This window comes from Numenius arquata, chromosome 10 (genome assembly GCF_964106895.1).
Source record: "Numenius arquata chromosome 10, bNumArq3.hap1.1, whole genome shotgun sequence".
Taxonomy (NCBI): domain Eukaryota; kingdom Metazoa; phylum Chordata; class Aves; order Charadriiformes; family Scolopacidae; genus Numenius; species Numenius arquata.
The window spans coordinates 56,318,758-56,462,936 of NC_133585.1; positions in this window are offsets into that span (position 1 = coordinate 56,318,758).

Here is a 144,179-nt window from a genome sequence, read left to right on the forward strand (position 1 = left end):
CTCACTCTGGTCTTTCTCCATGTGCCTGGTTTCCATTCTTTTCTTCCTCCTCCTACTTTTATCCCTTTCTGACACTTTTTTGACCCAACTTTTATCCCTTTCTCCTGATCTGAGTAGATCCCACATGAGTTACAAGGCACTTCCTCGCAGAAACCATTTCCCTGCCAGGTTTGAAATTCTCACTACAAAAACACAGGCACTAGGTTTATACTGCACAGAACAACAGGAAGTAAAAAAAAAATGTATATTGCATGTAAAATATGAAATAACAAACAGAGTGTCAGAATTTTTGTCCTTACTATTGCTACACATAATATCTGCAATCCGGCCTTGCTTTCATTCCTGGAGGAGCCATGTGGGGTTAAATGTTTATAGATGAGTTGAACTGTAGGGCAGGTACCTGAAATGGAAGACATCAACCCAAATGTTTCGCATTTGGCAAAGTTACAAGAGACAAAATACCCCCAGTCTTATTACAGGAAATTAATGCTAACGGTGAATTGCAGAGCCCACCCTTCCAGTAACACAGAGGTGGCTTCTATTCCCTGTAATCATTCATAATTTACTTTAAAGGTTTGGGAAATATTTATGCGTGAGTTTCTGTCATGTTGGCTGCTACTCATCAGTAAGTGTCAGAAGATCACACACAGGTTATATCTGTAACTATGATTTCACCCGTCATAATGTGAAGCTACTAGCCAGATGAGGGCCCTCATCCTCAGGAGCTGTGCATACATAACTAACCTTAAACCAATTATAATAATTAATGAATAAATGGATATAAAATTATTCTGTTATAATTTTATTAAACTATATTATCTGACTGATATTTGAAGCATAAGATGGCAAGCGGTCTACTAAACAATGAGAAATTGGATGTGATAAAAACACAGCCCACCCACAAAGTGTCATTACTACTTGACTGCAAACTGATTTCATGTATGACACGAGCAAAAACATTTTAAAAGCGTTAATTTTTTCTGTAGGTAAAAGTAACGTATCTGATATGGCAGATAATTATGTCACTATGTCACTAATTATTTGTAACCATCATGTAGGAAACCAATCTAAGCTGTGATTTAACAAAGGGGAGAGATCATTTCAAGAGTGCGATCCCTTCCCCACCTTCCACCATATCCCTGTGGACACGGAAAAAGGTGAAGAGATGATGAAGGAACAGCAAGAAAACAGTTGTAAAACAGAGATTGGAAGTATAAAGGAACACAATGCAGAACGGGAGATCATAGAATCATACAATCATTTAGGTTTAAGATCATTAAATTCAACCATCAACCCAACACTGCCAAGCCCACCAATAACCCATGTCCCTCAGCACCACGTCTGCCCGGCTTTTAAATACCTCCAGGGATGGCGACTCCACCACTGCCCTGGGCAGCCTCTTCCAAGGCTTGGCAGCCCTTTCCATGAAGAAATTTTTCCTAATATCCATCCTACACCTCCCTTGGATGGAAAGCCAAAGAAATTATATATGAGGAGATTAATAAATTCATTACTTTGAAGTTGAGAATTAATGTTACAAAGTTGGTATGACAGAGAAAGTGAACCGGCAAAGGGACACAGGGGTGATGAAACAGAACTCCCACAGGCAGTGTGTACTCTGGAGAACTGCTGAGTGATGGGAGGCAGAGAGGTAAAACAGATATCAAAAAGCAAGCACATAATCCGCCTCGCACTGTATGTTCATACTAAATGGAAACTGTATTTCAAAGCATGCTGGCAATTGCCTTGGAAATGTATGCATTACATATCCTCAGAACATCTCTGTATGCGCCTATAAATGTACAAGATTGATACCTGTACTGCAAATACAGGGTTATACATCCTCTCTATAGGTAATTATCATAGTAACCCTCCATGCACATATCTGAAATCTCAAACTACACTTATTCTTAGCATTCTTATGAACTTGGCATTCTTATTAAACATAGCCAGTAAGAGGTGAGGGCATTTCACAGAATGAGTTGTCCATACTGTGTTTTATACTGTATGTAAAACTAGTGGTCTGAATTCTGAGTAGGAGGAGTAACCTTATGAAGGCTAAATAGATAGGCTTTTCCTTTAAAAATGGAAATTTTCCAAAGGGGAAATACCTATAATAAACCAAGGAGCAGAAGAAATAAAAAGGTTCTAAAAATTAACAACGGTCATTAATCAATTCAGAGTCTCCTTTTTATGACAGATAGTTCAAATTGAAAACTGTATGTCGCATGTCACTGCACTCTGCAAAAGAATCAACGCAAACCAAGGGCTGTGGTGACACGTGGCCCAGGAAACCAAACTGAACCAGCTTTGGTGAGACCCACCAACTCAGCAGTGGAATAATGACTGCTTTAAACAAAATGGTATAGCAGTACACCAAAGGGTGCAATTCAAATCTCCACCTTCAAGGGGAAAGATACTTGTTTCTGGTTGAAAAACATCTCACTGTTTGAACGCTTTTTAAAAGACAGTTAAAACCTTGATCAATCCCTTGTTGCTATCAGTTAATTCCACACAGAAGAATTACATAAATGGATTGCAGTATGTTGACTTGCATGGATTAACACTACTTCACGAGAAGTCGGTTTATTCTGAATCATAAAGGTTCACAAAGTAATTATTTGTTTCCTGCAATTACAGATTTCTAAGTAATTGATTTTGCCTGTTAATATTTCAGTACCATTCTTCTTTTTGATACCGTCTTGCATGCCAACACGATTTTTGCTCGCTCTCAGGGCCCAAAGCTTGCTCCTGGAGTTGAGCCGCCTGTGGCCCAGAACGGCGCTCCGAGGTGGGTCCCATCCTCATCCCCACCGCCCTGGAGGAAGAGCTGCTCCAGAAAGAGCCAAAACAGCCTTGCAGAGTGGGGGATGACCTGGCCCCACTTCATTGGGGAGCTGCTGTAGGTCACCTGCTCTGTCCTTCTGTCCGTGCCCACCCTGTGCCTGGCCATGTACCTTCCTGCTCCAGAGCTTGGTTCTGGACCTGCCCTGGCGCTAAAGCCACCATGGGCGGCCACCAGGCTGTGTCTGACCCTGGTCACCATCACCAGACCTGCAATGCAGGTGCACCCAAGGGATCAGCCAAATGCATAAACCCCATACAGACCAAATACACAGTTACCGCACATTTCCAAGTGTCATCTCCAGCACCTCACCTGTAAAACGAATGGCAGCTTCTCTGAAGCCTTTCCCACCTGGTGCCCTGTGCCTCGCACCACCTTTGCCTGCTTCCTCCAAAGAGCAGCTGCTGCTGGGAACTGCCCATGGCCCCTTGCTCCTCTCCTGACAAAGGGGCAGTGACGGTCTCCCACCACCGCACCTCAGGACTCTGCCGGGATGTCCTTCTGGGCCACGGGAGAGAACACACCCTGGTGCAGAGAGAGGGAGAGAGACACAGAGACCATGAGAATGAGCGAGGGAGAGAGAGAGTCTCTGCAATTATCTCAGCAACTAACCAAACCCAAAATTCATACCCACAAGAGACTAAGGAGTAAGAGCCTTGTTGTACCTGTTTTCTAAAAAGCTTCTACTACTGTTATCTGTACAGTTCAAAATTTTGCCCTTATTCTTTTTTCCTTCCGTAAAAGGTCTTGTTTACATGAAGAATCAAATTTTATCTGTTGGCTCACACCTGATTTGACCATTTCATCCTTATCCAGAAAATGTGTGTCGTCTCATTATGGATCTATTTGCCATACATTGCAATACACACATGCAATACATTCTCTCATTTTCCTCCCCTTGCAGATGTTTCTGGAGCAAGTCATACCCACTAATATTCTAATCGTGTGAATTATCCCACTGAGCATCTCATATGCCAATTGAGTAACTATTGTGATCATTAATTAAGCTTTCAGCTTTTCCTGTTTATTCCCCTTACTTCTCAAATTAGTGCAGAAACAATTAAAATGTTTGGTGGATTGACATACTACTATTCTACTTGTCCTTCTTATGACCTTCTTAAAATTTACCCTAAGCTCAATAATTTTTAGGCCCTTTTCCCAGTTATTATTATTTATACATATCTATGAATATTTGCAATCTCTTTTGATCCTAAGCTTAAAGATTTTTTTCATTACTGAGGGACCAAGACTGTGTGTCAAAATATTGTTTACAGCAGCAATACCATATTTTAAAGATTGATGTTTATGAAGAAATCACCACATATCAAAGAACCGTTCCACTGCTCAGACTAAATTGAAGCCCAAGTTACTGTATTGTTTCCCCACCCTCCCACCCAGGCAGATGCAGAACATCCAGTCCAAAACAGAAAAAAGATTTCCTCTCAAACTCCCTCTCCCGTGTTACCGCTCATAGCCATGAAGAGTTCAGTACAAAACTGTAAGTAAACTATTGGCTCTGGAAGCTTTCCTGTATAAGCATCACTTGATTCTTAGGAATCAGGAATTAAGTCTGAGGAGCTTCCTCCGCTCGCTCACAGCCTGAGCCGTTATCCTGCCACGGAACGTGTCAGCTCAGACTGAACTCAACGACATCACCATGCACGTAACGTAACCCTGTGGGGTGACCGATAGCCATAAGTGATGCTGCAAGAATCACCGTACACCAAGACTTGCTCTTAGATTAACATACTGCTTCCCAAGCACTTTCCCAACAATGCCAATGATAGACTGCAATTTCAGACAGACTTTCAGTAAAAAGCTACTTCTTAGAAAAAAGCTCTGTCCTTCAGACATCACACTTTAGGTGGCAGTTAGCCATTTCATTCAATTTGTTCCAAAAAGCAAAGCTTTCAGTGATTGTCTCCACCTAACACCAAGTACATCAATTACTTGTTCACAGTCTTTGTTAATACTTCTGTAATTCCAAGGATTTTTAGCCAGAAAGATGAAAAACAACTGTATGGAATTTGCCCTTTAGGTAACCAGCGCTGTCACCTGGGTCATTTCTGAGGTGAGCTCAGCTGACTCTAACTCACCCCATTGTTTGTGAATTTTGCCCTCTCTCCCACCTCTCTTTCAGTGTTCCCTCCACACACTCCTGAAATCCCTAACAAGCCGCGCCAGTTTTCAGGCTTGTCAGTAAACACGGGGTAGAACCAAAGCACTCCGATCTTCAGCAGGTTCCAGGGCCACCCGGTGTCCCCGGTGGTCTCTGCCCGCACCCGAGGTGAAGGGGAGTGGTGTAAGGATGAACTGACGCAGCATCTGCTGCTAGCGCCACAACTGCCCACCACAGACACAGTCAGCTTCTGCGGCGGGAAGAAAATACTCGAAAGGGCATCCATCTCCAATGTTATAGCAAATTATTCAGTAAAACAATATGCTGCGTTTAGCACTGCTAATTGGAGTCGCAAGAATTAAACCAAAATGACTCAGTTCGCCATTATCATAGTTTTAAAAAATTGAATATCGACTGAAGAAGAGAAAACGTTACCTGACATTAATCAGCACTGAAATCAAAACAGTGTTGGCACTTTTGCAATTTCACTAGAGCCTGTGTAATAAAACTGTGCAGAGGGCAGGGTAGGAGTAGAAATTATTCTGCATAGAATACTCTGGGACAAAATATGCTGTTTAAATATATCCAATGCTTCTTATTGGCTACTTACTACAATTAAATTATTAAAAATAAACATTATATATACTTGAATATAATTTAATTCAGTGTAAAGCACAATAACCTATAAATAAAATAATTAAATCATTATTTAATATTAAATTATAAAATTATTGTTAATAATTTAATTATTATTATAATTTATTAACTCTCACCTCCGAAAGCAAAATCAACATACAAGAATTTCCAGATTTCCTTTCCTTTTCCTTTTTCTTTTTTTTTTTTAAATTGGTGCCACAGCTGCTGCTGTTCTAATTGCACTGTTCGGGGCAGCCCGCATTTAAAGGATGACACCGGGGCTGAGCATTCCAGCCTATGTTTTTGATCTGTAAACTGTTATTTACGGCCACGGCTCACGCTCGCGCTGAGAGCCCGCGCAGGGCTCTGCCCGGCCGCCCTCAGCACGGTACCGTGCCGCACTCGGCAGAGCGTACAGCAAACAGAGCGGCCGCCCATCTCCCTTCCAACTCTGCTCTGCAGAGGACGAACACGCTGTCTGCTTTATCTCCCAAACCCTGTGTAAACCTGTGCTTTAGGAGGTGATGGCATTTTCCTCTGTTCCCAGAATTAAAAATAAAAATACAACATAAGGCAACGGCAATTGCTTTCTGTCACTATCTGCAGAATTTTCCAAAAGAAGAGCAGAGGTTCGGTTTTTTTTCTCCTCCCCTTAGTATAGGCCGTTTTCCAGTTTCTAAAGTTTCTAAACCAAGCTTATTTCTTGATCTTAGCACTAACAACTCTGAAATTTATGGCTGAAGGATATATTAAACAAGACCCAAATAGCAAATAGATACCACACATCTCTTTCAAGAATTCCGCAGAATCAGTACAAATTGTTTAAAGTGAATGTTTTGAGGAGTATTTCTCAAGGAGTATTTTCACAAGAATATACTAATGCAAAACATAGCATAAGATATGGAATGGGTAAATGTTTCTTGCAACACCCTGTCTAGGTTCTCCACCTTCCTCCGCTTCCATCTTCCTCTGAACATGTGGTGGCCCTGGCAGGGTCTTTAATCAAACAAGTATCTGATCTTCTGACAGTTTTACCAGAGGATAGAAAGCCCAAAGTTTGTGTAGAAAGTCCTTGGAACAGCCAGCCCGAAACGAGTGAAGGAGCCCGAAAGGACTGCATGAAATGCAGAGCTTTTGGGCAGCAGACCAAGGAGATGAGGAATGTGGAAAAATGTTCTCAGCTGTGAAACAAAAGGCTCCCAAGCAGAATGGAAAATGAAGGAGCAAATGGAGATGACAGATCCTGGGGTCCAGGCTACTGAGGACTGCATGTGGGGTGAAACAAAGCCTGGAAAGGGCTGAAACAACAGGGAGTTTAGAGCTGAGGAACTGAAAACTGCACAATTACTTCTGGCGTTTGTGGGGAGTGCCAGAGTCAGCTCCTGGAGAACAGCCTGAGAGAAAGGTGGATCTCCGTCGGTCCGAAGGCCAGCAGGCAGAGGTCCCCAGCCGAGGAAGACCTATTAATTGCAGAGTGCCATTGTGCCAGTGAAGGGATTGACAGTTCTTCCGCAGGACCTAGACTGGAACCAAACACGATGGGTTTAAGGCTGTCTTCGTCTTCATCACAGACAAGGAAACCACATTAACCGCAGGCAGGTTTATTTCTGGGAATAGCAGGACCTTCTAGTGCCCTTCATTCTTCTGAATAATAAGTCAAATTTAGTCATTTATATGGAGGTGTTCATCACAACCTTCTATTTTCAGTCCTCAGTAAGGTATAGCATAGTAAGTTCAGAGAAAGGAGTCAGGAAAGGAATAACATTTAAATAATTTGAAAAATACCACAGTCAATAAATTATACTTTTGTTCTTCCCTAGTGAATTTCTCACACCTTGGCATGCTTGACAAATATGCATTAGTTTAAAATTCCAATTTGTAAAACTGGCAGGTTGAAAAAAATTCTAAAACATGCTTGTTTACTTGGGCTGAAAGCTTGAACTGAACGTCCCACATTCCCAGCCGAAGTGACTTTTGGGTGAAGGCTGGACTCTGACCTTGTCATACAATCTCTGCTGGAATCAGTGAAATGTGCATTTACTACCATGCAAAGAAATCAGTTCAGACATACCATTCTTATCAGATATTGGAATTAAAATAGCTGCATCAAATTTTAAATATCTACTCTAATTTTACCTGTCTTACATTGTCCTTGATACTGAAGCTCAATTCAGCTGAGATCACCGGATCTAAAACTGTGCGTTTTTCTTCAAAAGCTGTGTGTCCCCTTACGGATCCTCTCCGAGTCATACGAGGTAGAGAAAATACATTCCCACTGCTGCTGAAGCAGTAGAAAATGCAACAGAAGAAGGACGAACATAGACTATATCTAATTTAGAAAGTAGCATGGCAGAAGGGGAGTGAGATGTGTGGAGGTTTAGGATGGATATTAGGGAAAATTTTTACACCCAAAGGGTTGTCAAGCCTTGGAAGAGGCTGCCCAGGGCAGTGGTGGAGTTGCCATCCCTGGAGGTATTTAAAAGCCAGGCAGACATGCAATTCTGCATTCATAAAAATAGAGACCAGAAAGAAGATTTTGTTCCTGGGAGAGAAAAGTGAATGTGACCCAGTTGTTTTGGCTGGCTCGCTTCCTAAAGTGTGCACTTATCTATTGAGTGACCGGGAAAATAACTCTCAATCATGTATGCGTATTTTAGGTCCATATACCCAAAATCCAAGCGAAGTGGGTAAGAGCACGAGGTGGTTAACAGTGCTGGCGTTTGAACAACCTGAATAGGAACTCAAATCAAATTCACTGGCTCAGCAAAACAAGTGTGGGAGGATGATGCCCGTGGCAGCTTGCCTGGCAGCTCACCCGCGACTCGGTCACACTCTGTGTGCTACACCCAATTTCTGCACAGAGAAAAGCCTCTAATTACATGACAACAAAAATGGTGGAAAATCTTTGCAAAGTTGGTAAGAAACTTGGGTTTCGCTGTGCTTGTAGGGCTCCACTCTCCTTGCTGGTAAGTGAAGAGACTTCCAAGCAAATACCATGTAACTCACATATCTCTAATTGCCATTTCCTCTGATAACATGTTTAGCTTGTCTTATCTGCCAGCTACATCTCATTATTATTTCAGAGAAATGCTGATTTTTGCAAAAAAAAATCTGACAAGGTTTCAGAGGATGGCATTTAGTCACTGAACATCATTCCATAACATGTCATGTCTCAGCAAGCGGGGATTTATTTTTTTTTTAAAGACATTTTTCATTTTGCATTCTTACAGAAATGAAGATTCCTTTCCCCTATAGACACAGGGGAGTGTTTCTAATCAGAATATTTTTTCTTTAATTTGGACAAGAAAGGTACATGCTGCCATTAGTAATTTGATTTTATTTTTCTTTGGCAGGTACAATTCTGAGATGCCTAAAAAGTTGTCATGTCTGAAAAAATAATCACTGAAAGATGCTTATTCTTCATAATTTGGAGAGCTTACTAAAGTGTCCTATGAATCATCTCTTGTAAGAGTTCAAACTATTTATTGTAATGTGTCATTTTGCATCTGTGTTTTATTGCTTCCTGTACAGTATACAGCATTGGTCAGATTTTTGAAAGATTTTATGACTCTCTATTACTGTAGGTATGATTTTAAAAGAACTTATTAGATTTCATTGTTCAGATTATGTCCTCAGATATCTACCGTATATTGATAGAAAAATGGATTCGTTTTTACATTATCACAAATTTTCAGTAGTAGCAATTAAATTTTTTAAAACCCTCTTATGATACCACAGAGTCAATCACCAAAACTTAGGAGAAGGTGGAATCCAGGTGGCCTGCTGCACGCGTAGAATTTGCAGCAGAAGCCTCAGTGATGTTGTCTGACCCTGCCTGTGAGAGATGGAGCATAAAAAGTCTGGAAAAACCTGCTATTAGGAGATTTCTCCCAGCTCCTCCCCTCCCCAGTCTTCACTTTAAACGGAAAACTCTTTTTCACACTTAGGAAGTGCACAATCCCATCAGTTAATTAACATTGTAAAACCAAGCGTAAGCAAACCTCTTTTTAATGTTATTGGCATATAATGCATATGCATTCTCCTGTCACCTACTGTCCCTGGAGAACAGCTGCTCATTTGTTCTCTCTGGAAAAGTCTTTTTTCACTGTCCTGTACCTTGGAAAGCATTTGCAGCTCTGAATGGTGCACGTGCACCTCTGATCTCCACCTCCGGGATGGCAAGCCTCCAGAACCACGATGCAGTCTGTTACTAAACACAGTAAATTAACTCCTCCTACTCTGATCAACTGCAAAAATTTGGCAGGATGAGAGTCAGACCTAATGGTTAAATTGGGAGACTGAAAAAAAAAAAAAGCCTACACCTTAATTCTCTTAAATTGCTACAGTTCATTCTGGTACTCCTGGTACAGTATTAGAAAAACCTCAGAAAAATTAATTCCATTGAGATGCTCTTCCAAGTGGATTTCAGACAATTCTCCAACGTACTGATTTAAGTATAGATAAAACCTAATTTAAGCACCATTAAAGATTGGAAATATTTACATGCAAGAAAGAACACTTGTTTTGGGAGAGGGGAGGAGGGAATAATAATCTTATATCAAGAAAAATACTCAGTCTGTTCCAAACCCAGCTGAACACTTATTATTCATCATGCTATAGTTAAGTTTTCCTACACAAGTAATTTAATTAGTTTTTCATTAGTGATTCTGGAAACCACGGTAGACTCTCCCTATGTTTTTCCTCATAGTGTATACACGGAAGTGTAGTCTTTACCCCAGCCTATTTATAGAGCACTAAGCAACACCCAGCACTATGAGTAAACCCTACATCCCCAACATGCAGCTTCGGGATTGTGTTTCGTTACTTTACACGGGAGGAGGGCAGAGCTGTTTGATGGGAATACGTAAGTCATCCCTCTAACCCCCCTCCCGCCAGGTCGCTGCGAGGTGGTTTGTGCATCTCCTTACAGCAGTATTTGAATATTACCCCGCTGGCACTGCACAGCGTGCGAGCCCGGGGCACCACAGCAAAGAGACTGCTCAAGCTGCCTCCCCTCCCTCTGCCCTGGGTTCTCCTTCAGGAGCGGTTCTGTTCCCTACTCCTGCCTTCTTTGAGGCCCCCCTCTAGTCCTGGCTTCGTTTAGTTTTTGCTGTTTCGGACCCAGCCAATATCCAGCCATCTTAACGCAGATTACTGTGAATTGCCCTTTGTTTGTTTTGATGACATTTTACTTATTCATCGGCTGCAGAGGAAGAATTCTAGCATAGTGAATTCAGCTGGTCACCTGCCGTGACACTGACAAATTACTCCAGATGTCCAAATACAGGTGTATTTCTTTCCTGTGCAAAACTGCAAGGACAGGGAGAGCAGCCCCAGAAAAGCCGGTGAGAGGACACCTCCACTGGAGATGACGCAGCACGGCCAGGCAGGAAGGATAACACCGAAACCTTTACAACCGCGCTAATCATAAACCTGCACCTTGGCACTGGGAGGTCCACAAAGCCGAGACAGAAGGAGAATGAGAAAAAAAAAAAAAAAAAAAAAAGATTGAGATCCAACAGAAGCAAACCTCTCCCACGAAAACATGCTTGAAGGCGGAGCAAAGAAAAATGATCTCCGAGTAATGCAGGAGTAGAACTGCTCAGAACTTGGATTTTCACCCCATAGTTTTTATTGGGATCAGACATTAGTGTCTAATCTGGAGTGGAACTTTCTTTAGCCTACGCTGAACACTAAGAAAATGCGTATTACACTACCATTAGCCACTCAGCTGCCCAAGTCATTCAGGTAACTGTGACCAAGAGAGCTGTGCTCCTTTCTTTTTGATTAAAGAGACAGGAGCCACCACTTCTTATAACTACACTCCCCATCACAAACCAGCCGTATCTTTGTCTTTTTGAGACATGCTGACCAAAGCTGGCCACTGAAGCCACTTGGAAGTGGAAGCCAGAGGAAAAAAAACACCATAGCTCTATACACAGACCATAGTTTCTACAAAGTACGTCAACTAACCCTGCTCCTTACAGCCACAGGAGCATCATGAAGAAGTTAAAGTAGAAGCTGGCCCAGGCTGGGTCTATTCTCACCATGACGTCTGAGTGTACGAGAGAAAGAATTACAAACCTCAAGTCTAGAAATACATTTAACTTTAGTGACTGTACATTGGTTCTTGTAGCTTTTTAAAGGATATTCAATGGCTTTTTGGCACATATGATTGGAAAAGAAAACACAAAAATACTATTAAGCAGGCAGATAAAGACTTTATGTACATTTTCCAGGCCAACATCTAGTTCTCTCAGTTTTGTTTCTTTGAATGCAGAGGAAACACAGCAGTCTTCAAATTCGTTGTTAAAAAAAAGAGCCAAGCAGAGTACATAAAATATTCTATCACACAGTACTTAAAACTTTTCTTTCTTCTAATTTACTGTAACAGAAAATACTATACATACTCTTGGTTATTGACACAGGTATAGATTCTGTTGGAGCCAAGGAGAGCCACAAAGGCAAGAACTGATTTATCAGAATAAAAATAATCCTTCATGTAGAAAACAATCAATAGATACTTTTTAGAGTTCTACACAGACGAGTATAGGGGGTTTTGTTGTTTTTTTAATCAATAAAGTTCAGCAGCAGATTAGCATTCTCATGAGACAGTTTTTCTGCATCATAAGACAGTGCTCATTTAATATAGTGCTTAAATAATATTTTGCTTGTTCCATTTGGAAAAAGCTTTGTGAAAAAATTAAGAACTAAACTATTTCTCAGAACACTTCTCTGAAAAGTCATGCCAACCCGAATTTCCATTTCCTGACTACGAACCCTCCTTTTAATTCTAAGCACTAATACAAATAAAAACATCCTGTACGTACGTTGGCACTACACTTGGCTAATTTCCACTTCTTTTTCATGGTTATAATAGATCAAAAAGAAGCAGTTGAGAATGCAGCGATTCTCCTTGGGCTGGGTAGCATCCTTAAGTACAGAATACCGTAACTCTTATTTGAAATAACCTGTCAATTACTTCTTAGAAAAGAGAATTTTAAAATAATGAGGCAAAGCACACACACAAAAAAAAAAGCCTAAGGGAAGGGAACGACTCTCTGTTCTAGCAGCCGGAGCATCCAGGTCTATTTCTCTCCCAAACGGCCTCTGTCTTTCCTATTTCCCAGGCAACTAGTCTACACTAGAGTTTGTTTCACGAAACTCGTCACCACAGACCTTCCCCTGGAACAGAACAGCTCCAGCTGTACTTCAGAGGAGCGAGACCCTGTCGGTGTTGAAGAAGTGCAATAATTGGGCCTGCAGAAAATTTCTGGGGATGTCTTCTGGTTGCTAGATTCTGCCAGGGCTTAAGCAACACTGCAACTACTTTCTGTACAGCCAAAGAGAGATATTTAAACTAATCAAGAAGGCGTCTAAATACTTTAAAATTGCCCTGAGCCATGCCATCAATAAGTTTAGGATTTTCGAATAACAATTTTGGATGTGAACACCTAAACCAGACTTTAAAGGACCTAAATCCTTTACCAGCTCTAGCTTTCAATCTCACTCATTGCCAATGAAATTTAGATTAAGTCAGTCAAACTCTGAAGAGCTGAATAAATACCTTTAAGAATATGGGGCCATGCAACTTTTTAATAAGCAATAAATATGCAGTAGAGTACATATACAGTGCTCCTTTTCTAATATTAAGTATATTCCTATCCTCTTCACCTTTTCACTGACTTTACTGGTCTGGCTGGGTCTGACCATTTTGAAGCAGAAAGCTTTATTTCATTCATTCATCCTTTTGTCAGCACAGGTTTGATTTAAAAACAATCAAACCCAGACAAATAGTGCATGTGGAAGGGTAGTTTGCATATGGCAAATGGCATTTCTATTAATTTCTTTGCAACGCTGCAAACTAACTTGTTTGAGCTCATTATGACACACAGCAGTTCAATTCAGTCCATGCACCAGTCAGACCACACGTTCCCTGTGCACGATGGCGGATGGGGAAGTATTTACCTGTGCAGTAAATACCTGGGCACACCCCAGGGAGCACAGCCAGGCCCTTCACGCAGCGCACGGAACTAGAAAAGCACTGGAAACTTCCCCAAAAGGAAACTCTACCCTTTGGAAGTGATACCTGTCACAGTTAATGTGTGTCATCATTATCCTTCCCAAGGAGTCTCTGCAGATTCACTGAGGACAATGATGTGTATCCTCTGCTGTTGCTCCTTCCCCATTTACAGAGCAGTTTTGACAGAATTTACAAGAAAGGTCGAATTATGTCCCCAAATGGAGTCCAAGGAGTTTTCATTATCTCTGTTCATACATACAGTGGAGAAGATTTAGGACTCCACTATTTTTCTCCTTGATGACAGTGTAAGTTGCAAGAGCAATGGAAAGGAGATGAGCAGCAGTACTTGAGGAAAGATAATTATTCCAGGACCTGTCTCAGACTCACAGGCTGGGTAATTTTCACTTTGATTCTCATAAAATTTTATTTCATCTTTTTTTCTCCTGATGAGTTTAGCAGCGGATAAAATAAAGCCAGCTCAACAAACTGACACACTAAAGTCTGATTCCTTTATATCCAAAGGCAGTACTGGGAGAAGTCAATGTTCAGTCTCAGAAAACGTACTCACATCTCTGATGTTCATCTGCTGAAGGTCTCGTTTACGTCTTCATAGTTCAGTTTCAAAATGCCATACTGAAAATACTCTTGATTTAATCATCTTGTAGAATGCTGCTGCTGAAAAAGAAAAACTGAATTTAAGTTAATACAGTAAAAGCTAAAGTTACCTCAATTCACTAAACAAAATAAATGACATGAAAGAGAAGGCTGCAGATCAAGCTCTCAAACTCTACAGATCAAATTCTCCAGGGGAGCAAGCAGACCTTGGAGTGACATGATATTGATGGGTAACATGGGCCAGATCCTGAAAAAAGTCTCGTGAGACTGCAAAAGAACAAACTGGTAAAACGTGAGGTTACACTTCTCATGCCTTCTAAGGACTATCCAAAGGTCCTTGGCAAAGAAGTATTCTGCTATTAATAAACTGCTTTCAGAATGAGATATCCAGAAATTTTACCTGTGCCTCTTGGAGGGAAATTTAAGTCTCAGTTCATTTTCTAAGCACACACAAACCATACCCAAAGAAGAAAATTTAGGATGATTGTGAGAAAGAAAATGCCCCCCTGATCCGATCTGGTCTTGATCCCAAGGAAATTGGCAGAAACTCTATCTTTTTTGCTGTTTGGCCTAATAAAGCAACAGTAAATGCTCTCGAGGAAACAAACCCACAGGTGACCTGATGCAACTTTCTCATCAAATGAAAAAGGGAGGTGTTTGCAACTGCAATTACTGTCTGGATTAACAATTGCAACACTTCCTTGCGTAGCACAACAGACAGACAAAAACATCAAAAAAATGATTAAAGAAGACACTGTCATCAATCATTATGCAAAGCAATTGAGAGCAATTTACTTATCTTTCATAAAAGGAATAGAAAAAAGTGTAGTGAAAATGAAGGCAGACAACAAGGGTGGTAAACACTGTGAAAGAACTGAATAAAGAAGGAAGTTTCTTAAAATAAGGCACTACAACAAACTGAGACCCAAGCCTGACAGTCACGCTTAACATTATTTTAATATTATCTTCAAGAGATTCCCTGAGGAAAAAAATATCTTTCTGAAATTTTTAAGCTTCTCATTCCATGTACTGTTTCAACTTCTACTCCTTTTTACTGTGGCTGTTCTTTCTTTTGAGTTCTGTTCTTAGATATTTCACCTCAGGGTAGCCCAGCGACAATCTCTGGGTCGACTGTGGCTGCAGCTTAGATCACAGAATGGTTACAAGTGACCAAAAACCATCGTCAAAGGGATACAGATTAGGAAGAAAAAAACAAGGTATTTTCTGCGGCTCCCTCTCCACCCCTACCATTCACAGGCTGCCAAGTAGGAGACGCAGGTTCAACAGAAGATCTCATTCAGTAATTTTACCATAAAATATGTTCTTCAGCAGAAGCTGCCCAAAGCTCTACTGTCCCAAATGAAAATAACAGGAGACACCAAAGGAATCACCAATTTGCTGCCGGTGCAGAAGCTGGGAATTTGTTCAGTGCTTTGGTGACCTCAGGAAGAGTATTTGAGCCCAAATCATGGAAACAGACACACTCAAATGTTGAATATTTTAGTCGTCCTTAATACAGACTACTCACATTTTTCTCATTGTATTAACAAGTGAAAATTCTTTTGCTCCCTTTTTCACAATTCTGCCAAAAAAACCTCATCTGTTCTCTCCTCTCTTTCATACCTTCAGGTGTTTTGCACGGTGGCACAGCAGCTCTCAGATCTGGCAAGCTAGGACGAAAGATGCCAAAAATGGAGCCAGGAGAGCCACCTCCCCATGAGACAGGCATCACGCTTCACCGCAGGGAGGACGTGGCTCCGGGGGATCCATCTGCCCCCGAGTCCCACCAGCTCCCAAGGGGGTAGCGCCCCACAAGGCTGGGTCACCCTGACTCCGCGTGCCCTCCTTTAACAGCCTCCGTCACTCATACAGGACATGAAATATCAGATTTAGAGGAGAGAAATCCTAGAATCATAGGATGGTTTGGATTGGAAAGGACCTTAAAGATCATTGAGTTCCAACCCACCTGCCATGGGCAGGGACACCTCCCACCAGACCAGGTTGCTCAAATCCTAATTACAATCCCATTTTGTGAAATTAGATCTTTTTAATCAAAGTACAGTTCATGACAGATCTTTATCAAATGTTAGCATGTTTCATTTTTATAGTTTTTATGAAATACATATTCATTTTAATGGCGGAACCTTTCAGTTACTTTCATCTGCTGTGGTAGGTAATGTAAATTTGTATTAATCTCATTGACAGTTCTTTCATGTGTCTCCCTGGAGACTATACAGATCCCCCTCTGAAGGAAGAATCGTCCTGGCTGCTGGAAAGTTTTATTCCTTTTACAGGAATACTCTAAGTAAGGAAAACACTTTGTACTTGTGTCGTCCTCTTAATTAAGATTATATTTTCGTTTGCTTGCATTTCACTTCAACAACTACTCAGTGCTAAAAAACATTATAAATAAATATTTTAAACACATACAATTGCTTTCCTCTTGAAATTTAAAATGCCAGTGAAGATGAATGTCAGCAGTCAATGTTTCAGTCCTGAGCAACAGATGAGGCGCATTTCAATGCTTATTTATTCTTTAGACAAAACAAAGACAATAAATTTAATTTATGAAGCATTACCTGCAGTGTAGTCAAATATTTATGTCCAATGTTTTGCTTACCTGAGTTTTACAGAAGGGTATTATATGACTGATGTAATGGTTTAAATAACCTTTGGGTTTTTAATTCCATAAAAACTCATTCTGTCTCTACATATATAAATTACACAAATTTATGACGAATCCATGGGACAACAAGCTTTTCAGGTCACTCCACTCATAATTACAACTAATTAAAATGTGCCAAAGAAAGGATAGAAATTTATCACTGCTCATTAAACCTGTAAAGACTGTGTTAATTAGATGTCAGACTCAGTAATTCACATAAATGTTTGCTGCCAGTCTAAATCTAGTGAAAAAATAAACGCATTTATAGTCACTGCTGCAAGAAAGGAAACAGGTACTGTTGAATTAAAAGGGTTAAAAGCTTTCTATACAACAAATCTCATTCTTTACCTATATGCTTTTTATCTTGAAAAGAGGGTGTATGAATTGCCTATTGCTATTCTTTTCCCCAAAGTTAAATACCCATTCGATGAAAGGGAAAGGTAATGTCACGCCATAAGTTTTGTAATGTCAGATTTTCAAATATTGCTTACATGCATTACCATACATTAATTTGCAAGAGTTAATTAAAAATCAATATTTACTAGCAGTTATCACACTATCGTATCATCTAAGTTCTTACCCAAGAACACTGTATTTATATTGCTCTATCACCCGCAGCAATCAGGAAATGGTTCCACTGTGTTCCCCAACATTTATAACCAAAGCCTCCAATGCTTCAGCCGAGTCTTCTCCCGGGACTTTTCATAGAGGTCAAACGATTTTAACATAAGGCACTGTGTACATTGATTAATTTCAAAGTGAGTCATCAATTCAGGACATAATTGATAAGTCAGAATGTAGTAACATAAAGTGTGTTCTCTACAGATCAGCCGCATGTACAGGTTATAATTACAACTTCTCTAGGCTCTTCCCGGGGCCTATCGTCACAGAAAAGGAATGTAGGAACGTACGGCGATACCAGCTGAGGATTTTCACCTGTGTGTTTCTAAAGGAGAAAAAAACAAGTGCTGAGGTGCCTGGAGTACCAGTATCATAAAGCTCTTACATTTCAAATGGGGAGTAATATATAAATTGTGGCCCATTTTAATCATTGAAGCTCCAAATTGTACTGATGTTTTCTGGTATTTATTCACTGAAATCCCTACGAATAGGTATTATTAAAAACCAAGAGATGACTGAAGTCTGTGGCAGGAGTGAAGACTTTGCCCACCTGTGCTCCATGTTGTGAGCACTGATGCCGGGGGCCATCAGCCAGCCTCAGGTGCCCCCAAGGACCATCACACAGCTCCATCGGCCAGCCCCGGTTGCCTCCGAGGGCCGTCACACAGCTCCATCAGCCAGCCCCAGTTGCCTCCGAGGGCCATCACACAGCTCCATCGGCCAGCCCCGGTTGCCTCCGAGGGCCGTCACACAGCTCCATTGGCCAGCCCCGGTTGCCTCCGAGGGCCATCACACAGCTCCATTGGCTGCTGCCATCGCTGTAGGCCCCAGAAGAGTCCCTGTGCCTGGCCTGCACGACACCCGTGAGCTGGGTACTCTCACCTAACGCCTACCAGCTGACTGGCTCACCTAACGCCTTCCAGCTACTTAGCTTCAATGTAAGTATTTGTCTTAAAGGCAGTTTAGTCTCTACATATGGTATTTTTCTCCTCCTGTGAGGAATTTGAAGTTAGGCACATAATACAGAAGAAACGAGGCCCCATCATTCAGTCCTTTCTCACCTGAGCAGTTCAGCTGCCCCAGCAGGGCTCTTCAGATGAGCAGATCAGGACCTAGTTATCTTGGTTAACCCCAAGCCGTCAAAAAGCAAGGGAGCTCTATGAAAAATCCCCTTAGCTACAGGCATTCTTTTATCCTCTACTCAATTAATATCTTTCATGAGACATGTCGCTGGAGGAAGCAGATGAGCGAAATGTTCCATGGCAGTAACAGGTGACAGGACAAGAGGAAAGGGCCTCAAGTTGTGCCAGGGGAGGTTTAGGATGGATATTAGGAAAAATTTCTTCATGGAAAGGGCTGTCAAGCCTTGGAAGAGGCTGCCCAGGGCAGTGGTGGAGTCACCATCCCTGGAGGTGTTTAGAAGCCAGGCAGACGTGGCGCTGAGGGACATGGGTCAGTGGTGCCTTGGGCAGTGCTGGGTTGATGGTTGGACTTGATGATTTAAAAGGTCCCTTCCAACCCAGATGACTCTATGATTCTATAGCAATATTTGATTAGTTAACAGCACTTCAACTGAAATGATTTTATGCTCTGGGTTCAGATGCACAGGAAAGTGTCGGGTCCAGGCTTGTTTCCACAAAAATGATGAGAAAACAAATTCCTACGAGGTCCATCTCTCCAACAGATATTTCAGAAGAAATTCTAAATATCTTGCTAAATATTTTTTCAGAAGAAGTTACTATCTAAATGACAATTTTACAACCAAATGCCAAGAACAAAGGAGAAAAAAAAAAAAAAAAAGGAGCTCCCTACTGTCCCAGCTCTCATAACTCAAATCCTTACTAAATTATGTTAGGATATCCAAAAAAAAAGCAAAACCTTATTTGCTGTAAGAGTCAAGACCTTTCCCCAGGACAAAAAAGTGACAATGTGGCCAGCAGTTACCAAAATAAACAAACACCCCTGTTGCCCTCTGCGAAGCTTTACAAAGAGGGAATTGAACAATGAGAATTTGACATCTAAGGATAACAACAAATAGTGTTTGCTCTTTACATAGATCCAGGCTACACTTACTCCCAGTCCCACACACTGGATATTCACAAAGGAGACACCAGATACCTTCTTACCCAGTCCAAAGGCTGTGATTGCCACAATTCAGTATATTGATGGGGAAGAGCCCAAAGAACTGCTGTACTGCCCTGACTTCATTTAAACCTGTATGAAAGCTTTATATGAAATCCAAAGAGACAGCCAAACCCCAGGACACACATAATCAAGTCACTGTCTTCTCGCTAATCTGATAAAACAGACACTGGGTTCTCTTGCTTATGGATATATTTCTTTATTTACCATCTTTGGTTCCCTTGACTTGGGCCCGAAGAACTAGCTAGCGGAACAGGGAGTATTCAAGATCAAAACTGTAAATGTTACCAATTAGTAGATTTAGAAAGTAAAAAAGTTTGGTGGTTTGGGGTATTTTTGGAGGGTAGTTTTTTTGTTGCTTGCTTGTTAGGTGCATTCATTGGCATGCCTTGAATATTTTCTTCTGGCTAAGGGTCCAGTTAATACCTCCAAAACATTGTTCTGATCCGGAAAGCAGCTGATTTCCTGACATCCTGTGCAATCTGCTCTGGATGGACCTGCTTTGGCAGGTGGTTGGACTAGATGATCTCCAGAGGTCCCTTCCAAGCCCATGTGATTCTGTGATTTAGCCACCTCCTTCCCCCCTGAACTTCCCATCCAAGCAAAAAATCCAAAAGATTATGGGTTACTTGGAATGACAAACAATTGCCAGTTTTAAACACAAATTAGAGATAAAACTGTGAAGTAATGGTGTTATCAGGTTTAAATAACATACCTATTCTGCCCACCCCCCAAAATCCTGGTATTCTGTCTTTCCCATCCTTTCCACGCTCATGTAAACACACCCGTGACCTACAGCTCCTCCACAAAATCTGTGCTGTGACAGTGACAGATGCTTTTTTGGAGTTGATTTTAGCAGACTGGCTGTGAGAGGCAAAGCACCCGCAGATGTCAGCTGCTGTTCTACCAGATTCACCGAGACAGTCGGGTGCATCTGGAACAGGCAGTGAAAGCTACTCCAGGAATACATTTAGAACAAGGCTAGAAATGGTGCAAAACTGTTATTTTAGATGTGAATGCACAAGGTTCCCTAACAACAGCAACAAAACCATGACACCAGTCGGACAGACAGACAGCTCTCCGTTTTTGTTGAATGACTGTTTATACCACTAATGGAACCTCATTAACACTGCTACAGTGCAGAAGTCAGTGAGAGCAGCCCCTGGTTACCGATCACCCCTCACAAGCGCTGGCAGTGATGGAGACACCGAGCGTTTCCCATGGAGTTCACTCTCAAATGCCACTTGCATTAAGGAAGCAAAAAGCAGCAGCTGACACTTTCCTCTACACCTCAACTACATAGAATTTTCCCCTCCATCTCTAGTTGTTATGTAGTGTAAAGGTATCACTTTTTTTTACTGTACAACTAATCCTCTACCAACTGATGCTACAGTATTGCAAGCATCAAAACCACATAAACTAGGCGGACCTTCTGAACATTTATCACAGTAACATTAATAGTACCTGCCAACCTGGCCAACAGGAGCACTGGAAAACAAAACAAAAATAAAATTACGTGCCGTAAGAGCAGAATAAAATTCCAGTGTTCACACATGGACTTCACCCTGAAAAGGCAGACTAAAAAAATAATAAACAATAAAAAAAGACATATGAACTGTACTATGACTGTTTTAAAATTTGTGAGATGTTCGGATATTCTAAAATATTTTATAAAACTATAAAACTTTATGAAACTATATTTTATAAAGCTAAATACAGGATGACACAGTTCCACGCATGCTTCAACCACTATGGAATTATATGATCATAGAATCATAGAATGGTTCGGGGTTGGAAGGGACCTTAAAGATCATCGCGTTTCAACCCCGATACATAATGTAAATCCTTATCTGCTCTAGCCCGATACCGGCAGGGTAAATGGAGAGCCCAGACAGAGATAATTCTGTACAGGAGGGCAAAAGAGGAGGGCAGGGTGATCCGATGCGAAAGGAGAACAGACAAAAGATGGAGATGCCAAGGGCAGAGGATACTGAGATTTTTCCTGACTGTGGGCCAGGAAAGATGCGAGGAAGGGACTGCAAGCGAGCTCCTGTGTCCGAGGGGAGCCATCCCCGGCACAAGAGTTTAATCTGGAAAGGCGATCTATCCCAGTCCCAAACGGGGCTCCCTGAGGGCACAGCTTTGTCCAGACACACATACCCAAAACCTCTTACCCAAATTGGGGCTTTGAGCAACCTGCTCTAGTGGAGGTGTCAACTGCCCAGGGCAGGGGGGTTGGAACTCGATGATCTTTAAGGCCCCTTCCAACTCTAACCATTCTATGATTCTATGAAATTGGGGGGCACGAGATTCCCATCTTCAGCAAGCTCCGACTGTCACACGTATCCGACGCTGCGTGTCAGCACGCGCACCTGGAGACCTGAGGGAAGGCTGAGGCACAAGCAGCCTGAAAACACCGGGGAACACACGCAACACGGACTCATCGTGCTGAGCTCAGAACCACCCGACTGCGGAACACCATGGAAATCAAATCTATGCCCAAGGAGTGGAGGATAAAAAGTGGTAGGCAATTAAAAAACCCAGGATGTCTAAAAGTGCAGGAAATTTTTCCTCAAATGTTTTGCCTTATACAACTTTTTTTTGCCAGTCTCTATCCTTTTTGTCAAAAGCCTTCAAATTCTCTCTCCAAGTTGGCGGAATTTAGAAAAATACTTCATTGTCACATTTTTTTGGTCTTTTTTGGTCAACAGTCTCAAAGTAGTGAAAAATATTTTGAAAATCTTTATCAAAAGTATCTTTTTCAGAAGAAGCCTGCTGTTACTTCTTGCTTGCGTCTGTTTGCAGTCTCTCAGCTTTTTAATTTAGCCCTTTGCCACACAGGCAAGCAAGGAGAACTAGAATCACCTGGCCCAGCCTTCTTGTAAAAGAACGTGTCATTATCTTTAATGTGACACTTCTTGTAACACCGCTTCTATATGCAAAAACATGCCCTGTACTTTGTGGAGAAAAAGGGTTTTTTCTTTCATCGCCTGAAGTAAGACATTCCAGCCCACCCTCTGCACAGCACGTACTCCCACCAATAAGAATGGGAGGGAAACACTAATAAACTGTGAGATTAAAACAATAAACAAATAAATATAATTAAAAAAAGCTCTGGTCCTGGGAAACAAGAGATTTGCAGATGTTGCTTCAACCTTAAAACTTTTTATAAAATTACATTATATTTCTTTCGGTTTTGTAAAACCGAGCCAATAAATCAGCTTGCTTTTCCAGTACTATGTGTATAATCCTTTGTTTTGCTCAGTAAGAACAATAAATTTTCATTATCTCATGAGAATACTTGAAGTTTATAAAGTGATTTTTCATTACTGTGTTCCCAAGTTGAAAGATTTAAGTACAAAGCCATTTTCAGTTAATACTTGCTTTTACTCATGCGCTTCGACTAATGCAAGATAGTGGACTACACTAAAAAAGCAAACCCAAAACAGGCGCTACGGGCGTCATTGTGGCTGTACATAGAAAACACAGATTGGGTACCCAGACATAGAAGTGATGCTCCGTGCATCCTTCCGTGGCTGTACCAGGTGTCCGTACACCAGGGCTCGCTCCAGCTGCCCACGCGTGAACCCAGCGTCACTGAGGTGTCAGAGGGTACAGAATCATAGAGTGGTTTGGGTTGGAAGGGACCTCAAAGATCATCTCGTCCAACCCCCTGCCCTGGGCAGGGACACCTCCCACCAGACCAGGCTGCTCAAAGCCCTGTCCAAAGTGCTTTCTCACCACCTTTTCCACCAAGTCCCAGGTCACCCATAACTGGGGCATCATGCACTCCAGCCCCATGCAGATGTTCCTGGGACCATGCAGACGGGCTCCCACCAAGTTCTGCCCGCAAGCAATGGCCACGGGGTGTGCAGAGCCTGGGCAGGGCTGCCAGGAGCACCTTCTGCTTGGCCAAGGGGTGGCTCTGCCCGTGCAGTGTGCCCAGCACTGCTGGGATACAGCACATTTGATGGGATCAAGCTCTGCCTCCGTAATCTAACTGCAGGCACAGGCAGTTCATCCGACGCCTTTCCAAGTAATCCACCTTCACTGGGCACAGCCGTAACACACAGCATTGTCAGATAAACCCTATACTGGCTGGTGCCAAACAGTCTATTTAGAGTACCAGACATGCCGAAATCCCAGATAAGTGTAAATCTTTCAAGTCCCCTCATGACAACATTTCTAGGTAGAAAAAAAGAGAGCGTCCACAGAAATTGTACAACACAGCCCAGATACCCAGCGTCAGACAAACGGGGTGGGAACCCACTTTATTTGGGTGTTTTTCCAGGTCCCTAGTAGAACTAGAAAATGCAGCTGTTTTTAACCTTCTTCCTAAACCACATCTCTTCTAAAACAGATTTCTTCAGATGAAGAGATTAAGCTTTACCGCACTGAAATAGCGACACTTGTGCTGGAGGCTACAATCAAATACCAAACGCTACTCGGCACCGAAGATCAGCAACCCCCTGCAAGAACGACGAGGGCTGCAGTTACTCACTAGAGGACAAGAAGCAGAAAGAGATTTTCATTATTTTTTTAAAGCACAGGATATCTTGCCTCTGAGATCTGTTGATTCTGTCTGACGCAGCCCTACCCCTTCACAAAACGTTCTGCCTCTATTACGCTGTGCTGCTTGTGAGGTAGATATAAACAGGAAGCCTGGAAATCACATAAAAACCAGCTGGATGCGGCACTGTTACCCACACCTGCTCCACACGGCATAAAACCACCGCTGGTCTCCCCGTCTCTCACTTAAAAGAGAAAAATAGGCCAAGCCCTATGAAATTCTACAGCTACGCTCTTTGTCATTTATCATAAAATAAGGCAAATAAATATTTATACACTCTTGAAAGCTATTTGGTTTTTTGGGCCTCCTGCAGTCCAATCTCACTTTGCAACCGAATCATGGAGTGTAAATATTTAACAAATATTCCAAATGAATAAAGCAGCCTGGGAAAATATTGCTTGTATTTCCTGAGAAAAAGAGGTCAAATTTAAATGGTTGGATTTTTCTTTTCCTTCTGTGTACAACTTTAAAAATAACAATGCTTCTTATTTTTCAAGTTATATGGTTTCTTTCCCTTTTTGTTGTTTTTGGATACAAAAAGTGCTTTTAGCAAAACAGTAATTAGTAGTAAATGGTATATAGTTAAAGCCAAATCATAAAACACACAGCTGTAGAATTTCATAAAATATGCATTTCATAAAACTCTGGCCTCTGTTAAGCTTTTTGGTTAAACCGTAAGTGTATATAACATGCTTTCACAATCAAGTGGACTCAAAACATTTCATTATTATATAACAAAATACTGTTTGACTTTTTTTTCTGTAAACCGCTTCAAAAACTATATTGAGAGTACTCTATAAGAGTTAGGAATCTTCACTGACAATTGTTCAATTACTTCAAGCCTATGGTAAAAATAATATCCATTGAAAATTCCTACCTCACCGAGCTTATATGTATGATAAAATGTAAAACCAAACAGCTTGCTGTCCTTTCAATATGCATTAATAAAAGCTGAGAGAAATATGCCATTTCTAGATCAAACCTGAAGGAAAAATACAACTGTATTGTTTCTTTACTCCCAATAACTTGTTTGCATGACTACTTGTATCAGGAAAACATTAACAGTAAAATTTAATACTATGACTATCATAACAAGCCTTTAGATTTGCAAAAACTGCGTATGTGTTTCACCGAATGATTCAAATTATGCCAGCACAGTGGAAAAGTCACTGTATAGTCAATAGTAACAAGAAATATGCCTTTCTGAAGGAGGGTTTTATTGTCCACATTTGATAGCCTGCTTTGGTTTTATGACTAAGGAAAGCCACGCACACAGTTAAGACATGTCATCACCTACTTCTAAACAAAGGTGCTACACTAAATCAGGCCCCAGCTTAGGATGGATCTGTGTTTTACCGGGTATTTATCACTTTCACTGATCTGTTAAAAAGTAACTTTGAAGAGTATGAGATCCTGAAGAGTCTGTATACAATTTTTTAATACACGTCAAGCGGTTTTCCTAATCATACTTTGGAATGTAAGATAATAGCTCAGAAGAGGAGAAACAAACCTCCTTTGTAAGGATGACATTGTAAGTCACTGGTAGGAGAAAAGATATTCATTGATCTGCCTGTATTCCAATATAAATCCTCCTATCTATATGGATAAGAACAAATCCATGGTATCACATAAACCAAACACCATTCCCATAAAAGCGTAAAAAAGCTATGCAACTGGCGTCTTCGTATTATTTTCTCTACTAGGGAGTTGCATTTTATTTTCCAGGACTCATCTGGAGCCAAGTCGGAGGCACTGAGCAGGCGGAAACCCAGGGGGGACCCAGGTGAACATCCCAAAGAACCAGAAACGGGACCGGACTCTGGATGAAAACGTAACGCGTGCGTAACTCTGCTGGGGCAGGTCTGGGTCACACAGATCACTGCTTTCTTTAGTTCTTTAAGCGGGACCTAAGAATGCTTTGGTTTAAAACTCAGTAAGAGCATGCTATTTTAAATCACTGCCAGAAGGATAACAGACTACTCAGTTTAAAACTTAGGTTAAGGAGCTGGCTATTTTCCAGTGTTTCCCATTGCCCAGGATCCAAACCTGCCTATGGATGTACAGACAGAATGCTATCTTTATGGACTGTTATTCAAGCTGATGTGCTCGATATTGCTAACAAAGATTAAATGTCAAACCTAAATAATGTATACATTCTGTGGTTTTCTCCACTGAGCAATTTATCTTGATTTCTGAATGGATCATCTCCTCAAAAAAAAAAAATCAAAAGCACACACACACCCCCCCCGACTGTTCTATGAATTAAGAAATGAAAACTATTTGCATCGGCAGCAGTTAAGCCAAACCTTGATTAAATAATATTATTCCCGGAACAGCTACTGCTGACTTGCGTCCTTATAGGATAACTGGGAAGATAATACAACTTCATTACAGAGAAAAATCTGTCTCATGCAATCACTTACTCTTGCTTTCTAACAGGTGTGCACTTAGCAGGACAGGTGTACGACAACCCTGCAAAAACCTCATTTGTGCTTGCACTCGGAAAATGAAACATTTTCATTGCTCCTCGCATTAGTCTGAAGCTACAAGTCTCGCCGTGCCAAACAGATGACTAAGCAGCCACCATTTATCTTAATTAAAGTTCATCTTCATCAAGGTACTGTCTGTGAGATATAATGCTACTTACAACTAAGATTCGTGGCATAGTTGCATGGTTCCCAGAGGGAACGTCGATCAAAAGTGAATGTGTAACTACAACTGAGTCCTGCTATAAAGGTAAAGAAAGAAAACAAAGCCAAGCGACAGCTAATGAAGGGAAACATATCTAGTCTCTGAGCGGGTGCCTAAACCATTCAGAGACCAACTTCAATACCTTGCAAAGTCAGTTTTGCCCACAGTAATACACATACTGTGTATTTCTTTCAAAAGCAGGTGCCTTTCCCAAATACGCAATACTAATTTAAACGGAATTATTGCTGAATTCTTCAAAACAAATATGAGAATTCGATCCATTCTAAAGATTTTGCTAAAACTGGCAATTTTTAGCTATTTTTAAACGTTTCTTCTACATTCATGTAGACCCACTCTCCAGAGAAAAGCCCGCCCTACATTCCCATAAGCAGGAAGTGAGGTCAGCCTGGAAGAGACCACATTCCACTCTTTAGAAAGCTCTGTCTTTCATCTGCTCCATTTTGAATCTATAAATTACCTGTCTCTAACTTCAGGGCTTATAAACCCTGTACTGAGAAAAAGGTTTTTAGACGATCGGTTGATCCTTTTTCAGAAGGAAAATCAGCTTTATTTTTTCAATAAAAGTTTCAGAACATCAGCTGCATATTAAGGCAGTAACAGGCAAGAGAAAATTCTTATTTTCTATTCTAACTTTTAAATTATATTCATTCCAGAAACCAATTAAAACTGTCATACAGCTGTAAATGCACCCTTTTTAAATGATCTGGGTCGCTCAGCCCGAAAGCAGTGCCCTCCTGGGCTGGAGGAGCGATCGCTGAAGGCCGTTCAGGGAGGCAATGGCCGCAGCGTGTATGCAACGTACACTCCTGGGCACTGCTCCTATAAGCCCCTTATTTTTTCAAACTCAGGAAAAACAAAGACGATGTGTCAGAGGAGCATTTTTCCTGGGGACTGCAGCAGCTGGTAATTCACTGGTGAGAGCTCACCGAACACCCTGACTGATTCCCACAGCTAAAAATAAAATAAGCTGAGGAGGAGACTAGGGCACAAAGGTTGAAACTCTAAAAGAAAAAGAAAATAAGATAATCAGCTTAACACCGCGTGTCTGTAAGCAGCGGGCGTCAGCAGAAAGATGACAATCAAGAAGTACCTGCATCTCCAGCAGAACGTTTGGGGCTCTCAGTGGGTTTTAAATTTTCCATTAATTAGGAATTGGAAATCGATCGTGAAACTGTTACAGAAATGTAAGCAGCATCACGCTCTGCAAAGGTGAAGGCACAGAAATGAAAGGAAACTGGATGTTACTTTCCGTAAATAAACAAATAAAAGGAGAGCAACAGTCTTTCGTTTGGGGAAGACTAACATAAAAGACTAAAAGAACTCATACGGTGATTATGGTCTAAACTTAAAAAAAAACAAACTAAAAAACCAACAAAACAAACCCAAACCCAGCCAAACAAAACCTCAAAAACACCCCAGAAACCAGTCAGAGATCACTGCTGTGTGTACAATTATCCCGGAGAAGACAATTAGAATTTAACCAGAAAAGGAACTTTCTTCCAGAAAAGAAGCTCTGGGCCTAGGGAAAGCTTATAAAAGCAGTGCTCTGGTACCACAAACGTTACAGAAAATGCCAAATGCCCAAATGGGGGGAAACCTAGAGCTGAAAGACATGCAGAGCCCAAAGCCAGGGTAGGATCAAGCCGTGCATCCTCCTGGGTGGAACAAGGATCCCCCGCTCGCTCCCAGCGTCATCTGCAAGCAAATTCCTGAATCAGGGAACTCAGCCCAAAGCCAGCCTGCGCTCTCTCCTCCCCGAACAACGCACGCATCAGGATCTACATTTGAAGCTCCCGGTATTGATCGGAATTGGTCCCTGATTTCTGGAGAGCAGCAACAGGGATACAGTCACGGTCCCTTCAGCAATTACCCGAAGTAGCAGTCATTATTACTTCCCATCGCTTCCAGCACAGACACACCGCTGGGGAGGTAACACCAGCTCAGCATTAACTGGAGAGCAGTGAAGGATTATTTCTAAACCAGTCACATTCTTCTGCTACTTTTTTTTTTTTTCCTTTTATTTCTTTTTCTTTCATTTAGACTTCACAGACCCAGCAGTGAAACCAGTGCCTCCCAGCGAATCGGCTGCTGTTCCGAAGCTTTGGAAAGAGGAGAAAGAAAGGAGAGCAGCCACCGCCAATTAAGGACCAGAAGAGAGACATCGATGCTCATTTTATAGCACCAGAAAAATTAATACAGAGATGACTATTTCCTGGGCTTTTATTTCCAGAAGAACAGAGACAGACTCAGAGGACTGCGCGTGTCAGGACAGATGTCTGTGCTGCGCTGACCTGCCATCACAGCCTTTCTCTGAGGGGTACAGAGCCAGCCAGAGAGGTATTTTTTTCAGTATCTACAAGAATCCTCAAAATCGACAAATGACATTGCTACTAACTATAACTAAATTAGTCAAATGAAAGGGGTGAAAAGAGGTCGTATTTTATTACTGATTCATGCAGCAAACCCACAATTCACAGAATTATGAGTTGTAACACATCAAAGTCATGTCAGCAAATTAGCAATATTGTATTGGGGCAAAATTCTCAGCAGCCCTTCTGAATCAGCTGTGCTGAGGATGAGACTACAGAGACACTTTTCTACCCGTCATTACATATTTAAATAAATCACGTTTTTAGGCAGGCTTAGTTGATTCACATATTGAAAGACACATCACCACTTCTCCCTCATGAATTCTTAAACGTTCTTGTGTCCAATGAAAATACTCATTCAGAATTTAACTAAAAGTAGTGGCAATAGTACTTTAAAATTAACTATGTTCTTTAAACTTAAAATAAAAATAAAATTACTTGAAGCTGGCCAAGTACCTTAGCTTTATCTCACGACACGGGAGTGAGGAAGTGAGTCTGTGGCTGTAAACTCAATAATCCCCAGGCTTCAGGAGGTTGGCAGAACCTGGATTTCCCATTGGAAAGGCACGCTTGGTGTCCAGCTCTCAAGTTACATGGCTTGTAATTCTTCTGAGGTCCCCACAAATATCGAAAGAGAGCCAGATTTCATCTGTTTTAGTGCTGGAGATGTCACAGACTAACCCGCGCTGCAGTAGGTTCAGCAGCTCTCCCCGAGAGGAGATCGCCCTCTCTGCTGTTCACCCCGACTCTCTGCCCCATCCCTACCACTGAACTTCTCCGTCTCCTCTGCCGCTGGGGCAGGGGCTCGGATAGAGTTAAAGAGGGAGAAGCTAAGCATTTTTTTTCATGTTTAACAAAGGGATCAGTATGCAGCAACAGCCAATATCAACACTAATCCACACACCTCAAAATAAGAGTTTACCAAGCACATTCAGCGAGCCCTCACCTCCTCTGATTAACTCTTCCCTGAGGTGCAATTAGCGTCAGTTGAACGACTGGCTGGTCCTTCACCCTTGGTTTGGTGGCACCGATGCAGAGGGGAAGGGGGTTCCTCCCCGGTTTCTGGGCGCTCTGCCGGCTGTGCCAGCCTAAAGCAGCGCCGAGCTCCCCCTCGCACGGCGCGGCAGAACATGGCCCTCTCTCTGGCGACCGACTTCCTGGATTCAGGAGCAGTGGAAAGAGGCTGGAGTCAGCAATTCCCACAAACTGGCATCTGCCATCGGTCTCTCTGCTGAGCGGAGAACAACGGTGGCCTCTTATTCTTTACTGCCCTCCCTTTTGTTCCCGCACCACAAACACACACAAATCCCAAAGTGCTCAGGAGCCAGAATTACATATTCCACTTTCTCTGTAGTAAAATTCAAATTTCGCCATCAAAATGTGTGAAAGCTACTAATTTTATCATCCCTTGTTAAAACAGAGCAGTCAGGCTTGCATGGCAGGTTCTCTTCTGGGTAAAACTGTAGCTTATGCTTTCATTTCCTTCTCAAATTTATTTCAATGGGCAAGGAGTCTCTAACTCCACCTCAGTATCTTTCCCCACTTTTCCAGCAGCAGAAGCGAGCCGTATGGAGCAGTAAATCCTAACCTTGTCTGTAAGCTCTGCCTTTCATTCACCAGCCTTCAACAAACCCATTAATCCTTGCCCCCGCTTCCCTTGTATCAAAAGCAGTGTTGGAATTGCTCACAACGCCTACCACAGAAAGGCTTTAATTACCCATCCTCTCTAAGTGCTGGAATCAATTTTTTTTTATTGTATAGAAAAGGTAACATACCAACCAGCAATCAAAACTTAAAATACCTGTGCTGAGGGCTTTTACCCCCATTTGTTGTAGATACTGACCCATCCCACAGGTATCAGCCCTGCTCCGTGCCACTGCTTTGCCAATCGAAGGCCCAGACAGGCAGAGGATGTGGAAAACAAGCGGAAGTGCCACATCAATCCAGGTCAGGGGTAGCAGCTACGACAAAGTGAGCAAACGCGGTTTAAAACAGGGGAAACCGGAGGCTCGGGGAACCCAAATCACTCTCTCCTCAAACCCACGTCCCTGCTGAGTCTGTCGTAAACTGGATGAACAGTAAAATACAGCCCACCGTGCTCAATTCACAATTTTGAAGTCTTACTGAAAGCTTATCTGGGTCTGGGGTTTTTTTAGGAACGTATGTATTTGAGATTAAAATGTAGATAGCTGTTGCAAATTTGGTAAGAACCCACCTGAAAGTTAAAGCTGATTTTACAGGGAGGAAAAAGGAGAGGAGAGGAAACGACTCCTAAGTTTAAAAACCATTAGTAACTGCACGCCTGTGGGTCAAAACCCAGGCAAAGCTGCTCCAACGGTTTATCAACACGACAATCAAGTTCCAGCGCCTGGAACATTTCCCTGTTTAATTTCCTCCTGCTTATGTAGCCTAAATTTTAAACAGCCTGGCTTAGGTCCACATTTCCCAAGACGTTATGAGCAACAGTTAAACAAATACCTTAAGAAATACCTTAAATAAATAAACTTGATGATGGCAGAAATGTCACAAATCCATTTTAAGTAAAAATCAATATACAAAGAGGAAATCTTTCATGTTGTCCTTTCAGACCCTTGGATTGCCTTGGACTGATGCTCTGTAACTTCATGGGAAGGAGTTTCTTTAACGGGGGCTCTCCGCCGCAGGCCTGGTCCTACCGAGGGCATTATTGTTCCGTTTCATGCTCTTCTGGCAGCAGCGCAGGACGCTCCCCACGGCGCGGGAGGCCAGCGCGGGCCGTTGTGCTTCACCCGGCTCTTCCACGGGGAAGACCTGCCGCCCGGCACCTCCACACTGCCCGCCGCAAGGCTGGAGCCTTCAGGAGTGTTTTACACAGTAACAGCACGCAAGGACAACGAGCTTCTAGCATATAGGAAAATGCACAGCACCATTTGTAGCAAAAGTGGTGGTCTTTGCAGAGATCAATTTTTAAAGTAGCTACACATAAATGAGGTTGTCTTCATTATAGAAGCTTACTGATGAATAGCTGCTCTTGAATACACTGTTGTACTGAAGCTACAAAATAATTTCAAGACCAGATACTGTATTGACAAGTGCACATTTAACTTTCTAATTCAGGAGAGAAAGTTTAGGAAACAAATAGTATCTTTATTACATCTAATTTTCCTATAGGTGGTTAGCCTGCTAGCTTTAGAAAGCTGGAGCATCAAAGGGGGAGCAAGGGTTAAAAATTGTGCAGGACTTCAACTAGACCTCTTGATAATTAAGACACTGATTTCCCATTCAACAGAAAAAAAACAAAGACTGATAGTTTATGTGTTTTCCCCCACTGTGATCAGGAAAGCAAAACAAACTAGAAATACTAATGACTCGCTATTCCATATAAAAGAGTGTTTTGAGGGTTTCTGAAAGCTTACATTTCAAATCATTTCAATATAAAAATAAACACAAAGTCATTTTATCCTCAAAAAAAAAAAAAAAAAGGTTCATTTTCAAAAGAGGAAAACATTGAAGCATTGAAGACATTAGAGAGAAAATTCATTTTGGTAATTTTATATTTTTCAGTAAAAAAAAGTAATTTATCAAAAATTGTCAGAATATAGTTCTAAGTTATCAATACTGTTTGCATCCATGAGTGCAAAACTGCATAAGAATAAAATACGCAATAAAAGTGTGCAGTGCTTATAAATATACAACTTCCATCTCCCATAAACACTAACACTCTAATGACAAAGTGATACCACACACACAGTACTCCTCAGAGTTTCTAGACAATGATGTAGGAAAGTATTTTAATTAGGAAACAGTATATTCCACCGGGAAACTTCTAACACTAGTTAGTCTCATCACACTCCCCAAACGTGCAACCTTTTCTATCTTTATTGCTAGTGCTATTGGCTTTGCTCTATACAAATTCATTATACACACACTTTTTTCCCTAGGAAATCGATACTCGCCTCATTAAGCGCAAACTCTATTCATCCCCACTCAAGGTGTGGAACAATTCTTAACTGAAATCAATCGAATTCATTCAGTGTACAAAGTGGGAAAATCTGCTTTTTCATGATTTTGGCAAAGTCTAAATCAATATTTTTGGCTCAACCAATCTTGTCGCTGATTTAAGATAGGATTCTCTGGTAACATACGTTAAGATTTTTCTTGTATCTGCATCTTTTTATGTTTCCTAAACATTAGAATAATAAAACATATTTTCCTTTTTGTGGCACACAGTGCACAGCATCCACCAGACATGAGGTTTGCTTGGCTCCTACCAACTACTTACAAGTTGAAGTTGACATTTGTGAATTTGTTTTCCCAAAACATAGATCTCAGCCACGCAACATTCTATTCTTTTAAGAGCAAACCACATAATATCACACAGTTCTTTGATACACGTCATATTAGCCACCAGGCTATACACAAGGGATGCATATCAAATCTGCGTGCTTCTGCTTTCTTTGGTATAGAAGAATACACCACACAAGGGTAAAACATTTACGTTACCAAAAAAACCCTCCAACCCCAAAATCAAGTTAAGTTTAAAAATCTGGAGACGATCCTATGCCTTCATGTCTGCAAATGATCACAGCTTAACATAACTCAACTCATACATTCCTGCCCGGTGACCTTTGCTCACATTGCATTTATTGTCGACTTTATACTATCTAATAAAAGGGAAAAAGGAAAAAAAAACCAATCATCAAACCCAAAAGCGAGAGAAGTATTAAAGAATATAATACCTTCATTTCATTTACATAGTTATAGAAGCAAGAGAGACTAAATTATTTCAAAATGCATTCAAATCTGCTAAAACATGATTTTAACATGGCTATGAAGAATATATTACAGAACCAGTATTCTGGCCTTAAAAAAAAAATAAACCCCCCACACTATTGGGGTCATCGAGTTCCGAGCTTTTAAAGTATTAAAGCAAATATTCTGCATGGAGGCAGTTTTTGTACTCTGCTTTCACTTGACTCCAAGACAAAAAACTAAACTCTGTTTTGAAAAGCATGTGGCCTGTATCAAAAACTTCATGTTCGCGCTTGTTCGCTATTGATGTGCCCAGAGAGTTGACAATGGATTTCAGAAACATTCCTGTAGAAAACCACCAAAATTCTATGTCTGCAGAACATTTCCACTTACCAAAAATTACACCTTTTGGTTAAACTTTTAATCAAATATGTTTGAGACGGTTTCTAGCAATTTTCAAATAGGACGCCCTTCTACGAACATTTTATATGCGACACCTGTAATCCATGAGGTTTGGGGAGGTCCCCACTTTCCTCCTGACAATGAACTGGCTGTAGCTGCAGCTGGCGATGCAGGGACTCCGTTCCACCTATCACACCACACAGTCATCAACCCCCTTCCGACTGTGGGATCCTTCGTCACCAGCAACGACGACAGATACAGCTGTGAGGCAGCACCAGCCTCAGACCCTTGCTCAATTTGGTAAGTGAGAAAAAAACCCTGCAGATCTGAAATCTGAGAAAAAAACCACCGTGAGAACTTTATTCAGTTTTCCACACATACCACTGAAATAGAAACGCTTCACAGACAGGACTTGTAAAGTGATGCTACTGCAAGGCAGCACAGAATTGAAGACAATTCCAAAGCTGACATGAAAAAATGAAGAGAATTTAGAATTCCTACTTACTAAGTTGGACATTCCATGTGCGATTTCTGCTAGAAATTTAGTCTGCAGGTTTTACATCCTAGCAAAGTGGAACAAGGTGCACAGAAGTGTAACTGAATGCAAATCCCTAAGAAATTATTATTGTTTCAGCGATCTTCCTTGCTGCGAAGCCTGTTACCGGCTCAGATTTCCTTCTCACACCACGAAGTACAGACACCGAACCCCGAGTTCACTGGGCACAGTTTGACCCGGTGCCATTGATTTTGGAATGCCCGTATCAACGCCACCTTCTCCAGTTTTACAGGGATTTGTAGAAGCCAGAGCTCTGCAGCAGTTCTGCCGCGGAACCAGCTGAGGGACAGCAGAAGTCCGTATCAAGAGGGTTGTGTCAGCCGGGAATGTCTCTGGCGCCTGACCGAGCGTCTGTGAGGAGGAGCCAGACCTGGGTCTCTGCCTCACGCCCGAGGTCTCCTTCCCTAAGGGCTGCCCTTGGGCTGATGTTCCCAAATACTCAACCTGCTGTGCAGAACAAACACAGGTGTGCCTGAAATTGTTCCCTCCACCCTTTTGAACCATGATTTCAGGACTGCCTCAGAATCAGACGTCGCACAATTAAGTAGCACTTGATCTACTTGTTCTAGTTTACAACTGTAGCTGCCCGCTACAGGAAAGACTATTAACCGCTTTTGAGACGCGTCCCAGAAGCCTAGCTTTAATGCTTGTTTATGTCTTTTGGGGATCAGCCCGTAGACTCCTTGCTCTGTCCCTGAGCCATGACTGCAGCCTCCCCATGGCATTGGGAATCAGTGTTCTCCTTCATTCCTCACGGGTTTTTGGCTGTTCCTAATAAAAATATGGTCCTTCTCTGCAGTAATAAATTGATCATAAGCACTCTCTATCTCCCCAACATAACCTGAAATTCACCTTTTACCCCAGCTTTCAGGTCCGGGTTAATCCTTTGCTCCCTTCCTATCCTGCAGCCATCCTATTTCCCAAAGGCAAGAACTACTGTTTCTGTTACTGGATGGCTCCTTTACCACAGATAGAAAGGCTCAGAGAAAAGATTCCTCTGTCCCCATGAAGACATTATTACTGAAAGAACCCCAGAACACACTGAGAAATCCTTGGAGATACGTAAAACAGTGTATCAGGAAAATCAGTGGTGTATGAGAGTGTATATTAACCAAAGGAGGATGAAAATTCTTCATGTGCTGCAAGTCTTTTAGTCTTGTAAGTATCATCTATTTTGGGATCGAAAGGGAAGACTGAAGAATTGTGTAAGGTCTTTTCTCATCTGCACTTGCTCTGCAAAGCACAGAGGGGAGCATGATTCTGACAATGAATAAGCATTCCAAAATACGCCTCGTTAGAAGCGTGTAGTGAAGGAGGCAGAACCACACAAAGGCACTGCAACCACGTGGTTCAATACAAAGTCAGTCCCGCAGCAGCTATGAGAAACTCATAATTTACTTTTCTCTCACAGCAGAACGGGACTATACTGATTTGTCCACTTTTACATAATAAAAAATAAAATAATAATTTTAAACCCAACCTGTTTCCCAGTAATCCCCCTCCCCTTTCTCTCTTCAGAGTTCATTGAACACCTCAAAAGCCTTCTTGGTGAAAACCTGTGTCAAAGCCAATATGATAATACTTCAGCTCAAATACTTTTTTTTCTCCTCTAAAAGCTGTTACCAAAAATGTTCGTGGTGTTGTGCTCAAAAACGGTCACGCCAGTTAATGCAAGGAAGAGCATAATCGTCGTGTATGTTTACGGTAAATCAGAACAAACTTATGTATAACTGTCGAGTTTCCCTGACGGATGGAGACGCTCCCATGCAAGAAATCAGGAGTTTCAGGAAGTTTGGTTTGTGGTAGGATTCCACATTTGCCCGAGCCTAAGCTTAGGCAAACCTAACGCTCACTGCTTGTATTTCAGCCTCCACCAAAGAGCATTACTGAGGCCAGAAACGCCTGCAGTGGTTGAAAAAACAAACCAACCAACCCCACTTGGACGGACAGATGAAGTACAGTCTCTTAAGCAGCAAGAAACCACCTCTGGTTCAATACCAGTTGAGCTACAGGTGACGTGCGGGGCAGCAGCGTGATGTGCTGGCTCTGACCCCGCGCCTTTCCCCAGGCACCTGCCGGTAGCCGAAGGACACGGGCTGCATAACGATCTGGCTGACTCGGAACTGCTGATATCCTGTTCTTATTTGCTGAGGTTTGCTTCCTGAAAGCTCAGCCATAAGCCAAGTCCTCAGAGAGCACGTATGATACCCTTTGAATAGAAACTGCTCCAGAAAGCATCGTCTGGAAGCCAGAAAATCCACATAACTTCCCTGGTTTTCAGAGTTTAAAGCACTGACAGCACATGTTCAATGTGGAACTCTTCTGATGCCATAGGCATTAATATCAAGCCTTAGGGAGTGTTTTATGGTAAGACTGGAAATGCTATATACTGCCCAGGCCGTAGACAGGGCTGTGTCAGGAAGATGGGCAAATTATTCAGTGAGCGAGCTGCTTTTTGATGCCATTTTAGCTTTTACTGCTTTTGTTTCTAAATATGGGAAAGTATTCCTTACTCTGTTCTACATAAATGTTTTTGAGAGGAGGAAAGCAGGAATCCACACGGCAGCACCTCACGATAGCAAAGCCGCGTGATCGACCGGCCCTGGTGAGATGCTCGATGCTGCGGGGGACGATACAATCGCCTTCAAGGAGCAGCTGGGAGAATGTACTGAGGGAATCACCGGGGTTCCTTCAGACGTGGCACAAAACCACTGGCACAGGTGTGTTCTGGGTACTGGAACCAGAACTAGACAGGAACAGGAAAAAAAAAAAAATCAAATACCAACCCAAATACAAAAGACTACAAATCTGATGGCAGAAACACGCAGTAAAACGCTACACTAAGTAGTCAATGTAGTCAATGAAGACAAACTCCTGGAGATTGTGGAATATTGGTGCTGCAGTAAAGCCAGGCAGGAAAAGGTATTAAACAACAAATAGAGAAAAAGAGCCATTTTCCACATATGCAGAAGTCATTTGTGAGATTTGACAGAACCAAGAACTCACCTCCGGAAGGCTGAAGAAAAGCAAACAAAACCCCAAACGCGTTCACCTCCCATTCTGACACTGACGTGGTATTTCCCAATTTTCCATCAAGTCCTTTCGCTACCTGTTTTTTGAGGACAGAAATCTTTTTTCCTTCTTTGCTCCACATGCAAAGCCACTTAAGCACATCTCACGGAAACGGACAGAAATCCTGCAGGGAAGAAAAGGGCATTCTGTGCCCGTTCCTGAAGGCTGCAAAAGGTGAATAGCACTAGTGAGAGTGCAGAGGAAACGCCGCACACGCTGGAAGTATCTTTCAGGAAAATAAAGCTGAATATCATATTTTTTAATAAAATTATGTCTCTTAAAGGAGACGAGAGATGCACTAAGTTCCTGGAAGTTTTCAAGAAGCCTTCACTTACACCCAGTTTTGCTAAAGCATCGAACCAGAACCCCACGAGCTCAGCTCCTTCTCAGACCCCCCGACACACGGCATAAGCTCGGTGTCCCCTGCCCTATTGCCTCCACTGCAGAGTTTTGACCGTTTCAGCTGACATTCTGAATAAACCTTCTTCTAAAGCGCTGCTTTTCCAAAAGGAGGAAAGGCAAACTTGTTGACGCGATGCGAGATGACAGAGATGTAAGACCTGGCTGCAAGCGGGCGCTGGTGACCCATCACAGGGCGCGAGAACCTGCTGGTGGGGCCACAGCCCGCTGGAACCCCACCGCTCTGAGACACACACCGACGTGCTTGAGGAGGGACGATCGGTTAGGAGCAGCAGGTTGACACTAAGCACTTACAGGCCACAGAAGTGGTGTGCGCCGAAACCGGTGTCAGCAACACAAGAGGAATGAGTTCCAAGCAGGAGACAAGGGGAGGGAACTTGGAGGACACGCTGCTCCGCCAGCATCGGGCCACATTCTGGTCTCGGCTAAACAAAGTTAAATACAGAACAGCAGCTGCTTTCACCAATTTTCTCTAGATTCCCACAAAACTGCCATGTCTCGGTCACTCCGCACCGGCCTCACACAGCCCATCCCTGTGTCAGGCTCACCGGTGGCCCGTCTGGAGCCCCTCTCTGCTTCACCATCCCGCGCTCCCGGGGCACGCATCCTGCTCCGCTCCCCACACCGCGTGCTTCTGAGGTGCAGGGTTTCCACAGGAATAAGGGGATAAATACTATTTAAAAAAAATAATCTTGAAATGGCACGATGCAGCCTGTATACTTAACATATTCCCATAGCAATAGAAATAACATAACAATTTATGAATTTTTTTAATGGAATCAGAGAAACAATTTGACATACCACATCCTCATTAATTCGCTTGCTCCTTGCATTCGCTTGCTACGAGGGTAATAGAAAGGTATATTCTTGGTTTTGACACCATGCCTTCATGCTCTTCATTTTGACTCTGTCCCTGACTTTTCTGCTCATTCTTCCCTGAGGCTTTTTTTTTTTTTTTGAAAACAGAGGGTTTGGTCAATCAGCTCCCCAGCCCCTCTCTCCTTGGCCATGACAGTCACTAGGAAAACGCGTGACACAGCCCTCGCTCACCTCCAGGCGCTGGGGAGGGACCGTGAGGGACTGATCCCTACAGCTTGGTCTCCTGCAGGCAAGAGCATCCAGCACCAGCGTAAGAGAGAAGATACACGGCTCACTTGGTTCAGCTCATTTAGCATTAAACTGCAGCAATAATGTTCCTGAGTCACTAGGACAGAATAGAGACTGGGGAGCGGGGCACTTACATTGGATAAAATTATCCCAAGAGAATTCACCTTGCCCACAAACGCTGTTATTCCTCTTTCAAGGGACACTATAGACTATTCTGTGCCTCTGAATTATCAGGGTCTAAGCGCAGCAGTGCATTCCTTGCTCACGAGGGAGCATACTATGCTGAAGTAACAGTACCGCCACTTCAGACATCCCTCTTCCTTGGGTGTTGCTGATCCGAGAGCCGGCTGTGGCCAGCGCGTCCCAGCGCGATGCCGCTGCTGAAGGCACTTAGAACCTTCTCTTTTTATCTATATTTTATTTTGATACAGGAAGCAAAACCAAAGGGATTATACATTTAAAGAAACAGAAAGACAACCTTCAGATATACTGAGTCAGAAGGTCTCTGACAAAACCTAGTGGAATTCATTTGCGCTTTCAATTTCACCGGAACGCAATGTAAACAGCCATAGGAACCACACAGCCAACTCTTAAATTAAATCCTACAATGAATAATTTATATTTTCAAACAAGGATTAGAAGTCCCATTCAATTCCAGAGTTTCAGGGGTGGCTTTAATAATTTACATGCTTTCCAAAGGTCAATAAAATGCCCTCCTGAACAAATATCAAAACAATCCAAATATTTTCTTTGTTAAAACGGCACCGTGATTGACAAAGGAAAGGGCCACTGTTGTAAAGCTGAATGCGTGTGCTGTGGGAGATAGACAGGGGAACTCAGTCATTTTCAAAGAAGAAGTATTTGTGTGCAATTTCTACCCCATACCAAAGAGAACAAGCAAAAATAAAACCCATCATCAACAGCAAAATCTGCATAGGATATCTTTCCCCCTTTACCGAAAGTCTCAGGATTCTAGGGTGTTTTTCTTGTGTGGGCGACCGCAGCGTTCTCTCCCAGCAGCTGGCACAGAGTTCCAGGCCAGATGTTCTCGGCGTTTCCAGGGCTACCCCTGACCTTGCAAGAATCAGTCAAATATACAAGACAAACACCCTGCGCAGCACCGTCACCCGGCACAGGGGACACGTGCTGGCTTTAGGCGACACTTTAAACTACCTTTTTCCTAGATAAACCACCTCCCTTTGCTGTAATTCACAGCCTCTGTTCTTTGCAGTCCTAATAAACATTCTTCCAGTATCTTTATCCTGAACATGCGCATCCTCTGAAATAGGGCAAGGAATATTGCGCCTGATGAAACAGAGCCTGCTGTTCTGGAAAACTCGGTGCAATCACAGCACAAGTGATCTATATCTTAAATGCTCAGGCAGCATTAAGGTAAAATTTAATGCAAGACAAATGTCCTGTGCTGCAGACACAGTTCATAAATTAATTACACACTCTGCATTGATTTTCACTTCCTTATGAAGAAATAGTACAGAAGATGGCTGCTTCCTTCGAACACAGCCGTTAGACCATCTGCAAAGAAATATTCTGGACCAGGCAACGGTTTGCGATTTCGGTGACCAGGATGACAGGTTTAAGAACAGCCAACGTTCTCAATCGGTCTCTGCTCACCGTGGTACCGATACTAGTGGGACCACGCGGATGTCATCTGAACCAATATACCAAATAAAGAAAAATATTTTTCAACCAAACAACACAGTTCGTCATATATCCATTGTTAACCCGAAAAAATAACTGCAGGAGGGAACTAAACAAATAAATAAAATCAGGAGACGCTAAAGGTCAAAATGACCCCAAGCCCACATCCCAGTCAAAGGAAGGCTGCTGGCAGAACCTGTGAGGCCAAACAATGGTCATCTCCAACTTGACTTGACGCCGCCTTCCAGAGGAGCAACGAGCACGAAGCCCCTGCGGCTGTTCACTGCCGGGGAAACGACCTCCGCTTTCCGAACCCAACACCCCAGTGACAAGTCAGTCGTGGGGGTGTCACTTCAACAGTGTGACAGAACACCACCTCCAGCAGAAGGGACACACGCCTGTCACTTAAAGACCACGCCTGGTCTGCCTGGAGCGGGAATCCATCAGTATGCCTACTGATAACTGACTTGGGAGAGTTCGGCGTTTTAGGCTGGGACAGGGAGGGGAAGGAGAGAGGAAGATTTGGAAACGTGTTTTAGTGCCTCTCAAGAGATAAACAACATTAGTTTCACCAAAGAATGAAGGCCACAAACTTCCTGTTATTTCACCGTCTTTCAATTTTGCTTGACTTTTTCAAACAGTTCTTCAGGAGAGTCCTTGCTAAATTAGCTGCCAAATTCCTACTGAACGGAGTGATTCCGAAAGGCTGCAGGCACCCGCAGTTCTGCTTAGGCATCTAAAGAGTCTCAGAGCTCAGTCCCGCTGCGCACCGAGGCACTCGCTCTACTGCTTGAGAAAAATGAGTGGCAGTAAAAAAAATTACAACAAACAGAGAGGCAAAACTTAATCCTCATATCCCCGCACAAAGCCGTGTCTCAGCCCTGAACCGCAGCACCAGCACCACCAGCACCGAAAACAGAAGTCCTGCAGGGCGAATTTGCACCCAGAGACTCGGGCACGTGAGGATCCCCACATCCAGAAGGTCTTTAATAACGATGGACAAGTGGAGGGTTTTTACCACTCCCCTTTCCTTGATTTCACTTTATTCAGTCCCACTGATGCTTCCATTACAACTTACTCCTGAGGAGCAACCATTTTTTAGACTAGAAGGTGTCTGTACCAACGCCAAGAACTAAATTACAGCAGGATCAACACTTTCAGCTATAGACAGGAAAGAAGATAAAAATCCTCCACAGAAGAACTATTAGACGTTCCATTTTGCACGAGTGTGTGCAGCTTGCAGTCTTCCTCAAAGGAAGACGCGTTCTTAGCCACCATCCTTTCAAAGACGGTGGTTCTGTTTCAGCCCACGCCGTGTGGATGAGCCCCCGCTGCTCTGCCCACCACACCAGCGTCCTCTCTCCCGACGGGCGAGCCGCAGATAGCTGCGGTTTTGTACGCGCTTTTTTTCAAGTCCCTGTTGTATGAGTTACTGCAACTTTTTATGAAGACAGCGTAAGTAATGCTTTAGCATTTTTATTCAGAGCAACATATTCATTTGGTTTATTAAGTGGTCTGTAAAATGTCATGATCAACTGCAGTTTCTAAGATGCAATGAAGGGTACCCTCTGCTATTCCTGAAATCTTCAGGAAGTTTCCCAGCTCTTGTGAATTAGCAGAACACCATCCAAGCCAGGGGGAACAACAGTAGTTTACATCTACTGAAGTTATACTAATTATTCGTTACGGGGGAAAAAAAAAACCCCAAAGCTGTTTTTTGTTTTTATTTCGGTTTGGGTAACAGTCCATTGCATCTTAAACATATCAAGAAATCTTATTCTGTGCTCCAGCCATGGCATTCTTCTGGCTGACAAGAGTTCTTAAACCACAGCAATATTCTGTGAGCACAGCGATATTACAGTGGTTTTCAAGGGAATGAGAAGGAACCCGCTGCTTTCAGAAGCGGCATAATCCATCGGTGTAAACAGGGCAGATGAGGCGGTGGGGCTGCGGGCAGAGACATCGCTCGGGACTCTTTGGGGATCCTCTGCTGCGGGCACAGCACCAGCTCTCCCAAACCCAGTGGTTTCATCACGGAAGAGTCTGACTGCTGCCTTGAAAATGGCAAAACAGGAGGGAGATAAAGCTCAAACGCTTCTAACCAGTCCAAAATTTTGTTGAAAAACTTAATTAAACATATCCTATTGGACTAGAGTTATTTTGAGCAGTCAATCTCCTGTCTGGACTGTTTCCAGCTCAATATGTATGGATTTGGCTTAAGTAAAAACCTCTCATTTGTCAAAGGAAAGTATTCCTGTTTCAAGTGATAAGACTTTATTATTATTTTCAATAGAATATCATCATCAGCTTTTTTAAAAACTGTATTAACGTACGTAGGCTGCTAGAAGAAAATGGAAGGGAAAACCCGTCCCTGCAAAGATCATTCGCCCCAGGGAAAGCTACAGAAAATTGCAGAAGACAAAATACCCTTCCAAGAATATTCCCACCTGGGGTTTCTCCAGCTTTTCCCTCAGCTTTGAGCTGTGGCCGGTGAGGCTCTACGGGGACAAGCCATAGGTTGTCTCAGGTTAAAAGACCAGCTGAGCTCTAGCAGAAACCCTGCCAAGCAAATTCACCATCTTTACCAAAGGGTGATACTAAAAAGAGAACTTCAAGTGTTTGTATATGTAACGTCATTTCCATTTCTAAAATATCACACTGAGCCAATCCGAAAAAAAGATACACAACAGGATCTGTTTGTGAGAGTTTATCTAATGGATACGTGTGAAAAAAAAAGCTCACAGACAAATTACAACCAATAAATCAAACAAAACTGTGAATTAATCATTTTGAGCTACAAGCAACTGCCTCATCGTTCAAGCCGGTGAAGGTTATCACGTATAAATCCCTGGGCACACCAGGGCAGGGAAGGCATTTATTCTGGGACTGAGCAAGGACCAGGCAGGCACCCCTGAGAATTGCAGCAGAGAAGGAACAGCGGCACCGAACATTCCTCCGCTTGTGAAAACCTGTCAAAAACAAGGAAGCGAGCGGGAACCAAGGGAGATGTGCTTGTTAGTCTCAAATTTACCACGGAAGCGCAGGCTGTAGTGACCTACCATTGCTCAAACCGTCCTCTCTTGTGGAATTTCTCCTGCCTTAAAAAGCCGGGCAGATGTGGTGCTGAGGGATGTGGTTAGTGGTGGGCTTGGCAGTGCTGGGTTAATGGTTGGGCTCGATGATCCTAAGGGTCTTTCCCAACCTAAGCAATTCTGTGATTCCATGATATTCATCACTCTCTATCAAAGTGCACAAACGAACGCCAGTTTATTCACGTTCTGTTGAATGCTTTCAGCCTGCAGGTGTCTGCTTCTGCAACTCACCTCATCTTGTCTTGATTATTTCTGGTGTAAACAATTTTGCCTGTATCTTAATCAATGCTTGCTTTTTTTTTTTTTTTTTTTTTTCCAGAAAGAGAAGAAAAAGAATACTTAGGAGTTTTTCCATCTTCAGCTTCTGCCAAAGCCATATGAAAGGAGAACTGGAGTAAGAATGAAACTCAAGCACTCCAAGAGGAATTTTCATCTACCTTGCTTGTAACAAGCATTAAAATCAACTCTAAGAGACAGAGCAACCAACACACCTGCTTATGCCAGAGTTTGCTTCACTTTCATTCACCATTAGTTTTCAAATGGAAACGCTTACTGTAAAGTGCCTATCACTAGAAGGAAACGTCTGGAAATATAAAGCGACTTTGTGTGCCTTAGAGGAGCTAAGAACTTCCAAATTTGATCACACTTTACAATTTAATGGGAAAAATATAGAAGGCAATTCGAAAACCAGAAAATGTATAAAAGAGAGATCTGAATCAGGGAGGGTTTCCTTCCCCTTAGGTGCTATTTTGAGGACTATGGTGGCATTCAGATTTTTCCATAAAATATTTATGAAAACCATTTGTTTCCATACTTTGTTAAAGACCAAATTCCCCACAGCGCGTACTGCTACTGATCTCAATTATTCATCACCGTAATAACCATGCAGGACAATTTAGTAAAAAAGATAGTATCTGGCCCTTGTGGTTTAGTGATAAGAGCAATTTTTATCTCAAGCTAATTTACATGAGAACAATTTGCAAACAAATATATTACACACATCATCCAGTGTTCAACAGTCAAATGCAGGCGATGATCCCACTTCAGGGCTGCCATCAGCACAAAAACAGTTTGCCGGTGTCGTAAGAACACAGCAAACACCTGGTTGCTTATTAATACAATGAGACTTCCCAGGCTCTCCTGAAAAGAAAAAAGCAGAACTAATTCTCCTTTGAGAGGCCCATTAGAGGACAGAAACAGGATGAGAAGAGCGCTGAGGAACTACGACCGTTTGACTCACGTTAACGAGGTGGCCAGCAGAAACGGTCACTTTTTACTACGCTGACAGGAGCCACCAGACCCTGGTTTCCACTGCTAATTCACACATCCTGGAGATACAGCCATCGTTTTAGCTCTTTATACTCCTTATAAAGTAAATTCAATAATGTAAATGAAGAAGAACTTTCAAAGTGGTCAACAGCTGGTACGTTTTAAAGGGTATTATGTATAGGCATGGGTTGCTCACACAGGAGATCACAAAGAAAAATTCCTTTGGAACACTGCTTTACCCTTACTGCTTCACTGGGGGGAAACGAAAGAGAAACCTGCTCCCTAAATTTCAATTTATCACAAGCTGTCTGTAGTCTTTAATCTTGTGGTAACCCAGATCTCTCCTAGGCCCTCATCTTACATTAACCTCATCAGCCTTTCCCAGTGTTTCAAATATCTTAACTTTCAGAAACCCCGAGACAAGATTTATGATAAGAATCTTCCAATGAAGTGTTTCAACTCTCAGAAAACGTGTTATCAAATATTCCTGCTGAGGAATAAATGTGAAGACCACTGCGCCCGCTCACAGCACTGCCCCACGACCCCAGAAGTTCCAACAGCGCTTGAAGCAAAAAAGCACTCTATTTCCCACTCACTAAATCTTATGATCCCGTTTCATCTCCCAGGGAGGGCAAGTCACCAATTTCAGGCCATTTATCTGAAAGTAAAATTGTATGTTGCTGACTTGCTTATCATCTGTACATTTTGTCCCCCGAGTCAATCACTCTGAAAGTATTTATTTCTCTCGACAGTCACTTTTGGAAAGGCCTTGACATCAACATGCATCTGAAATCCTCTAGGCAAAGGCTAATGTAATAAGTAAAATTCGTGGATCAAGGAAGGAAACACATGCGCCGACTCTGTTGTACGCTGGTTGCTCCAGAGATCAAATCTTTGTGATATTAAACTGGCATAATGGAAATGTAACTCAATGAAGCTACACATGATTTAAACCAGAGCACGAGAGAGTCCCAAGGGCTAAGAAAAATAAGAAATAGTTCCAGTTAGTTAAAAATACATTCTCTCCATAGAAACTTGTGTGGATATTTGTTGTTGTTTTTTAAATTGTATTTCTAATCATCAACATCCAGCCCAGAACTCTGCTTCCTTACAGCGAAGGTTGCTATTAATGTTAGCAACTGGCTAGAACTGGTGTTTCTGGTTGTGGACTGATTCTTTATTACTCTGCAAAATTCTGTGATCCAAAGCCCATATTATTTAGGCAACACATATTCACTTTTTTATCCGATGTTTTGAAACTCACTTGAGTTTACCTGAATAAAGCTTAGGAACAGACTTCAGGATTGTACTTATTGAATGTGTTCTACTTTTTTAAAAAAGAAAAGCACAGAAAAGGTTAAGTATAAACACAGCTATGAAAACCTTCTCAAAAAATTCTTTTCCAGCCCTAAGAATTTACATTTTTAAAAAGCTAGTGTAAGTTAAGCAGGCAATCACAATGACAGACGCAAGGCAAATCCTAGATTTAACGTAGCTTTATTTGTACAATTGCTTATGGCTTCTGTAACATCGCTGCGTTGTTCTGCCAGTCTTTATCGTATCCCATAATTACCAAACTCTGCCTCTTTACCATAACACCGTACCACTGACGTTTAATCCCTGGACACAGCCGAAGGAGAGCACCAGGGTCTCTTGGCCAGAAGCTGCACTTAACACTGATGAACAAACCTGATACGGCTCAAAACCCGGCTTAAAACTATTGCTTGCCCTGGAGCCAGAAGTGCTGCCGGGCTCCCAACAGCGTGTTCTCGGCCACTTACGGGATTTGGTCCTCACTGTTCCAGTTAATCACTGTATGAGTCAAACCAGATTTTCTGAGACTGACAGCTGTATAACAGCAATAAACCACAAGGAACAGTAGAAACAAGTAAGTGAACTCCACAGATGGCCTCTCCAGGTGGACTCCAGGCATACGCTGTTCCTGCAGTCCTGCCATAATGCGCATTTATATACTTAGAGCAGAAAGGACCGTGGTGGGAGCCGTATCTGCCTGCCAGAAATACCACCCCGGGCATCCCGGCCCCAGCTCAGCTTGCAACGGGGTGTCGTGGGACCCGATAACGCAATATTATTGTTAGCTGGGAATAGTTTCATCAGCATTATGGCATGGGAGCAAGATACGGAACCCTTGAAAAGCACCGTTTTCCTGTAAATTACCTCCAAAGATTTGGGAGTTACTTTTCTAAGCAAGAGTGAACGTCACAAACCCTGCTCCAGCGGTATCTCTATAGTAACACGCCTGCAGTCAGGGGCAAAAACAGTTCTGTGGCACAGTATATCTTTTCTCTCAAATTTCCAAACTCTCATTGTAAGGGTTGACATGAGCCAAGTTACGTTGTGAATAACTGATTATGTTTTTATCAATGTACTTTCAAGAAAAGCTGACCCTTTTCTGAGAGCACAGTCGAATTTACCTGAGCTCTCCCCTCAAGTTGTGAAAAATAAAATGTTTCTCAAAAAGTGTACTCTGCAAAAGACAACAGAGTAGTACTACACAGTTTATTTTTTCAGTAAAAAAATACTGCCATATTACTTAAATACTTACATACTACTGCCATATTATACTCAAAGGATTTTTTTCTAGCGCCAAGGCTGGTACACATCCACACCGCCGATACACCCAGGACTCACTGCACAATACGCTCACCACCTGGAATTCAAAAGCTACAAGTCTGGGGAGGTGAAAGATTCTTAGCACAGACAGACTGCATGGGTGGATTTCAAGAGAAGTGCAGCCTGTGAATATTTCACCAGCCTGGGTTTAGTGCCGTCTCTCTCTCTGTTCCTCCCTGTGGTGGTCGGTCCCTGGAACAGGCTCCCAGGGAAGCGGTCACGGCACCAACCCCATCAGAGATCAGGGAGCATCTGGACGATGCCCCTAGTCCTATGGTTTAGTGCTGGGCGGTCCTGAGCTGGGCTCGGTGACTCTTATGAGTCCCTTCCAACTTGCAATAGTCACAATTCTAAGAAATTAGGCAGATATTTTCTACAAGGATGATTAGATTCTGGAAGGAAATGCTGTTGGCAGTGGTATAATCAGTCCTCTCTGTGTCCCCTGACTTACATCAGACATGTCTGCAGAGAAGTCCTGAATCACATAAAAATTAGTCAACAGAAAAATGTCAGCATGAAGACAGAGGTTCTGCCAGCTTTAAAAGTTCTGTATTATTAAAAAAAATGTTTGACTCACAGTAATGTAATTTTTATATACTCACAGCTCAGATACTGAAATTTTTTTAAAGTTTCTCAGGTTTACAGATGATGTGACTCTTCTCTGGTTTTATTACTTTCTCTATCTCAGCACAAAATTCATCACTTGTGTTCTGGACTGTCTTGATTTTGAAATGGTTCAAAATTGCAAGAAAGAGAATATTTTATGATACTGTTTTAAAGGAAATGAGCTCTTTCAACCCACATTCTCCGCTACAAAGTTAGCGTGTATCAGTTTTACGTGATTGCTGTCGGTTGTAGAGAGGAAGAACACACAAATGAAGCCAGGTAACCTAACAGAAATTTGTGTTGCTATGGATTTACGTAAGATCAACTTCCCAGCAGCTCTAAGCGTACGGAAGAGCAGTAACCATCCACGCCTTCAAGGGAACAGCCTATGCTAAAGATCACCAAAACCAGAGATTGATCTATCTTGTCTAAGTTAATCCATTTCTCAAAAATGTCCATTTCTTCCAAAACATGGGGGAAAAGTTGCCAGCCCTTTCTCATCCTGGCTCAGGGGTTGGAAAACGCAGAGAGTGGTTCCATCCCCTCTCCCTCCTGACTGCGTGGATGGGAGGTCCCAGGCACTTGTGTCAGAGACAATTTACTTGCTAAGTCCTGCTCGGGAATTAATTCCTCAAGAGTCCTCTTCTCCAAGACAGTGTGCTGTTACCTTTGGAGACAGCAGCTGTCCTCCAGCGGTTTTCCCCATGTTCCACCTGAGGTGACCAAGGCTGCTGCTGGTACCGGCCTCTACCTGACGAGGAGGCAGATCACCTCCTTGGCTCAGCAGAGGTGCGGCGTTACCTCAACTCCTAACTGTTTTGCACTGTTGGGCTCACCAAGACTAAAAGACAGAACTAAATGTTAAACCAGGATCCTCAAGCTAACAAACCATCCCCAGGGCAGCATCAGGGCCCACGTAAGCAAACCTGAACGCAAGGTGGGAACGGTGCTGTAGGTCTGAGACCACCATCCTACGCTAAGGATGCAATTCTCCCATGGGCTGCTACGAGACCGTGAGACAAATCCCGTCTGATGGAAGAAGAAAGCCTAAAAGAGAAACATTTACTGTTAAGGGATACAGAAGGACAGTAATTTCTCTTCTGTGTACATCCTCCCCACTCTTTTCCATCCTAATTATAACGGCAGGTAGAGGAACAATTTGCTGAAGGTTTTCGGTTTGGGCACAACACGTTATTACAGTCTGTTCCCACGGGCAGAATCACCCTCCTTCACCCGCAACACTCGTGTGCCTAAGACCGTAATAAAAAGAATAATGTATGCTATTATTGTTTTTAGAGCTAGTTATTCTAGAAGGATTAGCTCAAATTCTGACTTTTTACAATACCCTGTATTTGGGCTTGTATATAACACAATCAGAATTCTGCCTGGTGTTCAACATGTGACAACGATTTCAACTTGAAAGACCTGTTTTTCTCTCATTAAAAAAAAAAAAGAGAGAGAGTTCTAACAATGTGTTACTGAAGGTATAGGGTTCCCCCCCCCATTTGAATAGCAATCTATACTGGTTAGCATTTATGCTGGGGGGGAATCTTTAGAGATACTTTTCAGCGCTACCGCTCTCCTTTTGAAGCACTCTATTTTTCCCTACTTGTTTTTCTTAAGGAAATATCAATCCTTTTCAATATGTTTCTCAGAATTCCAATGAAGAGTATTAAGACTATAGGGAAAACAGAATTATTTACTTTTTAAAACAGGTCTCTTGGTGCGGGTGTTCTTGCAGCCAGTTCTAACTTAGACTGGTTAAACCTCATGTTGTACTTTCCACTGAAGTTCTTTCTTTTTTTTTTAGATTTTGTTTCGTTTTTTCAAACTTAAGTACTGTAGAAGCATTATGCCAAATCTGGAAACCACCCTGAAGATGATAGAGAAATGAGCTGCCATACTCAGGGGAGAGCGCCTCCAAACAAAAACTACAATGGGGTGATGGTGTAATAGTACATGTCTTTCATACAGTCGTTATACATATGCGTTTGTTCCCAGTATTATATACCAACGTTGGTTTGTGTTTTACAAAGTCTGTGAGCCTGTACACCAACAAATACACTCCATACCAGACCAACCTCACTTCCACTCATACGGTAGGCAAAGACAGTACTTCAAAGTCAGCAGAGTTGTATCGGAGCCGAATGTGAGCTCTGTTTTGAGCAGCTACTCGTTTTAACCTGACTGCTGAGGAAGAAGATGCAGTTACTGATCTGGAAATAAATTAAAAACTAAGGAAGGGAGAAGTCGCTCAAAAATCATTTTAACGGCTGATCAGTTTTCCCATGGGCGAAATATTTAAGACGACTTCATTGGAAATTAGCCAAAATGTAAGACATTGAGCTTTTCCCTTTCACAAGTGTAACTTTTACCCTACCCGCCTTCATTTGAAGCCTATCACACAGCTGTTTTCAGAAGCCATCTATGTGTATGTTCACAGAAAAGTTAGTATCTAGACGAACCAGGGATTGGGCTAATGGAACAAAAAACCTAAACCAACAAATTACTTCCATGGTCTATAAAACTCAGAAATTAAATATCTGCACAGAATACTCAGAGCAGACCCCAGCCAGCTCTTAACTCTCACTCACTCATTCCCAGGCTTCATATAATTTTTCCGAGGGAGCACTGATACACATTCCCAAGCGATATTTGATCATTAAGCGAATGACACCCCCAGTGGGTTTCGTATGCGGCACCCGCCAGCACACAACGCAGCCACATCCCACCTACCGCATCCATCACCTCTGCTTAGTTCATCCCGGTCTTCCCAGGGAGCCTCCAAGCACCACGCGTTTGTACAGAACTACTTTCACACCTGCCACACCGTTTTTACGGCAAACTCTGTGGAAGAAGATCAGTGTCTAATACTTAATTACCAACGCGCTCTCCAGTGTTCAGGGCTCATTATTGACTCTTCCGTCCAGGCAACCCCCAGCTTAGAACTGGCCCAAGGCTGGTCACAACCAGGTCACAACTGATGATCTCACTAGGAAAGGACACACCATTCTACATAAACCATATATTTTAAACCGCCTGGCCCTGATGTCCCGTAACATTACTTAGTTTCTTTTCTAAGCTTCAAAGATTTCTCTTAACTTTTAAAATTCTCTTACCCATTTTCCAAAAGCTTTTACCATTTTTACCTTGATTCCTTAAATAGAAACAAGTATATCTATCAGACCTGTGTGATAATCACACCCTTCCTCACTGAGAACATGAATTTATTGAACATCAAGACTACATATATAGGGGTTTTTTAACCTTGCAGCATTTAAATATTCTTACTCAGACCTGATGCTCTATCCTGCTGTTGCTTCACTAATCATCTGTTGTGAATATTTCCTGTTAACTTTTTAATAAGAGGAAATTATGATAACGTGGAAAAGTTCATATAAACAAAGGACAAAATGCAAAAAGTAGTATTAGTGTTGTAGTCATTTTTTGTATATTTTTCCTTGCATATATTTAATTTGTGTTCTTCAAGAAGGGACAGACACACACTGACGAGAATCTTTTTTACCATTTCAGTAGACTACTAACACAGCTGCTGACAGCATTTACAACCTGTAATTTCTACTGACTCAAGAGCTTTAAAGGCAGCGTGCTCCTGTCTCAGGAAGGGAGGGTTACATCTTAAATAAAACTTCAAAACCCTTTTTAACTCCATGACTTCAAATGATGGACGTGAGGACTGGTCGGTTCCCGCGTTGCCTGAGCGACACCTGAGCGCTCTGTAACTCAGAGCAACCCCTCCAGCAGAAAACTTCCACACTTCAACAACAAGAGGAGCAGACGTGGTTTTGCCGTGTACATACTGCGAAGGAAAAAAACCCGCACCCTCTTAGACTTTTTCTAAACTTAACAATATAAACCAGCAGGATTTCTATTACCTCCTGTCCTACACAAGTATATTTGGGGATGGCTGGAGCTGGTGTTTTTGTAGTACCAGAAAGCTCAGCCCAGAGCCTGCTGAGCAGCACGTCAGCCAGGGGACCGCCGTGACTCCTCCTGTCCCTCACCTCTTCACCAGCTGCTCTCCAGCCAAGAAGCATCTCCACAGCCCTCTCTGGAGCAGTGCCTGCCCTAAGAGCATCACAGCAGCACTGGAAAACGTGCAGGTGCTACCGAAGAAAATATAAGCACAAAAGGCAGTCTGCACCAGAGAAAAGGGACTAGGGTGAAGCAAAGGAATAAAAATAATAGAAGGGACTGAGTAATGCACAAGAATTAGAGCAGGCACGATGTAAAATCGCCAGGATCTGCAGGTATTGGCGGTGAGTGACGAAAGGGAAGGGGAGAGGAGCAGACCAACGGAGGGCAGAGGATATATTTTATATTTTCTATTTTTCACATATATTATCTCATTAGGTCATTTCATTATTTTTAAATGGTTTTCAGTTGTCTTATTTTACAAGTGTGTTTGTAGTGCTTTGTGTACCTTTGTTTCTATTAATAAAAAAAGTATTTTTGATAAGCAACAGAAGAAATGTACTGGGAGCAAGACACTCGACAGTAAAGCAAAATGTTTAAAAAGACTTCTGAAAACTGACTTAGGTACAAGGAAATCGAAGTTTTATCAGCCAGATCACCTTCAGCTGCCACTTCTAAACGACCCCCATAGCAAGAAACGCAATCACAAAGGTACCGGGAGGCTGAAGCTGCACTGCGCACAGCCTGCACCTTTACACACCCGTGTCATTTTAGCACGCGTTGAACACAGTGGGTTTAGAGTAACCTGAGAAAAGGGAGACAGAATGAGATCCCAAAATCTGCAGAAGCGCAATTCCCGAAGCCAGTCTCACCCAGGGAAGATGTTAAGAAAGGGCAGGTTTATACACACGGACAGCTTTCAAAGGGGGCTGAAACAACTCAGACAATGCAGCTGTAACTGTGGAGAGCTCGTGAGACCTCAGCGCACAGCCCTCAGAAAGCAAATGAAGTCCCAGGTCGTGTAAGAGATGAGGATGACACTGAACGCATTAAAACGCCATTTTATAAATTAACAAAACTGAAACTCTCAGAAAATTCTGTTCAACTTGATTACCTGATCTGTAAATGGTGAGAGCAGGAAGAGGATAACTCCAAAGAAGATCAGGGAGCCTGACGAGAGCTCGGAGGAGGTGCTGGTGTGTGCTGCATCCTGCCTGGACCTGGCTCCTGGCAGAGGGAGAAGGGGTCCCACTCCCCCGGCAGAGCTGCAGCCCCAGGTGTATCCCTTAGGATCCATCAGGAGCTGCTGAGCCCGACCCTTGTCTCCACCCAGCAGGGAGATGGGAGCGATGCAGGTGATGGATGAACTGACGAGCAGAGATACTCTGCTGGATCTACTACTCAGAAAAAAGAGCTGCTGGCTGATGTAAAGGTCAAGGGCAGCCGTGGCTTCAGTGACCACAAGACTGTGAAGTTTAAGATCCTAAAAAGAGTGAGCAAGATTAACAATAGAATTATAAACCTGGACTTGAAAAGTGATGTAGATTTGCAGAAAGCTGAGCAAGCACTGAAGAAGACTAGCTTTGATGAACACTGAGCTCCTGACTTGACCTTAAACACAAAAAGAGAGTATGCAGAAGGTGAAAACAGGGACAGGCTACTTGGGAGAAACAAAAAGATGCTGCCCACACGTAGGAAAAAGCCAAAGCTGAGACGGGTTTGAAACTGCCAAGATGTAAAGGGTAGCAAGAATGGTTTCTCTAAGTTCCCCAGTGACAAAAGGAAGGCTGAGATGAGCGTGGGCCCATCGCTCGGTGGCACGGGAGGACCAATCACAAGTGACAAGGCTGAGACATTCGCTGCTGCCTTTGCCTCAGTTTTCACGGGTAAAGCCTGTCCTCAGGCATCCGGGGTCCGCAGGAGTGAAGCGGTACCTGCAGCAGAGGCGGCTGCACTCCAGGCTCAGAAGAGCTGTTACCAGCGGCCCAACGCTCAGCTCCCATCCAGTAACTCCTGGGGTTCCTCGGGGATCAGTACTGGGACCAGAGCTGCCTTCATCACCCACGACAGGGGGACGTCAGGTTTACAGATGACATCAAACCAAGGGAGCAATCAGCATGATGGGGGCCAGGAGCTGACTGTGTGGGAAAAGGAGAAGGGGGCAGGGGGCTTCTGGTGGACAGCAAGTGGAGTGTTGGGCTGTATCAGTAAGAGCTAGCTCGAAGAGACTCAGGGAGGTGACCCTTCCCTGTTGTTTGTCACTTGTGAGACAGCACATGGAGCGGTGTGTCCAGTTTGGTGTTTCCTGGGACATAAAGGGTATTGACATACCGGAGTGAGTCCAGCAGAGGACCTCAATCGGGGAAACGTGATGTGCAAGGAGAGGCTGAGGGAACCGGGTCTCTTCAGCCTGGAAAAGAGAGAGCTCAGAAGGAACCTCACTGCTGCCCACAAATACCTGACAGGAAGACACAGAGAAGATGGAGTGAAGCTTTTCTCAGAGCCGCACGCCGGTAAGAGAAGAGACAACAAATGCAAGTGAAAACAAGTTACAGGGAGAGTTGGTTAGCTGTTGGAACAGGCACCAAGAGGGGCTGTGGAAACTCTGTCCTTGGAGGTGTTCCAGACTAGACTCAACATGCCCTTAAGCAAATCCATCTAATTAGACTTGCTTTGAGCAGGTGGTTGGACTAGGTGGTCTCTGGAGGTTTCTTCTGACCTAAATTATGTTTCTATACTTTCCAGAAAGGGTTGCAATCACTGACTTACTACTAATGAGACCAAATCCCGAAGGGTAATGAGCTCTGCCTCCGCTTTCTCAGTCTTTAAATATAACAGATGATAGATATGATCAGAGGGCTGGAGCCCCTCTGCTGCGAGGACGGGCTGAGAGAGTTGGGGGGGGTTCAGCCTGGAGAAAAGAAGGCTCCAGGGAGACCTTGTTGCAGCCTTTCAGTACCTAAAGGGGCTCCAAGAAAAGATGGGGACAGACTTTTTAGCAGGGCCTGTTGCGACAGGACAAGGGGTAATAACGGTTTTAAACTTTTAGACTAACTGTAAGGAGGAAATCCTTTGCTGTGAGGGTGGTGAGAGCCTGGCCCAGGTTGCCCAGAGAAGCTGTGGCTGCCCCATCCCTGGAGGGGTTCAAGGCCAGGTTGGAGGGGGCTTGGAGCAACCTGGTCTGGTGGGAGGTGTCCCTGCCCAGGGCAGGGGGTGGCACTGGGGGGGCTTTAAGGTCCCTTCCCACCCAAACCGTTGGCAACTTCTCACTGCATCCCCTTTGCCAAAGGGGAAATCCCATTCTCACTCGTTCTCCTGCCAGGACATTCCTCCCTCTCAAATTTTAATCCTGAGTTCTAGGAGGAGAGATTCTCTGGCACCCACAGTCCATCGCTGCTTGAGCTCCGTAAGAAATTGCTAACTTCAGAGACTTTTCTATATGCAACTCCAGGAACATCACACAATGGAAAGCACAGTTGTCCTAGAAACACTTTAGTTCAGCAAAATAACTTTTAAAAGTCTCTCCAGTAATCTGTGATGCAACCTAAATAACTCAGACTGGATTTTCTACTGTAAAACGGTTCAATCTGTAGGAAAAAGGATCACAGGCATTTCCCACGTTATTACCTGTACTGGTCTACACGTGCCCATCCTCCGCACTGAGATTATCATCTGATTTTCTGCTCTGATATTTTTAATCTCCTAACATTTTATGGTGTTAATACACAAAAAATATATCTGAAAGCAATCACAACATTCCCAGGGACAGTCATGGGCTACATGGTGACCTTGTATTACAGTTAGATGACATACATACATCATTTATAGTTATAAGCAATTCATCCGGAGCCATTTATGCTGTCCTTTAGACAGTATTCAATACCCAGAACAATACCCCATTACTGAGCTTTGCAGTTGTACCTTTACGCTCCTGCTGGGTCAAACAGCAAAGCGTGAAAGCCCCTTTCCATACCTAGGATGATAATCCGGAAAGGGACGGTACAGACTCAGAGAGGGAGAAGCTGAGAAATACACAGTAATAGAATGAGCACGCGCACACACACACACAAATTTCCGATAATTATTTGTGGCAAATGTAGCAATAAACAAATACAAAAATCAAGGGAATAGTAAATTAGTTTGTGCTTTATTGCTGATGACCATGAATATTTTCTCTATTAAGAAATTCCCTTAGTCCCTTTTTAAATTAAGTTTGCACATGTATGAAAATATAATCTGATCTGTTTTATAGTACTAACTATGGCAAATCCACCATGGAATAAAGTATTATTATTGTCCTAAAACAATATTTCAAATACAATTTATTTCTTTACTGAGTAGCAAGTTTACAGAAATTTTCTAATTGAACAAATTGTAGCAGAAACAAAAAAATGCCCATTTCACAGTGTGTTTTCTTAGATCATTGCTTCTACATAATTACCAAGAGCTTGACAGGAGGAATGATCTATGAATAATTAGAAAGTTCTTTCAGATTATCAACATTTCTATCATGTTATTCATTTAAGACCATTTTGATTCCTGAAAAGAGGGGATAGAAAAATAAGAACAAGTGAATATTAGGGTTTAGTTTGATATATGAGCGTACCACCCTGGTTTAATCCTTCATCTTAACAGCGTACCAATTCCACTTCTGTGCTTCTATTTCTTTACTTTCCTGATATTAATTTCATGCCTAAGTTCCTAAATGTCCTTAAATTCATCAGTCTTTTAAAATCAGTAGCTAGAAAAAGACATTCAGCAGTAGGAGGGAAAAAAAAAAAAAGAAAAAGTAAGATTCACAGAACCAAATACATGTTTGAAAATTAGATATTCCTTAAGATGGCGGTGTCTGACAGTTAAGAGTAGGTCTAAACATTGGTCTGTGTTAGGCTGCTTTTAGAGAGGTCACAATTTCAAAGTTATTTTTCTACATTTTCTATGATGGTCCCATTGCAGCTGAACAAAATCTGTTTTCATTAAGAACATCGCACTTGATTTGGTGCTTTTAAATTCGTTACAATTTATCACCAACATTTCCCTCCAACTTAAATGGACTTTCTCAGCAGGACATCCTATCTGAATCATAGCGTGCTAGAGAGCTGTGTCTGAGCAATCACTGTCTCCCCTAAATCACTCAATAAAATTAAACCGGGAATAATCTGACCTGCTCCATATATTTAGAGGAAAGAGCACTGCAGGACTAAAAGTCCCCAAAGTAACCAAAACCATGATCTATTTTATTCTTGCCTCCACTATTTTCTAAAGTAGACACATCTGAGTGCTTTAAAAAAAATACATGATATTTTTCGGTTTGGAAATGAAGTCGTTCCTACTCCTCCTTGTACTTTTCCTTCAAGATGACCTCTATCAACTCCCCTCTGGACGGGATCTCTATCACACCAAAAACTGACCAAATACAGTAAAAGACAATTCCCACTTCTGAGGATCCTCTAGTTTTGCAGCCACTTAGGCAGAAGTTTTTTTTCTGAAGATGAACAATTTGAAAAATTACTTAGAATGAAAATTCTGCTTCTTGTCAAGATAGCAATACATAAAATTAATTTCCCTGCAGGTGCTGGTTGTGAAGAAAACAACAAAAAAACCTGCTCTTACAACCTGACTCCCCCCCTCCACCAAGTCCAACGGGGGGGAGACGTGGGGAGTCCGATATACACTTTTCTGATTGCAGACTTCTCAGATTCCTCCAAGCACAGACAGCAATAGTGTGCAGGTAAAGACTTGTATGGAAGCCTTTAATTATATGGAATACAAGGCTTTTATATACAGAGCAGTGTTAATTGTCTCTCTTGCATAACTTCAGATTTTCTGTTTTGCTATTGACAGACCCCCAAAAAATGACATGGCTTGGTTCGGGAAGAAGCTTGGAGCCAATCAACAGGAAAATCCTTCCAGAACGAACGTAAAGTCTAATCGTTCCAGGAAATTGTTTCTATATAAAATCAAGATGTGGCTGCATGTTATAGTAGAAGTTGGTAACATGGTGGTAAATAAGGAAGCTAGGATCTCACCTTTTTAATGTATGGGAAAAGCGGGTAGATGGAGTTTTGCTTTTTCAAACCCTGATACAGCCAAGCAGTTTTCTATAAACCTATTTAATATTCCCTCCCAAACATAAACAGACTGGGTTTTAGTCACAGAGGGGCTAGGAGAAGCCAAGACTTCAAATAAAATATATTGGCAGCTTCCTAATATAAAAATCAAACGCTGCCAGAGCAAGCATCCCACCGCCCCCCAGGCAGTCACAGAGAATGAAGAACTTGCTCGTGGTTGTGGCACTCGTTCTCACAACAGCCAAGGGGTGCAGTCAAAGGCAGGCCAGCGTATTTCTTAATTTAGTGAAGAGGTAACAGCGTATTAGAGACATCCAGTAGGACGTCTAACTGAGGTTTGCTTAGAAGGAATCTCTAAATGACAGGCAGTAGGAATCAAGGTGGGAAGGTGAAAGCTGAAAAGATAGGAGTACACAGTAGTCTATGCACGACAAACAAATTTAATTTGAAGTGCTATTCTAAATAGAATCCAAATAATGTTTTCTGCAAAGCAATAAACTTTTTATTGTTATTAATTCCTTGTGCTAGTAGAGAAACAGAATCACAGAACACTCAAACCAGTTAAAATAAATTGTAATTCCTTTTGTAATTTTTCTGATGTTTGAAGAAAATAGCAGTGATTTCTTCCTCTGGAAATTCTAATGATCCCAAATGCTCCATTTCTGTTGAGCCTGGTGATGGTCAAACTCTACACTAATAAATCTTAATTTTGCTCTAGTCAAAGAGTGTTTCTTCAGAAAAGAAGAAAAACACACGCAAGGACAAGCACAGCTGATATAAACATAATTAGTAATAACGTTACTGAGCATGAGAACAAAGGAACACGTTGGATAAAGTCCATTATAAAGCACAGATTATACAAGAGAGCGATGGTTTGTAAGGGCATGGCACGCCTGAGCCGTGCCACGTTCATGCGATACACAAGAAAGTCATCTTCTCTCTCTTCTCCACCTCTGACTAATGCATAGAAGCAAAAGTTTGTTTCCATTTCAAATACCTTCAGCTGCTCCCTGGAAATTTTAATTCCCATTTGGCCACCTCTCAGTCAGATATTCCTATAAGACACAAGAATTTGGACGATGACGGAGAAGGAAGAAGCTGGAGATACTGGCAGCAAGGCCACCAGCCATCCTTCTGTTCTCACTGTAATCGCTCAGCCCCAGCTGGCTTATTTCTCTGTTCCCGTTCATATTATTTCTCTGTGTCACATTTGGTATCTTTTGTGTGATTTTTACATCACTACTCTCCTCTTGTGTTTTATCTTCCAGTCTCCTGAACATACTTTTAGACTGTTCCAAAGAGTCCTCAACTTCACCCTCCCTCACTTCTAGGTCTGTTGGAATTGTTAATGCCTTTGTAATGAAATATTTTTTTGTGGCTTTGGTGTCTGTGTTTTTCCTACTGTACTGAATTTTTTAGTTCTGGAGAGTATTTGAGATGAAGTTTATAGAACAAGTAAAGCAACCAAATCTGCTTTGCACTGTAATTTTAATCTAGTTAAGTGTAAAATTACATCTAGAGTAAAGCCAAAGGGGGGGAAATGAAGATACTGGGTTTCAGAATAACAGAGTTTAGGGGAAAAAATTCAGCAGGTTGAGTGCAATCGAGTGTAATAAAATAGCAGAGAGGAAACAGCAGAGAGAAACTGAAACGTGTATAATGAGATTAAAGTGTGCCCAAAGGATATGGAATGCGTAACATACAGCAATAAAGCGAGGAGTTTAAAAAGCCAATATGGCCAAAGGAGGGAAGATAGGGGAAAATCCCACACAGTAAGGAAAAGCACTGCAGCTGGAGCCTCACTGAAATTAGATATCAAAAGATTTGTGCGGTCATCTAGACCCCAGGTTTCGATAATATTTAGAACATCAAGTACAGAGAAAGACTTGAAGGAATATGACAAGAAGCTGTGACTATTAAAACTAATTAAAAAACTATCCTGCAGTGTAAGACAGCTGCACAGAAAATAGAATAAGCAAAACTTATTTCAAGGGACTGATGCAAGAAATTGGGAGGACCTTTATTTTTCCTGCCTACACATACTCTTATTGCCCTTTGAACAACAGGAGCTGAGAAATTACAGAGACATTCAGGCCAAAAGCACATAATGCAGGAGGCCTTCGTTTTGAATTAGAATTGGGAAAAAAATAAAGATTCTGTGAACAATGGTAGTTTATGACATTTCAAAAAATACCTTTTTTTAAAATTTTGATTTGAAGTGGGGTAGGCAAGCACAAATTGTGAGAGGAAGGTAATAAAGAAAAACTCACAATGAAACCAGAGCACAAGAAACAAATGGGTAAACAGTTATAGTTCATGCGTCATTTAGATGTACCGTTTCCGCAGATAATTTATCGCTGTTGCAACCAGCAAGGAACTTTACAAGTAGATCTACACCTCTCCAAAGTCATAAAGTGACACTTTTGTACAGTAAAGCAGCGCAAAGAATTGCATAGTTCCTGCCACTATCATCCAGAATACCTTAAAGAGCGGTGGTTCAACAAAATAAATCATGACAATTTCCCCATGGGGAAAAATAGGGAGTTCTTACAATTATTAAAAAAAATGAGAAATGTGATTTTAGCAATACCGATCTGGGAAGGGAGGCAGTTGACAAAGAGAAAACAAGCTAAGCTAAATTGTTAAACCCTAGATTCAAATTTGTTTTATTTCAAGCATACTCCTAATTCTCAAGTTTATGCCTGTTACTTATCACTGCTCAAATGATCTATTTCCCAAGCGATGCTGACAGGAGACTGGATTTCAAAGTCAGCTCATCACGTGGAGGTTAAGGGATGGTGGAAGCGAGAAGGGCAAGAGCAGGAGGGGGACTCTGGGCTTCGGAAGAGCAACAAAGCCCAGAACACAGCTCCTGTTTAGCGACACCTCAGTCTGAAGGACTCCAAGCGACCGCTGGAGGCTGCAGCCTTCCCCTCTGGCAAATAGTTCTGTGAAAATCAGTATTCTTAAAGCACATTCAAAAATGACAGTAGGTTTTGAAGGTTTCCCCAAAAGTTCTTTGGAAAGAGGAATAAAACAAACAAACAAAATCCCTGGGGAAGCTTTCTGGGAATGTTTGAGATTTATTTTGTTATTAGCACAGGGTGAGATTATTCAAGGTCAAACACATCTCCACCCTGCGACTCGCTCCGGGTCTGGGAGCTGTCAGAGCTGCCTGACTCTGTACTCTGGTGGAGATCCCAGACGCGCCGAAGGCAATGAGAGAAATACGCCCAAAGCACAGACTTTACTGCTCCATCGCATCGTCCCCTCACTACGGAGTCTTTCATTAACTCAGTGAGACTCTGGCACAGAACCAAATCTACTCAGAAGTCACTCTCACTAGTATGCTGTAAGTTTAAGAGTCACGGCTGTCGCTGTGACTCTTTACACCCAAAAAGCGTGTTCTGCTCTCACAGTCTAAACACTTGTTGGAAACAAGAACTATTAAAAAAAAAAAATCCCCAAAATTTCTTCTTAAGGAAAGATGACAACACAAGTTGATAACATGGTGAGTGAGTAACCTTTAGGATTTTTAGTACTGTCAAGTCACATATGCTCTTTTCCGTTTCACTCAGTTCTGCTTCTATCTGAGTTGACAGAGCTCCACGTCCACATCTGCCAGAGGTATTGCTACCACAAGCTGATGCAGAAGGTACCGTTCTCGTTGCCCTATTCCAGTTGCCTGTCTTACACACTGAACTCACGTTGCCTTAAGCAGAACATAAAGCTGATCGCTGAATGGCAAAGAATAAAAAAAACCAAACCCCGAACCAGACCTTCTTACTTTGATCCTCAGTTTTTAGTATCACAACCTCAACTTTTGGTTCTGTGATCTCCAACTTAGAGACCAAACTACACTGACGCCCATATTCTTGTGTGAGTTGTGCAGAAGGCTCTGGAAGCATTGAGAGAAAGCCATTCAGGAACAGAATTACATCGTTTCCATTTTGTCCGCAAAGAAGGGATTCCTCACCCAAGGTTTATGCCGTTTGACCAAGATCTGATAGCAGGTGTGAGGCAAACGTGAAAATAGGCACCAGAAGTCCAAAATTATTCTTTTCCAGTAATTGTTTTGTTGCAGCTTAATTTATTGCCTGAAAATGTTCATGCTAGCAAGGAGCACAAATCAAAACCGAAGCTCAAACCGTCATCAAGAACTCACTGAAGAACTCAAGACTTTGTCCTCATTACCTAACTAATCAACCCCAATGGGGAGTGGCAGGTTTAGCTACGGTTTATTTCATTTTTATAAGCAATTTTTTTCAGAAAAGAAAACAGGCTTCAGGGATTGGCAGGTATTTAGTTATTATTTATTCCTCACTACTTCCCATCACTGTCAATTCTTTGTCGGAGTTCCTCCTGCCCCTTCCCTCTGGCTCCAGAGGTGGCTCCATTGGGTTTGGTGATGGTGAACGACTCATTACCCATCACACGCACCTGGCCATTAAAAAGAAAGCAACAACCTTTGATGGCAAGACATCAACCAAAGCATATTTCTGCTGTCTGTTAAACAAACGACAAAGGAACAGAACTTCCGAGTCTTTTGGAAAAACTTTAACTAAAATATTTATTTATTAATTACAAAGAAAAAGGCAAATGCAACAGTGGCTGAAAGGGCTTTTCTCCTTATTCTATAATTAAGAAATTAATTAAACAGAGATGAATTAGAGTGTACGAAGGGGGAGTAAGGAGAAATTTGGGCAAAGACGAGAAACAGAAAGGGGAGATTCAGGGGCAAACGCCCCATGAAGAGGTGGACAACAGGCTTACTGGAGAAATCAGTCAATAAAAATAAAGGGCTTCACCAGCTGAGTCCAGAACAACCATTTGTAAGTTCAAGAGTGAAGTGGCAGATTTACAAACTGCGAGACCAAGCTGTATTTCCAGGAGAAGGCTTCTGGCCTGGGGAGTATCCCAGCAGCAGCTGGAAGGCGACCGCTGCTGCCGCCCACGGCAGACGGAAGAGATGGACGGCAACATGCAGGACCACTACCAAAAACCAAACTGAAAAGGCAAGACACACATACACACAGCATCCGGAAAACGTTCAATATCCCAACAAACAGCTCAGCAAGAGAAGGATGGAAAGATGTGGAAAGGTTTCTTCAGGAAGAAGCATGGGATGTATTGAATGAGTCCAGACAGGCTTTCTTGTTTCTGGGGAAAAAGGAGGCATGCTGTGCCTTCCAGACCAGCCGTTGCGGCGTCGGCGGGAGGTCGGCTCTGTGCAATCCGCCGGCAGAATGGCCGGTGAGGGGTTTGCTTTAAGCACGTACAAGGGAATGTGCTTGGGAAGGAACAATTTCGCCTAGTTGTACACAGGCAGGCTGATAACTAATCCAGAGACGCAAAGTCACCGGGGAGACGCAAAGTGTTCCCGCGGACGCTGCGCAGTGACGGCTCAGCACGGAGGGACGAGGTAAGTGCTGAGGGTGACACGCAGTGATCAGCAGCGCCTGTCCCGACAGCAGCCACCCCACAAAGTCACCCCCGTCCCAGCTCACCCGGCAGAGAGAGCCCCCTGCTCCCACACCGCCGCTCTCCATCGGTTTGCTGGAGAAGAGCATCTGCCACTTGTTTTCTGCCCACCTGACAGGAAGGAAAGGATTATGCCCGCCCAAATCATAATTCTCTGTCCTGTCCCTATTTTCCTTTGTTTCCTTCTCACTCGTTTGTGTGAAATTGCGGCACAGAAGTAGACGTCAGTGTACACTAGAGTTTGTGGCAGAGTGGTTTTTCTACTGGCCTTTAATGTGAGCAACATCGTCCAGAAACAAAGTTTTGAAAGAATCACTGGAATCATTTCTCTTTTGTCCTGCGGTTTATGGGGAAGATTGAATTGTCGTCTTACTGGGAACCGAACAACTAGGGATTTGCTGGGCTACAGCCCTTTAGCTTAGTTTAAAATGGCTATCTTGTGCTAAACCAGGAGAGGTTTACCATTCCAAAAGGCGTACCACAGCACACAAAGATGACTCCTGGAGTGGCAGGAGGACAAGGGGGAAGGAGAGATGTGATATTTTCATTTGCCTGGAGCCCTGCAATCATGTTCAGTTATAAATCTGTTGTCAGTTCTGCTGATCAATAACTATTAGCAATAAGCACCACTAGTCACCAGCTTGACACTGATGAATGGTATAACCAAGAAAAGGAGAGATCTCCCGATAATGGCATCTAGACTAAAAAAAAAAAAAAAAAAATAATCATCCATCCTCCTCCTCCTCTCTCCCGCCCTTTATCCCTGGCAGCTGCTGCTCTAAGTGAGCCCCACGTGATGCTTAGTACTCGCTCTGCCTCAGTGCTGTGCTGCAGAAATGCACCTTCCTGCGCAACTCACTAAGTCATCCATCCTTCCACAACATTTTCTGAAACATAAGCAACAGCTTTCATTAGGTAAGTACTTCCGTTTCCCTATAAAGAATTTCAGAAGCCAGAAATAAGAGGAGAAACCTTCATCATACAGCAAAGTTAGCCTTCCATGGACACGCAGCCAAGCACTTGTCACGCCAGAAGTTGAACAATTTATTTCTGTTAATTCCTGGGAGAAGAGTCTTAGATTTCTACACACACACATATATATTTGCCTGTACATTTATTTTATCTATGTAAGTTCAAATAGCTTTTAACACTATGTTCCCAAGTCCACACAACACCATTGCTCGCTGCTGGTGGCATGAACCTGTGCCAGCGTGGCTGAGACAGCAGAGGCAGGCTTGCACATTTAAACATACAGTAACGGCGGTGTCTACCCGCCTACCACATTGTAAAATGAAGACTTTTGTTGAATTTCTCACCACTTTCAAAGCTAATATGCGCTTATTCTTAGCACTCATCCCTCTGGATTTGACAAAGTTGCTTCACAGAGAGTTGAGGCACCCTGATAGTGGAAAATATTAATTCTGTACAATTTCATCTAGAACAAAACTTAAATTCTCTTTCATTTATTCAAATGGTTACAAGGCACCAATTAATTAATACACTATTTTCATGGGATTAGCAGAATTTGATGATAATCTCTGGCTTTGTTTGAATACCGGCATTTTGCTATTCAAACGCAATTTTGTGCAAACAAACACCTTCCGTAGCTTAAAGATTCTGATCAGGTCCCTATAAAACTGGAACTGGAGGCCCTGTCCCTAGCTGGAAAAAAACATGAATATAGAATACGCTATTTTGGTCTGACTGTATTTTGTTGGGGTTTTGGGAGTGGAGTGCTTTTTGTCGATGTTTGGTTTTTGGCATGTGGTTGGTTGGTTTGGGTTTTTTATTTGATCTGAATAGCATTCTTTTTAAAGAGCTTAGAATGATTTTTAGATTTTTTTTTTTTTAAGTTAGCTAAAAAGAAAAAGTGGCAAAAGAGACATTGATGGACAACCACAGACTTTTCTTCACCTGAACTGGGACGCTCTCTTCTCCAGACCACCCCTTACAAGGAAGGCAAAATGCAAGCCCGTTGCATTACTGTGGGACAGAGCGATACTACGAGCGTTCCAAGGGAACAGTAGCTGTACCCTTCCACCGCCCTCTTCCAAGAACCCCAGTTGTGTGGGTACAGACCCATTTCATGCCGTCCCACCCGAGTTTGCAATGCTCCCCTGCGCTTTGTCTCCCATCTGGTGGACACGCAGGAGACTGCCACAGCCTCCAAGATTTCCTCTGATTATTGTTGTGCTCGAGTGTTCATCTAAAGAAGAGTTACTGCAGTTCAAATGGGCTTTATCAGCAAGGGTTAAATGCATTATACGGCACGTCACAATATTCTGATTTTATGGCTGACACCCACATAAGTCGTGCTTAGAGAAAGGGCACGACCTATTGAAACCCTCCATCAGACGCACAATCATGCCCCAGATGAACTTACCTCATTTCACCAGAGGAGCACATATCTTAGTGTCCTTAAGACATATACCAAGCAACCCTAAAACTCTGCAGCTATGTACCATTCATACACGGGGTATTTTTTGTCCAATCTGCATTTTATATTAGATCCCCTGGCTTTACGTTCCAGTGCTCTTACCCCTGCGGTCTGTATCGCACCTGGGCGGGCACGTGCTCTCCACTCCACCCGAGGTCCTAGCCCTGACTGCCCCATTAGGATCTGCACTGCCGATTGCCAAAAAAAGCTCTAAATTTGCACTGTACGTCTGCGGCAGGTACCTGCTCCTCTCTTCTGTTGTGTTGAGGACAACAGCAGCTTCACCGGCAGCTTGCAGCGTCCCCAAGAGGAAAGCGAGCCTCCCAGTAGCAAAGATCTTCTGTTGAAAACACTACAAAACCCACACAAATACTTGGAAAGTGTTTTTTCTCAGCTTTTACCCTAATTAAAAATAAAACCACAACACCTATCTAGTAACAATATAACCTGGTCGCTTTCTCACTCTGCTTCTCACGTGATAAATATCTCTGTCAGTCCAAAGACAAGCTCAGAGTTCGAAGACAACAGTTTCCCGATGGTATATGGCATGGTCTTGCAGCAGAAGCCAAACTGGTTTCCACTTTTATTGTTCGTCTCTCCTTCTGGAAAGAAGGGCAATTAAATAATCAATAGGCCTGATTCATTGTTACACTGCACAGACATATAAACGTGGCAGAACTTGACATAAATTATTTCCTCTATTGCTTTCAGCAGAATAAAGAGGTGTTTTCTTTGCATAAGTGTCACACTCAGAACACCTCTTTTAATCACTTTTCAAACATCATTTTTTTGATTTACCTAATCTAGAACAGAATTGCTTGGGAATATTGTCCATTTGCTAGGAACATGCCTTCCCCCCGGCTTTCTCATGTTAAGGGTGCTTCCCATCGCAGTAAACAAAGTCAACAGATTATGGGGAAACTGCAGATTTCTCCTACTTTTCCTTTGTGTTTTAGTTTAAAATCAGAACAATTCTTTTTCAATTTTACTTATCTTTTTCAGAAAATGCTTACAGAGGAATGGGAGGAAGAACTGTAAATACCACATGGAAGATATTTTCCACGTAATAAGATATGGAAAAAGCAGCAGTGCCGAAGGTTGGAGGTGCCACACTCATCACCACTGCGGCAGGGGCAGGGGACAGACCGCGACACCGCTTTGCCAACATTCTGAGGTGAAAAAGCAGATCTTTAGCGATATTTGAGTCACAGCAAAACCAAACACTTGCTATCAGGCTTCTATTTTTCTGAGCATTAATTAGCAGTAGGTTCTCCCCCCTCCCTATCTCAAGCATGTCTTATCTCGTATCTGCTCGCATTACTGCTTTCTCTTCTGATTTATTCCATCTAAGGACAGTTTGCGGCAAGCATGCAAATGACTAGCTAATGGCACACTTGTTAGTGGCTTCTATCATGCATGTTCAATGTAATAATCTTTTATGAATCACTCAGCTGCAGCACACGCAGGGACCGCAGGTCTAGTGCAGCCGAGGCAACAAGCTGGACGAACTAATGAGAAAATCCTTGGGAGAAAAAACGAGCTGGATATTCCTACAGCGTGACAGAAATTCCAGATTGGAAATGTTTTAAAGTTGTCACCATCTGATACTCTGCGTGAAACGAGTAAAACCTCTGCCAGGTGACCCAGGCACCGGTGCTCTCCCTTCTTCCACTGCACGGAACAGCTTCACGTCACCCAGCACAGGGCACGGTACGCCACGGTACTTCGTACTACGTACGATCAGCAACCAAAACGGACAAAACTTGGAGGGAGTATCTGAGAACAAGTCCTTCCTGGGAGGGATCAGCCGGGAGTTTGCCCTTCGTGTCACACTAAACCATCTCTCGTCAACTCCACCCCATTCAACCCTGCGAGCGCCAAGAGCTGCCTCCTTACGACCCCCTCCGTCCACCCCGCTCAACTCGCCTCTCGGGAGCCGTCGCTCCGGTCAGCAGCAGAGAGCTACCACGGGATGCTACCAGGGGGCAGGCAGCATGGCTAGCTTGTATTTCTGAAGACTTGGATCTCGCTCTTTCTGAGCGTCTGAAAGGAGACCCAGCCCTACCATCCACTTGATCTTATTTCTTCATGTTGCTTTTCTCACTACATTTTTCATTTATCTTAGCTGTTTACAGTTCAGACCCTACCTACCGTTTCACTCCTTTCTAACTTTCAAGATGAAGTGGAAAGAGCGTGGTGCTGTCTGCTGAGGATTTATATTCCCACTAAGGAGCGATCTCCCCGCAGCCCTGGGTCAGAGCCGCTGCCTCTCCTCCACCCCACCAGTCCCCCACCACGATGAGACCCCTCGGGGCAGCCACCTGCACATCCACCTCCTCCACAAAAACACACGGAAGTTGCCCTGTCCTCTTCAAGCACAGCGTGTTTATCTACCAGGTATTTAGGAAAAACAGGCAACTGATCGAAGGGCACGGCAGTGTGAAGTGCTCTGCTGGCAGAAATGTCCATACTCTACAATAACACGCTAACAGCATTTCAGGTAAGCGTAGACACTCCTCTGATATTCCATTGCCAGTGCTTGTTTTATACTATAAGAAGAGTGAAAAAGAATATAGGATGAATAAAACAAGAAAAGAGTTGAGATGAATAAGATAAAAATTATCCTGAACCTGAACAGAAACACTGTACAGTTCCCTTTTATTTTTTTTTGCAGCGACATAGTTCCCTCCTTCACCTTCTCTCTTTTCAGCCAGGACTGAAACCAGAAGCCCCAGAGCACCCCGAGGAGAGACTTGGTGCTCAGAAAGGAATGTCTGCTCCATGGACCATCTCTAGTCTGGGTTTGCAGTTCTGCTGCCATTTAGGGCAGATTTAGGAAGATTCCCTTTTCATTTGAGCGCCTTTGCTATCAACTGGGCTCTCTCTCAGCCGCCCTTCAACGTCCGAAACGCAGTTTACTGACCAGTTCTTCACATTCACTTAAAGAGAAACCTGAAGAGGAACCACAGTAACACTCACACGCACCAAGGGTTGCCTCTTGCTTCAGCACAGGTAGATGCAGTGGCCGCAAGGGCTGCTTGAGGTACACACGCTTTATCTGAAGACAACTAATAATACAGACTACCTATGTTTTTATAAAGGGAAAAATTCTGTCCAAGCCAGTGTTCCCTTGTCCCTGCGGGTTCCTTTTGAGTTTTGAAATGGACTATTCCATTAGGGGAAAAAAAATAAAATAGTAATTTGAAAAAAAAAAATCTATACTACTTCCTGAACAGGTAAAACACTGCTAATAATGGAGCAATAACGTTACCACACAACTAAGCTTTTCCACCGATCCTTCAGCCATCCCTACGGCACTAGTTCTCAGGAGAATAAAAGGGATCACAGAGCTGTCAGAGTTGGAAGGCACCTCTAGAGATCATCCAGTCCAACTCCCCTGCCCAAGCAGGGTTGCCCAGAGCACATCACTCAGGACGGCAACCAGGCGGGTCTTGAAGATCTCCAGAGAAGGGGACTCCACCACCTCCCTGGGCAGCCTGTTCCAGGGCTCTGCCACCCTCACCGGAAAGAAGTTTTTCCTCATATTTGAATGGAACTTCCCATGTTCCAGCTTGTGCCCGTTACCCCTCGTCCTGTTACTGGGAACCACTGAAAAGAATCCAGCTCCATCATCCTTCAACCCACCCTTTAGGTACTTGTAAACAAGACGATAGAAAGACTTTTCCTTCTGAGGAAGAATAAAAAACTATCAACCAAAAGATCTACCATTAGAGTAATAAATAATAATTAAAAAAAAAGTAATAGAGTGATTCAGAAAGCAACACACAAACCAGGTCCATGTGTCTTTTACAGCACTGACTACTCAGTAGAGACAAAAATCGGACAAAAGCCAGCCCTAATAACAAGATACGAAAGTCACGTATTTCTGCATCTGGCACGAGCAAAGATCTGCGCTGTTACCCTCTGACAGCTCTCTGAAGCCCTCTGAAGATCTCTCTCCTCCCTGTTTCCCAAGCCACGGCAGCGCACCAGCCTGGCCTCTGAACAGCGAGCACGGGTTCTGGCACTCGCTCACCAGCAGAGACCTCAACCACGAAGCCCAAACCCCGGGCAGCTCGTCCGCCACCCCCTGCCCACCGTCCGGCAGCGAGGACTTCAGCGTGACTGACGGCTGAAACCAGGCGAGCCAGGAGAAACAACACCCTTTGGGTTCAGGAATTTTTAAATATTAGAAGTAACTCATTTCATTTTATTAATTATATAACATCATGTAGAATAATGATAATTCTATACTAATTATCGTACACCAAACCAAACAAATATTTAGTTACGCATAAAAAATTAAAATTCATAAAAAGCATTAGAACACATGAAAATAATTTTTGCAATATTCTTTCTTCTGGCTTAAGAGTCCCCTCTTCAGAGGAATCCTTATGCTTGGTAGTTTACATATATTAAAAGTGCATTCAAAATAAATCATAGAAAAACAGCTGGTTTTGAAAAGCTACAGTGCAAATCACAAGAGCAGCAGAAGAATAAAATTCATGTTTACCATGCAAAGAGTAAATTAAATGCACAGCCCACGCTAAGTTCATGACGCTTGGCTGTCTTGAGTCATCAGGAACTTTCACCAAGATCAAACTGCGGAATTATTTTAAAACGTTCTCCTGGACACAGGCTGACAAGAATAAATTCATAGTGGATGAAAAAGTAAAAATCTTTCATTCCCAAGTTTCCAAAAGCACAGCACCGAGGCATCCATCAGCTAATTATCTATGCAAGCAATCACACACACTCGTGGTCCGTAACGTCCATCAGTCAATGGCAGAGCAGGCTGGATATGTAACTGGAGAAAAACGAAGTAAAAATGCGATTATTGGGACAGAGGGCATAGCTCTGAGCCCTGGTCTTGTACAAAACGTAACCAACAGTCACGACGGCAAAGAAGTGCAAAGACGACAGTGAATCAGTGCCAAAATATATGCATGTTTGCCTTTTTGTTGTATTTTTGGCCTCCTCCTTACCTTATCTTTTTATATGAGAATTTCAAAGTACTAAATATCAAATCTATAACCCTCCTTCAATCCAACCTGGGAAAGTGAATTAATTTGTTAGCAGCAAACTTGTCAGTAATCATGGTGCTGGCATGAAATCATGCTTTCCAAATCTGTTTTTAAAACCATGTCACACTTTCCCACCTTCCTCTAATCTCATATGCAATCTTCTGGTGCATTAGCATTTATTTCTCTATCTTTCTCTCCTTTATTCCCAGTGTCTCAGGGGGGTAGTATGCATTTTCCCTGGACAGTCAGACAGGGAGTAACACTGGGAAAAGCAACATTTCTGTGTGCACTTTTTCTTAGGGTAACACTCAAATGACACGAGCACCTTGATGTAAGGTCAGCTCTACCTGTTGGTCAATGTGAGCGTCAGAAGTCAGACAATCAGTAACATGAGGAAGAAGGCATGTTATTTATCACGCAAATGGATGCATCACTATTATCTCCATTACTATACAAAGATGAAGAAAAATGCTGTGATGCTCTAGTGTCATTTAAAGAACATCCTTATTCCATACTCTTTGTCGTGTGAGACTGCCTTCATTAGTCCTTTGTCAAGTCAATTTACAGACAGACCGTATTTAAAAGGTTAATTTTTAATAGATTTCATTGAAACAAAGTGTCTTGGCACCTCACTATGTCTGCAGCCCGAATATCGCATCTTTTCCACCTCTCGGACACAGTTCTATGGTAACTGCATTCCCGTACAAGGCACCTCAGCCACAAGGATGAAGCTGGCCCACACTCGGCACTCCACAGGTCACGCTACACCGTGTTTTAGCAGCACAGCAAACGTAAATGTTAATTCCAAATCTAAGCACAGTCTCTCTCTTTCTCAAGTGCCCTGCCCAAAGCAGCAACCTCCGCGTCCCGCATTCCACAGCTCGGTTCCCTAAACCTCTCACTTTCTACAGATAAAAATTAAAAGTCTCGCAAGGGTTCAGTATTAAGCTTGAAAAGCAAACACACACACCTACAAGCACGGAGTTTCTAAAAACAACATTAAAAGTTTGAGACCCTATGAACTCGTTCAGGTTGGAAGAGACCCTTGGGATCATCGAGTCCAACCACCTACCCTACTCTACAAAGTTCTCCCCTACACCATATCCCCCAACACCACATCTCAACGGTTCTTAAACACATCCAGGGATGGTGACTCGACCACCTCCCTGGGTAGCCTGTTCCAATGCCCGACCACTCCCTCTGTGAAACATTCTTTCCTAATGTCCAGTCTAAACCTACCCTGTTGGAGCTTGAAGCCGTTCCCTCTCGTTCTGTCATTAATTACCTGTGCCAAGAGACCAGCACCGACCTCTCTACAGTGTCCTTTCAGGTAGCTGTAGAGAGTGACGAGGTCTCCCCTCGGCCTCCTCTTCCTCATACTAAACAGCCCCAGCTCCTTCAGCCGCTCTTCATAAGATTTATTCTCCAGGCCCTAACTTAATTTAAAAAACAAACAAGACCCCCAGCATACCACCCTGCCCCCTCCCAAAACAAAATACATTTGTCTGCAGAACTGCTCACAACAGCATTTGCACACGTGGCTGAAATTTAAGCAGAAACTACTGAGAGCTTGGCTCACTACTCCTCGTGGTCCCACTCTGCACCCCTGTTTTCCCGAAGCCGCAGGCCTCGGCACAGGCACCCGCCTTCTCCAGCGGCTCGGCCGGGCACCCGGCAAACACCCCGATGCTCCCCTGCCTGCATCCCACCCCCTCTTGCCCCTCCACTGTCATCTACAACAGACGCTAAAGTCTTCAAATTCGTGCTATTTTTTCCCTTAATCTCTCATTTCTTCTTTGATTTTTCACGAAATGCTAAGGAAGTATTTCAATGGCGTTCAAGAGCTCAGCTAACGAGCAGTTACGAGTTGCGCATACCTGCTCTTCCCGGAGACAAACCATAAAAGAAGGTTTTCATCAGATTTTCAGTTCTGCAAGTGCCTGAGGATACCAAAGGACGGCGAAGACAGCTATAAAGGGAATTAAACGCATTCGCTAGTATTTTAATGCTTCTGTCTGCTAATTCATTTCATCCAAGGGGGAAAGATCTCCCCGAAGGGTTGCGCGCTGAGCTGTCTCCCACACATTCCCTAAGCAAGAGGTACCACGGAAGCGTGTCCCAGCACGGCCTTGTGCGTGTACTCTCTGTGGCTCTTACGGTCTCCTCGGAAAACAGCTCGTCCCGACGAGCCTTTAGGAAGAGATTACAGCAGGAAGCCAGGACGCAGCTCCTTACACAGCCCGCGTGCAATACGAACCCGTGACCCCTTGAAGCTTCTGACACACCACAGAGTTGGCTTCTACGCTAAATCCACTTTTAAAAGTAAAAATCTTTTTTTTTTTTTTTTTTAAATCATTTAAAAACCTGACATTCTACATTCTCTGGATTGTTTTGCTTCTTCTGTTCTCAAGATTTCTGACAACTTTTAAAACCTAATAGCTTCCTCTCTATTAAGGAGGCGATAAAGGCCAGTTTTCTGAGCATAGGATGCCAGCTAAGTCACAGGGCACAGAACCCAACAGGAGCAAGGTATTCCTAAGAAAATTTATAAAAATGCTGAAGTGTTTACCAGTTGAGCTGTGTCAGCTCGTGGTCCGAGCGGGTGCGATTCCTGCCGTCTGTTGCCAGCAGAAGGAATCACAGCCTTGGATCTTAGATTAATCCAAATAAATATCATCAGGGAAGAATTCCTGTTAACTGAGTAGAGTTTAGCCTTGAATAAAAGGGTCGTACTGTCTTCTTAATTAGCCATTTCTTGAGAGCAGTAAATATAGATAACATTCAATAAGCCTGATGTCTCCAAAAAATGATTAAAACTGCAATTATGGGACAGAACAAAAGCATTTTATTAAATACAAATCAGTTGAATTTTATCAATAATGAAGCTTCCACCTTCATTAAGCTCTTAATGCTATCACAAACCCAGGTGTAAGTACTTTCCCATTCATTTTGCCTTTTATTAACAATATTACATTTTTCATTGTATGAAACAGCAAGGGAAAGGAGAGGAAAAAAAGAAATCAAGTCAGTCACCATCTTTTCATTCAGTTGAAGTGATGAGGAAGGACAGATTATTTATCTTAATTAAGGCTCATCTGAATCAAATTACCAGGTCCTGAAAGTAATACCAAGCTTCTCCAACTTGAAGAAAAAAATTCCTTGTTTTGTTAAATGATACAGGCAAGTGATAGAAGACTATTACGTATTTGATCATCCATATGATCCCTGACACACAGTTCTCAGACTCAGCTAAGACCAAACAAACCACAAACAAGGGAACAAGAAAATGCCATGTTGATACTGCAGAAGCTTTGGAACTGAAGTTAAGTATCGAAGCCAAGGTGTGAAATGATGTCCAGGAGTCCTGGGTACAGCCGAAAGGAGCCCTTCACTGCTTGTTGTCTTCTTCCCTTTGAGCAGGGCAGTGATGGTGCCTCTGTACTGGGCACTGGTGAGGCCTCACCTCGAGTGCTGTGTTCAGTTCTGGGCCCCTCACTACAGGAAGGACATTGAGCTGCTGGAGCGTGTCCAGAGGAGAGCCACCAAGCTGGTGAGGGGTCTGGAGAACAAGTCATATGAGGAGAGGCTGAGGGAACTGGGCATGTTTAGTTTGGAGAAGAGGAGGCTGAGGGGAGACCTCATTGCCCTCTACAACTCCCTGAAAGGAGGGTGTAGAGAGGTGGGTGTTGGACTCTTCTCCCAAGGGAATAACGACAGGACCAGAGGAAACGGTCTGAAGTTGGGGCAGGGGAGGTTTAGATTAGATATTGGGAAGAATGACTTTACTGAGAGGGTGGTCAGGCACTGGAACAGCCTGCCCAGGGAGGTGGTGGAGTCACCATCCCTGGAGGTATTTAAGGAACGCGTAGATGTGGCACTTCAGGGCATGCTCTGGTGCCCGAGATTGTTGGGTTGCGTCTGTTTGCGGGTGGGGTGGGGTGTGCTTGTGGGTGTTTGCTTTGGTTTGGTTTTGGTGTTGGGGGGGGTTTTGGGGGATTGTTTTTTTGTTTGTTTGTTTGTGTTTGGTTCTGGTTTTGTTTTTGTTGGTTGGACTTGATGATCTCAAAGGTCCCTTCCAACCAAGAAGATTCTGTGATTCCTCCTCTGCCACCAGTTGGAAGAAGTCGTTGCCCCATTGTGCTTGCCAGTCTCCCACATCACAGTAAGACTGAAATTAATGCTGTACATGAAATATTTATGATACTTCAGTAATCTAAAGAAATTCTGAAGTAATTTGATAACTACTGTGCAGCAGCAGCTGTGCTTGCTGGCAGCCCCTGAGCAGGCAAAGTACCACATTTCATGGATCACACCCTGTACCACGCTCAAGCAGTTGCTTTATGCACAGTCTGAAATACAAGGAACAAGAGATTCAAATCCCCTCTGATGCTGGGCTATCTAAACACAGTCTTCAAGTATGATCTTGTCAAACAATAAATATTTTCCATTAATTTGTCTGTGAGATTCCGCTTTCCTCTCCAGGTTCCAAAAAAGAAAAAAGAAATCAATATGAAGACAAACAAGCCAAGAAAGGATGCAAAGAGATCCAAAGGAAACAGGAGAGGAGGAGCCAGTGTCTCCCCTCAAATGACTTCAGGGTGAGAGGACACGGCGGAACCAAACTTCCAAAGGCTGCGAACATCTCACAATAAGGAAACGGCTGTTTTTCATTACAAAGTTTCTGATGTACTGCGTGCCACGGTGGTTAAAATTCAAAGCAGCTCAGACTATATTCCATCCAATGTACTTGTCAGTTGTATTTCTTGGGTATGTAATTTACTTGACAGGCACAGTTTAAATGCTTTAAAATAAACCATTGTACCAAGAGCAGATGCAGTCTAGTAACACAGCTTTAAGTTTTATTAGGCTTTTAAATGCAGCCAATTTGTTAGGGTGAAATCTTTAGAAATGACCCCTAAAACCTGTCAGTGGAAGAATCCATTTGCATTGCCTTTTTTCCCCTCACTGAGCCACTCAAACCTTTTGCATTATTCATATGCAGAGCCTCCAGTAATATATTTTCTGTATGGTAGACAACTTTCCCTGCTCCTGTGACTGTGGCCCCTCCAGCTGATGTGACTCATGGATGGGCACTGACGAAAAGCAGAGTCAGTCAGAGATTCTGCTAAACACTGCAGAAGTCAAGAGGGCTGAAAACGTCCCACCATCTGTCCATACCCACCCATTCCATCCTCCGCTGCTTCTTATACATTAGGCAATCTTGATGTTTTGGGGTTTGATGGGGTTTTTCTGTTTGTTTTGGGGTTGGTTTTTTTTTTTAGTAAGTTACTTCAGATCTAAAACTGTATCATTCAAACACTGTGATGAAGGTTTTCTGGCTTAGACACAAGTTGTATAAATACTCTCTTAAAAAAATAAAGTTGCCAAGTTGGCAGCAGTCAAACATGAGTTTGATTCCTCTAGACACTATTTCAGCTACATATCCTTAAATTTTGTTCCAAATGCATGCTCAATCTACTATACGTTGAAAATGGCAAATCCCATTCCACAACTAACATATTCCAAAAGGATGAGTTATGTAAAACAGTTGATGATTGAATATTATAGTACATTAATTATGGAATTGCAGACGCCAAATAGAAAGGGAAAAACCACAGTCAATGGACTGAAATGGAAGTTTTCCATAACGATTTAGTCATCACACAACAGAGATACACAAGCAATGAGCTTAAACTTCATCCTAGGTAAACAAGTTTGGATACCAACTGGACAAAGATTGCAGTATTGCTTAAATCTTAGATTCCTCCAATATATACCCCATGCTCTAAAACGTAGGTCTCTTTCTCAACTTGCTGAGAAAGGTTTGGTAATTCCTTTCTGTTTATACAGCAGGATACCTGGGCGCCCGAGCATTCCCTCCGCAGCGGCACTGCCCTGCCCCCTATCAGGGGACATTGTAATGGGGGGGAACACGGGGAACCCCAGGCACAGGAGGACCTGACTTTCACCCAGGAGCAGTCTGAAGCACTAACGTATACTTTCAAAACTATCTATAAGCTTTTAACTTCAGATACACATTTGTCTCTCTGTATGGATACCAGACACCTATATATGGTCTATCTCTACAGTAGATATCGACCACTTTCCATCAGAGGACTCGAAGGAACCACACAAAAATTGAGCGTCAAAGTCAAAGAAGGCTAGCAAGAAAAGCATTGGTAGATTCCGAGTTCTTGGTGTGTGTTTAGTTAGCTTTGCTAATTACAGAATGTTCTGTCTCGAGAGAGCACACTCCTCCAACTCCTTCCGTGCTGCAAGGCTCAGACACGGTACCTGTCATCTCAAGGGAGCGAGACATTCGGGACACTGAGGCCAACTTCAGATCTAATAAAGCCTAAACTTGATCCTAAGGGTCTTTTATAACACAACACCATCTCAGAGACTACCAGTTTGGGTGTTTTGCATTCCCCCACCTTCCCCCAACATCCCCCTCGCCCCCTCACCTCAGAGAAAGGCATTGATTTGTGCAACACCAGCCAAGGAGGAACACAGCGGTGCTTCTACAGAGTGTTCTACCCATCTTCAAATAAATCTAGAAATCCTGTCATATGTTTTCGTTTCCTTCTCATATCTTCCTCTCCAGGATCAAGTTCAGTCAAAAAAAGCCCCAAACAGTTCAAAATATGAATTAGAGGGGTTGCTCTCTCACAGTTCAACAAACCAATCAAGTACTGCAGTTCATGTACCTATGATTGATAATAAGATTTTTAACAAGCAGGGAAATGAATAATTCATTTTCAATGTGATCTCTGGACTGGCGTCCCCTGGTTCTTCTCAAACTCACTACTTGAGAAGAATTACTCTGAAGAGATTTCATATGACACAAAGATTCCTTTGTACTTGTCAGAGAGTCAAGGTGGTCTCTCATCAACAACATGGCTTCAGGTTGATTTTCTTTCTCCTTTTCAGAGTCCATTTCCCTCCTCTGAATACTGATTAGTACCGATATCTGCTACGTTCCTTTCTGTGACTTTCAATCTGTCTACTTTAACAGAGTCAAACACATTCAGCTCTGTGAAGACAGTGACTGGAAACCGTTTGAGGCAGGAGTGTGCCAGATCTCCAAGATTAAAGGTACTGCACCATCCCTCAAAATTGGTGTGAATAAGATGCAAATAATTGGTTCCTTCCTTCTCTGGAAGATTTTGTATACACTGGGACAGTTGACAAGAACAACCTGATATTGACTTTTTTTATTATAAATCTCTTATCATTGCAATAGAAGTGGCAAGCATGGTCAAAATATATTATGGAGGGTGAATTATAGACATGAAATTACATACTTTGAAAAGTGAAGTTCTTGGACACCAAGACACACTGACATCTCAAAATATGCACTTGATATGTTTCCTTATTGTTCTTGTGTGATCAAAAGTTGTTTTTCTCCATAAGAACTCTACTTTGGCTAGTATTCCTTCTGCTCATTTAAAAAAAAAAAGATAAACCTATCCGAAACCAACCTCATGCCTTATTTTCAGAACACTTACAAGGTCTTCTAAGGATCCAGAATTATTCGTTTTCTTATTAACTGTGCAGTATTTATAGCTTATCACTACCAGAATGATAATATTCAGAAGAGGAGAGACCGTATTATCTATATTTTCTATTTGGGACAGGAAACACTGAGATCGGAGGCCAGAAAATAAGGAGGAAAAGCAAGCTTGTTTTTAGCACACCATTACGTGCAAATGCTTTCCAACATCCCCACCACATGGCCCAACACAAGGAGGGAAGGAACAGGCTGTTTTTTCGCTTTGGGCACTGATTTCAGGGCTTTGCCTGGCATAGCAAAGGAAATCCATGGCATAAGAGATTTAACCAAGAAAGTACCCATCTCTCCTGAAATGAGCCTTTATTTTTCTTTACAAGAGCGTTATTAACTGGGAATGGTCTTAGATTTTGGGGAAAGTGGGCCCACAGAAATGAAGTGGGAGATGGCTGGACGTTGAACAGGCATTATCCCGTCTGACTGGGGAGAAGAGCCAGGAATCTCTGTACAACAGGCACCTTCCTTCTCTCCTGAGCTCTTGTGAGTGTCGGGGAGAGCCTGCCCTGGAACATCAGCTACTGATGGGAACAAAAACAATTAAGAGACTTGGCTTCATTGGTATTCTTACATATTAGGCAGGATTTCACGATTGTTTTTGGTTATTAAACAAGTACAAGCCCACGCTAAAGCAATTCAGAACCCACATTAGTCAAACCTTTTAGGTATAGTTTGGAGCAAATATCAATATAAACAAAAATACCTTTACTCCTAAACACATTTCATTTGAGACCTTGGAATGAAAATATTGAAGAGGCCGTAAGAGCAGGTCTTCCTCATGCTGTAAATCACTCTATATACATTGATAGAAAATCTTAATACAAAGCTGAATGTTTCCAGAAGTGAAGTAAGATCAGATTCACTCTACAAGTACAAAATTAAGCATAAATATTGTCAGAGGTTTTCAATTCTCTCAGAAAAGAAACTTCAGTTTTGATATAGTCAAATTATTGCAAGTTTTTTGACTAAAGAGCCATTCATACAGGCAATCACTTCTATCTCAAACTCTAATGGTATGTGGGATTAGCAATATGATACTGAATTCAAAATATCCCTCACTCCAATAACTCCCATCCATTTCTAGATTTATATAGAGAAGAGGAGAGAGGATGACAAACAGGGAGGGCACAGAGAAAGCAGAGGAATAATTTCAAACCTAATGAGACATTGTAAGGGAAGTATGAGAATGTGTGTGGATAAATAACTATCAGGTACGCAGAATTCATCTCTAAAGAGTAACATCCTGTCACAGCAAAGCGTGACTATCCCAGGGACCTAGGCCTCCCAAGGACTAACAGAAAATGTAATTCTGTTATTTCTTGGGTTTTTTTGCACAAAATGAATGCTTCCCTCAACAGACAATTCTGTAGTGGTGGCACTGCAGTGAGAAGCAGCATCCCTAAGTTCTCCTTCAGCCAGTTTGTACGTGTATTCTTTACCACATACTAGATTTTTCTATTTTTTTTTCAAGCCTATTAAATTGTATGAGGATTAAAATAAAAGTCCACAAAGCTTTCAAAATACCATATACAAACTATATACATAGAGTAGCAATTTGAACATATGGGCATTTATTTCTCCCATTTTGGGAGCACTTTTTGGGAAGGTGTTCAACAGAAATCGATTCAGATTTGCAATTTTCACAGCCGCCTTCCCCGTAACAGCACAAAATAAACCGCCCAGCACCTTCTGCACATTTCAGCTGGCACATCTCCTATCTGAGTGGGAACACATATCAGCCCCCGAGACGGAATTGGTTAGACAGAGCACGTTCCTCCAGTCCCTAAAGGGCTACAGGGCTATTTCCACACGAGTGAGTTCGGGGGGATCTTTCCCGCTGACAGACTCCCGTGGGGACAGGAGCAGGCAGGCTGCAGCCGAGACACAGATACCGCCTCAGCTATTTCCATCACTACCCAAGAGAGATTAATACCAGGAGTCACTATAGTCCAGAAAGACACGTCAATCACAGTTGTTCTCTCCCGTTCCCTTTTTCTGAGGGCACACTTGTTTGTTTTAGAAAGGGCCCTTGGTAATTTCCCATTCACTCCATCCAACCTCACGCCAAACAGGAAGCGGGACCGGAGGCAGAGCTGAAGTCTCATTCACTCCTCATTAGTTCCCAGCTGTGAGAAAAGGGTATTTTGAGCGCCTTGGACATAAGTGCTATGTGGGTTATCTAAAAAAGCAAGACAGGGAACCAGGGCATTGGGTCTTCCCCTCCTCCCACAGGCCCATTCCCAGAAGAGCTGGGACAGGATGGGATCTCTGGAGATGATCCAGTCCAACGCCCTGCTCCGAGCAGGTTGCACCGTGCATCCCCTTTCTGATTTCACACACTCCTCCTCTACAGCAGACGAGCACCTGGCTAGTAAAACACTTAAATACCCTTATCTGTATCGCACCAGTGTGAAGTAGACAGAATCTAACGTGACAGGCGTAAGACACTCAAGTCCTACTGAGGTGTAATAGAAAGTCATTACATTTCTAAGAACTACTTTTTCCTCCTGTGGTAAAATATCTTCTATGTGATTTACAGGTTCCAAACTTGAAGTGGTAATTTTAGCCAACAAAAATTAAATACTATAACTCTTTTTCCTATTACTTTAGAAAGCTAACAAAATATAACTTGGATGGGGAGGAGGGTGAAAGAAGGAGAGATATATATATGTAAATATAAAGAATTATTAATAAAAACTAGAGAGAGAAAATCTTGTTGATATTTCAGATAAAGTCTGAAGTGGACTGAAAAGGACAAGCAAGAGAACAAGGGCTTCATAAAACAAAGCTGGGGGTTTTTGTCCTCCCTGACCTGGGAAGAATGCCAAGCAGAATTAAGGGAAACATCCATGAGATTCCCCTCCATGGACTTCCAAAATTAGGAACAGGTCTGAACCTCATCTAGGTAGATGGAGGGGGAAGTCAGAGGAGAGTTTCCTTCTGAACACAGAGTGGGGAAGGCTCCCACGCAGCAGAAGTCATGATGGGCAGAGGCTCTTCCAGGAGAAAACAAAGCAGTCACAGGGGGATGGAGCCACTGAAGCAAGAACTGCTGGAAGATAAAACTGAGGTGGTGGCACACCAGCCTTTCCCTCCCCCTCCAGTGAGAAAGAGCAAAATGCATGGAGGCTCTTCTTGTAAAGAAGAAGTCCCAAACTACAACATACACGAGGTTTTGTTGTAACACTGACCGATGTTAGTTTTAACTGGTTTGAGTGTATACACAAAAATAGAGGGGAAGAAAAAATCTACTTAAAGTTTTTCTTTATTCCAGATCATCTGAGAAAATAATTATTGCTCTTCCATAAAAAAAAGAACTTTAATAACAGAAATATTAAGGCAAACTGACTATTTGACCTCTCCTCAGACAGTTCAGATTTAGTCTCAGATGATGCAATTCTTATCAAGCTAGGGTTTTTTTGCCAATTCGTGGAACATGAATGGCAGAAAAGAAAGAATTTCATAACAAAATAATAAGTACCTCTTAAAATGTAATCTTCAGAGGAACAAAACCAAAGAGTTCACTGATTTGTATTAGGGAAAGACAAACTCGACAGACCCACGAAGGCAGCTCTGACAGAACAGCCAGAGCCGAGCGCAGTCCTCCGCTGACTTCATCTTCTGTATCCAGGGATTTTCACCGAAACGGAGCAGGGTCTCCTCTGCCCCTGCCCCCTCTGCGCAGGAACAGGCTGCCGAAGCGGGCACAGAGCACTAGTCAATCAAGTCCAGCAGAAATCCAGACAGATTCGCATCTGAGTGGAGTTATTACAGCTTCTCTTTGCAATGGCTTTCCAAAGGAGTATGACTGGTGACGAGCAGCGCCCCGTCACCCAGGTGCAGCAGCGCTCTGCTGCTCTCTCAGCATCACTGGCCTGGCACGGCTCTCAAAGTTACTTTGAGAAGTCGGACAGAGTTCTGCTTGAATACAGCCCTTGAAATCACACCCGGGACTCACTTTCCAGTGGTTAGCTTTTGCACCTAACAAACAGTAAGTATGAAAATAGTAACCGCACTGCTCTGAACATGTACTTTATCTACAAAGTACCTTAAAAAACCCCACAACTCTCTGCATAATGGTTTTTATCACTTCTATTCTGAGTCACCTTTTAGTGCTTCCAAGGTAACGGAATCACCTTTGCTGGATATTCTTTCCATCCCTGCAAAGGGAGAGCGGCTGGGTGGTCGCTGGGTAGTCTAAAGCACTGAGAAGAGCAATATGAGTATTAACAGCAGGGCTTAGGGAAGAACCTCCACCAGAATTCTTTACCATTTCTTTTCTGACAAATCAGCAATAGGATGTACACCACGTGCAGTTACACCATGGCAAACCAAGAACTCCACTGCAAAGCCCAGGGAAGCTGGGAATCCATATAGCTAACAGCAGATTTTCACCAAACGAAATTCATTCACTTTTGTATTTTTCATACGATGGGAAATAGTATCTTCTACTGGCAAAAGTAAGCAAAATATAAACAATGTCTATGTTCAAGAATTATTCTTAAATACACTTTTTTTAATTCCCCCCCACAGTTTTCATAACTTTTAATCGTACATTAATAAATTGTAATTATACTCCAGAGGAAGTATAGAGTTGCTGTCTGATTGTGCCGGGATAGGCTTAGGGCAGCCAAAGCTGATACGGAGTTACATCTGGCAAAGGGCAACAAGAAAGGATCCTACAAATCCATAGCCAGTAAATGGAAAGGAAAAGGATGGAAAATGGAAAAGGCTGAGGTATTCAATGCCTCATTTGCATCAGTCTCTACTAATAAAACCAGTGTTTAGGAATCCCAAGCCCCCACACCTAGAGGGAAAGTCTGGGACAAGGAAGACTTGCCCTCAGTGCAGGAGGAGGCGGCCGGGGAGCTCTAAAACAAACCACATGTGTGTAAGGGCACGGGACCTGGTGGGTGGCACCCATCAGCAAGGGCTGAGGTAGCCGGTCCATATCTTCGAGAGGCCGCTGACAATTATCTTTGAACAGTCATAGTGACTGGGAGAGGTTCCTGAAGACAGGAAAAGAGCAAGTACCACTTCAAGAGGGTAAGAAGGAAAATCTGAGGAACCAGAGATCAAATCAGCTTCACCTTGACCCCTGGGAAGGTGATGGAGAAAATCCTTCTGGAAAGCATTCTGAAATACGTAAAGGATGAGAAGTTGATTGGAAGTAGTCAGCATGGATTTATGAAGGGGAAATGATGCTTGACCAACCTGATAGTCTTCCACAGGAAGGTGACTAGCTGGATGGATGAGGGAAAGGCAGTGGATGTTGTTTACCCTGACTTTATAAAGCCTTTGACGCTATCCTGCAACACACTCATAGACAAGCTCATCAAGTACAGGTTGGACAACCGGATAGCAAAGTGGATTGAAAATTGGCAGAGCAACCAGGCCTAGTGGGTTGTGGTCAGTGGCACGAAGTCCAGTTGGAGGCAAGTCACGAGTGGTGTACCCCAGGGGTCAATAGTGGGACCAATGCTGTTTAACCTCTTCATTGGTGACCTGGACAATCAGACAGAGCACGTCCTCAGCAAATTCACTGATGACACAAAACCGGGAGCAGTGACATACACCAGATGGTTGTGGTGCCAGAGAAGTCTGCCTCAGACTGGAGAACTGAAGGCAACTTCGGCTTGTCTCCAGCTGGAGAGAAGCTTTGCATAGGACCTTGTGGTCCTGGTGGACAAGCAGCTGACCATGACCCAGGAATGCACCCTCATGGCAAGGAAGACCAACGGTATCCTGGGATGCATTAAGAGGATCTTTGCCAATATGGTGAGGGAGGTGAACCTTTTTCTCTGCTGAGGACATATCTGGAATGCTGGGTCCAGTTTTGGGCTCCCCAGTACAAGACAGACGTGGATTTACTGGAGTGGGTCCAGCACAGGGCCACAAAGGTGATTAAGGAGTTGAATTATCTGTCACATGAGGAGAGGCCAAGAGCTGAGATTGTTTAACCTAGAGAAAAGAAGGCTCGGGAGGACATGGTCCATGAATATAAATACCTGGCAGGAGGGAACTAAGAATGGAACAAGACGGGACAGGAGGCAACACCACAAATTAAAACCATGAAATTCAATCTGAACACAAGAAAATGCCTTTTTACTGTGCAGGTGGTCAAACACAAGAACAGGCTGCCCAAACAGATTATGTAGTCTCTACCTATGGAGATATTCAAAACCCAACGGTCCTGAGCAACCTGCTATAGCTGACCCTGCTTGATCCAGGGTGTTGGACTAAATGATCTCCCGAGGCCCCTTCCAACCTCAGCCATTCTGGACAAAGACCTCATTAAAAATATTATACTGTATGATCCTTTACACTACAGGAACAATATTTATGGACTAAAAGGATTAGTTTCTGTGAATGTAATTTATTCCCTTCGCAGAGAAAAATATCCTAAAGCATTGTGTGTGGAGAAGCCCTTTGAAAAACTCATTACTCAATTGTTTTCATTCTAGGTGTTTATGACATTTAAGGCCTCTCTTCTAACTCTTAATTATTTAATCACTTAATTCAAGCATTACTTTAAAAGTTTTGTATTTGTTACATTAATATTTACTAGTCAGTAACAGAATCCATTTTGTCAGTAGAAAAAAAAACCATCCAAGGCCCTTATGGTGTAAATTCGAGGTTAAAAAAGAGAAATACAAAGATGAAGGTTTCTAATAAAATGCGTCTTCGATTTCAGTAAACTGGAAACTGCAAGAACAGTTTCTGAGAAGTGAGTTTCATGAGAACCTGACTCTGAGCCAGCTACTGGAGGTAATACCCACTGGGTGCTACTGGAAAGCAGATACAGAATACTCAAAGAACTTCTCTGCAGCCCTCAGTCAACCTGTAAGGCACCACGATGGTGTCAATACATATTGAGATAAATGCCCGAAAAGCAGTAACACTCAAAAAAGGTTTAGATATTTCTATGTATAGTGAAAACATTTATAGCTGTGAGTAAAGATATAAACACTGATCATAACAGAAACCTTCTTGAAAGGGAACACTACCTGTACGAGACAAAGAGCAAGTGCGTCCTTGAGCAGGTAACTGTATAATTTCCAGTATCAAATGGATTCATTTTCTCTGAAAGGCTGTTACTGGTTACTACATCTACTCTGAGCAAAGACAGATAGTCCTACACTTGTCATGGGTTATCCTCCTAACTGATAGGATTCATCCGGATTTACAGCTGCAAGAGGGAAATGGTTTGTCTAGTGCAGAGAACAGAACCATACCTATGCCAGTACGCATTTCAGTGACTGAAAAGGCAGTTTTAGCAGAGGCAACTTCAGTATCAGCCTCTAAATTAGTATCAGTCCCAGTCCTCCTCCCTTCCAGTATCAGTCCTCTATGTTATCTTGCAAACACATCACACATTCGTGCGGAACAGAACCTGCAAGGTCTTTATTAACCCTAACAGTTAACACCAGCATGTTTACATTTGCACTTGGGGATGTCTGATCCAAAATATTAAACATAAAGATCAAAAAAGTTAGAAGCTTACATATAACGGCTTCTCTCAAGTCTTTCAATACTGAAAATCAAGTGGTAAGTGCATATTGAGTATTTAATTTTTTCAGTTTCCCCTTTATCTCTTTAGACGGAATCAACCACAGCAGTGCCAGCCTATCTGAACACATTTATTCCAGGGAACCCAGCAAGCTGCCCTTGCTACCAGCAATACCAAAACGCTCCACCAGCACGAAGCCATGGCAGGGCTGGGACAAGCTAGGCTTGCCCGTCAGTTCTGAAGGAGGCAGGGACCCCTTCATAGAAGAATTCTAAGATTTTCAGCTGGAAAGTATTTGGGCAATTTTGACTGATGGAAACATTGGAAAGCTTTATTTGCATTCTACAGTGGAATGAAAACAAGTGCCAAGACTGAAGGTTAACACTGACACACTCAGTGTCCTCAGCCAGGCACCCACAGACCAAAGCACGGGGAGGTCTGCACTTGCTGTCCACATCCTTCACCTCTTCCCTTAGAGGAAAGCACTGATGATGTTATCTCATTTGGATCATCTTTAAAAACAACAACTGAAAAAAAGCTCTGCAGATTTGCTAAGTTCATAAGTGAGGAACAAAGTAACTAAAACCAAAAAATTAAAGATGATATAACAGTAAATGGATTTGAGCAGCTACTATAGGAATGCATCACCAGCATTATCTAATAGCAGAGAAATGTTAATAAAATGAGAGTTTGGGTGTTTTTTTTTCCTTGAAGTGTGCTGTAAATAAGCAGCAGCATCCCCACAGCTGAGAAAGAAGAATTGAGCATGAATTATTTATACCGTCTGGAATAGATTTAGATTCTTTCAGACATTCTGTGAGTTTTGCAGTCGAGATGCAATCTTTCAATAATTCAGATGTCATCAGAAAAGAATAAGAAGTCTTGTTTGGAAACATCACAGTAAACAAGTTTAAAGTGTTGAAAATATACAGTGCAAGGACAAAACAAAGTTATTGTTTAGTTGGCATTTGAATTAAATTGTTTATATTATTAGGCTGACTATGAGCTACAAAATAACGGAGTTTAAAACTAAGTTGTCCTATGGAGAAGTAGGATGAAGTGGAACTATTTATAAGTGACAGACAGAGGAGAAGTTCTGAAGGTGTTAATACTGAAAGAGAGAGCGCATGAGAACAACCAAGGAACATCACCAAATTTATGTAGATTACCCCTGAGATTTTAATTCTGACCAGTCCAAGGGACTTTTCTTTGTTTGAAATTTGATGCTTTTTTTAAAGCTAAGGGAGGTTAAGTATTAAGTGGTAATTGTAAACCCTGGGTATATAAAATAATTTACAGATTTCACCTAATAAATAGTAATAGCTTTTGCCAACTTAGTAATTCCTGATCATACTTTTTTTATTTCCAGTAATTCTTCATATTAGGACAAGTGTGGCTACAGCCAGAACTCTGAGGTAGAGCTGCACCGTATTTTCCTTACAATGAGTTTATTAAGCTGTCTTAGGCAGCTCAGTCTCTAAAGACAACTCATTATACTGCGGAAATAGCGACCTGGAACAAGATCTCTCTAAACCAAGAAGGTGAGATAAGCAGATACAGATGTTCTCTCTGCCCAGTACTGCACAGGACTCTTTCCTCCAGTTTTATTATCAAGCACGGAGACCTTTAGTGGTTTTCTTGGTTGAACTTGCAAACCCTTACAAAAGTGTCATTCCTCCTGCCCGGCATCACCTGGTCCATCCTCCCTGCCAGCTGGCAGGACTGGGACCACAGCAATGGACCCAGCCTACAAAGGGTCCATCCCTGAAGTGGTGGCCAAGACGCAGCATTGAGAAGTGGCCACTCCTGCTGTCAGATGGGTTTGCTTTGGGTTATCCTTCTGTCCCCACACACCAGGCTCTGTTCAGTTTCACATCTGTTAGCTCATGGATTTAAATCTATTTTTTCCTCCTACAATAAACTGGCTTCCACTGATGTAAATACGATAAAAGCAAAGTGTACACAGCATGTAGCAATTACATCCAATAGGTTGGGTTGTTTTTTCCCCCCCCTTTATAGAAAAAAAAGTGAATTGAAATATGGTAAAATAAGTTACCACACAGTCCTTAGGTGTACAGAGTGCTAAATGGGAACATTAACCGAATACTGACAGCCTGAGCAAACATTCATTATATGGTGTCACAACAGCTTCTGTAGCACAGTAGTGGAGAGACACACTCATATCATCTTAAGACACTTGTAACCTCCTGCTGGTGTGGCAGATTCGATGAGCAGATGTGGAGAGCAGTTATTAGGAGCCTATGCCTCGAGATGGAATCACAGCAAAGGACATCTGCTTTTCTTCAGGAAAAATTGGGGTTAAAAGCATGGAGAAAAAAATAGTAGCTAAGGGCCCACATAACGCTACTCCAAGACAGAATAAGAAATGATTTCACAAGTTTTTCCAGAGACAGCAGTTTCTTTCAACATCAAAAATTTCTTAAGGAAAAGCAAAGATGCAATCTGAGAAGCACGTGTCGCGTCCCTCTGCTGCACTGGCTGCTCTTGTTGACACATCCCCCTCCTCTAAGTGTATGTACTCCAACGTAGTCAAACACCTAAAGGCATCTTCCTGCCTCAGGAAGCCAGCTGCATTTTGCTTAAAATATAGGGCCCCAAATAGTGCACCACACCACATCCTTTTGGAACAGTACCCCCATTTACACTTTGAAAAATTCTGAAGTGCCTAAACCTGATCACCTCCTCTGGCTGAGGACAGTTCTAGGTTGCTTCTGCTGTTACAGGTGACATTTCTTTTGCCAAAATCTTCACATTTTATTGCTTTAAAGTAATTTTCCCCTAACCAGACAGATTCAGGAAAAAACTAAAAAATAAAACCAAAAATTATTTGGAGCTATTTTCTGGATTTGGCACCCTCTCCCCTCAAACAAATTTTGAAGCTGAACTAGTCAGTGTTTGACATCTGTCCTTCCTAAAAAAGACAATAAACGAGCAGAAGAAAGCAAACTTCAGGGTTTAAGCAGGCATTGTAGAATCGGGAGGTTTCAATTCTCATCTGGGCCTTTGCTCCAGGAATGTACCATTGTGAGGTTCTAAATAAGAGCTCCATTTATGAACAAAACCTAGAGATCAAAGTCATGTTCCTTGTAACTTGGTTCACCACAAGCACCCCGGCACTCGGCTAGCAAAGGCAGCCTGGAGGTCGGAAACAGAACAATTCGGTAAGGATGGCAAAAATTTGGAATGAAGCCTATTTCAGTCTACTGATTTGTTTAAATCAAAGATGCATCGTAATAACCCCAGAACAAAATCACATCCATAGGATACTGGAATATTCAAATCAGGTTATTCCTACAGCCATCTGTAAATGTGTAGAGTAAATAGAATCCTCGCAGGATAACCTTATGGAAAAATACATCATTTCTTCTGAAAAAGAGTATTAGTCTTTTTGGAGTGTTTCGAGATCATGCTTCCTCCCGTTTTTGCTTTTGTTTGGTTTTTTGGGTTTTTTTTTTTTTTCTTCTCCACATTCTCACAAGTAGCCAGTAGGCAATTTTTAAACAAAAAAAAAAAAATTAAGATATTAAGATTTGGAAGTAAACCTCTCCTCTTCCCTAAAGCCAGCGCATGTAAAATGTAAGAGTTTACTTTTGTAGTGAGTTGATCTTTGTAAACAAAATGACAATCAAACCAAAAACAGAGCATCAGGGACCTCCAAGCCCCCTCTCCAATCCAGCAAAGCTACGCTTGGCCTTCCCTCCCGGGCAGTAACAGTCCCTGTGTCATTCAGATGGGCTTCTGCCACTTCCCCTCCAACGAGGATGCAGAAAAGCGTGATGCAGAACGAGGATCTGCATCCAACGAGGATGCAGAAAAGCGTGATACCGCAGCTCTATGGAGGATTGTATCTGTACATGAGGAAAAGATATTTAGCAGCTTTACGAGAGGGGTGGTGCCAGCATCCCCCCGGTGTTTCTGTCTGCCCTGCGCGTTGCGAGAGGGGGACGAGCAGGAGCTCAGTGGGACCCGGGTCCCGTTTCCCACACTGCAGGGCAGCCCCCAGGCAGCACGAGACAGATTGCTCCAGTCACAGGTCATCTTTAATGTTGATAGAGCACTTTCCTCGCGACCGACCCCAGCACCAGTCATGAACGTTACAAACAAATTACACTAACGTGGCATAGCGGCTTGTGCTTGCCAAAAGTACCAGTAAAAGGAATTCAGCATGCAAATGACACATACTGCACTTTCTTAGCTAAATAGGAATTTTGCTTTCATAGATTGAAAAATTACTTTGCAAACGCATAACTGACCTAATTTTGATCATTTCCTACCATCTCAAATAGGGGTTAGTATTAGTTGAAGGAAGTCCCTGGCTCCTGGCCAAGAGCCACCATTCTTCTTCCTACCCTTCAGCAGAAGATTGCTGTGCAGTTTCACCTCTAGATACAAACCATGAATTATTAGTGTTCTTTCAACGCTCTGGTTATTCACATTGGAATTGCTGGCCAGTTAATACCAGCAAGTTGGGTTTTGTGGGACGTTCTTCCCCTAGAGAGTTCTTATTCCACTGTTCCATCATTCAGACCTTCATCACACAACCTGGAGACCTGACCACAGAACCTGCAGGAGCTCACAGTACGGGGCTGCCAAATGAAGGCACCGGAAAACATTAACCCGGGGGGCTCGGACAGGGTGTAAGGTGCACTTCACAGAAGAAGTGTGTTTTCTTTCTTTCTACCTTCACTCTTCTGAAAATAAACACCTAAGTTCTACAGCAGTAGGCTGCTGGATCCCACTGCTGGGTTCCAACCACGAGCAAGGCAGCAGCTACAGCCCAGGTTCAGGGTTCACTCCTGCAAACTCCCACCATCTCCTTTCACACACGTCTGAAGCCCAGTCACGAAACGTGAAGTTCTTTCTGACTCATCCCATTCCTGATGGGCAGGTGGATTAATGAGTCCTTCTCTATTCCTAAGCACATACCAACAAAACAATAATCACCAAGTGATGATTCAAGCCAATGGGGCTTATATTTTTATAGCCATCACACATTCAGTGCCTTTACGCCTACCTACATCTGCTGCCCCTTCCATATCCCTCGCAAAGCTCTGACCCCAGAGCCTCTGCAAATCACTCCTCCATTTGTAGGCACGTGTCCACGTCCGTCCATGAACTGCTACATTTTCTAAATTAAAAGCAGCTCCATCAATTTCATGTTGCAGCTCAGATACCATGCCCTCATTAAAAGAGATCTGTGTTATTGAGAGATCACCGTCACATGAAAATTTGTTGTTAGAAGAACCATTGTTGGAGACGAGAGTTTTCAGTCTAAATCACGTGAAGACCAGCACACTCCCACAGTTCAGTGCGAGTCACACAACAGGGGAAAAACTCAGCCTCAAGTCTTCTACGATGCCATTCCTCTCAGACACATAAAGAGAAATCCCTTGCTCAACAGGCTTTAGACTATAGTGAGATAGTACTAAATGCCCTTGTCCAAAAACAGTGAAAGTCAATTTTAGCAGGTTTTGGTCAACTGCAGTGCTTTGAACCTATTCTTGTTTAGAGGGAAAGCAAATTAAAACTAAACACCAGGGACAGAGGAAAAAGAGGAGGGGGAAAAAAAGACAGTTTCTGTTGCTGCTTTTTACTGTAAGATTATAGAACTGCGCATTTCAAGTTGTGGATAATTTAACGCTATTCAGTTGTAGAGTAATTTATTATTTTACTATGGAAGTTTTGAGTTCTCATATACTATAACGAAAGCATCTTGCATATAGCATTCCCATGGTCCTGGACTTTCAGAGTCCAGTCACGTTTTGGAAGCAAGACTCCCTGGTTTTGTTTATTTTCCCAGCATTTCTGTTCCCCAACCGATCTCTAGTGGTTCCTATAAACCCATCAACCCCGGTCCAAACGAGCACTAAGGGATGTCGGGGGGGGAAGGAACTGGATGCACAACTGTCCGTGTTTGCCATCCCCCTGCCTGCAGCACGCCCTCCAGTCCGTTTGCAGCCACCTCAGTACAGAATTGAAACTTTTTCCTTTTTTTTTTTTTTTTAAACACAACTACAATAGAAAGCAAAACTGGTTAGTGCAAATGAAATGCTTTGAACTGTTATTACCTTATATTGATATTTCCCTATAGAAAACCTGTCCCCTCACTAGCACAAAACAAAACCAAGCAAACAAAAAAGCCTCCGAAGTCTTAATGTTCAGCAAGGCTCATCAAAGCCCAAGCAAAAAAACTAACCTTTTCTTAAAATTTCCATTGCAAATAAGAAGTTTATTCAACATCTGCTATTATATTTTCATCGTCATATTTCAGTGAGATCCAGGAACTACCCCTTGGCACGAGACAGACCCTTCCCCAAGCGCGGCAGTGTTTGTATCAGCTTAGAGTCGGAGGATACTAATGGCAAACAAGTTAAAATCTGCATTGCTCAAAACAGCTCCTGGTGTTACAGGGATCTGGCTTTCTGATTGCCCAGAATAAAACAAAAAGTGGTTTTCGCATTTCTCAGATGAAGAGCAAATACTTCTGGGTTTGTTCTGCTGGTATCACTTACAAAAGGAAACCTCTCTCAATTAATACAGCGAACCTATCAGGAGATTATGCTTCTCCAAAATACCCATTAGTTGCACTCCACAGCAATGCCAACAGCCACGTTTTCTGGATTGAAAAGATTTTAACTCTAACTGCATACTTTTCCTGTGCTATTGCATATTACTTTCCCTCACAGACACAGGAAAGATACACAATTTAATTTAAAATAAACAACCAAATAAAACTATTTTTCCATGTCCAGTCTGAAATGCATCACTTGTACTTGTCACGAGAACCTCATCCGAGAGCGTGGTCACCAAGAAAACGATCTTAAGTACCTGAAGTCACACCTCCAGCAGGAAAAGAGAGACCTAGGGTCAACTCACGGATCAATGCAAGGGGCAAAGCACACGGTGAGGGCAAACAAAGGGCCAGGGAACAAAGCCTATGTGTGAAAAACAGTTTATAGCCAGCAAAAGCAAAAGAAATACATTCAAAACGGTAGCTAAATTCTGTAGTCAATATGAGCACTCTTAAAGCTTCAATCGTTACTTAACCAAATCGCACCAGAAGCTTCCTCACTAAAATCCTCACCAAGTCCCTCATACCCCCAGACCTGTTTCTCCTGTCCTTGGGGAGAAACACCAAACTCAGGATTTGTGTTTGTACTAACACCAATCGCAGGAGTAATCCCTAAACCCAACGCCAGCTCAAGTACACACTCGCTCCACTTCTTCAGATACCTGAGGCAGCGCAAACAAACGGCTGGCAGGTCTTACAAAAGCATTCCAGAAACCAATCAGTTGTTACACAATACATAAGAATAAATATACAAGCATTTATTAAATCAAAGTAAGATGACGCAACAGCCAAGTTTAAAAAAAGCAGTCTTTGTACAAGGCAACATACACTAACATACACAGACAAACCTACAGCAAACAAAACCGCAGTTACCTCTTGCTTCCATTTCTTACCTCGTTTAAGGGTTTTGAGGGAACAGTCCGAAGGTCCCCTGAGCATTTTGGCTCTCTAATTTCTTCTCCAAACAACAAGAAGATTCCCGCTAGTTTTAAGCCACTTTTTCTTCCCTTAAATTAAAAAAAAAAAAAAAAAATCTTAACTGCTAAGTGTCTTAAGTGATTCCTAAGTGATTCAAAACTCCTTTAAGTTATCAAAACTTTGACCTTGAAATTAAAAAAAAATTAAAAAGAACTTAACACTGGATAGACAAGCTATTTCCTTAGATAGGGCACACAAAGTTTAAGGAGACTATGAGCATCCTCCCAGGTACAACAGATCTCTCCATTCACCTCCCTGGGTCCCACCTCAACAAAGAGGCAGAAGGAAGCAGGACACCCTCCTTATTTACATACACACATGAATCTAATTAGGGGCAATTACAATTACTTGAAAAAATTCAAAGCAGTAAGAAAGAAAGACACATCAACCAACAGGCAACTGAAAAATCCTGTGCAAACTCTCAGCTGGTTTATGGCTGCCGTAGGAGGGCTAATGACCCCCCGCCCCGGGCAGCCACATCCCCCCGCCGTGGCCAGCACAAGTTCCCATGGCAGCAGGGGAACACCAGGCTGGTGCTAAGGGTCCAGGGTCAACGGAGAGCTCTCCTGAACCTTGGGAGCTGCTCTGTAACACCTCCCACCGGGCACACAAAGGCCTGGGAGTTCACGTGTTTAATTTTAACAAGGACCCAGAAACAGCCCTCTGCTGACTCTTCTGAGGTATTTTAGGACACTTCAGTAAAAACTGAATTTGTTCCTAGTTGCACCAATTCCCTTTCATTTCTGTCTTTCCAGTAACACCGTAAGGAACAGAGATCTTGAAGAGAAATTCAGTAAAGCCAGATAGGTACTTTACCTCTGTGAATTAGAGAGCTAAACTGCTCCAGGTGCTCTTCTCCAGGTGTTTCAGATTCACAGTGAGGGAATCAGATGCATTATCTAATCAGGGTGTTTTGAATCCACTTTGCATGATGGTATGTTAACACTAGACAACTAGAAGTAGCACTGACCATGCCCAAACAAGTGTTCTGAGGTTCCCCTGTAGCGCTTTGGGGGGTGTTTTAAGGCCCTATTTCTCCACTGGCTACACCTCGGTTTTACCCCCAAAACCACATGCTGCTGCTAAAAAAGTCCAGAAGAGTCTGGCAAGCCATGACATTCACACCTTTCCTGTGCAAACACACCCATCGCACCACAAGTGCACTTGTGGGAGAGATCCACAAATATTTTTCTCTTGAATGGCCAAAGTTTTCTGCACTTTTTGTTGAGCAGAAACCAACTTGGCATGGAACTCCCCGGCAAAGTGGTTTGGGTCACAGCATCTCTCGGGAAGAGGCAGCATTTGTACAAACTAAATTTTGTGACAGAGGGAATGCGATTCTTGCGGGATATAGGAATAGCTCTTATTTTCCAGTATGGCTGGAAACAGAAGCATTATGTCTATTAGCTTTATAAACAATAAACTTCATCTGTCCGGGGCAGGAAACAGAAAGACAAAACGGGTAATTTTTGCATTACTGTGTACAGGACAGTTGTCTCAGTAAGAGAGAGGCGTGCGACGGAGATGTTCTGCCTCTGGTACTTACTTAAATAAAGGCTGTCCTCACCCTTGGGTGCAAAAGCAATTCCCACAGCAAACCAAAATGGGCTACGGGTGAACAACAGCAAGATCTATGTGCCCTGAGAACTGGCCTGTGGTGGAAGACGGTTTTTCTTTTGCACGTGGTGAACTATCGACACAAGCACCCGTAACACCCGTGCCTCCGTGGGCTCCGTGGGGCGCGGGGGAAGCTGCCGGCAGCTTCTCACAGACCCCCCCACAGCCCCCACCACCAAAACCCGGCCACGCCAGCCCAGGGCAGCGGCAACCGCTCATTATTCATTAGAAACCAAGAGATAAAAACCACCTAAACAGATAGTGCTCTTTGCCATCCCTTTTTAAGCAAGCCGACTCTCAGGATTTTTTGAGAGCAGGGGGTTTATGTTGGCCTACTCAGAAATTAACCTACAGACGCAGAAACTCACGCCTCTGGAGCAGAAGATGAACACCACGCCCACGACACAATTTTTGCGTATGATTTCGAGAAGGGAGGATGCCAACTGCAGCGGATCTTTTTTCAGCCTGATGTACAGCTGCTGGGGTTTGAAGCCTTTGTAACACCTCGCTTGAGAGAAAGAGGAAAAATGGCCTAGCCGACGATTTTTCTCATGCTTTTGGGGTATACAGCTATTTAGATAGCTTAAAAATCTCATAGCCTCTTCCTAATAGCGATATATTAATTAGAAATGACAGTCAGCCTCTCCTTACAAGCAGGCACGTGTTCATGACCCATTCCTCTCTTTTATGCTTTCCTGGAGAATGGAGATTAATCCAAGAGGAGTTTCTCCATCAGTAACAGCACAAGGCTCTTTGAAACACTCTAAATGTAGCTGATAATCACAGACAGGAAAAACTTCCGCTGGTAAAAGAAAAACTTGAATCCGATAGTGTTACTGAAATATTTACTGTGACCTTTGGTAATGTCGAAGGCATAATAATCAAATCTGTGAGCACCTGATAACGAGAGTGAGAAGGCTGGGGATCTCTGCGGTGATGCCTCTTTCTGCTAGAGAAAAGGTAGAAACTTCTAGAAAGGCAGAAACTATCTCAACACCACACCATGACCTATGGAAGTCCTGCTCTTCGCTTGCCTTGTGGGCAGTATACAGATGCCTGCTCACATTTAGTCTGAGTCTCCTCCCTCAGCATTTGCAGAGTTTAGTGACTTTAAAAACCAACAGTGTCTTTAATATAAAGTGTCACAAACCCACCGTCTCCCCCCTCCTTTTGGGGGGAGCTTTATCCCAGTGAGAAGGAACTGTCTGTCTCAATAGATGTCAGAAACTTCCCGTCTCCTCCTCCCTCTATAAACTAACAGGATTTCAAACCCAGGAGAACATTTCTGACAAAAGTCCAGCCTTTGAGGGAGTCCTTCCACAGAACTCTCATTACGTGATCTGAGAGCAATAAAAACACAACCTGAAGAGAAAAGCAGACGCAGAAAAGACTTTCATTCTGGATTTCACGCACACTTTGGTGGGGGCAGGAGAGGAGACTTGGAAATCTGGTTACACACATGGGAGCATTTGGGAGCATCCAAAAATAAGAGAAACATAGAATAATGAATCTTAAAATTCACAAAACCGCTAATTTCCATGGACTAATGGAGACCTTTATGAAGCAGAAAAAAACAGCAGACAGGGAAGACTTAGCTTTTGCAATATTTTTGGAGCCTAGCTCTTCTTTTGGAAGAATTAGCTTTGGAGACAGAAGAAGTGACTGCACTTAATGGAAATTTACATAAAAATTCTAACAAAAAAAATTTAAAAAAAAATCACACATGCGTCCTAGCATATACCATGCAAAAAACAACCTCAGAAACACACTGTCTTCTTCTCACAGCAGTCTTCAGATTCCTCAGTGGGCAACCTGTTGGCCGGAGCTCCGGTGAAATACTGCAGGGCATCGCTTGTCAGACGTGCCGGTTATGGGAGAGAACAGCAAAATGACCTAATTTCAAAGAATGAAAAACAACACACATCTGAGTAATCCCAGTCATTTGCAGAGGCCTGGAGTTTCTCCCCCTGACCTGCGCACGGGTGCAAACCCTGAGATCTGACCCAAAATCCGATGGACAGGCAGAAGAAGAGGGCTAAGCCGATATGACAGACCTTTGTTTAGGAGAACAGCCGCAGTACGTGTTTGCTGCAGAAAACAGCTGAAGGAGACCAAAAGAGACCATAGATTCACCCCGAATTTAATGATCATTACTCTAGGCCCTCCTTCTACACACCACTCCCCCGCCGCACCAGAAGGAAACGCTCTCTCTGCGTTTACACACAAACTTCAAATAGCAAAGTTTTTAAGCCGCGTGCTTAAAGGAGAGAGGCAGGGACGGAGAAAACTCTCCCCACCTTCCTATCAGTCTTTTGTCATTGGGTAACCATGGATTGTAACTACTTTCAGGTAGGTGAACATCGCCGGTGTGCAATGGTATCTCAAAGGGATGGCTGGTTTTGCTGAGCTGTTCCTGGAGGGGTGTGCAGCGGCAACACCGACACGCGCCGAGCTGGGGTTTGCTAGAAGATTGAAAACAAAAAGAGCAAGAACGGACCCAAATTACCAACTGCGCACCTGGAAAGTCTGGAAGAGCATCTCTGTGAGGCAGAAAGAAGCGATAGCTGGGGACTACACGGGGTCTGGCCCCGCTGACACAAAATCGAGGTGTCGTTACCGTGGCAACCGGCTTTGATTACAGGAGGGGGGCGGTGACATTCCTCCTCTCTCCCGGGGACGCTGCTCGGTGCCCGCTGCGGGGCTCGGCCAGTCCCTGCTGTACTGCAAAACCCAGCATAGGCACCCCATCCCAAGCGCACGCTCATTTCTCCCTGCCGTGTCCTTTCAGTACGGAACACACCGTAACTCCTCTTCTTCCCCCTCCGCCTCCTGAAAGGCGCCCAACACCAGTGAAAGGGCTGATAAACTCCTCCTGCACCACACACTGGCACCATCGTCCGTCTGTCCTGCCCTTCTCGACGGAGCCCCCTGCCCCGTGAGCTATACCGGCACCGTCAGGCTCCCGGGGCAGAGCAGCCCGAACGGCTGCCCTCGCTATGGAGGGTACCCCTACCTCAGTTACGAACCTCCCCTGCCTACACGCAGTCACCAGAGACCAGGCTTGGCAAATGACATAAATTTTCACAGAAAATAGAGGACCCTGCAATATAGATAGGTCTTTGAACACAGTCAGCTTTTGGTATTGAGTAAAGCTGGTTTTAAGTGTAACTGCTGGTTTAGCACGGGTACAGGGGCTAATGAATTCCAGAGCCCCTGTATTTAGCAGGTACACGCTTCCTCAAAGCAGCTTCACTGCTCAGAACAACGTCTTCTGCATGATGCAGGATAAAGATTGTAAAAACAGTGTTTTCATTAATAATATAACAGTTCGGTTAACTAATAGATTTTTCAAGAAGTCATATGTAACAAAAATAACAGTTTTCCAAGGCAAAACTACCTTAACCTTAGCGAGAGCAGTCACTGCCAGATGAAATCTAAAACCGTCCCTGTTAACAACATTTTGTAGTTTGGTGTCAAGTGTAAGAGTAGGTTTTTCTTTATTAACATTTCCATTAGCATTTAAGATGCATAAGAATTCCAAATGTAAGACTTAATTCCTTTGTTCTTTAGTTGGCCCAGGATGCCAGACAGCTTAATGTAAAATTGTAATCTGCAGGGGTTTCTCCATTTTTTTCATTTGGCAATTCTTCTTTTCTAAGGGTCATAAAGGCAACGGTCTGTAAAATCTGTTTCAGGTTTTCTTGCTCAGTTGTACTAATCTTGGTATCTTTTTTTTTGTTATAAAAGCCTGGTGTCTTTCTTTTTTCAATTAGAATTCTCTGAATGACTCTTCATGATGTGGAAAGTCTTCATCTCTTCAAGGAATCTGATTCAGTTAACCTAAAGTGACCTCAATTTTGTACACAATAGAAATAATTTGTTTTCTTTACCTCTACCTTTTAACACAGTCATGCTTAGATGATCTTTTCTGGTAACCTCAGTAAGAACTTAAAAAGAGGATTTAGGTAAAACATTATAGGAACAGAAAAGCTAATTGAAATTTCAATAAAAAAATTAATTGCCACATCCCACTACAATAAAGAGGTCAAATCATCCTCTTATGGTCACAGTGCACATTGTCAGAAATACACTGGTGCAGAAAAAAGACCAGTAATGGTACCATTGATTCTACATTCATTTGCAATCGGGAGGAGGGTAAAACAAAACATGTCTTAACCCTGTTCTGGTGGCAGCACAGCCAGCGCACCCAGAGGGACGGGAAATGCCCAGCGGCACCCCATCAGACCCACGGGATTTTGCATACACTTTTATAGTCATATGAGATGGAATCCTGGGATGCTTCTGATTATGAACTTCGATCGACTAAGTTAAGGATGCTCTGGAAAACTCCCTGGAAGTTTTTCCTGTATTTGCACAGCTTTTAGACACAGCGTGATGGGTCCTTTCTCTCTGTCTGTGGTTTCTCCCACTAAAATACTTGTCTGTTTCCCACAAAGGAGCTTTTTGGGAATATCCTCACACTGCTTATTGCTTTTCCCGACCCAAACTAATCCCAAGCCCACGGTAGCTTCATACCCTTGACACACTTAGATCTCTCCCCCGATGCCTCCCGGCCAGCCCAGCACCGCTGGCTGCTGCTCTCAGGATTCCTGAGGGGGACACATCTGTTTTTCTTATATATCAGTTACAGCAGCAATGGAAATCCAGCCTGACCTCCCTTTACACTAATGATCTAGTACAGTGTGAATGTAAGACATCCACATGCCGCATCTCCCCTCGCTGGACCAGTTATCTTCATTTTGTGCTGATCACAGAGCCCTACCTTTCACGCTTGCCTAATCTGCTTACAACGCATGGGGCAAACACTGTGTAACCAGTAACTTTTCACCCAGGAATAAAACTTCTCCTGGATATTTTACTTACATCAAACTTGCTGATGGCAGTTTTTGTGAAAAAGGTTTTGTTAAGGTCTTTTCTACCCAATTTTGGTATCTGGACACAACGACAAGAAGCATACTAATACCTTTCCCCAAAAAGTTAGAAGAATCTTTTCGTCTACAGACTCGCACTTCACCTGGGTGGTCTCTGCCCGTTGCGAAACTCCAGTTAGGTGTTCAACAGAGAAGAAAAAAAACTTTCTAAAATTATACTCAAATTCTTATGCTACCTCTGAAGAGGTGCTCTGATATATTACCCTAGGACTGAAAAAACACCACCTTAAAACACTGAGCTCAAAACCACACCAACTTTATTCTACACCATTATTTTATTACCTTACGTGGCTTCCTTCATTGCAGGGGGGCTGCACTAGATGACCTTTAAAGGTCCCTTCCCATCCAAACTATTCCATGATTCTATGATGTTTGGGTTTTTTTTGCTGGAAATACTGCATCTATAAAAGTTACATTTTGAATTAGCTTGATAAATATTTGGGTTTAGAACATCTGCTTTCTTTTCCTTTTTCACTGTTTGTAAATTAGTATGCTAATGTTTCTCTGGACATTTTTGACGCATACTGCTAGAAAGCATTTAAAGGTTGCAGTATCTGTAACTCTTTCTTGCAGGGATTGTTGAGAGCACTGCCTACTCACAGGTACCATGAATGCATCACGAGTGGAGTTTCATGTCCTTGCACTATTTCCATTTCCTTTTAGAATCATAAGGAACGGGCAAATATGAACCTCATGCAGAAAGAAACTTAATCTGAATCATTAAGGTAACAGAAACTTGATCAGAACCAGAACTGCTTCTAAAAATTACACTAAACACCTGCCTATGCTTTTAGTGACTTAGAAATTTTGCCTGAGCACCTTTGGAATTTGGGCTGTGCCCAGACTGTGGTGTAAATCAAGGATGGTCTAGAAATATCCTCTTGAAAATTATTGTACATCCCTTTGCATACACAGGTGTGTTAAATCCAACTGAGTACTTTCAAACTCTACGAATTTGAGAGTCAGTATTCACGTGCTAAATGGGAAATCACACATAGTCCCTAAAGCCAACAGTAAAGATTGGGGTCAGAGAAAGGACTCATCTCAGTACTCAAAGAAGAGCTAATTAAGAAAAAAGATTTCCTTTATTCTTCTCAAAGCAAGTCTTATGTGTTTTGAAAAGTCATGAGTTGAGCTAAATGGCATTGAACATTGAGTTAAATGGTATGGAAATTGGCAGATGTCACTCCCAGACTCACATTCAAGGCTGACTGGATCAGGAGCTAATTGCCCGCTGTACCAGCATGGGATGGGGAGGGCGACAGGGTGCTTGGGGGGCAAAGGTGTCCCCGCGCCACACCGCAAAGGCACAAACCCTGGGGCTAGCGGGTGCTCATCTCAGTAACGCAGGGAACGGGGAATAAGCAGGTGATGTCGGTGCGACTACTCAGAACAATCTTTCCTGCTCTTTCTTCTTCCCTTGCCTTTCCTCGCTTCAACAGGACTTGAAGACAGACCTTTTCACCTCAGTCTGTATTGGAAAACAGCATGGAGTGCTGAAAAGGTAACGGCTCTTGCTGCATTCCCTCATGTTTGGGGAAAAGGCACTTAGAACATTGGGGTTTTTTTAAGAAAAAAAGAAGTCTGAATCAAACTCAGCATCGGTTTCTCTTCCTAATTTGAACAAAGTGCAAATTTGGATAACCTTCAGTTATTTTAAGCGTTATTTTAAGCCCCCACATCCTCCACAGCTAATAAACCCAGTTCAAGGAAAGAGATGTGGAATTAAACTTAGACTTTAACTACACTGCCCCAGGAGGGAAATCTGCCTCCTGCATACAGAGCACGTTAATATCATCACCGACCTAGAAGAAAGGAGTTTATACACTCCCAGATACTGAGAGCACCAATACTGGGCCGTTGCTGAGTTCAGACAGAGCAGAAGTAGAGCAAGGCAGAAAATCATCATTGAAATTTTGCATTCAGAGACTCCGAGAAGCAATGAATAGGCCATATCGGGGATGGTGAAGAAGGTAAGGAAAGTAGAACGGATGTATTAGAAGACTTTCCTTAATTGTATCATAAAAGAACTTAAATCTGGTTATGATTACAGCGTGACATGAATCAGGAACGGCTTTAATAAAGTCAGAGTTACACTACGCTGTTTCAAATTTGTCTAAGGCAAAATTGTGTCCTAAGCATCACAACTTCTACGGCTACAGAAAAAACAGCATTTGTGTTTTGATTCATCATGTAGCCAGGGAGGGCCAGTGAGTACCCAGCTCCAAGCACTATTGCAAGGGATGTTATTCACCACTGGAGACAGAGTGAGCCAATTCACTTCTCTTTTGCCTGATCATGCTTAGAAAGCCAAGGAATGTTTAAACAATTGTTTATTTATACTTACTGTACATTCTTCAGAACTGTCCCAGGTGTAAATACTTACCCTTAAAGAATATACATAGAAAAGTCGCATTATAGGTAAGGAGACAAGGTGAGAATATGAAATAGATTCCCATCTCCCCTTCTATTAAAAACCCGACCGCATTACAGAAACGTAGTCAATTTTGGAAGATCTTTATATTTGTATTCTCAATTCATAATTATTTCAACAGTTCCATGTGTCTTGGCCGGATCGATGGAAGGGCAGAGGATCTATCAGACCCCTGATAACACATGAGTATGGATAGCCTTGAACAAGGTGCACCAGCCCGGGGGAAGAGAAGAGTGGAAGATACAACCACGTGGTCCGTGCCTTCCACCCACCTCCACACGGGAGCAGGTTAAAGGATGCAGCCCTGCACGCTCACCCACACAGCCCTTGTCAGCCCAACACAAGGCATCCGGGCTTCTTTGGTGTTGTATTTTAAATCGCAATGAAACATCAACGTAAGAATCCAATCAAACAAAACAGAAAGAGAATTCTGTATTATTTTTTAAACTAGTTCTTCAGAGTGGCAACAATTACTGTGATTTCAGATAATCTATCAGATCTAGGAGGTCTTTCTTCCTACTTTTTACCTAAAAATGTTGGACCAGAACTCAATAACGAAAAAGAAGGATAGTGAAATGTGTCTTATTTCCAGGATACAAGTAAACATTTTGCTTATTTGTTCTATTAGAAATACTGGTGAAAGTTAAGAGTTCCAGGTGCTTTGGCAGTCTGTTCTTAGAATTACCAATACAGAAAAGAGAACAAAACCACACACTGAAAGGAAAAGGGAACAGTCCACTCAGCACTGTGAGCAAGGGCTGGGCTTGGGTTTCTTTGTCCGAAAAAAATTACATCACACTTGTCATAGAGCTTTTTTCTATGTCCTTTCAGTTCACTGACATCTTGATACGGAAGACCTATGCAGGAGTTAAAAATAAATGCATGGTTATTTATTTGAATCAGCTGAAACTTTTGTCCTACAACCAATACAGGGGTAAAAAAATGTATAATGCATTCAGAAGAAATTTGATGAAAGCAATGCCAAATTTAAAATCTCTCACATTTACCAATACCAAAACAGTATATTATATACTTAACCCAATGATTACTGTCTTGGACAGTCATAGAAAAATATCATTATTATTTTTACCTAGAGGTATGTTGATAAACATCACTTACTGAAAGGATAAAATAAAAACCAGCACTGTATATGAATATCTAGTAATGACTAATTCTTAACAGGCTTTGTTAAGCATTGAGATGCTCATAAAACTTCTTGCAAATCACTTTGATTCAGATACCAGAATGAAACTATTTTTCTTAAAAACAGAATTTTCCAACTTTGCCTGGAGGCCAGGGGGACAAAAGAGGCATATGAAATCAAAGCCCAGCAAATTCATGTTGCTATTAAATTATGTTCTGATTTCATAATAAATAATCTCTCTGTTCTTCTTAAAATTTCATCCGTAACATCTTTGGCACTGTAGAAGTTATTAAAACTTTTCAAGTATCAGGAAATGTAGGGCACTGCCATGTAGAGCTGGTTTCATTTCACTGCAAAGCTATTTCTTTTTTTTTTAAACTTTTCCCCAGTATCTCCGACTGTTCTGCAGGAACAGGGTCCCAGAAGATGTTTTTATATTGCTCCTTGGCTGTCTTTTTAACAGTCAAGTTTCTTGTCCTGCAATGGATTACAACTACCTCGCAGTTATTGTTCTCTTTTTTCTTTTTTTTTTTTTCTTTTTTCCTTGGTGAGACTCTAAGGAAAGGAGGAGAATAAAAAATGCTAAAATACTATTTGAATATGTCAGAAAGAGTAATGTAAGGCACCAAAGCGCTGGGGCAGCCATGGAAGGGCATCCACATGCAGTTGTAACGGAGTTTTGGGACAGAGTTCAACGACAAGACAAGCTCTACCCCAAACCCGTGTTTTCCTGGTGGAAACAGCAACGCTGTGTAAGAAAGATGGGGCAGAGCATAAGCCATCCCATGAACAGAATTAACGGTCCAGACGCAGAGGGAAGCAACCCAAGTTCAGGTTTCATTAAGACCCAGAGTCAGTTGACAGAAGAAACGCACCCCGGGAAATGTAATGGTCCTGTAATGTGTCGCTCGTCTTTACCAAAGGATTCAGAACCCACCTCTTGGGAAATGTCCCTTATTGCCACCTTCCCCTCACCCCACCTTCCAGACCTGATCTTAAGAGATTTACTAGATTTTATTCTGGAGAAGATGACCTTAAGAGCCTCTCTTATTGAACAGGCACTATGTAGGAAAGGATATATCAAATCACAGAATTGCCGAGGTTGGAAGGGACCTTTCAGATCATTGAGTCCAACCATCGACCCAGCATTGACAAATCCACCACTGACCCATGTCACTAAGCAATACGCAGGAATGAGTGCACAACCTAAGAATTTGGGTGTACGGCTGCAAATACAAAGCCACCAGTAAGAGTCCAAATGAGACAGTTTATGTACAGATATTTATATTTCTCAAAAAAAAGGATAATCAAGCTTACTTAAGTTAATTAGAACTTAAAAGGTAACAGGCTGCTGTGCTTGCACCTGGTTAGCACACTCCAACCAGTGCTCACGGCCCCATCGGCAACAAGAAGCCGTAGGGAGTTTGAGCCATCCCCATGTAAAGCACACAACACCAGGGAGAAAGCGTGGCCAAAAAAATCTCCTTCATCACTCATCACCTTCACTGCTTCCTCCCCTGTCTGGAGAGTGCCCTGGAGGCCGACCACAGGGGAGTTTTCCCTTCCCCTTCTTCTCTTTCTGATTTGCTTTAATCCTACCCCAAAACTACCTTCCGCTGTTCCAAGGTATGTTATCGGCTGCAGATCCCACCATGAAATCCTTCCTCATGTGAACCTGCCTCAATATCCTTCGTGCAACAACAATATTGACAAATAGATACCATAGTCTTTATTTGGTTGGGGCATTTTATTTTGAGCGCTTTTTATCACCCTAATCTGAAATAAGACAGTAATAATGGCAGAGTGTCATTGCTGCAGAGTGTCTGCACGTAAGTTGAATATAAACTCCAATATTTTCAATCTGATGTGACTTCCAAGCAGTAGGAGGCTTCTTTTAGCTGCCCCCTGCCCCCTGCGAGCTGCCACGACAATCTTTTTGGTATGTTTCTGCTTTCCTTACGATGACAGAAGGAGCTAAGCCTACCCCGAGGCACAAGCCTGCCTTCGAACAGCGAACATGCTGCAGTCTGTCCATCCATCCATCCGTCCATCCATCCATCCATCCATCCATCCATCCACCCACCCACCCACACTCTCCAGTACCTCGGCCATTGCTGGTTTGCAGGCCAGATATAACAAAACCATTTCCCTTTGCCCTAATAGGGTCTACTTTATAGAGCACTAAACAATATTCAATGGTGAATTAACTGACCAGAAATTCCAGTTTCTGGAGCTGGGTGAGGGGGTCTTTTCACCGTCCAGCATTGCCAAGTTGCAGATGTTGCTGCTGTAACATCTGTGCATCATGTGGCATGCCCAAAAATCTCCAGGTAACAGAAAAGACAATGTTTCTCAACTGCTGAGTTGTTCCGATGCACTAATAATACAATGACCTTTGCATATCTTTTGGTGCCAGGCATTTTTCTAAAGCATCTAAGTTAAAGCCATGACATGAAAAACATGAAGCCGCCCGTCACGAGCGCTGGAAGCGGAGAGGACTTAGCACCGTGCCCAGCAAAGGCTGGTTATCAGGCCTCCTTGGTCTGATTTTGCTGCCGCTTCATCGTCTGCTACTGAGACGCTGATGTGCTCCTGCGTTCAGGAACGTCCCCAGACCCTGACACCACCTCTTGGGCGGTGTCGTGGTTTCGGCCGAATTTACCAAAACCAGACCGACAGATGGCCCTTCCCTCCCCCTCTCCCGCCCCCAAAAGAGAGAGAGAGGAGAGAAAGAGATAAGGAGATTCAGAAGTTTAGAATGAATTAAACTACTTTAATGAAGAATTAATATTAAAATAATAATAAAGAAGAAAATAATGAAATGGATACAATATACACAAAACCACCGTATCGAGCTCCCAGGATGACAGTCACGTCACCGGCAGGCACTGGGGCAGTCCCAGACTGGACTCAGCGACGGATGGGAACTGGATTCCAGCTCTGGAGTCAGGAACACACGGATGGGGATCAAAGGCAGATGAACAGACAGAGTCCTCTCTGGGCTGACCCTTTGATCCCTCAGCCTTTATACTGAGCGTGGGGCAGATGGGATGGAATACCCCAGTTGGTCAGGTTTGGGTCACCTCTCCTGTCCGCTCCTCCCCACCGATGTGACCCCTCTACGTTTTTTCCGTTTCCGACCCTCTAAGGGGCAAATAAGGAAATTGGCTGCCCTTGGTTGTTACAGCAATAAGGATAAGCAAGGGCCTCCCTGCTCACCATCCCTTGGCACGGAGCACAAACATTGGGCTCATCATTCTGAGAACGAGCAGTTTTCTCCACAATGTGCCGTTAATGTCAGAGAGTTAGAGGAGGCCTGGCCAGGATGTAAAGTGACAGAACAGAAAATTGGTTCGGTTTTACTTCAAAGCGGGGCAGGCGGAATACCACGAGACCCTTATGACCACAACAGCTCTTTACTCATTTTTATTCTTATTATATCAGAGTGAGATAGGATCGTATATGTGTAAGTCAGGCTTACAGTCGCTTCTAAAAAGAGAAAGAGAGAAGCCATATGGCAGCTTGACAAGAAAGTCAATGCAATAAAGCGGTGTGTTTGCTGGGTTCAATTGCAATTCGTTTTTCCAGCTTAGCTGGATCAGAATTAGGGAAGTGCCCCTTCCGTAAGTGCCAAGCTTTCAGAAGAGGATTCAAATCTTACCATAAAATGTTCATGAGCAAAGGTGCCTCTTCACTCTCTTTACATCTCCTTCCTTTGCTTTTACATTAGTCTTACTACTTTTGCACCTCACCTTCCCTTCCCTGAGATTTTAAATATATTTAAAGATTTTTGTAATGTCTTCTGGATTTCTGAAGAAATACTGGTGTGAGTTTTGATGCCATCTACTTGTTAGAATAAGAAATGCATTAAATAATAAAGCACGAGTAGATAATGGGCAGAAAAAATATAAGAAAGGTTAATGTAAAGTTTCCAGGAAAGCATGCGGGTCTGAAAATGGCAGTGGCCTTTTTGTAAGAGGAAGTCACTATTTCCATCCTTGCCTTCGGTTCTAACAGTTGTGTCTGTTTCAACTTTGTCATTTCTGAAGCACTTTGTTTATATATGTGCAAGTAGTAAAGAAACTTTATTCCTGCATCAAAACCGTAATGAGCGAGGAGCAAACATTCCAATACCTGCTGACTGACTCGCTGCAGTCTCAGTCTCTGCCATGGTCACCCCGTCCCCATTTCCAGTGCTCTGCACCCCGCATTGACCACTGCACTGAACTGGGCGACTGCTCACACGCAAGCTCATTTTGCATTTAAATTACAAAACAGAGAGAACTCTGCCGGGCAGCTGAATATCTAGCATTCATACAACATTTGTGACCCATTCTCACAGACTTCACGTTGCCGACTGACAGCACGGAGGTAACACCACCGCAAACCCAGACAGCAGGATGACAGCGAATTGTTCTATTTTGCCACAATTAAGCTTCCTCAGTATTGAAGTTGTCCGTACAGGCCCAAACGCTAATGGCAAATTTACCACGTCCACTTCAAACACCTATTTTGATGATGGTTTTCATCTTTATGGACATTTAATTTATCATGCAGCTACTCCAAAAAGTCAAACCTTGTAAATATTGAAAACTTGCACAAACCAAATACAAATGCCAAACACATAAACCCGCCTGACAAGGAAGCGGCTCCAGAGACAAGCAGCAGCTTCTCCTGACCCAGAACCTTCTTTGCTTTTTCTTCCCAAATGATAAGCCTTCTAATGATAAATTCTAGTCTCTTAGAATTTAAACTAACGCTTGCCTTGTATAAAACCCATGCTGACATTTATTACTACTGCTATTGCTACTGAAACCAATATTGAACCAACCTAGCATGTACTCATTTTTGAGTTCTCAAAAAATGGCTATATATGCAGACTTTATACAGGAGTGTCAATAAAGAAGCTATAAAATAATGAATAGATATATGAAAAATTAAGAAAGTTATATTCTTTCAGCTTTTCTTTCTCCAATTTATCAAACTCTTTTTTTTGTCATAGGCGCACAACTGTGAATTGAATATGACATCTAAAGCCATACGAGCTTTCATTTCTCTTTTCTGGCAAAACCCCAGGTTTTGTCCTCTAAGTGAAAGATCCCTTTAACCATTGTAGGTTTTGGATCTGTTCCTGTGCGTTTGAACGACCTGCTTCTTTGTCTGGAAAAACATATCCTCCGAATCTCAGGCAAAAATTATTTGGTTTCGATGCAGCAGTGAAGCCAAACAGGCGGCAGCGCCACTGGGTATGAGCAATGCCCTTTTTCAAATCAGGGAGAGGTGTAGTAGGAAAGTCGAGCCACCAATAAAAAACAGACATAGAATACATTAGAGAATGCCACCTAATTTTTGTTATGTTAAGGTTTGTGATTTTATGTACTGCTTACTCATTATTCCCAGTATGTTTTTAAGTACATCAGACTAACTCAATCAGGAATGGTTCCAGCTTACTGGTAAGACATCCATAAAAATTCATTAAGAAATAAATCGCTATATCTATGTGTAACATCTTCAAGATTCATTAGGATGATTAGATGTTAAAAATACGAAGACAACCATTAAAGTGAAAAGTGTAGCCTTAGTCCACATGTCTATAGTCTGAGGAAAATTTTAATAGTCAGCTACTGACTAATAAAATGTGTTTCCCCACCATTTCCTCCCATTCTTGCTAAAACATACAGCACCCGCAAAGGCCCACACGCCCTGTCTTTAACAGTACTCCAAAGGCTGCCACCAGGATTTAATGAATTTGCTTCTAACTGATGCGATACGGTCCTCTACTTCAAAGGACTTTGGAACAGTAACCTCTGGTATGTAGAACCACTCCACGCCCTGAAGAGGCTTTGTAGGCCTTTAGATGTTAGACCCAGATGTGGGACCGGACTAAGAATAGGCAGATGTAAGTGTTTTAACCAACATGACTAAGGGAGCTCTAAGCAACAAGGGCCTGATTCTGGCAGCTGTTACGCTGTGCCAGGCTAACAAGAATAGCCTGCTCCATAAAAAGCACTGGAAATGAAATATATCAGAGCATTACACGTGACTGTTGAATAATAGCACTAGAAAAAGTAGCTTAACTGCAGATAGGTGTTTCTGTTCATCACACAAAGAACTTAGTTTAAATAAGTGAAAAAATAGTAAACTGGGAACTTCAGGCCACGACAACATTCCTCCTGTACTGCACATGTGTTCACAGAAGCGCCTCTTTGCAGATACACTGGAACATCTCTAAAATGTAGGTAGTTGAGAAAGCCTTTTTCTCAAAGATGAGCCAATTGTTAGTGATTTGTGACGTATTTTTTCAAAGGCAGAAAGGTCGCCATGCAAAACCGCAGTCATTTCCAAACAGAGTACCAGTCTGCCATCTAGGAAAGTTGCTTTCTGAAGCTTCCACCATAATTGAGGGGTTTCGTTCTTTTTTAGTTTTTGTAAGATGTAAACGTGTCCGTGTCAAACAGCACACACCGTTACACGGACACTGCCAGCCGCTTTGCTTTACACACGCGGGGGCTGCTTCCATTCTCTCCAGTGCTTCTCCTGAGGATCTTACTCAGCTAAAAGCTTGACGTTATCAGCTTCTCCAGACATTGAAATGTGAGGGATCAAAGAGGAGAACGTGACCAGATCTCAAACTGTTAAACAAACTCCACACTCGGCAACGCAACAACCAAAACCTGTTGTTTCAGAGAAGCTCACCTGCTTTGTCCTGGGAGAGCGGAGTGACCGGCTGACAGGCGCACGGCACACACCGCGCGTTTACAGCTTCTCTTCCCTCTGGGACATACGGTAGCTCATTAGTCATTCTGGGCCAAATCTTTAGAGATTTTATGCATCTGCTAATTAGCCCAAGAGCTGTTAACAGCAGTAGGCACTATAAAGCCTCAGCACATCCATAAAACATCGAATGAAAAGCCGGTACCACAGTTTATCATTGTAGTGTGACATTTTGTCGTTTAGTATTTTCTTGCTTATTCTTGTACTTTTTGCTGATTATTTTATGTACCGTTTTATTTTTATTTTAACTCTTTAACCAAATGTTCCATCATTTCCAAAAACCCACATCCACAGAAAAAGGGGAGGAAAGCGGTAACATGAAGCACCATCCGGATGCCGACAGGCAGACACCCACTAACTCTATCATCTTCATCCATCACAGGTTCTCAGCTACTCCACCGCTAAAAGCTGTTCATGTAACTGGGGTGGGATTTTCTGCTATTGATCCTTCTTGAGGAGAGCATGCCTAAAAAGGAGCACCTAAGCAATTACACAAGGCACATCTCAGCCACCCATCAGGTCTCAGCCCTCACACTGAAATGACTGGTACGGCCACCCAGTAACTGCTGCAAAGCCCTTTCCACACCTAAACTTCAGATCCTCCGGGAAACACAATATTATCATAGAATTGTCTGGGTTGGAAGGGACCTTTAAGATCATCTAGTCCAACCATCAACCTGACTCTGATAAAACCCCATCACTAACCCATGTCTCTAAGCTCTGTGTCAACCCGGCTTTTGAATCCCTCCAGGGATGGTGCCTCAACCACTGCCCTGGGCAGCCCATTCCAAGGCTTAATAACCCTTTCCGTGTAAAAATTGTTCCTGCTATCCAATCTGAACCTCCCCTGGTGCAACTTGACTGTAGGAAATATGTTGATTATTAAATTTTTATATAGTTTTATTTAATTTTTTAATTTTGCATTTCCCTAATATTTCTACTTGCTTGTTTTCTTGATAAAGCTTCAAACAGGAACTACCTCTAAGCAGTTGATAAAATTCTATTCACATAGAAATTTTGCAGCAAAATGACATGCAATAAGATCAGTCCATTTTTAAAAGTCTAATTAAAGACTCCAGAAAGAAATGACCTGAGGGTAGGAAGTGCAGATAATGGATGTTTCTTGTCAGAAGTTGTGAAATATGTTTTACCAAAGGGATTAAACACATCCATTGACTCCATCCCGTCACACAAACATTCCTTATTTGCCAGTTCAGCCCATGAGAAGGAGAACTGTTTCCCTGCTCCTCGCAAACAAGAAGCTGTCACTGCTATGGTGACATGCGACCAGGAGCCCCTCTGGATTAGGAGAGGGCAGTGTTATGGATCCCTGAAGCCCATAGGCTCTTTGCTCACCTCCAGCCTTCCCAGGACATCTCTTGGACCTCCTCGGTACCCAGGAGGGCAAAGGGGATGAAGAGCCCTTCCTGGTGGCGAGGTCCTGTTGTCACCCACTGCACACGCCTGCCACGCTGTGCCGGGAGCCTGGAAGGTGACTTGGTCCTCTGACCAAGGATGGCTCTAAACCACTTGGTATTCACGACTTGCCTCACCATGAGCACTTCAAATAGAGGGCAACACACAAATTGGTGGGTTTGCCACTACCACGTTTCGACAGAAAAGAACTACTCGAGGGTTGCTTCCAAAAGAGTCTTCAGGTCTGTACATGCTGAATGCAGAGAGCTGCTCACTTGAACTCCTGAGTCACTTGCTTACGCTTAAGAGTAAGTTTTGGAGAATATATAAATAATTGTGTTGTCATACTGGCTGCTGCTCTTCCTCTGCCAGGGGTTTGGGTTCATGGTGGGGTGCTTTCCCCTGCCTGGTGGGGTTCTGCTCTGGGGCTCTAGGAGACACAGCCCGGACAAATTCCCATCTTCATACTGTCTCTGTCAGCACCAGTGTCCTCACTGGACTCCAAGAGCATTTAGCGGTTGCCTGTCGCACCACTCAGAAGGGGCAGGATGGTCACCTCTGAAAATAGCTTGGTGGAACAAAGCAGGAGGACCCATAAACGGGGCTCCTTCCTGGCTTCTACTGCTGTGAGCAGTGAGACATGAGGACGGTGGAGACCAAGCTCACGTACCCACTGTGGGATGAGCACTGTGTCTTCTGTGACTCTGGAGGCTGTCACGACAATTCTGGATAAATATGATCTCACAGCTAAAGCAGAAATGAAAATTCCACAAAATGGAAACACTAAAGTGATAGTAATTTAAGTATTTAAATAATAATCTGAGTCTCACGAGGAAACTTCATGTTTAATTTTATATATGATGTGGAGACTAAGTTTATTACTGGGTATCTATTAACCTTTCTGTGAGATTTGTTAAAATTTTTGCAATGCCCAGTGGACAATGATAAATCATTGCAATTAAGATTGGGCTAAATTAATCTTGTGGCTTCATTTTATGTCTGTTCTATCTCACTTGTTTTTGATGATCAGCTTTTAAATTTGGGGTGATGGCAGCGAATAGGTAATGTCACAGCACGGCTAGAGATCCTGTATAATCACATATTGCTTTAAATGCCATTTGCAGCGTGTGACCTCACCGTGTTTGATCTCTCTTGCCGGCTCCTCGCGGAGTCAGGCTCTCTTGCCCGCTGATTCACCCCAAACGCTGCCTGCCAGCACGGCAGAGACTCCTGAAACATGAGGACACTGATTTAGAGCTGATCTCTAGGAGTCACCATCCTCCCAGGAACACTGACCAACAGCCAGCAGCTCAGGGAGAGCTGGTCACGGTGTCACTCCTGAAGATGCTTCTAGTCCCTTGCAGGGACTGCACTCACGCAGTCATGTCCCTCCTAGGGTTCAAATCAGCGTGGAATCATCCAGGTTGGAACAGACCTTTAAGCTCTTTGAGCCCAACCATCACCCCAGCACTGCCAAACCTGCCACTAACCCATGCCCCTCAGCACCACGTCATTGCAGCCAGGAGCAACGACGGTAACTTCAGTCTACAGCTGATTGAAGGGTATGACGGCAGAGCTACCTGCCCAAAGGCCTGAGCACCAACCTTTTCGTTGGCCCCTTGTATACCGAAATGTGCATTTTCTTGCAGTTTTTCGACTCTGCTGGCCCCCCTCTCCAGCACGTGCACACCACAATCTGATCTACACGTCCACAGGTGTCACTGATGCTTCAGACTGTCCCAGAATTCCACCAAAGTCTGCTTATCTGTTTACACTTCCACTGTTTTTTGATAAACTACAGAAAGCCGTTAATAGCCCATCAGCCGCGATCTACCTGCTCACCAGCTCCCGCTAACAGTTTGACAAGTGTAACAATGAGGCATTGCCTGTTCCAAGCCTGCATTGTACCGCTTCCTTAGCTAAAACCCCTGGTTCTTATTTGCTTGTAAGCTATTGGAAAAACCCTGCAGTGAAGGCAAGCCTGGTGTTGTTTCGCCTGTTGTTCTGACACACACACAAAAGCTCTCCAGGTCTGGAAACGCGGGCACGGGCAGGTCATCTCCGACAGAGCTCTCCAGGCAGCGTCACCTGAGAGAGAGCATCGAAACGCAGCCTCTGCCCATTCCCTTAGTTTGCATCTCTTCTTCCTACTCACCTAGTTCTGTACTGCACCTTCTTAATATTTCCAAGCAGTAGACACCTATCAGCAAAGAATATACATCATTGGGAATTACAAGCAAATGTTCCCAAGCAACACTACAGTTGAAAAACAATCCAAGGTAAGAATAATACATTACATATGGGGAACACCTTATTTGTGATCCATATTCTTTGCAATACACCACGCTTTGTTCGTGTATAACAACACCTGCTGGGTGATACACAGCACTCCCAAACTAGAAGCAATTTTACAACCCAAATAGTATTAAACTTAAAATAAAAATAAATAAAATCAAATCGGTCTTGCTCAAGGTCCATTACCACCAAATCCTTCCTGTCCTGGTGGTTAGAAACAAAACACTCTCCAAATCTCTCCTCAGTGAACTTGTTAGTGACCTTCCAGTCCACGTGGGGTCAGTCCCGCACACCCGCTGCCGACGTCCCGGTGCGGGTGTAACACACCTACAGAGCAGCGAGACCAATACATGAGTTTTAGAAAAGGCTGACAACGTAAATCCTGAAAAACCAAGCCCGGGCACAAAATGACATGAAAAAGTGTTTGTTTTTCAGGTTCTGAAGTGTTTCGGATTCGTTTCGGATTGCCCGTTAGCAGTTCTTACAAGGGTGTACCTCGCGCACAAACCCAGTCCAGCAGCAGCATCAGTGTCAGCGGGCAGCCCAGAGCCGGCGAGCACCGGCGGAACTGATGCCTGCTTGTACGTATGCCACAGGCTCTTGAAGACAGAATATGAAAAATGAGTAATAATATGCTAAACAATGGATGGGCCAGCATGTGGCGCGGTGATTCGGTAGCTCCTGTTTAAGCGTGTGCATACACACACGTATTTGCTGCTGTTTTAGTTTTGCTCACATAGGCAATGGTATCTTGAGAGCTTGTTAGTAGCGGGTTAAGTGCTTTTGCCTTCCTAAATGTCACAATTTGATATTTAATAAATGCCAAGAAACCTCACCAGATGTCAAGTGTGGCTGCCTTCGCAGGGGCTCTTTAGCCCATAACCCTTGCTGCGTGGTAGCTCTCGCCTTGGCTAACCACACGGCCTCTGGTTTCCATAAATTAAGAGAACAGCTGCAAAACGTCAGAAATGAGTGACATCTCTCGATCACTCTGGTACTAACCAATGGGTTACTACTTTACTTTAAAATGCTCCCACTGACTGGCAAAGCTTAAATTCTTAACAAAATCAGCTGGCTACTTAAACAACAAACTACCCTAAGGTGGAGTTCTTCTAAATCTTTAGGGCAAACTTCTCAGCCACAAGCGACTTACACGTAAATCAAATCTCTGCACCCAACACTGACCGGGTTGAAGTATAGGGCCTAAAGCAGTAGCCTAGTAGTAGTAGCAGTAGTCCATTGGTAGTGTTACAATTGGAACAAAAATGCACTAGGAGATCTCAGGTATGCTCTTGTAAAGAAAAAAAAGAACAGCTGAGTGCCGGTACAGGCAATTCTATGGGAATTTAAGTCAGTAGGATTTTACTTTTATTTAATTTCATTTTCATTAACTGGAAGCTTTGGTCTTGCCTGGTAGAATACTAAAGTACCAGGGACCGGCCAGATTACTCACCAAACGGTTATTGGCATTTACAGTTTGGAAGAACCTCCTTCTGAAGCCGCAGGCTGGGGACCATACCAGCAAAACCCTGCAAAATAGGTAATTTGGCTTGCAGCTATCTGTGCAACCACAGCAAACATTAATATTTAAAGTTCACCAATTCATGTCGTTATGCCATCCAGTGATAAACATTTTTAAGAGTTGGCAAGAGTTCCTTTTTTCAACATCAGGAAACAATTGTGCAATTATTTATTTTTTAAATTATTGCTCCTTCCAACAGTGACGAAAAAGTAAACCAAGTAAATATTAGATAATGGTTTAATACATCGTAGGCTTTGATTTGCTTTATTCTATTAGGAATCTAAAAGAAATACAAAACCCAAGAAATGAGAAAGAGATTGATTAGCCAGTCTATTTATTATTGAGCAAGAAACCATGTTCATTTGCATCTTAGTTAGAAAAAGGGATGTATCGGCTTAGAGCACTCCAAGAAAATCTCAGCTCATTCAAGGCAATTACATTCATATTTTTTTAAATTATGTGAGCATTAAAAATGCTGCTTTACTTGCCAATTTTGTAAAATAACATGTAACATGCTTCAGAACCGATTGTTCTGTTTATTTGAAGGAAGTAAGTATATTTTTATCTCATGTATTTACAAGAATGCAGACACCCAGGAGGTGTACTCCGTGAGCGTTTCCTCATACATTTCTCAAGTTGCCTAGGTTACACCTGGGCTGCTGGGATGGGTTTTCTTCCTCTTCTTTTAATTGCCACTTTTGTTGCAGCAGGGAGAAGATTCCTGACAACGGATCTTGGGCAGGAATTTGCAGTGAGAAGGGTTTGGATTTTTTCCATGTCTTCTCTGAGGATTGTCTCACTGAATGTGTTATTGTATTGATGTTCATATTCAAAGTCTGGTGAGCAGTTTCCATTTTGACCACTTACTTGTGCCAGATATTAATTCTGGCCAAATACTGGAGTTAGAAAAATATGGATCACAATTGCTGGCAAAGATTCTAGATGTGGAAACTCCCACTTGTTTTTAAGTGATTCTACCTAATATCACGGGGACAATTCTTCCTTCCTTGGCTATGGTTCCTTACATCAAGGGAAATTTATTAGCATACATTAATCTCTTCCATCTCTTCTGCATAGCTTAGCTGGAGCTGTATCTCCTCAGCTGTATTTATTACCTCCTCTATTTATATAAGGTGAAGTATTGTGTTCGTGGTGTCCCCTCCTAGAATACTAATTGCTTCTGATATTTTAGGCACTTATGCTTTTGAGTATCTAACTTAAAATAACTGTGAGGAAAGGTTTTTTTGTTTGCTTGCTGCTCCATCACTTACAGGAGGATGCTCTGTGTTGAGCTGAGGCCAAAGGGTAAGATCATTCACACTACAAGGTGACTTGTCCTTCCACGGAGGCAGAAAACAAGCCAGGAGAGGAAAAGACCTGCAAAATCTTCTCCTGGGGTCTGTGGGCATTGGTTAACCCAATGCCAGAGTCATAATTTATGATAATCTGAGTTCAAACAGAAGGTGATCTATGAATGTCATGCTATTATCCTTATTCTTCTTCATTATTAATGAGAATGATATTAACCTCTCCCGTCAGCAGGGTTAAATCTTATCACCTGTACACCTACACCACTGCAAGTTGTAATAACTTTTCTCTTATTCCCACTTCAGATAGGCACTTCTCATTAAATTTTAAATTCCTTTTCATTCTACCAGTGACATTAACATTTATATACCTGACCCACACTTTTGATACATTTTAAAACTACACAATGAATAACAAACCTAGAAACATTCTTTTATGCCACTGTGAAATTGAATCAACCAAACAGACGTCTGTTTCAAATCAGTGTTCCTTTCTTCACTTTGCTTAAAGAAACATTGCACTGCTTTCCTCCTGCCTTTCCTCGCGCAAATTGACTAACTTGGAAGCACATCCTCCCAGAGAGGCTACTGGAGCTCAGAGACCTTCTTCCAAGACTAATAATTCCACATGGAAATTTTTTGTTCCCCAGCAGATTCCCACCTCACAGAATGAAGAGCCCTTGTTTAAGCCCCTCCAGACTGGGAAGGTAAGTATGGTACAGAAAGAGAGTGGAACTGACTTCAGAGGAAACCCTTCCTCAGTTTTCCTAGGCTTGGATGACAAGGGAACAGGGATGGTGTACCACTGCTGGATTACCAGGAAAGGTACACTAGATGCCCGCCTAATGACTTTGTACTGGTATGTGCTGATTCACAGTGAGAATTTTAATTGCATGAGTTGATAAAGCTTGACATTATGAGGAATAACAGCAGAAGCTGCTTTTCAAAACACACCTGCAACCCTTGCCCTTCCTCCCATGGCGCTCCCTTTCCAACCTCTCTCCAGACCCTGCCCACGTTGGTCACAGTAGTTTACTCTTTGCAACTTGAGCTACAAGAGGAATAAGGAAGTTCCATGCAATTTTTTCCTCGCACCAGAACCTTCCTGACGTTCTCCACAGAGAGGACCTATGTGAAACACTATCTCCTTTTCACCCTCCCTTTAATAACAGATAATTGTCTTTCCTCAAGGCCAAAAGTGATGTCAGATTCCCTGGGTGAGTTTCCGTTCCTCCTCTGGGAGAAGTTCCGTGGGCTGAAGTAGCTGGGTGGCTACTGGTGCTGCCATGAGAGCAGTCTGGGTGGTACGGGACGGAGGCAGGACCATGCCACCCAAGGGCAACAGGACCGTGCCCCCAGGCAGCAGCCAGAGATGGAGGTGCCTTCCCAGCCCTGCTGATGGTAGGCTGACAGGGGATGAACGGCGCGGACACAAGGTGTCAGGGGCACAGAGAGACACGGCGCTCATTACCTAAGGCAACGGCGATGGTGACAGCACCCTGCAGTGGGGCAGCACACAGACAGACGGCCAGACACGGGGGCTGGCAGACGGTGAGTGACGCTCCTATCATTGAAAAGCACATTTGAAGCCTGCTGAGAACGTTCCAGCAGCAATTTCATTATTTCATTCAGTTTTGAGGAACAAGAAATGATTGGGGTTTTTCATAAATTTCACATTTGCTTTTGCGCTTTTCCCATGACTATTACAGACGTCACTGTCTGTAATTCGCAGTTGTTACTCCTCTCTAAAATAGTTTTCATCTTCTGTGAACGGAAATATCAAATGCGTATTTTGGAAATTTCATCGCACCATTCTGTCAAAGTATAAATCTTTGCAATGATCATACTTCTAAACACAACACCAAAACAAATTAAAACAAATTTAAATTAACGCTGCAATTCTCAAAACATTGTCTGTTTCCCCCAAACATTCTGTCAACTATTTCAAAAACAAAGCCAGCAGAGCCAGAGCATTTACTAATCAAGAGATTAAACAGGAGAAATTATACTATCCATTTTGCTTAGGGCAGTTGAACAAATCAGTATCACTTTATCAAAGATGCTTGGATCTAACTGCCTTCTAGATTAAGTGTATTATAAATATTAAAATGCTTGCTTAAATAAACTCTTAAAATTATACTTCAGCTTTTCGCCTAAGAAATTATTTATGCAATTACAGTTAGCAAGTAAAAATGCATATTATGGAGTCAGAAGGGACTTGATGTGAACAAAGAAATAGGAAATGGCTCATAATATCCGAGGCTGATGGAGGGTTTTTTTAAAGAAATTACCGCTGTGTTTTGCCTGTATGAGCAGATAGAGAACCCAGCACTCAGCCCGGAGCACAGGGCTTCCACCAGGGTCAGAACAACTCGCTGGAGCCGGTTGTACTTGCTTGTTTGCATTGTTTGCTAACGACCACGTCTCCTTTATTCTCGGATCCTCAGTCTGTGCAGACCTGAACTACCTGCAGGAGTCTTTCTAACTGCTTTACAGGAGTTTCAGAACTACGTGTTTATTCCTTTTCTCCTTCAGCAGGACAAACATCCCCGAAATAGTTGGGACCTGGCGCTCTGCCCCTGCCCGACTCACCCCCAGGCACGGCGGGTTTTCTCACGGGCAGCCCAGCAGCCCAGAACCCACGGCTGCGCTTGGTAAGACTGGCTTAGAAAACAGCTGGCTTTAACACCGAAATAAAAAAGTTTCACGTTTTCGATAACTTCCAGACACTCCTTCTACTGTCGAGTGTCTCTGTCCGTCCTTGTCTAGCGAGAGGGGGATTTTGCTGTCTCCAGGATTTACTGACTGACCGTACCTGCTTGTGAGTTTCCATATAATGTTGCATAAATCTTACAGGCCAGACTTCACTAAGGGTGGAATCACTACAGTATTAGAAACAACACTCAAAATCAGACTTTTCCCCAAACCCACTGAATTTGGGATGTAGCTGACTGGCAAAGGACGTCAGGACTTTCCTCCTAGTGAGAAAAGGAGAAGAAAGCAGAAATTTAAAAAAAAAAAAAAGTTTAAACCATATATTACAACAGGAAAGCAGTAGAAAAATACCATTTAAAAATCACTGATGATTTTTACAGGTTTTTTTTGATCAGATTGAGTGGAAGGCAGTGATAAAGACAAACAAGAATAGAAAATCCAACACAAAAAGCTCTATATAGGGCAGACTGTGCTTCCAGCAGATATCTGAAGGGCGTATCTGATTTATAATCAGAGTTCTATACCTTGTCAAATAGTAAAATACGATTCAATTTAATTACACAGTTGGAAACTGAGTAAAAAATGAAAGATGAGGTGATTTATTAGCAAGCATCTGGTACAAGAAATGAAGGTCCGTGTGCGTAGCCATTCAGAGAGAATTCCCACATTTCTGCCCAAGCTCCTGCGAAGTGGCGCATGTGGAAATGCACAGGGGTGCGGTTGTGCTCAGGAGAGAAACCCACTCACCATGAGACAAGGAGGTACCTGAAATAGGGTTATCGATATTTGAGATGTCTCCTTGCTTCCCTCAGTCACATCCTGCTGATTTCTTCTCTGAGTTCAGATGAAAATCATTTTTAGGAATGAAAAAAAGCAATTAAAGAACAGCAAATGTCAGACAGGACAACGCATTCTCTACAGATTTCTGGTGAACAATGATTTATGGTTGATAATTCATGAACATATAGTAATTAATGCATATTTTGTGATTTGCCAATATCTGTCCCAATTGTATAAATAAAAGTATAAATTGCACTGAAGCAAACTCAGTGTTCCTTTTCGTGAAAGCGGTACAGAGAGAGACAGTGATTTAGTGAGTTTGTGGATTATTTCCTGCTACTCCATCAGCTGGGCTTGGGAAGAAGAGCACACAAAGAAAAGCAATGCAATACATAACGATGTAAATAATGAACGCACCTGGCTGGTGGATGCCAAATGCAGATAAATGTAGACTAATGAGTTTGGATCAAAACAAGAGACAGCGTACAGCTGCTAAATGGAAAACAAATACCAGGGCACTGACCTAAAGAGAGATTTGGGAACTGTTATAGACAAACCCTTATACTCTGCAGCCCATTAGGTGTCTAAACTGAGAAATATAAATGAGACACTGGGATGAAGCTAAAAGCGCGCACTATAAATCAAAGTATAAACTTATTTTAGTTCATGTAGCATCATTCACAACACTGAATACGTTAATTATCAGTAAGAGACACGATCCTGAATCAACCCCTAGGCAGGACAACCTTTAAAGATGGGGGACAACAATCAGGTTTCTGAATCTGTACTTAGATGGCAGGGCAAGAGAGCTAATACGGAGAGTGATGAGCACGTGGCGGCTCCCATCCCAGGAAGCCCAGGTGCCCAACCCTGCTCTCGGCACAGACACGGCAAGCACAGGGACCACGTCCCCAGCCCTGCCAGGCGGAGATCCAGGTTTCACGGTGGAGCAGTTCAGTGCAGGTGTGGAGTAATCAACGTGGCTACACTTTGCATGAAACCACAGGGGGTTTCTGGAGGTGACTGTGGGCAAGGAAAACGTTCTGATATCACTGTGATCAAGCAATGCTGCTCTATGGGTGGTGCACATCACCTCAAACTGGTCTTCAACAGAACTGCCCATCAGTGTTCTATGCCCGTTGTTTCACATATGTATTTATGTATATATGTATGCATGCACACAGCACATGCTATATGACATAAAAAAACACATGCATATACTATATCGTATAAAAAACTGGCGAGTTTAGAGTAATGATTTTGCTGAAAGCTGTTCCTTTTTTCAATGGATATATTCACCAAATATTCTCAGCAAACTGTTTTCATAACAGAACTGTTTGTGAGCATAAACTACTTTTGACATATAACTGGCCTTCAATGTATTTTTACTCTAATGTCTTAATATCTTAACCTTTCTTAACAAAATTAATAACAAGTGAGGAAAATACCAAGATTTTGTAATGACCAACTAAAAAGTGGATGTTATTTCTTTCTTATTTCAGCCAATAAACCCTTACAGACCTGTCAGAACTTCCATAAATACAAGAAAGAAAGAGAAATCCAAGCCCTGTAAAGAGCACCTCCCTGCTGCAGTTCCGCACAAACCCAAACCTCTCTCCCTGGCCTGGAGGTCCCGGACAGGAGTGACAGTGAGGACTTTCGGCCAGAAAAGGGCTGAACCTCTCCTAACAGGGAACAGGAACTGTTACTCTTACAAATATAACTTCACCCAAGACCAGTCCAAAGAGGACTTTCTCCAGCTGAACCAAACCCTACTCTCTGCATACTTTTTTCCCAAAGCAACTCACTCCTGAATTCCCGAGTCCAAGATGCATCTTACCTTCTCCCCTCCGCAGGGAGACACCCACCAAGTTGCCTCTACCTCTCGCTTTTCCACTCTGTGCTCTATTTCCAGCCCTCACCTCACTTATCCTCTTTGAATCTCTTATCTGAGAAGATATGGTCTTCATTTAACCACCTCATTTCTGCCACCAGGATGGGTATGTGAAATCGTCTGCAGCTTTTTCAACCAAACAATACTTCTGAGCTCACTGAAATTCCGTGTTGATTAATATCACAGAATTGTTTTCGTTGGAAGGGACCTTTCAGACCATTGAGTCCAACCATCAACACCACACTGACAAACTCATCACTAAACCCATGTCCCTCAGCACCACGTCTGCCCGGCTTTTAAACACCTCCTGGGATGGCAATTGACTAACACAATTGACTAACATTCTGCTTAATCCCCCAAAAGAACTCATTTTCTTAAAGTAGCCAAAGCCCACAGCTCCTTTTGTATGGCCAGGAGAGAAATGTTAATTTCTTCTTATGCAGGAAAAAACTATTCGTCTACCAAGTTATCATCCTCCACCACGGAACCTCCAGCAGGCAGTGGTCCCATGCCGGGGTAAAGCAGGAGGTATGTCAGTACATCCGTCGACTTCTATTGACTTTACTGATCCAGCCAAAGTTAAGAATACACGGATATGCTTTCCTGGGTGCTGCTCAGAAGGCTAGTGAGAAGAAGCGAGATACTGTCTAGAGGAAAATTACTATGTTAAAAACCAAGATAGATTTCCAATTTTTCTATGTCATCATAACAGTTTGCCAAGTTGACAGAACTCCATTTACATCTGCATATCATCAATGTAAAAGTTGTGTCTGTGTGTGTATATATCTATATATGCATGTCCTAAGTTACCAGATAATGTCCTCTCACATAGAACCAGCTGCAATTCCCAACCTTCTATAGATGTCACAGTATATTAATCACTGAGATCGCAAATAACTATCACATCTCTAACGGGACATCTGGCAAAACAGATAGGCAGATTTCCATTCAGTCGCTGAGGCCTCAGCAAATCACATTCGAAGCTTTGGATTTGGGAAGTACTTTTGTTTAAATGGAGCCCCTTTTGGTAATGATTAAAGCATAATAAAGGCGAGTCTTTATAGCTCCAGCAGGGAAGTGGAGTACTCTACGTGGAGACACTGGAAGCACTCATCTCCGGGTGTCACTGGGCTCTGGAGCCCACGCGTTGCCCAGGCTGGCCCAAACAGCGAGGGAGGGAGCAACACAAAGACACCAAACCCCCGCGTGGCACAGACTGGGAAAGGCAGCCACAAACCCCACTGCAGCTGCTGTCGGGCCCCCACCACGCAGGAACCGGGTTGCTCTGGGGGACAGTAAAGAGACGTGTAAAACGCGATGTATGGGTTCAAACAGATAGGAGCTCCGAGAAGCACGGATGGCGGGCTGCTCCTCCAAAAGGTGCACATCTCCACAAATCCAGAGTCACTTGCAGGACAAGATCAAGCTTTAGAAGGACATTCGCAGAAAATATTTGTGTAGTTACTTTTTGTGTATGTTTTAACTGACCAAGCAAAATTCTTTATACACATCCTTAGCTTTACATGTGAATGAACCGTCGATCAACTTCTATTGACTTTACTGATGCAGCCAAAGTTCAGAATACATGGATATGCTTTCCTGGAGTCTTTATTCAAGTCCTCTTCCTTATCATAACCTTCTGTATGTAACTGCCATTTCTTTTAATTGGATTGAAAACAGGCAACTGATGTAGCAAGGTAACAGCCTCATCAATATAGCTGCCATTGTTATCAATGGAGAAATGATTTTCCCATTTTTCATACAAATGTCTCCTTGAGTAGCAATATTCCATGATCGTACATTATTGGGATTTGAGCTCCGCTATTGATTTCAGTGGGGGAAGACCCACGGTGAGAAAGGAAAACAAAAAGGAGCAGAGCGTTCTGCAGGTACTGGACCAAATTTGATGCTGAAATCAATGAGGTTATATGTGGTATAAAGCCAATACAGAATTTAGACTGTATAATTTTGAGTAATTAGACATACCCAGACTTGCGTGGTATCAGTCTTTTATCGATTTTGTCATTGCCTTACGACGTGTGTTTTAATAGCAATTATATTTTCTGGCAACCTTTTTTTCCTCTCAGCATCTAAATTGTTGCTTCTTGATTAGTCAACAGGAAAAATCAATACTCTATACATTGCACTCCCAAGCTTTAATTCAATTACCGTCTGTGAACTAATCAAACATTGATCTAGCCGTGTCAGTAAGTAGAAGGCAATTTTTTTTATACTACTATCTTTCCTTGTCATTAAAGGTTACATTTTAGTTCATTCACCACAAGCCTAAATCTTTACTGTAGCTGAAAAAAAAAATCTTCTTTCAACTTTAATTTCATTTAATTAGAAACTCATAAGACTTTTTAGGTCCTTTTGCCTATTTTCTGCCAGTCATGCTCCGGTAGTGCAGGAGTATTTCCTACACAATAGTCCAAAGTGCTTTTTTCAGCATGATTTTAATAGACTGAAACAACAAAGAACAATTCCTCTTTCCTTGTTGTCAGAAATTACCTTCCATCATTCCAATTCTATTGGCATAGACTTCCTCCTCACTTAAGAGCTGTTCTGTCCATCCAACTCAGGCAAGGGGGTTTTCAAATTAGTAAATCCCTAGTAAGGTACTTTTTTCTCTTCCATGAACTTCCCTGTCACTGATTACAGCAACTGTGCTTACTATATGTCTCTTGCTAAACGTAAATAATTTTCTCTTACAAGCAGCTACTCACAGTTTTGAGAAAATGTGGGTTTAAATTCTTATTTACTGTCTCTACGGAAGCAATTATGAAATGGTAACTCCACCATTTCTGTTACCTTTGCCCAGCCCCAGGGCTATCATGGCTGAAACCAGCAAAATAATCATAATGATCAACATTATCACTATTACTATTATTATATTAAAAAGAGAAAATTTAAACAAACAGACAACAGAAAACAATATTGCAGGGCTCCCTCATACCTTGGATTAAAAGACCTAAAAACCCTGGACCGCCCGCCCTGGGGTGGGCCCCGACTCTCCTGCCTCCCAGAGAAACCATCACCAGTCAGAGCCAGAGCAAGAAATAAAGAGGTGAACGTTCCTTATGTTGGCTAATTCTGCTCTATACGGACCGGGTACCCGGGCAGCCTGTACCAGGGCTAGGGGCTGTCACCTCTACATAATTCCTAAAGACACCAAAGACAAGAGTGCAGTCAGTGACCTAGACAAGGCACACAAGAACCTGCCTCGAAACGGGCAAATCACTGAACAGCAAGAGTCCTCAATCCAAATTAAATTGCCCAATTCCTTTCTTTTCACTAAATCTTACCTGATGCCTCCTCTCTGAGCATGTGTGATCACCGAATAGCTTGGTGTTTCATAGGAATTGGTTTCTGTGTTACACTACAACTTCAGTAATCCACCTCACCTTTATCTACATGTATTTAAATTAGTCTTTTGGAGTGATTTAAACTTATTTTTTTCCTCAAAATTCCAGGTACATTTTAAATAGGAGCTGTATTTTTTTTTTCTCTGACTCATTTCATTTTCAGTGTAAACTTCTACATTTTTGGAGGGTTTAACAAGTGCTTATTTTTCTTATATTTCAAGAAACAAACTACTGGATTATTATACAAATCTTCTCAACTTCTGAACCAGTGTTAGCGTCCTCTGGAAGGAGTGCTCTGGGTTTGCTGTGCTTGGAAGGAATTTGCTTCAGCCTTGCCAGGTAATTACTTTCTCCAGCTGGTATCAATATTCTTACACTAATAACCACTTGTATTATCAAATGACCTCAATATATTTTTCATAAATCACATAATTTTTCGTCTACAAGAGTATTAAGAAATTATTACGTGAAGGTTATATAAAGATACACAGCATTTACAACACATCTTAAAAGGCTCTTGTCATCTTAGCCATAAAGAAGAACCAAGATTTATTACACTGAGAGGAAATACGAGTCAAATAAAAGATCACCAATGGGGTTACTACATTCTTTTACTGAAAATACTTCTCTACAAATCAGAGTTCTTTACTTGTGAAAGGAATAGAAGCAAGTTCTTTTTGTAACAGCATTTACAACCCTAATTAGGATCTCAATACCATTATGTTCGCTTGTTCCTCAGTAGAATACCCTTACATTGTTCTGCACCAAGGCTATTTCAAAATCAATCTCAACCCCAGTTTTTCAGCTAAAAATAATTCCAATATTCCAATTCAAATACTCCCAAATGATCCAGTTTCTGAGGAGACACTTTTTGTTAGATGACTTCTGAGGATTTGTGTATTTATGACTTGCAATTACAGAAAAATCCAAGTAATCAATATTTATTCTTCAAAAGAACATAAAATAACTGGAGAATTAAAGTGGCATGTAAATTATGAAAATCTGCATTTCGGGGTTTGCCCAAGGTCTGGTGGTCTATGATCTTGAATTACACCTTCTCTGACATTGCTTTAGCCATGCCCTGGGACTCGGAAACCCACTGGCATTCTCTAAACTAGCAAAGCATTGCAATAACACGAACGCCTGAAACACAGAAGTCTGCAATAGCATATCTGACTGTTACCTCCAGATAGTAAGAGTATACAGGTCTGTTTCTCTTTTTAACAAACAAACAAACAAACAAAAGACTCCGAGAAGATTGCATTGACCTAATTTCACAATAAATATTAGCCATTTTATTAAAAAATCTATTTTCATACTTCAAAATAGCTCTGTGCTGAGAAATTCTGAATATCTTCCAAAAAAAATAGAGATCCCAGTACCTTTCTGGCTCACCTTGTTCAGTACATCACCACTTCCACCTTGAAAAATATTCTTCTTAGATAGAGTCATAGAATCATAGAATTGCCAAGGTTGGAAGCGACCTTTCAGACCATTGAGTTCAACCACCAACCCAGCAGTGCCCAAACGCCCCCTGACCCACGTCCCTCAGCACCACCGCTGCCCGGCTTTTAAACACCTCCCGGGATGGGGACTGAACCACTGCCCTGGGCAGCCTCTACCAAGGCTTAATAAATATCTCCAGGAAAAGCACAAACGTAAAAGTACAAATTTTGCTTGCTGCATTTTGTGACTCTGATCTCTACTTCTTTCCCTGCACTCCTCTGAGAAGCCTGGTCCCGGCTCTTCCTTACCTCCCACATAGAGGAACCCAGCCATCCGCTGTCCTCTGAGACTGTCTTTCCAGGCCAAACAAATCCCTGTCTGGAACCACGCAGCCCCAAAGCCAATGCGATATGCTGGGCACAGCCTCCAGTGGAGCAGGAGAAGGGGACACTGGTGGTGCTTGACCTGCTCATCCAGTGTGGCCACAGCCAGCCTTCCTCCACCCAGGGGAAGACCACCGACTCATCTCACACACCTCACACCTTCATCCCAAGCAAACCCTGGCTGGAGCAGTCTGAAGGATAAAGGCAGCAGAAGAGAGCACTGACACGAGGGGAGTCACTGAGCTCAAGGGTTAGTGACTGCTTAGATGATGGTTTGAGTGGGACTGCATTTAAACATCGGTACACGGGTTTTCCTGAGCAGGTACCCCCAAGCACTAATAGTCATAGAATCACAGAACGGTTTGGGTTGGAAGAGACTTTAAAGACTATCCAGTTCCAACCCTCCCTGGGCAGGGACACCTCCCACCAGACCAGGTTGCTCCAAGCCCCCTCCAACCTGGCCTTGAACCCCCTCCAGGGATGGGGCAGCCACAGCTTCTCTGGGCAACCTGGGCCAGGCTCTCACCACCCTCGCTGGAGGGTGACTGGAGTCAAGAAGCACCCCCACTAACCGCACCCTGATCCTGCCTTTGCTGCTCAGGAAAATCCCATTGAAGTCAGTGGTGCAGAACGAAGCCCAGCATGATCATTTCACTACACTTTCTTTAGATATATTTCAAAGCAATTCCTGTAAAATTTGCAGTTGGGGAAACAGCTCTTTGTGTCAGGCTTCTCAGTTAGGATTTGTTTTCAATTCTCATTTGTCTTGTACTTCTGTGGAATCAGCAAGAGTTACTCAAATCAACATTACGCAAGTCATTTTATGACTGTTCCAGAGCATACAATGGTGAGCTTTTATTTTATTTTATTTTTGGGGCTAATATGATCAATTACTCCAGTCCCTGTTGGCTCACTGGGGAATAATGTTGTCTTGGGCTTTAAATTTCAATACCCAATGCTGACCCCTGTGCTTAGTCAGCTCTTCTTAAAGCATATTTTGTGGGATAAATTCAGACTTCCTTTCGTCCCAGATACAAATAATGAGATTGTTCCTGTTCTGATTTTTGCAGTAGAGCAGCACACTCACCCCCTGCCAGGCAGCTTATACAAATTACTACAAACATAATGGTAAATGTTATTTTAACACTTGTTTTGGACTCCAACATAGAACTGTATTACATATTTTATTAGCTCATTTACCACCTACTAAGTTATATTATTAGCTAATTCATTGAACATGATATGTGTTAGGTAGATTTGGCTGCCACTTTAAAGTGACTCTTATCTGAGTCTGGTTTGTGGTTTTGTGAATCCACAGAAGTCAGTTCATCTGATTTTATAAATGAAATAGAAACCTCAGACATGTAGGAAAGCGTGAAATGAAAGGGTGGGATCTGCCTCTGTCCCTCTCACACACAATTCCTTATTACAACCAGTGACTGATTGCTCATTGCCATTGATCAACTCACAGCCCGTTCAGGTTAATGGAAGCAAGAAACCCACAAGTGAAACCTGAACTTCATTTAGGTCCTTGTTAAGGCTCCCACCGCCTCTATGGGGCTGGGATTTCCCCACGTCTCCAAGGGGCGGGATCTCACTCAGACAAACCCCTTCGGTCTCAAATTCTGGTGGGACGCGTGATCTGAAACTCCCAAGTTCTGCTAAAAATCCTCACCATAAAGGAAACGTCGACTGAGACTTTTAATAGCACTCAAGACTTTAGAGTATTAATTGCAAAGCCTTGTGTTTGCCTGGGCTCGCTTCAGCTCAGGCTGTCAGCAGCAAGTCCTGCTGCTGTTTCACACACAGGGACTGTCATCTCCCATAGCTGGTCCTGTCTTCATGCAGCCCGAGCTCACACTATGCGAGAGCATCACATATTTTTATGTCACGTGAAAAGAATTTGTAGAGGGTGTGTTTGGTTTTTTTTTGCTCTATCTTAGGTAAAGTTCTTATAATTCCATATAGCTTTTCTTATAATATCTGGCAAATATGTTTTTCATAGCGGCTCTGGACTCTCTGAAGGGTAGCACTGATCCACAAACACCTCAGACTCTTCCACGGCACTAAACAGGCTTAAGAAATCCCCCGAGGATCTTAACACTGCTAAGAATGAGCAGCAAACAGGGACAGTGACGGGTCTGAGGGTGGAAAATGAGAAGCGTTAGGTGGGGTAGGGAAGAAGAGGAGCTGTACCAGAGAGGGAAGGGCTGCCATAGCCAGCAGAGAGCAGGAGCACAACCCAGTGCGACGGTGAGAGGGGGGACATCGCCGTGACGTGGGGGGCAGTCAGCTCAATGAGGGGCACGGGGTCAAAAATAACTGAAAAGAATAAACAAGTGCGAATAAAATCAAAGCAACGTGCTGAGGAACCAAACAGTTACCAAATCCCTCTGGTAGGAGAGGAACTCGTTGATAAAAGGGGAAGAGGAGCAGAAGATGTGGTAACCTGAAAAACAAGAGATCGTGCCCAAGAATGCATGACGTGCCTTTGGCTGCGGGTAGGAACCAAGGAGCGAAGAAGTAAAGGAATGGGAATCACACATAGACCAGGGCCGGAAGGGAAGAAACGTGGTAACAGCCACAACTGGCAAGAAATACAAGAATGGACTGAAAGGAGCAAGGGGGGGACTCGCCCATATTGCCCCCATGGTTCAGAGAGACAAACCCCGCCATGAGATTAAACACCTCCCTCGCACCTCAAAATAAATGCCATTTCTGTAACTGCCTGCCATTGGGGCCATGCTGCTGTGCGTTAGGATATTACAAAGTGAGAATTAGAGGGAAACACACAATATTTTTGTCTGATGGCCATAGTTCCAACTCCTGTATTTCTCACTGAGGAGGGTGTATGTGCGGGTCCCAGAGTTCCCAGTGCCACTCCAGCTAAACACCATTACAGCAACACCCGCACAACACAGGGGCAGAAATGCCATTCTTCCTAGATTTATACCTACATAGACAAAGCTGTATAAATTACAGAAAAAAAGCCCAGCGTTGATAAAGCAGTGAAAGTATAACACCTGGTTTGTGTTCCCAGTTTTGTATGTCTCTGCTTGCAAAAGGACCCCAGAGCTCTGAAGCAGATCTTCCCAGGTATTTTCCTGGTGGACAGCAAAGGGCTTTTTAAAAGAACACTGTGGGTTCAATAATGATTGAAAAAATACATATAAATAGGAAATCTTTCACCCACTTCTTGCAGATGGGGCCTTGCCGCGGTGTCAGGACACTCAGGGCCAACCCCCACCACCCCAGTCTCTAACAAGTGCCTTTGTCAGCGTGGAGTCCGAACAGCATCTGTGCCCCACTCCTTGCAGCCCCCCAGCATCGCTGCCTCCCCGCAGCCCCCCAGCAGCCCCCCAGCATCGCTGCCTCCCCGCAGCCCCCCAGCATCGCTGCCTCCCAGCATCCTCCTGCCCTTCATCACTCCCTCTCCTGCTGTCACAAACTCCAGCCACCAAACTGCCCTTCTCAGGCATGCCCAGCCGCTCCCTGCCTGCCAGAAGGTGCCACCTAAACCAATCACTCCTTTTTTTCCCCGAAGTAATGAGACATAAAAAACAAAGCTGAGAAAAGCAAGGAAATCCCGCCTATCATTCTGTCTCCCACCAGCACAGCTGGGCACATCCCATCTGGTGGACTGAAACTAAGCTTGGGAACTTCAGATCAACTCCTGCGGGACACAGCAGCAACCTTTTCTCTTTCAAGCACAGAGAACTAATAGTTATTTAGTATTTTCACTTCTCCTATGAGATTAGCAAAGGATTGGTGGAAAGCAGAGCTCCTGCAGAGATCATTTTTCTCTAATAACAATCTTTCCTTAACAATTTAAGGAAAATAAGGAAAACGGGGAAACAATATTCAAAGAGATACTTAGCCCGAGAGCACACCCACCTGTACTCAAAGGGTGGCCAGTTGTAGTCAGTGGAAAAAAATCTGCTTCCAAAGCTGTGTCGCAATGTGGTTGCCAACCTTCAGCTTCTCAGGATAATGCTGCCGTTGTGGCTATTGTTAGTATTTTAACGAGTCAATATGACAGAAGGAGACACTCAGGAGTTTTAGCTGCAAGCCAGACTCTTGTATTTCCAGCATCGCCCCCAGAAGCTAAAGGCTCGCCAGCTGTGAGTTTCTGCAGCCTCCAGCAAAGGCTGTGACTACAGAGAAGCTCAAATTCTTCATGGTGGATATTCACTGGAACCACTTGAAATTATGAAAAAGGGCTGGACTAACCTTTCCTTAATTAGCAGCTTACATTTAATGTCAGTTATAGTAATAGTATGGTCACTATATTAGAGTAACCTGATGGTTACTCAGACGGGTTTTGTTCATCTCACACCATTCCACACCTTCCCCTGACTCTTCCTCACTGAAGTGGGTCCGGGGTAGGACTGAGGTGTGCACCTCCAAGCTTTCTCCAGGCCAAAGAATTCATTCCTCTGTTTTACTCCTACCCTCCAGTGTGCATTGTGGGACACAGCAGAGTGTGTTAGCGTGACCCGTTATCCTGTCAGTGCCAGGGAAGCTTTATTTTCTCTTTGCTTTCTCCTCGGCATGTAATCAAGGCCAATTGCCTTTTTGCCTCGTAGCTTCTTCTGCAGAGATGAAAGCGAAGCCCTGCCGACACACATAGGATGGCAGTGTGATCGCCAGAAGAGCTCGGATCTATTGGTACAGGCACGATTAAGCTTTTCTCCTGTCATTTCCCTTAATGTATGCCAATTTGGACTTGTCAGTCATTTTATCGGGTCTGACAGGAGCTTTCATCCAAATAACATCTCCAAAAGCACGATGAGTAGAGCTGGGCTGGAAATGCTTCTCCTGTACTGAGAGCTGGTTCTGTTCGGTTAAAAAAAATTAAGCATTCTCCATTACTGAACTGTAAAATCAGTTTCAAATTTTAGAAGTGGTCAGAATGTCCACAGTAGATTGAGAATAAAAAAATAAATAAAAAAAGTCAGTATCAGAATTAGTCACCCAGTCTTATAAAGGAGCATGTATTTCCTGTAATGCTTTCAGGTGAAAAAAGAAAACTACTGGGTTTTTTGGCTGACAAGTTGATCAGAAGTGTTCACTTTCCTTCTACAACAGCCAGTTCTGACCATTTTCTCTGCAGTGCAGCACAATACGTCGGAGAAGTATTTTTGGCATATGGTTAACTGATTTCCGGCCCGGTCTGCTGCCTGCCGCTTCGTTAAAGGTACAACTTGATCGCTGCATCATCAGGCAAAGTATCTTCAAGTCCATCCCTTCATTCTTCTTCATCAAAGCTGTTTATTTAGAGAAGAAATTAAGAATAAGGAAAATCACCAAAAAGACTAACAGTTAACAATGAGAGGATTTTTTGGGTCAGTTTTCCTGATGTTTAACATTTCATAGCCAATCTGCAAAAACTGTCGTTTTGCTATTTGTTTTCAAGTGGCCTGAGTTAACTGCAAGACTCTACAATTGACTTGCCCATTCATCCAAATGTTTTCCTGCTGTGAAGGAGACCCCCGAGTGCCTGGGATATCAAGCAGCACCAAATCCTGCCTTACGTTCCTTCCAGAGGGGAAATGCTCTTAGTGCCTTTTTTTTTTGTTTTTTTTAAATGTAATTCCGATAGGATTAGTAAGGGTGATGAAAAATCTTAGCATTTTTCCATACTGGTATCTCATATTGCCATAAATAATCTCTTTCCTCTTTTCTGTATAAAAAGGAGAAGTTCTTGAAAGGCTGGGTATCCTGCCTGAAGTTGATCACCATTTCCGAATGCCCCCTTGCTCTAGCCTGTCCTGCAGCCTGGGGCGCAGGCTGAAGGCTCGCGGAGGCATCCCGTCCTCCGGCCCTGTTGCACTGCACAATGAGACTAAAGACGCATCTTGGGCTTAAGGACTTCCTCTGTTTGAAAGAAAAACAACTCATGGTTCAGAAAGTGACCCCTTCAGAGAATAAAAAGTGTTGGGCGGTAGATATCTTTTCTGTTTCTTTTTAAATTTTCCAGGGTGGATCTTGAGCAATCTGGATCTAGCCCTTGCAAGCCCCCCCCGGGACTGCGAATGGAAAGAGAGGGCGAGGGAAAGGCAGCCGAGATGAAGAACGAGTCATAACCCAGTGTTCAGTGCAGGACTAGCAAGGAGAGAAAGCAGCTGAAGAAAAATGAGTATTTCCTTGCAGGCTGGGAGACGTTTACTCATAATAGCATACATTTACTTAGTGCTGTAATCCCTGTGACATTCTTGGGAATAAATAAGGCTGAAAATGCTGACAGCGTGTCCTCCCTTTTGTGCTCACGGATAAGCAGACATATTATGCTTACTGGGCTGGCAAAGCACATGAAATGCAAAAAAGCACAAGAATGATCCCTCCTATTTTTAACTTAGAAAGGAAGACAGTATAACAAGGTTAATTTGGAAAGGAGCCTGAAGTTTTGAATCTTTTGCTCAGCGTCATACAGGTGGCTCTTGCTAGGAAGACAACTTTGAATATCTGAATCTTTTCATTATCTTTAATTAAGCCACAACTACAGTAAAACATACTGCACTTTCCAGGCTGTTTTTTGTAAACCGGCAGCCCAAGTCCCACAGCCCAGAGCAAGTGCGGATGTGCCTCCCAAAACCGAGTGGCAGACACTGCCTTTAACCTGGCGCCTGGCTCTTCAGGAGGCTCTGCCAGCGGAGCTTTCTCACGGGAACACCTCAACAACAGCTTTTTGGCTGCTACCGTCTGTCAGTTGTAGACCTAACTGTGCTACTGTCTCCTTCCTGGACGAAGTATTCTTGCGGTTTTTGCTTTTCTCCCACTCCTTTAACAAGCTTGAACTAGACAAAAACATATTTGACCAGATTTAAGTATTCCTTCCAAAAGCTTGTGGCCACAGTAAAAGAAAGCATTGTTTACGGTTCAATACAAACAGAATACTTACAGGGGGAAAAAAGGACTGTAAAACACGCAATGTACACATCTGTCTTGCTGTTCCCAGCAGTTACCTAAGCAAGACTAGATAAGGTTTTTTTCCTGTCAATGTTCAAGGCATGTGTACAGAGTAGATGATTTAAGCATAATGCTGCTGCTGGGAAGTGAGATAAGAAAGCATCTGCGCCGGTTTCACAGCGAGCCAGCTGGGGTCCAAGGGATCACGGCTGCACACAGAGGGAAGGGCAGTGGTGCTGGTGAAGCCCTCCCCGCAGAGTCCCTGGGCACGGGGCGGCCACACGCAGCCATCATTAAACCACGTTGTGCCCCAGAGCTGTCACACCTGTGAGGAACACGCACGCAGGGCACTGCTCCATGCAGGTACCTGCACCCATCACCCACCGCTTTGGAGAGCATCCCCTCTTCTACATTCACTGGGGTGCCTTTGGTGCTCCATGGGGACTTCTCTTGCTGCTTGTGACCTTGTCTCTTACCACCTCTGAAGGCACTTTCCATGACAGTATCTAAGCTACACTAAATAGACTCTCAGCAAACACCATTCTACAGGTACCACCATTATATTGCTACAGGGCGGCTCCAGATCTTCTCACCACCAACTGCTCCAGCTTTCCTACATGGGCAACTGGTAAATAGCTCACAGCATCTTCACCCCGGAAACAGAGCTGGCCGCCCAGAGACTAAAACGGACCACACACCCTACAGAGCCTTCTCTGAGGCCTTCTGCCATCTGGGACCTGGCACCTGCCAACGTGCCACAAAGCGAAGGCTTTCTTTTCCTCCTAGACACCATTATTAATGACAAAAAAAAAAAATTAAGTCCTGTTGCTGCCTTCAAAGAAATATGAACAGTCAACTCTACGGATTAAAAACTGCTTCCACTGAAGTAGCTTCAGTGCCAGCACAGTTCCACACCAGGCTACGGCTGATAGAGAAGGCAATACGCATTCCCAATTACTCTGTCATCTAGACACTCCCACTGTGCCTGCTGGCTAATTCCCCAAAAATGCTAAAGGGCTGTAACAAAATAGAGTTACACTAAAGTTCCCAGGCAGACAAGGGGTTTGGGGAGAAGGAGAGGAAAAAGAATTTGTTTGGTTTTGATCAAATTTGCAAAGCTTTGATTCTGTAACGGATATGCAATAAAGCAGATACTGTGTGCAGCGTAAATTCAAGAGAGATTAATGGTCACATTAACCTTTTGAAAAACAATAAAGTAGATCTATTCCTTTGCGATTGGTGTGATAAAGTAATAAAAACAGTAAAATAGACTAGAATTCATGTCTTTTTTGTTTTTTCCATGGTCTGACCACCAAATAAACAAGTAAAAATCAACAAAGAATGACAGCATGAACAACTGTATACAATAAAACCGTACTTGACATTTCATCCCAGCAATGTAGAAACACAATTAGAGAGATGATAATAACATGTTCTAAAAAGTGCTTAAAAATTGTTCCAAAGCTAATTTCAGCATCAGAAATATTGTTACCATTCCCTTTAACAAAATGCAGAGAGACATCCCAATCAGTGTCTTGGAAAGTACTCGATTAAGAAACGTTTTTTTGCCACGTTAGTGATAGCTTTTTGTGTTTGGCACCATCTACATAAAATGAAAGTAAGCTATAACATGACCAGAAATAAAAAGAAAAAACACGGTCATGAATATTTTCGCTTACCACAATTGTCATGGAAGTTTATGCTGAGCTGATCTTTAAAAGTTGTCCTCCTCTTTTAGGCAAATGAAATGATCTCTGCCAGCTTGAAAACATCAGTTTTCTTTCTGATGTAAGGACCTTGGAGAAAAAGAAAATTCATCAAATACTGTACATAAATCAGATTACTTGAAAAAAATAATCAGGCCGGCACAACAGCTGAAACTCTTAAAACCCACCTCATCAATATCACTGTCAGAGAAGAGGAGAGGGAGAGGGAGAGGGGATTCCTATGCCACTGGAGCTGCGTGTGCATTGCTACCCACCCTGAACCCTGTCTCTGCCCCACTGTGTGCTCTGTGCCCCTGCCCCCATCCTCATTCCCACTGAACTGGCCACTTCCAAGCAAGGGAACTCCGACTTCCAGACAGATCTCCCCGTGGTAGCCAGGTTCTTGAGGACAGTATGGAACGGAGCACCTTTGGAAGAAAATGCCTGCGAAGCGGGGAGAATGGAAGTGCCACGCTGTGCCCGGGAGGGGAGTCCCTGACCCCCCGGTGACCGAGAGGCAAACGTCCCGTTGGGGCTGCCCATCTCAGCTCTTCCACAGCAAACGCGAGACACGAGCTCCCGCAAAGGGCTGTTCACCACTTGGCAAGTGCCCTTCCAGGCATGAAGTCTTACTGCCGATATTTATATCCTCTCTGCCCCTGAGTGGTAACTAAATTAAATAATACAGAGTTCAAGACAACAGCAGCACTGTATGATATGCAGGACATACTTTAATCAGTCTGTTAACAAGCAATAGGCTGCCTGGAAACTGGAATCTGAAAGGCAAAATGAAAGCCCGGTCACCAAGGAGAGTGTTCACAGCGTGACACGTGGGCACGGCCGAAATTAACCTGACAGGGGTTTGTGTGTGCTTGCATTAAAGAAATATTAGTCCTTTAAAATGAATGAAAAACTGCAATGCAAAACCCAAATAAAGTGTTCAACATAGCAAAAGTAGTTCAACAAAGTTGTTAAACAAAATTGGTATCTAGTATCAACTGAACACAATCAGCCGCCAGTTATAATTACGCGTTACTGTTTCTCTGAGTTTAATTTGTACAATTGTAGAGGGTCTGGCTTGCAGCAAAACTGATTTTTCCTTGTAACCTCATGGGCTGTTGCACTGGAATGCCAGAGAAGTGGGTGAAATGTTCCTGCAGGAACACGCGCAGCGCCGAGTTCGTGCGTACACCAGCGCTGCATCCCCCTTCCCCTCTGGTCACCAGCTCTCACAAAAAAAGAGCCGTAAACATCTGGGGACACACATCTATATATTTGTTGTTATCTTTTTTGTCAGGCTTCCAAGGGCAGTGTGTGAATATGTTACGACATACAGACGTAGGCCCTCGGTCACTGCCTGGCAGGCGCTGGAGAGTGAATTCTCTTTACAGAAGGGTAGGAGATGCCCTAACGCCCGCCGGGAGTATTTCCCGCTGGGTTTGATCCTTCTTTGTGCCCTAAGAAGCCTCTCTGCAAATTTCCAAAAGTTCCAACATGTGTCTTTTACTTGTTTTACAGAACAGTGTGAAGCGCCCTCTTCCTTATGTCCCTTTGAGGTAAAACCAGAGAGGGCTGTAAAAGGCAACACGCTGCTAAAACTTAAGACTTAAAACGCTGCTAAAACTTAAGAGACGCCAGAAGTTCTATCTTAAACTTGGAGCATCTCCTACTCATATCCCCTACAGCATTTCATAACACCAGGGACTGCAGCCAGTTCCCTTCTACCGACGATGCTGTCACTAACATGGGCATTAGTGTTGACCGGTTATTCTACCAGGCTTTTCTTGCAGCTAAGTCAGCAGATAGACCAGAGTGAAATCCAGCTTTTTCTGAGACCACCACAGATAAAAAGGTAAAAATTTTTCATCTAAAATATTGTACATAAAACATTGTAAATATTTGCTAGCTGTTAGAATAAATCAATATACTGTATATCAGTATATTCAGCCTGGAGAAGAGAAGGCTCCGGGGAGACCTCAGAGCAGCCTTCCAATATCTGAAGGGAGCCTACGGGAGAGCCGGAGAGGGACTCTCTGTCGGGAAAGGTAGCGACAGGACAAGGGGTAACGGTTTTAAATTGGAAGAGGGGAGACTCAGACTAGATATTAGGAGGAAATTCTTTACCGTGAGGGTGGTGAGGCACTGGCCCAGGTTGCCCAGAGAAGCTGTGGCTGCCCCATCCCTGGAGGTGTTTAAGGCCAGGCTGGACGGGGCTTGGAGCAACCCGCTCTAGTGGAGGTGTCCCTGCCCAGGGCAGGGGGGTTGGAACACGATGATCTTTAAGGTCCCTTCCAACTCTAACCATGGTATGATTCTGTATTCATATATATGTATATTCTTTATACAGCTAATGAATAGCAATTTGTTAAATACAGCTTTTAAAAATCATTATCACAACTGTTATGTACCTCATATTCTGCAAAAAAGTTAAGGATGTAGTATGTCAGGTGAATTCAGTTTATGTTAGCTATCTGATTAATTTTAATGTTTTTAATTAAACTATCTCTAATTTAAAACAAGTTTTTAGCCCTCTTCCATTGAGACAACGTCTGTCCCTAACTGTAGTTTTAACTGGATATTTACACACACTATGTGTGTGTAACACTCGTTCTCCCAGTGATTACTCAGATGCTCGAAAAGCTCAGATCCTTCCTTAGGAGCAAGGGAGAAAAGAATAAATCAACGCAGTAAGAAATTTAGGAAAGGCTCGTCAGGGGAAGAGAGAAAAAACCCCAAATACAGGATGGATGTGCCTCAAGCCGAATTGCTGGCAGGTGCCCAGCGCAGGCAGGGAATGGGGAGTCTGACAAAACCAGCAATGGCCCAAAACTGGGACGGGGACTGAGAGCGCAATTCCTGCACGGAGCCTGACTCTGGCAGGAATCCAATTGACTATCTGCCATCATAGATGAACGAAAATGCGATGTAATTCTTTGAAGAAAAGCACCATATTGAAAATTTCCGTACAGTCTCCACAGTAGCTAACTTCCCACCAAGGCTTTTTAACTGGCACTGACATTTTGAAGCCTTTTAAGAGACTTTATGACTACCTGAAGCAAACACCTGCTGTCTCATTGCAGCGGCATACATTATAAGCACCACCTAAGTACCTGAAACAGACCAGGGAAATAATTTAGCAACTGCATAAAATATAAGGCAAAGATATCTTCCCGCACCAAGCACAATTTGTCCGAAATGCAACCCCTCCTGTCCCTCTGCCAGAAGCCCTCTCGCCAGTCACTGCGGGACAGGCAGGAGGGTGGGACCCCTGACGTGGCAATAAACAGCTTTTTGTCCTTAAAAGAGCATAGGAAAGATGACAGACAGACCAGAGACAAAATCACACTGACTGCTGTCGAATATAGTGCATTTTAGTGCTTCCTTCAGCAATGACTGCATTTGGTAGTTACATTACTAATACCACACATGATATGGGTACGGAGTAACAAGCAGCCTTGGCTCTCCCAAATCACTGCAGTGTGAAAAAAGCACTGGAAACACGCACACCGCATCAACCCCTCTGGCTGCTCTCCAAATTCATTCTGTTTAACTACTACACCCAGGACTACCTCAATTACGTGAAACCCTCTTAATTGTCAGAGTGTGAGAGTTGGCGGGGATCGGAATTTTTCTGCACAGCTTACAGTGGGTGAATTAGTTGGGAAGAGATCAAAAGCCCTGGTGAATGAAAGGAGCTGTATCTACCTACAGCTGTATCTACCTACCTACCTATTCTTATTTAAAAATACATCAACCCAACCATTTGATCATCCCCGTGCCTTGAGCCAATGACCTGCATTGTGATGTGTTCTACAAATGAGTGGGACGCTTCCTAACAACAAAAGGATTAGGAAAAAAGAAAACCCATGAAGGGAAAGGTGCAAATAATGTACTTGGGGCCAAAGGAAAAGCGTAAGTTGAAGACCAAAACCAGAATGGCAACTTGCTGTACACAAATACCTGCATCTAAAGACATAGCATTAGATTTTTGAGGAATTGTAGAGAAAGAAATAGCTTCTGCAGGTCTCCAGGAAAGGCGCAAAGTGCAGGAAAGCCACTGAGCGTGAAGATGGGTGGTGCTGTTGGACATTGCCAGCACATGCCCTGGAGCACCCTCATGTCCTCACTGTCCCCCCCGCTGCCCTATCCTCTCACCCATGAGCTGGAACAGAAGCAAGGAGCAGGAGCTAACGCTATTGTGGACATTATAAGCTTCCACCCTTTCTTCCACTGGGTATCCCAAAAAGCTGCTCTCTTTCCCTCTACCCATCGGCATGTTATATCTTCCCTGCCCAACTGCCCCATATTTGGGGATATTTAGCTGTTCTTTGCTGTCCTGTGGAGCACAAACCCCCAAGAGCATACAGTCAACACTCTGAACAGTTTATCAACTATTTCAAGACACGCAGAGAAGTACGATGAGTGGAGAGACTCTATAACGCCAAGGATCGTCAAGAGGAAGAATGGGAGACGTGGAGACAGGTGGAGAAGTAGGAATTTGCTAAGGATTTGAGAGGCCGGGGAGGTGGAAGAACAGGGGCTCTGAAGCAAACCGAGAGGAAAGGAGGAGGACAGAGAAGAAAGAGAAGTCAACTATCAAGTAGTTGCATCGTCACCTATATTTTTATCAGCCAGTTCTACTAAAAATAGTCCAAATAACCCTGAATAACATGCAAAGACTTCACTTTTAACAAAGAACTTGAACAACTACTGAGGTTTTTCTTCACAGAAACATAAAAAATACAATATAAGAAAAATAGAGTTGACATTTACCACTGACATGTTCAGCTGTTTTTTTATTAATACTTTTTTGAAAAAGCATTATGCACGAGTGCACCTTTATATTGTTGAATAATGTTCCTTTTAAATAATTACCATCTGTTTTCTGAACTTTCCCACCCATCTCTTCTTTTTTTTTTTTTTTTAATATAAAAGTAAGGTGTTTATAAATCAGGTGGGTTTTTAACCAAGTGCACGGCTCCCCGTTCATAAAGCGAAATGAGAGCTTGATGTTTCTGTGGTTAAACATGATTTGCACCTCCTGCCTTTGAGGTGCAGCCATAGATCACGCTGTGTTATTTATCTTGCTTACTCTAGCTTTTTGTGATGAATTATTAAAATACGCCTGGAAGCATGGAGCCATTTGGAAGAAGGGTCTTGCTGGAGAGTACAACAGATAAAAGCGTGGAGACAAAACAAGCAACCCTGTCACCAGCAGACACAAGCAGTACTGCAGAGAAGACGACGACCATTTTATCGGTCAAATTCTGCTTACAGCCACACTAGTGAAACCTCAGTGAGTACAGCAGGCGGCTTAAATTCATCAGCTGCTTCAAAATAGTCTAGTGACTATCCAACAGCAGAACTGCCACACAAAGCATGGAAATGTCATTTACATTGTTAGTATACCTGCAGCTAGACTGCAGGATGACTGAAACAAGAGACTAGTGTGGGGGAAAGAAAAAAAAAGAAAGAAGTAAAAACAGGGGGAAAAAAAGACACTAGAGGTTGTTATACTAGCTGTGAAGCCTGATTTCTTGTAAAAGTGTAACTCCCGGCTGGATCCAGAGCTCCTTCTCTAATTGGAGTCTTCATGCATTTTCTTTTTCATCTCAAGAGAGGTGAACTACTACAGGAATTCTCTCAGGGGAAGCACCTGGATGGTCCCGTCATTGTGAGAGTATGCCAAGCTTTTAAAGAAAACAGGAAAGAATTTCTCTGCAAGTATTGCTACCTATAAGTTTATAATTTTTTTTTTTTTTTTTTTTTTCATTTAGCTACAACTGATTTTGGCAAAACTTAAGCCAGTAACATCAATATTTTGCAAGCTGTATGTCCCAGATTAAACTTGAAGGTCTGAGCTGTTCAAACAGAGACAATCCCCAGCTGCAGCTGGAATCGGTGGGAGCTGATGCTTCTCCCTTTCCCTCTACCTCCCTGAGGTAAATCAGAGGACTTTAGCAATATAAATTCATCAAATCTTGCTTGTGAAGCACTTGGGTTCTGTACTGCTGAGAGACCCAGAAAAGGTTATGAGGAAATTAGTATTTTGTATTTGGAGCAAGATATGGATGATTTATAAGTCAAAAAACATCAAACCACACATTTCAAGATGAAACCAAACTAATGTAGTGACTGGCTTTCTTTTTTTTTTCATTTAGAAAGTCCTGTTCAACTGATGTCCTGAATAAGAAAGCAAAGATTCTGGAAGAAAAAAAAAAAGCAACAGTATAATTAACAATGAAAGGTATATTGCACTTAACACAATGAAGCTGAAGTAATTACTACATGCTCATTTTGGGGTGCCTTGCTTTGCTACTTTCTATTCTGCCTGCACATGCTGAAGGGTTTTTAAAACTTTAAGGTAACACTAAAGTAACATAGTAAACTAAAGAAGTAAGCTAAAAATAATAGGGAAGATTACAGTACAAAGCTGAAAACTGCAGCACTGTTGACATTATGATGTTACTGCTCTTTCTTGCACTTAATAGACACAACCATGAAGGGGCGAAAAAAAAAAAGAAAAAAAGTAAAACACAACCAAAAATCAATTGGCAGTGAAACCTCAATTTTTGTCCCTTTCCCAGAGATCACCTATGTATGTTAAAAAACAGTCAGACTGTCAGAGGACGTGAAACAGAAGAACCTGCTTTCTCTTGGGTGCATTTTGTAACAGCCGAGGGAGAGGAGATTTCCAAGCCGAGTGCTGACCATCACTGCGTCTTCCAGGGAACTCAGCTCTGCAATGGCCTGGGAAGCGCTCAAGGGTTTTCCTGACTGAGTCATCAGGAGACTTGAGCAGACAAAATTTTTTTTAAAGACCAGCTGGTCCTAAACATGAGTTGGACATGAAGACAGACATCACTGTCAGGATGCAAGGAGTGTTCCCTTGAGGCTGAAATTGGTGTCTGTTCACAGTTTAGACCCTTTTGGGATGAGGCAATGCCTCAGCAGGGTTTCCAGGACCACAGTTTTGGATTTAACTGCTCAAGTGCTGTTCAAATGGCAGTTTTGATACCTTTTCTGCAATCTTTTCTGCAGTCCAGCCCAAGAAACATT